The sequence below is a fragment of the Scardinius erythrophthalmus genome (genome assembly GCF_964197995.2).
Source record: "Scardinius erythrophthalmus genome assembly, chromosome: 15".
NCBI classification, from domain to species: Eukaryota; Metazoa; Chordata; class Actinopteri; order Cypriniformes; family Leuciscidae; genus Scardinius; species Scardinius erythrophthalmus.
In genome coordinates, this window is record NC_138235.1 from 19404899 (window position 1) to 19549077 (window position 144179).

At 38.4% G+C, this 144179-nt stretch overlaps 3 protein-coding genes across 4 annotated transcripts; all 3 read right to left on the reverse strand.

Moving 5' to 3' along the window:
* Nucleotides 1–4984: 4984 nt before the first annotated feature.
* On the reverse strand, nt 4985–27924 carry cables2b (Cdk5 and Abl enzyme substrate 2b). Its single transcript, XM_081386676.1, has 9 exons — nt 27414–27924; nt 17055–17147; nt 15194–15271; nt 12037–12145; nt 11694–11847; nt 9820–9914; nt 9220–9326; nt 7804–8008; nt 4985–7154 (listed from the first exon to the last, which is right to left on the reverse strand). The coding sequence occupies exons 1-9, from the start codon at nt 27920–27922 to the stop codon at nt 7014–7016; spliced, it is 1491 nt and encodes a 496-aa protein (XP_081242802.1). The 5' UTR covers nt 27923–27924; the 3' UTR covers nt 4985–7013.
* A 247-nt stretch (nt 27925–28171) lies between these two features.
* Nucleotides 28172–38923, reverse strand: ccm2l (CCM2 like scaffold protein). 2 transcript variants are annotated; one of them, XM_081386678.1, is made up of 10 exons: nt 38762–38923; nt 36395–36562; nt 36231–36314; nt 35949–36132; nt 34829–35484; nt 33557–33641; nt 33024–33087; nt 32540–32690; nt 31109–31247; nt 28172–29430 (listed from the first exon to the last, which is right to left on the reverse strand). In XM_081386678.1, the coding sequence occupies exons 1-10, from the start codon at nt 38789–38791 to the stop codon at nt 29150–29152; spliced, it is 1842 nt and encodes a 613-aa protein (XP_081242804.1). In that variant the 5' UTR covers nt 38792–38923; the 3' UTR covers nt 28172–29149. The 2 variants fall into 2 exon arrangements, with proteins under 2 accessions (XP_081242804.1, XP_081242803.1); XM_081386677.1 differs by having other exon boundaries at nt 33557–33686.
* Nucleotides 38924–45309: 6386 nt separating this feature from the next.
* xkr7b (XK, Kell blood group complex subunit-related family, member 7b) lies at nt 45310–115471 on the reverse strand. Its single transcript, XM_081385672.1, has 3 exons — nt 114979–115471; nt 56183–56382; nt 45310–47097 (listed from the first exon to the last, which is right to left on the reverse strand). Exons 1-3 carry the CDS (start codon nt 115440–115442, stop codon nt 46121–46123), a joined length of 1641 nt encoding a protein of 546 aa, XP_081241798.1. The 5' UTR covers nt 115443–115471; the 3' UTR covers nt 45310–46120.
* Between the last annotated feature and the right edge of the window lie 28708 nt (nt 115472–144179).

A 144179-nucleotide genomic window follows, 5' to 3' on the forward strand; every position in this document is an offset into this window, starting at 1 on the left:
ACAAACAACCTTCACCTCTATTCAGTCAGATAGCTGATTAGTACAGAATTATTGTGAAATAATTTGAACAATTTCAAATTAAACAATTTCACTTCTGTACTGCTTTAGGAATAAGTCAAGCAAACTGTCTAAATTAAAAACAACTTATTTTGTAAATAGAGTGAAACGGTCTAAAGAACAGACAGATACCTTTGGTAATATTAAATGCCAATATTGGTGAGAACTATAAATACTTTTTATAGTATTGTTTCTATTCAATTTATTGCATTTCTGAGTGTAGTAGAACAGCATAGACTAACTGTTAATGCTGCTTCAGGCATTCATTTGTTGTTTTGTGTTTCAGATGACATATGCAAAACAATACGTGCGCCTCCGAGCTATCATATTATAAACCATGATGGGCAATATTGTTATGGAAGATATTGTTCCATAGTGGGGATTCCTTTTGTGTGGGATATCCCTACCACAATGATTAATATTGCTAGAGAAATCCTAGACACAAAGACGATCTTCACTGCATTGCCTTGACAGAAATTCCTCACATCATAATTTGCTACTAATGATAATGGAGAAGTTATATGTCACAAAAGTTATATTTCATATTTCCCTTGAGAAATGTCTGTTCTTTTATGATTTTTTTTTTAAATAAATACTGTTTCCAATAAACAAATGATAAATAAACATTTGTGGAATGATCTATTCACGATACTGTGAAAAAAGTAGTAAAAAAAAATTTATTTGAAAAAATGAATGCCTGAAGCAGCATTAACAGTTAGTCTATGCTGTTCTGCTACACTCAGAAATGCTATCAATTTAATAGAAACAATACTATAAAAAGTTTTTATAGTTCTCACCAATATTGGCATTTAATATTACCAAAGGTATTGTCAATATGCTCATCTTCAGATAAAGAAAAATTAAACACAAAACAATGATTTATTTATGTATATTGGTTTGAAATAGTTCAAGTATTTATTCCATTTCTCACCCTACATGTCATATCACCACAGTAAATATTTCGAGCAATTGATAAGATTTTGTCCTCCTGAAACATTTATCATGTCCTTTAATCTGTATGTCCATCAAAAAGAGAATGTGTGTTTTGTTGTTTAGTTATGGAATTTTAAGGAAAACATCTTATAAAAATTCAAGATACATTTAAACTATCCAATCGATGCATTCGTCTGTGCACTGCACTATAATGTACTGCCCATCGCAATACAGTAAAATACAATAACACAAAATGCAATGCAATGCAAAAAAAATCTTTACAGCTTTTTCACTCAATGCATTTCTAAGGCACAGCGTTGGTAAAAATAATGCATTATGTCTTTATAGAGCACACTTATGCTCATTTCCCCTGGAGCATCATGACTGTCAGTACAACATTGTAGTTGCTCTTTGTTCTTTTCGATGGGCTTTGTGTGTGTGACTACATCACACTCAATACAAAAGGAGGAAAAGGTCCATTCCCTCACCTGAATAGCCACAGGTATACGGAAAAACAGAGCAGGCACAAACTCCGCCACTGTTTGTTCCATGCAAATTTGTCATGTAGGAAAGAGGTTGGTGGATTACGTCAGTCAATCATGAAGTTCAAGGTATAAAAGTGATAGTGATGCGCACTATAGCAATATTCCTACTTTGCCTTGCAGTTTAAGAGTGACACTGAGAGACTGAAGAATGAATATCTCTGCTCTGTGGGTGAGTAAATCTAGAAATACTATGTGCAAAATATGACAAAGAAACTGTTCAGGAGATATATATATGTGTGTGTGTGTGTGTGTTATTTGGTGTATAAGTGTCCACTAACTTGTGCTTGTTTAAAACAGGTGTTTGTTTTTGCTGTCATGTCAGCTCGTGTTTATGCGAATATTCGCTGCTCCAACTGCAGTGACCCATGCCCTGAGGATGAACAGCGCAATGTTACAAAGGAGTTTTCCAAGTTCATTACCTCTCCACAATGCAGAATTATCTCAAACAATGGAAATCCTAAATGGAATTGCATGTAAGTATTCATACAATGCATTCAATTAATTTTATGCTAGTAATATTTTGTGTGTGTAATGTTAGATGAGAGGTTGTTGGGTAGTAAAGGAACAGTTCACCCATCATGTACTCGCATCAAATCGTTCCAAACTTTTATTATTTCTTTCTTCTCTGGAACACAAAAGAAGATACTTTTAACAATTATTCATATGTTTGGATTGTGTGGACAAAAATAAAATAAATGACTAAATAAATAACACTTTAATTGCTTTAGGATGGGACTAACATAATTTTAGCTGCGATGGTGATAAAGAAATATGATCTGTGATAGTGCTCCAACACTTATGACTCTTTCTTTTCACAGACGATCAGAACGTGTTCACCACAGGACCCCTCAGACATACCTATATGCCAAATGTGAAAAGTGTGAAAACGGGGCAGAGCTAAAGGAGATTTCACAAGATTTCATCATGTTATTCAGACGGGGTTGCGAGGCCCATCATAATCACAATCGCTATGTATTAGAATTAAAAAACGTCACAGTCGCATTAGGCTGTATGTGTGTTAAGAGATGAAGCTTACAAAACAAACATGACTGCTATTGACATATTCAGCTGAATAACATGTGAATCATGCCTGCATGAAATTTTTGATAATATCTCTGAACTGCAATTTATTTAAAGCAAAATGTTCTAAATGTTTTTCTTAAATGTTTCTCAAAGCCAAGCCATTCTCTGAAGGGATTGGGTTTTATAATATATAAATGACAATATTATTTTTTGCTGATCTATTCTTCTTATAGAAGTGAATAAAGCTTGTTAAAAAAAAAAAAAATAGACTGATTTTCTTTTTTATGCATGATGATAAAAAAACTGTACAGTTTATTACTACAATAAACGTAGTAGAACCCACATTATGTCAAATTATAGTTATTTTTCATCTCAATTCTATAGTTTTATTTTCTGTTTGGACTTTCTGTTTAAACTTGATGCATGATATGAGGGATTCCTCTGTGTTCAGGGTAAAGGAAATCCTCTTTGTTTGAATGTATTAATCATTGTGGTAAGGATATCCCACACGAAAGGAATCCCCACTGTGAAACTATTGCCTCCAGAAATAATGACTGTCATGCTTCAGTATCTCAAACAGTATCTACTGTTTTGCATATGCAAACTTTAAATAAACAAACAACCTTCACCTCTATTCAGTCAGATAGCTGATTAGTACAGAATTATTGTGAAATAATTTGTTTCAGTTTCATTCGAACAATTTCAAACTTCTGGTTATAAATTCATTCAGGCTACGCACACCTTTTCTAACATTATGATATTTGTAAATGGTGGAAAGAAAAGTACTTGTATTTCTAGTCATATTGTGCAGAAGGATGATCTTTCTGTCCTAACAATATCCAAAAATATAAATAAGTCACTTGCACAAGTAGTCAGTGATTTTAGAAAATATATTTGTGAAAGTGCATGATGACTCAACAATTATGACAATTAACCGCCAAATAAAATTTTTCATAGACAAGCTAAATAAATGTCACCTGTAAATACATGGATAAACAACAGAGAGAGAGAGAGAGAGAGAGAGAGAGAGAGAGAGAGAGAGAGAGAGAGAGAGAAGCACATGGAAAGACAGCTGTACTCACTGTACTGTTTTACAAGACATCAGTGAGAGAGAGAAGATATATCTCTACCTCAGCAGATGAAAAATGCTAAAATGATTTCAGCAGCACTACAATACAGCCATATCTCTTATCTACTGCTGGCGTCCTTCCCAGCCTTCCTATCATAATTCATAAATGGAAGATTAGCTAAATCTGCTCAACTCCATGGAAGAGATCAGAGGAAATGCATTTTATGCAGTCTGTTTTCTGTTCTCTTGAGGATTCATTCTCCTTCACCTCTGACCTTTGAAACAAACAACAACAGTGGTACTGTAGGCAACGACACAACTGAAACATCCAATGGAGATATAACACTTATCACACACTGAACGATCACAACAGCTGAAACCATCCACTGAGCTGAAATATAATCACGATGAGCGGAATAAACACATACTGAACTGATGCCGTGCAAAAATAAAACATTAGGCTGAGCAAAATCAGGTCTCTCAGAATATGATTTGTCCAGTGAGAGATGGGTTTACCTCAACTATGCTCAGATTCTAATTAAATTAAAGGAGAACTCCGGTCAATTTTAACATTGAGCTCATTTTTTTGTACATTTGGAGTGCTGTCAATACAGAGAACAACGACAAAAATCGGTGTTGCCTACACCGAGTTATTCTATTTTTAAAATTTGCACCCTGTTGACTTCAATGGGGCAAGTATTAAACCTGCTTTTAGCCTCTTAACATCCTTGATGTGTCATTACAAGTGCACAGAAAATGTGAGTGATTCCTTCAGAGTGAACACGGGTGAATCTGACTGCAGTAGATGTGAAAGATATGTATAAAAATGATGTTATTTAAGCCAGCGCAAATACCTGTGTTTACATCCTGTTTTCGGTTGAAGTCCAAAGTAGTCGATTGCCGAGTTCACGCGCGTGATCATAGGTAACTAAACCTATGCGCGTGAACTCGGCAATCGACTACTTTGGACTTCAACCGAAAACAGGATGTAAACACAGGTATTTGCGCTGGCTTATATAACATCATTTTTATACATATCTTTCACTTGTAATGCACTTGTAATGACACATCAAGGATGTTAAGAGGCTAAAAGCAGGTTTAAAACTTGCCCCATTGAAGTCAACAGGGTGCAAATTTTAAAAATAGAATAACTCGGTGTAGGCAACACCGATTTTTGTCATTGTTCTCTGTATTGACAGCACTCCAAATTTACAAAAAAATGAGCTCAATGTTAAAATTGACTGGAGTTCTCCTTTAAGTGTTAATATTGATCTCAAATAATACAAAGAAAACTGGTACCGTTTTGCCTTTTTGGCAACATTGGAGGCTATAAAAATATCACAGTGTAAATAATGGTGTAAATAAACTAAATTGCTTTTATTTCCATTTTCTCTCTTCACAAAATGATTCTTTACAAACATTCCTAGGCACTTTAATTGAACGTGTGTAAAAGTTCACCCTGTCCATTAATACCTGCTACCTTAGTTTGTTCTGGGGCTCTCGGTCTCAAAAAGTAGCACACACGGAAACAAAGTAACAAAACCTGGAAAAATGTCCAATCTATGTGTGATTTACATAGATATCTCCTGAGTAAATGAGCTGGTTATCTAGCAAAATCCACTTCCTTACATTTCTCATGACATGTGATTGTAAATCGCTTCCTCTAGATGGCGCCATAGCACACGCGCTGCTTCAAAGTGCAAATGTCTCGCTTAGCACAATATCTGAATAAGAAAACATTACTGGAAAACAAAGTCTTATTTCAAAAAAATACATCATAGACGTTTGTAGACAATATTACCAGCACATTATCTAGGCCTAGTAAATACAAGGATGTATTGATTGAGACAGTATGTAAAATACATCCGTTTATAAAGGACAAAGCAGCAAACTGGCTACCGACACACAACACAAAACCTTTTCACAACAGTCTGCACTGAAATATAATCTATAATATCAGGCAGAAATGTGTGATTTGAATTGGGAATGGGATGTTTTGTGAGGAAATGGGACAAAAAGCATCTAAAAATATTGCACAGGTTGTGGGTGCTGGAAGAAATTAAAACTTGTTAAGTTCAACACAATGACTAGCATTTCTACAAGTACAAGTTTTTTTTTGTTAATAATTCTCATGATACAGTATACGGTTACTAGTTGTCAATGAAATTTGAGACTGAACACAATGTTTTATGGCAGTTAATAAATAAACAGTGAATTTAGCATAATTATGCTCACTAAGGCTGCATTTAATTGATTAAACATACAATAACAACAATACTATTATGAAATATTGTTACAATTTCAAATAGCTATTCTGAATATATTTTAAAATGTAATTTTTATATAGTTTATATTGTAATTTATTGATGGTAAAGCAGAATTTCAGCATCATTACTCCAGTCTTCCGTGTCACATGATCCTTCAGAAATCATTCTACTAATTATGATGATCTGATGAAACATTAATTATTATTATCAATGTTGAAACCAGTTGTGATGCTTAATTTTTGTTTTAAATGTCCTTTTTGTAACTTTTGATCAATTTAATGCATCCTTGCTGAATATATATATACACAAATACACACACACAGCACCCCGAAAAAAGAAAAGAAAAAAACCTTATGTCATAATTTACTCATTTACATCATCAGGGTTTTCTTTCTTCTGTGGAATAAAAAAAAAGTGGATTTCTTTTTAATTCTATAAAAAGAAAAAAGTGAGAACAACACGCAGCACTGAAAATGTGCTTTTCTTGAAACCAGCTCTAATATAGAGCACTCTTCACAGTAAAACGAAGCCCCTAAGACAAAGAACATACTGGGTTTGAATACTAAGGTAGATTTAGTCACTCAATAACGCTTTCAAGAGTACGCTACTAAATTAAATGCATATATGTTATGTAATCTGTGCTAATGATTATATTATTATAATTGCATAAGGTTTAGATAAAATACATGTATAGATAAAAAAGTGCTTTAGTGTTACAGTGAATGGTAGGTGGTTCTGTATAAAAGGAGAGATCCACATTAAATAAAAGTTCCTTTTGGAAAATAGAAATGGAATGTTAAAAACATGCATTCACACTTGTACATTTCACACAAGTGAAGTAGCAGGAGTTAAACTCTTCCCTTGTCGTCCGAGAGTTAAAAACCTTCTGTTTTCAATAAAAGAAAATCCTTGCTGTTTTCCTTTAGCAGTATTCCCATGGCGGTCACAAAAACAGACACCCACGAAAACAAATGCTGCAGGCCCGATTACTATAAAAAGCATCATTTGGAACATCAGTTCTTCCTGTGTAGATGTGTACACGCTCTGATACCTGAAACCGCAATGATGGGAACGCTGAGTCCCACACTTTCGGCTGTTTTACGCATCTCATCTGCATGTTCACGACTGCTGCACCAGTCTACGGTAGTGGGGCATGACTTTACTCTCCGGAAGGTAGAGTGCCATTTCCAGCGCTACCAAGATGGTGAATTCAAAAGCAATCAGCTCCCGACGGCTAATCCGGAACCTCTCCTCAAATTTCTGATGGCAGAGAAAGAAAAAAAACAGATAGATGTACAATAAACACTGACAACTTTGACAAGGGCGAATGGATTTTTGCATTGAGTCATATAGTGTACATAATCTGCATATAAAAGTTTCAAAATAGCCAATTTTTGGGCCGATACAGCACTCTATAAAGATTTATTTTACTCTATTAAAGGCTTGTACACCACTGTTTTTTTTATTAATACTTTTAATTCTAAATTTACATTTCAAAAAATGTGTTCTTTTGAACTTTCTATTCATCAAAGAATCCCAAAATAATGTATAAAGGTTTCCATAAAAATACTAAGCAGCTGCTTAGTACAATACAACTACTTTCAACATTGATAATAGAAATGTTTCTTGAGCATCAAATCAGCATATTAGAGTGATTTCTGAAGGATCATGTGACACTGAAGACTGGAGTAATGATGCTGAAAATCCAGCTTTGAATAACAGGAATAAATTACATTTTAATATATATTGAAACAGAAAAACAGTTGTTTTAAAACTAATATAATTTCAATATATTACTGTTTATATTGTATTTCTGATCAAATAAATCCAGCCTTGGTGAGAATGAGAGACTTCTTGCATGGTAGTGAATGCGTGTTGACTGGAAAGTGTGTGGCAAAGCATCACTCACGTCAATCAGTTGTTTGACCTCTTGTTTCTTCAGATCGCTGCTGATCTTGGCAGCGAGTAGGAGGCACGCGGCCGCCACCAGCTTCCTGTTCTGCTTGTTGAGACGCCCCTGTAGAACCAGCTTCTCGAAGTACACAAATGCCATGGCAATGGTGACCGGCTGCAATAAAGACTCCTCTCCCACTGAACGGATTTCTCTCTTCAAACTGATGACGAGAGGGAATGACAGAGATGTTAGGAGAGATAAAGAGAAGAAATTAAAAAGACAAAATAATTGTCATTGTATTGAATGTGCAAGAGCTATGGCTATGGCCCTGTTTACACCTGGTATTAAGTAGCATTTTCATCATTCGGATCGCAAGTGGACGACGCTAAATACAGGCGAGTGTTTACTACCACTTCCAGAGGTAGTCGGAAACGCATTCGACCAGATTGCTTTCGCTCATGTGGTCGAATGTGCTCAAACAGTCACAAAAGAACGCGTAAACATTATAGGATGCGCGATGTAGCCAGACGGGATTTAAACTTGAAAAAATGTCGACTCAAGTCCCAAGTTTGGTTTGAAGACGAAAATGTTCTCTTGAAGCACAATGTTCTCGCACCATTCCTGATTTCTTAAACGTTTTCTGTCATCTCCAGGCATGTTCATATGTAAACTGTGTGAGCTTACTTCGTTCATTAGATCGAAAGATCTGAAAAATCCCACACAGTTACCTGTCCAAGACAGAAATGGCCGAAAGTGGACAAAAGAGACAGAACACCAGGGGCAAACACACTTAAGTACACTTTTAAAAAAGTGCACTTTGTAATAATGTCAAAATTTTACTATAAAGTACATTTTAAAACATTGTTATAATAATGTAAAGTACTAATTCCAACTGTATTGTGTAATTCAATATTGCAACTTCATAATTACAAATATATTTAAATATATGACATTCAGGTTTCAATAGAAATTACATTAAAGTGTATTTTAGTTTCGCATATTTCATAAGACAATAATAGTCATTATGACATTACATATAAAGATGTACTTAAGTCCTACTTAAGTGGGTCAAAAATACCCCAAAGCACTCGGAAGTTCAGCAAATTGCATTTAAAATAAATTTAGTCATTAATACATTTTCATTTAATGGCAAGAACATGCAATTATGTGTCCGAAAACATTACATGCAGTTTGCACTTGAGCATTTTCTTTTAAAGCATGTTATTTCTATAGGTACTCTTTTTACAAGTATGCTACAGTGTACTTCATTTTCATTTAAAGCTGTCTTTTAAAGAATTTTGGCTTAAACTGGATATTGAAATCGGGTTAACATGTTCGCGCATACAACAATATGACCATATTCCGATTAACATAGGAATATTCCTGTGCATGTAAACAGTTATTGAAATAAGAATTAAAATGTGTGTGTACCTTCTGATTTTGCTCAGTGTGAGTTTGATGTGGGGGAATTTTTCTTTAAAAGTCTCATTCATGTCCTTCTTCAGATCTGATGGTTTGACGTACTCTATTACTGTCGTCTGTGAGAGAACCACAGTGTGAGAAAGAGAGTTACAGTAAACACCGAGGATTTACATGTTAGTAAGATATTCAGCAATAAAAACATTTCAAAGAATTACAGTATTAGCAGTATTTTCCAGTGGTCAGTAATGACGTCATCTGGATAAGTTATGTTTATCCGTGTCTGTTGGTCAGACTGTCCTGCTTTGAGCACAGACCCTTAAATCACACAGATAGCTATTCATCCCTACAAATGTGTCTGATGGGTAAATTAATGTCCAAAAACAAGAAACATGACCAAACTGGGCTGCATTAAATTTCCAAAAACACAAACATCTGTGAAAAGTGTTAGGGTTAGGTTGTAAATGGCTGAGCAGTTGTGTTATAGGGGGATGATTCTCAGAAAACCTTTGAAGAACAAGTCCAGATTATATATATAAAAAAAAAGATATATACTGTTTGTATATATGTACTAATGTTCAATAGAATAATGGATATATATCTCCATCTCACCATGTATGAGGCAAAGATGAGCACTCTTTTGTGTTTTCCACATGGCCACTGGGGGTCACTGAGCATATTAGGGTCATACTCAGTGTCTTCTATGCCTGAAAAAATAAACAACACACACACACACACACACACACACACACACACACACACACACACACACACACACAATAAAAACAGCTGTCAAATGAGCCAATCAAACCACAGATAACATACAGTAACTGAATGCGACGTGTATACATGTTTTTGAGATAATGGTGCATCTTTCTGCACTGACTGAGCAGAGCTATAATAAAGGCATAGATCACCCAGAAAAGAAACATCTGTCATCTGTCAGGGTTAGTAAATGATGAAAGAATTGTCATTCTGGGGGGAAGCTACCCCTTTAAAACAACACACATAAACAGCACTTGTACTCAGTACTTACAATCAGCAAAAACTTGCCTGACACAAGTGTAGCTAATGTAGGTTTGTGAAATAAGGTACGAGAATACAGAGAGCTGAAAGAGCTGTGTTGATGACTCACACACTCACTAAGTATTAGACCGAAGGGATAGCAATATTAGTAATTATCACACACACACACACACACACACACACACACACACACACACACTTGCACATTCGCACATCTGTGCCTGAAATACTGTGATAATGACTGTGTCTATCAAGTTGATTGAAATGTCCCTACCCACTCTGTGAGTAATATAGCATTAAAACCTTTATTAAGCTCCCATCAGTTACTACACACTTCTTTGTGCAAGCGTGTGTTTGTTTTCTGAGTGTGAGTGTGTATGTCTGTCGCATGCTTGTGTGATTTAATGTCACCATTTAGACATGCATGAAAGAGAATTTCACCATGTCCAGTCAAGAATAAGCTTTAAAATGCTTTTAGGCCTTATGACACACACATGTGCATGCACACACACACTTGTACATCTACCTTTGTGAGGACATTCACAGACACAATACAATTTCTAGCTCCTTACTCTAACCATCACAACTAACTGCCTAACCTAAACCTCTCAGAAAGTGAGGACTGGTCAGAATGTCCTCACTCCGATGGTCTAAAACTCAAACTGGTCCTCACAAAGATAGTTGTACAAGTAGACACACACACACACACACACACACACACACACACACACACACACACACACACACACACACACACACACACACACACACACACACACACACACACACACACACACACACACACACACACACACACTACATCTAAAGTCTAGCAAAGTCAAAAAAGGTCACAAGCAAAGGAATCCGCCACAGAAAAGAGTTACAGATGTTGTCAAATTTCACTGTGGCTGAGATTTAAGTGGTTACAGAACTGAGCAGAGAAAGGGTGCGTGTAATTTTGTTACATGTGTGAGGCCCAAATATTGCAAGAGATAAACATGAATAAACATCAGAAGGTTTGTTGAAAGATACAATAGAACTTAGCGAAATTTATCATGTCTCATGTTATTGCTCAATCAGTATTTCAACCGCGGAAATAAAACAGCTTAACGTTACATTTATCTCAGGAAAGCCATTCAAGATGCTTTGATGAATAGAAAGTTTAAAAGAACAGCATTTATTTGAAATAGAAATCTTTTATAACATTGCAAATGCCTTTACTGTAACTTTTGATCAATTTAATGCATCGTTTTTGAATAAAAGTATTAATATCTTGTATATAACCTATTACACAATTAAAAAGTATAAAGGTTTTAAATGGGTCAAGTAATACCAAATAAAGCCAAGGATGTGTAGGTAATGGGTAGGGTTAGGGTTAGTCTACAGCAATACAGTAGAGGGGTCCTCACAGGTCTAGATGTAGTAGTTTGTGTGTATGTGTTTATGAGTGTGTGACATACCCAGGTCCAGACCGACGGTGCTGTTGAGGCGAGAGGGAGGAAAACTGTGAGTGATGCTGTTTCTGGAATAGGGCAGGGGTAGAGTGAGATCCACAGAGGGCTTGTGATGGTCCAGAGCGTTAGTGGGGTACAGGAACTGAGCGTATGACACCGTCTGCAAAACACATAAGATCATAACAAGTTGTCTGTCAGCCTGAAACATCCTGACAGCCCCTGGGTGCGTCAAATGAGGCGATATAAACCTGTCATTTCTGAGCAGGTCAACTGGTACACTGAGAACAATGCTCTGTGACATTCTCTGACTGACTGATTGACAGGTGTGGATAGAATGACAAGCTCTTACCCTGCCGTACATGCCCAGCTCCACCCCCTCCAGCCCGGGAAGCATCTCCAGGGTGGTGGATATTGCTCCGGAAGAGTGCCTCCGCCGCTGACCGTCCAGACGAGGGTCACTGAGACAAAGACAGACGGACAGATGCTTGGTTTTCATTGATTAAATTGATAATTAAGAACAGGGATTCCCAATTAAAAATATCTAATTGAGATTTTCATTAGATTTTCAGACACGTTTGCACATTCACTGTTCTCTAATGTGGGATAATTGTCACATGACATGCAGGTAAACAAATAAAATATTTTAAAAAAAATGAAGAAGTGTTTTATTTTTGAACTTTACATTTTTATTATTTAATGATTAGCTTTTTACCAACTACCCCTAAACCCTGAGAGCTTAAGAGCAAACATTACATAACCATAACTGAGGTGATTTACTTATAGAAGTCTTAAAGGTACAGCAGCAAAAACAGCCTGGGCTGCATTTCTCAAAAGCATGGGTGGTAACTGGTGGCAATGGTTCTATGATCTACTTAAGCTTTTGGGAAATGCAACCCTGTTTAATTCTAAGGGTCAGAGAAAGCATGCAATGATCATGTAAAACCAATTTTGACTGAGAGAAAGCTTTTAAAAATATTATAAATAAACTTTAGGGATAAATATTATAAAAAAACTTTAGGGACAAATTTTCCTTTTCCTCTTCTAAAAAAACGGGCCAAAAATATTGATGACTCATCTTGCACTCACAAAACTGTCCAATCAAATGATCTCTATAATGTCCCTCCACCTATTACCATTACCCATTACCTATTACCCTACCTCTGACCAGCTTTGACTAACACTACATCTATTAGCTAAATAAAGTCCTTCAAGATGAGGTAAGAGCTGCACGATCGAATTCATTTGAATATTTTTTTTAAATCAGTTTTAATGAATGATTCAATGACTCACTTATAAAGACTTCACATGTTTCATTACTGGATGAATCAGCATTTTAGAACAAATCTCTTGAATGAATGATTCAACGACAAATACATTTTTTAACAGTCACTTGTCGCCACCTACTGGTTATATCTATAATTGATAAAATCTTTATTTGAAGCGTCGAGTTACTTTCAAAAGGTGATTTACTCCATTTTAATCTCGACTGTAGACATCAGTGCTTATATACAAACAATAAAAGTTTTTCCCAGTACTTCTGTGAATTATTGTAAGACAGAAATAATGAACTCAACTCAACAATTACAGGTCTAATTCACCTAATACAGACAAATTCAACCCGATAACCCAATCATTTGCTTTTCCTTCAAGAAGAAACTGAGAGTGTTGTGTAGAACACACACATATATCCCCTTTTATATCCCCATCTAGCATCCCTTATCTACAGTCTCAAACCGCCTTGCAGAGCATGACTGTGTCATTTTACTTCTCTCTTTCAGAAATGTGATGTATCCACCTTTTTCCTGAGCAAATGATGAGCGCCGCCATAACGGATTCTAACTTCCGTTTGGATGCTGTCCTTTTACCCCATTGTTAAAATGGGGTAAAAGAGTAACAATTAAATACACTTTTTGAACATTACTAAAGTTAAAATGAGCACAGGGTTAAGCTCAGCTGTTGTTGACTGCCACAACGAAAGCAATAAACTGAAGAAATCCCTGGAAAGTATGTGTTTTGAGCAACAATAAATCTGAAAAGAATGTCAGTTTACAGCGCCATGTGCCTTGCATTTTAAGAAAACAGCCATAGCTTGCAGCACTTAAGTTAAAATGCTCCCCATAAACAGTAGGGTGAATTCATGGTGATTGGGTTGCTTTTTTCCATAAAGATAACAGGGAAGGAAGTTCCCCAATCAACCTGAATTCAACCCTATATGTGCACTCTTATCATTTTTAACTTCAACTGATAGGCAGGTGTATGCAGGATATGAGCACACATCTTTTTTCAATGTAGCTAACTTTGCACAGCTTCATGTCATCTACGCACTCATTAAACTTTGACGGGTGAGACACTAACAAAAGACGGTCACAGCAACACTGCAACGTGGAGCCATGTGCTTTTTTAAAACCATTTTCATAGGTTTAACATTACATTATCAGCTCTGAAAATACCCTAATTTGACTAGAAACACCAGAGACCGGAAATGTAAAGGATAATTCCGCTTTGAGTTGGGCGAGACTTCACGGTCAGGAAAAAAGATGGATAAGAGAAAGTTTCACAAGGTTTCAATCTTAATTTTTTTTATTTCAGCATTTTCTGGAACTGTAATGGAGATGGTGGGAAAGGAGAGGGTGTTGCCGTACGTGCCATACCAGGCCCAGCTCAAGGATGTGGGAAAAATTCCTTCCTTCCCCATTTTCCCCGAATCTCATCCTGGATGTGAATCCCCAGAGGAGAGCAGAGGAACCCAAATGACTGCACATATCTTTTTGTGTTTATCTGGCTATTTAAAGATAATGCAAGGACAAGTGTCGTGGAAGTGAAGGCTAGGAATGAGAATCACAAGGAAATTCACATTTTTCCCAATGTACAACTCTGGATCCTTAATAATCAATGATTCTTTTAATTTATTAGTATATTTTAGTATAGAAACTTTAAACCAGTCAACCAAGTGTGAATAACTGCTGCTAACTAAATAAGTAACAAATATACTAAGCAAAAACAGTAATGTTTTTGGTAAAACCCTGGGGCGATTTAATCGGACCAAATGATTAGAGAAGTCCTGTATACATAAGCAGAGAGAAGTCTGTGGTTTTAGGTCTGAGGTCTAGTTATGAACTTTTGATTAAAGAACGTAAAAAAATAAAAAATAAATTAAATATGCACAGATGAATCATTCAAATTAGATCAATAACATGAATCTATCCTAAAAAAAAAAAAAAAAAAAAAAAACAGAATAACAGTAAGTGCTCTTTAAGTTGTTTAGTTAATTATTATTGTAATGTTTTGTGCTTTGAGGCATGGGTTATTAAACGCTGTCTCTTGTGAGGCTTCGTAGACTCTGCACTGGCAGTGCCATGTGTTTTGAAGGGGGCGTGGCTTAGGAGACGCTTGAAGGGATGGGGTCTTCTGCTTTCAAAGCTAGCTCGCTATTGCTAGCCTCTCCGAAATTGCCAACCCTAGTTTTAAATAAGTTTTTTTTTATGTGTGAGCGTGTGTTTGAGTACCTGATGTGGAAGCTCTCTCCATACGGCAGCACAGAGAAGGCGGCACACAAAGACCTTCTGGCACAGATAAGGACGATCCTGCAGTGACAAATACAAACAAGTTAACATTACACACTTTTTCCACACACACACACACACACACACACACCCACACCCACACCCACACCCACACACACACCCACACACACACACACACACACCCACACACACACCCACACACACACCCACACACACACACACACACACACACACGTTGTGTTTTCATGTTTTATGAGGACTTTCCATAGACATAATGATTTTTAAACTGTACAAACTGTAAATTTTGTAACCGGACCCTAAACCTACCCATCACAGAAAACTTTTTTGCATTTTTACATTTTCAAAAAACATCACTTAGTATGATTTATAAGCTGTTTACCTCATTGGGACCACCACAAGGACAAAGATTTCTGGTATTACCATCCTTTTGGGGATATTTTGTCCCCACAACACACACACAGAGCCAGAACACCTGCATCATCAGCACTTGTCTCTCACTTCGTTCACACAGGAAGTGGGATGGTATCTGTGTTAGCTATGGGTGTGCGACTGCAGTTTAACCATAGAATTGTGACAGAGTGGTAAAATGGCAGTTAACATGAAACTGAGGGTCTGCCGCAGCAGCCAAGAGGATTTTTTTCGTCAAAAGTCACATGACAGTGGAGAAATGGCACCAGAAATAATAGCGAGTACGAGTTGGCCATTAATTGAATCATTTTCTAGAGATATCAAAGACAGATTTCCACTTATATCTCAACAGGAATCTTTGGAATTAATAGATTTCAACAAGCATATTTTTCATGTAAAAAAAAAAAAAAAAAAAAAAATCTTAAGATTTGAATGAGGCCCAATGGAGCATTCATTATTTCAGGTTGTTTTATAAACTTAGAACAGGTTTTATTGAAGAATGCCAACTATATTGAACCCAAAAAATAGGATATGACCTCATAAGTTACAAATTTTGAACCGACTTTAGATAGTGTAACATTATAATTGGATATTATGTTGACTTTTATTACAGTGCCCCTTTGTTTCTCACAGGGAACAGTTATTAGTCTACAGTATTTGCTGGAAATTTTTATTACACTCTGCCGTATCGCGTTTATGCAATAGATGAGACCACTGAACACTAAGCTTATCTGGATCTGTGATCATCCAGTGGAAAATATCCTATCGGTTCTATTTTGCCCCAATCCTGTCTGTGACCCTGTGAATGTGAGGAACATGCATATGTGTGTGTGAAAACCCAAAGCCTGGGAACACAAGCGGAAAATAAGGGCCGCTGTCTATTTGGGGCAGTTTATAATGAGACTTAGTAAACATAGCTGCTGTTCCTCAAATGGAAAAAGGCCAGATCTCATGGAACCACTTCCTTAAGAGAACAACAAACAATCCTTATGTTGAGCGGCCTGTGCCAAAACTCACCATAATTTTGTAATCTAAAATCAACAATTCTTATTTTTTATGAAATATTGCAGTATTTATTACAAATGATTTATCTGAGCACATCATATATATATATATATATATATTTTATTCATGTGCCCTTGCAATCCTTTCAAAAAATAACTTCCCCTCTTCAGTGTTCAAACTGTCAGATATGATAACCTCACATGATGAATCGTACATAAGCACAGCATAAAGCAAGTGTAACGGATCATGTTCAAACTGAGAAAATGATGACGGGAGGCAGATTGTTAGTTTTGAAGCACACAGAGGGGAAAACATTACATAGTGTGAAAAAGACAGACTGACAGGCACAAACACACAACCACCCCCACCCCCACACACACCCACACTGAGAGAAGAGAATAAACAATACCTGCTGCCCCTGGTGTCGTACTGCCTCATGTTCTTAATAAAGTGGATTTTCTTCACGGGTCGTGGACGGGGAGAGCCAGAAAGGTTCCGACTCCTGAGGGACGAAACATGGGCAAAACATGAAACACATTTGGACATATTTAAGAAAAGCATTTAGTCTATCATATTAGGCTTCACCTCTGCAGTACGTACCATGCAAAACAGCCCAAATGCCCTCAAGTATTTAACCCAAACCTAACGACTTCACTTTAATGGAAAGACCCCAACACAGATTTCCAGCTTGCAATAGTTCTGACCTATTAAGCATTTGATTCAATTTGTTCCCTGGTTTCTTCATGTTAAGCCAAGCACTGTTAATGGGATGTGCTGTTTAAATGTGGCTGAAGTGTGTGACTAAACTGACTGGCTGTTTCCTGTCATTATTGTGGCTAATGAAACTGGCCATGACTTGCTTCACATTGTACCTTCATTATAGCTCAACTTGTAACTACATTCACATTTTACTTAGGCAAATTATAACATTCTGTGTGTCGGAGAGCTGCCCACGAGGCAATCGGCTCCAACAATATGGCCAATTTTCAATCGAATTAAAATAATAATTTCTGTGATTTCTTCCCGTTGTTTTTATTTTATTTTATTTTTGACCATATTTATATAGTGGAGACAGTATGGCAAAAGATTATTCGAGTGAACGGGGTCAGGATGTGTCAGGTTCAAACCTAAATTACCCACATCAAAACCATGGCTCATCATGTCAGGAGCATGTGTGCAAACTGCTATGCCACAGCTCTGACTCCTCATTTTTTAGTGATTTTACTATTTATTTTTCAATCTACTCAAACGTTACATGCATAGGAATGTACAGTACAAGAGCTAGTGCCAAGAGCTCTGCAATTCTTTGGATTATGGAGCATTAAAGGAGATCAAGTTTTAAAGACCAAACAGCAAGTGCCAGATTGCTGGTCAAATCTCACTTGATAGATTTACTAAGTTTTTAACTTGTCTGACTTAAGGAAGCCCAATATGGGGCGCCGTTTGTAAAGCGGCTCACGCTGAAAATAACAGCAACATTTTGTCACATTTAGCTTCAAACAATGTTAAAAAAACTGGTATGAATTTTTGATGGTCACTTTTTACCACATTTACAACAATATTTGTCAACTTAGAGATATTTTAAATAGTTAAATCTAAATATTAAATGTTACACCTAAATGTTAAATATTAAATCTAAATGCTAAATCTAAATCTAAATGTTAAATCTAAATCTAAATGTTAAATCTAAATCTAAATGTTAAATCTAAATATTAAATCTAAATCTAAATGTTAAATCTAAATGTTAAATCTAAATCTAAATGTTAAATCTAAATATTAAATCTAAATCTAAATGTTAAATCTAAATGTTAAATCTAAATCTAAATGTTAAATCTAAATATTAAATCTAAATCTAAATGTTAAATATAAATGTTAAATCTAAATCTAAATGTTAAATATAAATGTTAAATCTAAATGTTGAATCTAAATCTAAATGTTGAATCTAAATGTTTTGGGTGAAACTAAATATTTAACTAATATGCAAATTCAAAATGCCGGAAGTGGCAAAATAAAAGCTCGAGGTGGTCAGTGTGTGTTTATAGCATGGTTTATAGTGTCAAATAATGAATAAAAACCATCTCATAATAATAACTATAATATAACGATAATAACTTCCTAAAATAATAAACACGTTGATGCGTGATGAGAGTAATGACATGACATTCAGTCAAAGTGAGCCCCCTAGTGGCTGGCTATTATGGCTACAGGTCATAAGTCCCGCACTTTTCATAAAAGTGACACTAGCCAACTCTTCAAATACAGTTTCTCCAAACGTGTTTATTATTTTAGGTAGTTATTATCACGATAATCTATGTCCAAGAGTCCATTTCCTCGGATGAGATGGTTTTTATTCGTTATTTGACACTATAAACCATGCTATAAACACACACTGACCACCTCGAGCTTTTATTTTGGCACTTCCTGTTACCGGCATTTTGAATTTGCATATTAGTTAAATATTTAGTTTCAACCCAAACATTTAGATTCAACATTTAGATTTAGATTTAACATTTAGATTTAGATTCAACATTTAGATTTAGATTTAACATTTAGATTTAACATTTATATTTAGATTCAACATTTAGATTTAGATTTAACATTTAGATTTAACATTTAGATTTAGATTTAACATTTAGATTTAACATTTAGATTTAGATTTAATATTTAGATTTAACATTTAGATTTAGATTTAACATTTAGATTTAACATTTAGATTTATATTTATATTTAACATTTAGATTTAGATTTAACATTTAGATTTAGATTTAGCATTTAGATTTAACATTTAACATTTAGGTGTAACATTTAATATTTAGATTTAACTATTTAAAATATCTCTAAGTTGACAAATATTATTGTAAATGTGGTAAAAAGTGACCGTCAAAAATTCATACCAGTTTTTTAAACATTGTTTGAAGCTAAATGTGACAAAATGTTGCTGTTATTTTCAGCGTGAGCCTCTTTACAAACGGCGCCCCATAGCCCAAACATGATGTGTAACAAATACTAAATTAATTTCTCAGAAAAATCCTCAAAAAATCCTGCCGAAAAATCAGCCTGTAGGATTATGTTTCTTACCATAACTACAGTTACATAACTTTCAGTCTATGTCTCATCTGTGCGTGTTCTAAACCCCTCTTTACCTACATCAGCATCAGATTCCTGCCACATGCTTTGGGCACAAAACCAGGCCACATCTTCATTCTGTTTGGTTTGAAAAGTATTACACAACCCTAGTGTGTGAACAAACACAAACAGCTCCCCCTTCACGCACTCTCCATCTGTTCCGCCATTTGTGTGGTGATACACCCTCCCTCAGAATCCAAATGACTGTTATCATAACCCAGGGCGAGGAACCGCACCTGTGTGCAGGCGAGTGAGAAGAAGAGAGCAAAGAAAAACTGAAGACTGTGACCGAACACAAATGACTTACAACCCTTTTCTTTATCTCCAGAATGAAAAAGGTGATGAACTCTGAAGCGGCTGCCAGCTTTGCGTAAACCTCATTCTCTCTCGGCCCATCTGTCACTCACTTGATTCCAACTTGTAATTTTTTGTCTCTCTCTCTCTCTTTATTTCCTAGTAAATCCTCTATCCATTTGCATCCAACTCAAACCCAGAAAATGGGATGGAGAGGAAACTAAGACATAAGCTTGATGAGGCGGGACACTAAAGGTCATATCGAATCACAGACACAATCAGAGTGGGCAGCGTGCCCAGTGAAAGATGGATATGTTTGGATGAACAATCCACAAGAGCTTTCACTGGAACAAAAAAATTAATTATTGATTAGTCCGGTCTTTTCACTATGTGTAGCGATGATGCCACTTAAAAAAAAAAAAGCATTTCTTTGAAAACAAATACATTTACATAACATATTTACTTATAACATAAGGCACTTTAATTCTAATTCTGTTATTATAAGTTGAAAAAAAATTTCACATTATGGCTGAAAATTTTAAACAATTGTATTTAAATAACAAAAACACAGCACAGTATTGGAAATGGATATTCATTTAGAGGTGCTAAAAATTGCATTATTAAATGAATAGTGTAGTATAGGCTCATGGGGCACAAATATATCTTACATCCCTACTTGGGTTGTCAAACGCACAAGTACAACAGTCGGTACAAAAAAAGAAAGAAAAAAAGTTGACGGTATTAGCATTTCTGCCGAGTACTGGGTATATTCTGTACCCGATGACACTTTCAAACGCTCTTGTTCGTGTTTGTTCGAGCTCTCTCTAAGCGTCAAAGGTTTCTATTTACAGTGTGTTTTTACAAGTATTGAGCATTGTAGCCAATCCCAATCATATCTGTTGAACGCATGAACGCAATGGCCTATCAGAGGTGCTAGTCATTAAGTTTTAATCATTTCAACGCGAGCCGCACGCTTGCGAATCCTTTCACTGTGACCAACAAAGTGTAAACACGATATAAATATTCATTGTACAATTACGAAAACTTTTTTTATTATAATGGGAGTTTTCACGAGAGCGCAGAATTCAGTGAGTTTGCAATTTAGAAATTGACAGCCTTAGTGATTATAAAGGGAGGCTCTTCTCTTTCTTTGTTTATTACCCGTTCACAATCTGAATACAAGTTTAGTTTTTCATGCTGCTGAGAACACTGCAGAGTTTGAGGACTGACAACCGTAGTTAAATGCGCAATTGAATCGGAAACGGCGATGACTGACAGTGATAACCAATAGACGAGAGAAAACAGGATACAGTTTTTTCAAGTACTTAATTCAACAATAGTTTTTGCTCTGGTATGAAAATTGGTACAGAGAATCATGACATTTTACTGGTATTGGTACTGACTACTGAAATTCTGGTACTGTGACAACCCTAATCCTTTCATATATTTTACTATTAAGTCCTGTAATAATTTTCATTTTGCAAAAAAGCACATTCTAACAGACATTAGACACTGCTGCTGTTATTAAAATCCAAATATGATGGTTAGTTAAACTTTTCTGCTATTTTCAAACTGTAAAAAGCATGTTTAAACTCTTTTATGCACACCAAGTATAGCATATTGGAAATATTATGACAGCTGTGCGTGTTATGACATTTGAAACATTCCTTAAACTAATTCTTCAAACTCTGAATTTCTTTGTTCAGCCAAAAGATTACTTTTGAAAGTGTTTTCAAATAAAAACTTTTAATAACAATTGTGAAACAACTTTTAGGGTAAAATGCACAAGAGAGGATGACTCTCATACACCAGGCTGGCAAAGATAAACAAACAGTTAAGAAAGAATGTACAATCCCATTGGAATAACTCAAGTTTCAACTCAAGAGGTAGAGGGAATGTTAACCCTCTCTCCCTATATGTAGTGTACCACTGCTCCTCTCTCTTTATATACCACATGTGTTATATATCTCACAATCCCAGGTCCAGTAGATCCCTGCTCCTCATTCCAGGGGATCAATAACTGTTCCTGGCCAACTGGATGCAGTAAGACTCAGGCCACAGTCACGTCACAAGGCTTTGAATAAATACCCTGGCGTAATCCTGCGAGGACTGGACATGCACAGTATTAAAGCGCTAAGAGAACATATGGCTTGATTCCATGCTTTCAGTGTTCCAATGGCACACATGCAGGGACGAAAGGCTTGGCTAGATTACCAGCACTGGTGAAAAATGTCGAAGCACTAGTACAGGCTGAAGAGGAAGTGCCACAGAGAAATGAGTGGGTGAAATGTCAGGCCTCAATCAGTGGGCTCGTGTGTTGGAGGTGCTACATGGGTTACAACACAATTTATGAGTTTGGTAGCATTATCTAAAACAACTGTATGTAGAATCATGTTGTTTTAGACAATACATATAAATATACATTGCTGGTCAGAATTATTTGGCCCTTTGGTAAATATTATCAAAGATGGCTGTAAAAAATAAATCTGCATTGTTTATCCTTTTGATACTTTATTTTAAATAAAAATGCAAAAATCGAACATATTATTGAAGTAAAAGAATTGAAAGCGGGGGATTCTTCTCCTGCCTCCATTACAAATCTGCGGGGACCAATCACAAACTGGCTTATCCACCTGGCGCTTGGTGGGTTTAATCCAATCCAATTCCTTTTAACCTTTCGACGATGCTCAATGGCTTTAGTTTAGCAAACAAATCGCTCGAGTGGATGTAAATACCACTCACTTTCATGTTTTTTTTGCACAACCTGAAAAAATAATAATAATTCACTCAATGCCATTGCTGCTTCTGCAAACCGCTGATCAATGCTCCAAAGCAACACGTTTGTTGAGACGTTTCCTGCCTGGAGTTTTCGCTGCAAAGTACGTCATCCGGATCGTTGGTCTGATTGGTTGAAGGACTATCCATTTGCGTACAGAGTCATCTAAACTATGCCCGTTGATCACGTCTCTTGTGCAGTAGAAAATACAGAGCAGACTCCCCAGACCAATGTTCAATCTTAAAAGACTGAGCTTGGTCTGGTGATAGCCAGACTAACAGCCTTTGTGAGCATAAGATACTTCTTTGAAGAACATTACAAAATCTTACAGACTATAATGGTTGTGCAACTATGAATGAGTAATATATCCTCTAATTTGTTTTCAATGGCAATGTGTAGAAGTTCACTTCCTTTTGCATTATTTATAACACATCAGATCTATAGCATATCTAAAATAGCAATGGTAGAGGACAGCCAAATGACACTATTACCAGCACCCTTCACACTGACGAGTGTTTTTCTAGAGTACCTCAGCTTCAATTTCTGATTGTGCTAAAGGTGCTACTGACATAAGAGCATGAGCCAAGGTCAGTCAGCAAACACGGATACACTCATTACTAGTCCAGTTATTAGCTCACATGTTAGGACTTGCATGAACAAGGAGAAGCAATAGTTTCCACTGTCAGATGATGTTGATTCAAGCAACGGTTTCACTTTATTCACTGAAATTCAAATTATTACAATTTTATTTAGCCATTACAGATGACTCCACATAACGGTCATCACACAGAAATGTCGTTTTTTATTTCTTTCTACTCCTGACATGTAAAGAACAGGAGTGACTGAAGTCATGTGATCCAAAAGTAACCATCAGACTCAACGTGTCAACTAATGGTAGACCAAATTAGGGATGTCCCAATCAAGTTTTTTAGGCCCCCAAACCAAATTATTTAATATTGAGTATTGGCTGATATGGAGTATAAAATTATATAAACTTGCAATTGCGAGTTAGAAAGTCAGAATTGCGTGATATAAACGACATTGTGAGTTATAAAATTTGAATTGTGTGATCTAAACTTGCAATTGCGAGTTATAAAGTCAGAATTGCATGATATAAACTTGCAATTGTGAGATATAAACTTGCAATTGCGAGTTAAGTCAGAATTGTGTGATATAAACTTGCAGTTGCGTGTTACTAAGTTAGATTTGTGAGATATAAACTTGAAAATGTAAGAAAAAAAGTCAGAATTGTGTGACAAAAAGTTGCAATTATCTTTTAAATTGTTTTATTCCGTGGCAGAAACAAGCTTCCATATTCGTGTCTGCTATCCTAATTAGTATTAGCAGAATTGTGCAGTTCCATCATTTCGGGATATCTTTTGATCAGAAACACCACCAGCTTTACTCGTGAAAATATGAAATTCATACATATGAAAATTGAAAATATGCTTGACTGTTCGTCAGGTAGGATATACACTCTCTCCAAACTTTCCGCTACTGTGTGCAAAACAATAAGTAAGCATCAACCAGTGAATGATTTTGAATTAAAGAAAGCTGATTGGTCAAAATATAGGCTATATGTTGAGGGTCAATAGCAAGACATAACCTCCAAAAACATCACCCAAAAATGAAAACTCTGTAATCATTTAGTTTGATATTGATCTAAACCCACAAGTTCATCTTCGAAACACAAATTAATAAGTTTTTTGTAAAACCTGAGAGATTTCTTTCCATCCATTCCACCAAAACTTTGACGTTTCAAAAAGTTCATCAAGGGATACTGAAAGTAAACCATATGAATCTAGCGCTTTAATCAAAGAGTGAATTTCTATATATGATGAACAAATTTAATTTTGGCTTTTATTTACATATACACTTTGATCAACGCATAAATAGAGCACAACAAATATGGTAAATGGAAAGTTTTTTTGAAGCATCATAGTTTTGGTGGAACAGACTTCCAATGGACGTTCAGAAATCTCTCAGGTTTCATTAAAACTATCTTTGTTTTGAAGAAGAACACGTCTTATGGGTTCGGAATGACAGGAGGTTGAGTAACTGATGACAGAATTTTCATTTTTGAATGACTAACCCTAAGGTTGGAGAATGTCTTCTTCAAACATGATCTTTTCATCAGAAAAACATGGGTAGTAGAGCTCAGTGTGAGACTATAAGATACAACATCGTTGTAAGATAAAACATCCCTCATGCAAATATTTCAGCTAAAAATTACATACCAGCTTAGTTTTGAGCAACTACATAAACAGTTTAAAGCCTCAAAGCATTCTGACAATGCACGAGGCTGAGAATTTGGCAAGAGTGGTCAACAAGCTCCTACTTGTTGGACTATTCAGACTATCTTTATGTATTTATTGTGAATGTCACATCACTCACTGCATTTGACTTTTGATGATAAAACCATGATAAGAACTGTTATAAACACTTATTCAAATTCTCTATGCTCCACAAATATAATTTATCCTGAAAGGTGGTTTTTAAGCAAGGAAAGGTCCATTTAAATGCCTGCTGGATGCATTTTCTGGAACTATTTTAAGAAACCGTAACATTTGAATCAAGCAAGTTCATGCTATGTAGCCCTGATTTATTCTCCAGTGCGGAGACGGTTCATTCCCTCAGGCCTGCAGAGACCCTTTGAAGGGTTGAGAATATGACAGAATGTCTTAAGCTTTAATCTCTGCAGGTACTGTGTGCACAAAGCAGCGTGCAGCGCTGGAAGAACACCACCACCCTTATATGCAGCACGGACTGAGCTCAAAGCTCCAACTGATAAAGCAAACGACTGCCTTGGCTCTCGGTCTGGTCTGAATCTATATGTCACACCCTTTTTAAAGTAAAAAGGGGAAGAGGGTTGGGGGGAGGTACAGTCAAGGGTATAAAGACCTCCTACTGCTCAATGAACTATTACTGAGATTAACAGCAAAAACAAACGTCATTCTCTCACTAGTGTTTTCACTTCCTCATGGGGAGAGATAAACCAACCCAGTTCATGCACAAATAAATGGCCATTTTAAGGCAACGTTTATTTGGCTGTGAAGTCATCTGGATTCCAGAAAAGGGCTTGTTCAGTCTGTGGTCAATGAGTGTACTAGTGAGAATGAAAACAGTCTTTTTCACATACTTTTCTGTCTCTCGAACAACATTTAAAGGTCAAGCAGATACAATCTAGAGAGGTGGCTTGTCAGTCACTTCAGCCTATCAGTAGTTCAGTCTGAAACTTGAAAGTTCATAAACATTTTTTTTTTTAAAAGAACTATTAGTAAAAGTGATATTTGGAAAGGAATTTGGAAGAAAACTGGAAAAAGGTGTGTTTCAATTAAACCAGCAACCTACAGAAGTACGTAACTGCAGATGGTTCATTCACTGTAAAGAGAGGTTTATATAAAACACAAGTCAGATATACCGTATATATTACTCACTCAAAATCACATGAAGAAACATTAAATGCTCCTCCAACCATAAATACTAATGCATAACATACTTGCGTTTTGTATATATTTGCTGTAAACGGTTCTTTAGAATTTATAGTAAATAATTACAAAATATGAAGTGAATGATGAGGTTGACAACATTAAGTCATCTCTTATAAACATTTCCAACTCCTGTATCATTAGCCTGAATGACTATGGTGCCTCTCCCACTAAATATGTAGGTTGGGTCAAATTTGTAACAAAACATGCTTATTAAAACTGGTCAGAGTAATGACTAACACCTTACATCATGTGTCCATGCTATGCTGTAATATTTAACTAAAAAAGCAATAAATGCAAATTATAATGCTCCAGCATACTTATGTAATAAGTAAAAAAGAACAGTGATGTAAAGTGTGACTGTGACCACGTATTGTTTTAAAATGTCTTTGTATCATAAGAACCAGTCACAAAGTAAGCAGTAAATTAAATGGATGTGTTATGCAGTGTTGCATAAAAGCCATATTAAAATATGCCTTCTCTGACCCGCCTAATGTAAACGTAGCATTAGAGCCTTTTCATATATTTTATAATTAGGAATTTATACTAGTATTGGATCTGTTCATTAATCATACACTATTTCTGCAATTATAATACTGTGAAAATTTATTTATGCTAAATATTTTAAGTAATGCATCTATCGATATTGTTTTAACTTTTAAAATCACTTTTTAAAATATCTGATATGCAGAACCAACTTTGTCCCCTTACTTTTGGACAAAATATTATAGTAAAGTGCTGGACCATAAAACTCAAAATATCGATTTTGACGGTTTAATACTAATATTTAATATTAACAATTTTAGAGAAAATACAATGGGTCCAGCATTTCTAGAAAATAAATGTAAGCATGAATAAAAAAGTCGAATAATAATGTCAAAAAATGCCACCTTGACGGTTTTAATGCCTTTTGATGCCCAAATACGCTGTCTAGGTAGGCAGCTCGCTAGATTTTGAGACACAACCCAAGTGGACTGTCTCTCTCAGAAGTTCATGTAAACTATCAGAGTGCATTAAACCGCGCTATCTCGAGCGCATAGCCTCTAAAGTGAAAGCTTTCTTCAGAAACCTGAGCTGAACCCACCGCGGTCGAGAGTCCAGCGAGGAGCCGCAGCTCTGCACGGACAGCAGCGTCGGAGACTTCCGCGCCCCGAGAGGAGTGGGCTGCAGACTGCACGGGGACAGGAGGTTATTCTGCGAGGAGAACGAGCCTCTCTCCCTCTCCAGGAACACCTCGGTGCTCCCGACGTTACTGAACTCAGAATCCGACGGCAGAACCAGGATGGGCGGGACACCGAGCAGCCCGAGTCTGGGCACAGCGAGGCTGGAGAAGGTCCCATCGCCACTTGCAGCAGCAGCAGCGGGCAGTTCGTTCACAGTCGCGCCGATGTCAGCGCACTGAAACTCGGCATGCTGGGGTCCCGCTGCACTCGCATTGCTCCGCACAGGCCGTCCGTCCAGGGATATATTAGTGAGAAATAAAAGCGCGGCTTGTCTCCTCCGCGAGTCTTTACTTTTCCGCAGATGCTCTCTGTGCAGTTTGCCAGTGCATGGGGCCAGTGAACTCTGCGGACTGCACGCAGCAGCCGCCATTCTCGAGTGAAATAAACCGTCCGCTGATGCTCAATTCTGTTTCTACCCCGCCGCGACTCATCCGGACACGCCCACTCTTATCTGATTGGCTTGGAGTACAGGATTTTAGTAAATAGATCGAGCATGCGTGAATTTGATTGGTTGATGAGTCCTAAAGCGTCTGAAATAAGGCATCAGGCGCGAGGAAGAGGAGAGAGAAAAAATAAAGAGCTGATGCAGTTTCTGCTGTTTTGTTATTATGTTTATTTTAAATATTCATATTCATAGATCAAAGCTCTATATCAAAAGCCGACTGATATTAGTCTTACTTTAAATATTGCAGAGTAGCAAAATGCGTCCTTTCACATTTTAGGTATCACAATATTTCACTTTATTATATTTTACATTGTTTTACACAATTATAACAGTCTATAAGTCTCCAAATTAGTTCTTTTTTGAGTCAAGGCTGTATATGATGTAATAATGTATGAGCTCTCCATCCTCTGACTCAATGACTAGGCTTTTCCACAGAGGACATTAGTTGACCCTTTGTCACAGGGCCTGGGAGAAAAAATGTGTTCCCAGTTGTCCCCTGCTGGTTTGTGTACTAAGATTATTTGGGTGTGAGAAGAGGTTTAACTTTAATCCAAACCCTGCCTGGCTCTGTTCTTCTGTCTGGTTTCATTACATAACAAACGTTTAGCCTGACAGATGTATGTTCCATTCTGATAACCCCTAATGCTGGGCGTAGTGCCCATCAACCGCCTGTGGTTGGCACAGACAAGAGGGTAGAGAGGGGAAGGGCATCAGATTGTGGCAAGGTGACTGTCACTGGAAAGAATGTCAAGGCTGAGTTGTTCTCCCTGCAGACATCAGCCATTGTCAATGACCCATCGGCTCCAGCAGGTTACTGTGTACTGTAAACAGACTCTTCATCATCATCATATTTCTAATTTTCTTCTTTTATATCTAAGTGACCTTTTCTCCAAAAAATGTCATTTCTTGTTTTCTTTTGAGGCACTTGCTCACACTGAAGCTCTTCTGTAAATCATTCACGCAAAACAAACTTACATGCAAATAATACGCAGATTTACAGATGCAAATCTCATGCAAATACTTTTTTCATGAACAGCAACTTAGTGCCTAATAAAGTGCACATATACTGTAAATGTTTAACTATTTGAAAGGTTTCCTAATAAAATTCCAAATATATATACTGTATATTTCTCTCAGTTCTTTCTGTACGTTTCACAGGTAATAGTCCTCCTCTTCTATGTCTCCATTCCCCTCCTCAAATCCCAAAGCCTCAATGTTGTGTGTGATGTCATCAATTCTGCGGTTAAAATCCTGGGAACCGGAGGGGAGGGTCCAGCCATCATAGTCACGGACTGCTGTGGCCGACGTGTTGCTCATGCTCCGCTTGATCCGGCCAAAACTGTCCGTCAAAATCCCACCCTCTCGGATCCCAATGTCTTCCAGAAATGTCTCGAACACTCCTACGTCTTTATCTGGAATGAAGGGCCTCATACCTGGTTACAGGGGAGAGGAAATACGTGAGAATGCACCATAGTCCTGTATTCTTAGAGAGTAGGAATTTGTTGGATTATACTTGTCTTATAAAATGTTAACTAAAATAAATACATTATAAAGATTTTTAATATTTAAAAAAAATCACAATTCAAAAATTTTGGGTCAGTAAGATTTAAAAAAAAAATAATAATGAAAAGATTTATTCAGCAAGGACACACTAAATTGATCACTACTGGCAGTAAAAACTTCTGTTTTTAATTAATGCTGATTTTTTTTTTACTACAGTTGCCACAAAAATATTCAGAAGCACAAATGTTTTCAACATTTTTCACAATATTACTGTAATTCTGATCAAATAATCACAGCCTTGGTGAGCATAACTTATGAATAGTAATATACATATTTTTAGAAATAATATAAAAACATTTTTAGAATTGTTATATATTAGTATAATAAATTTTTATTTTTATTTAAACATTTCATAATTTACCACAATGTGTGGTAAAAAACACTGGTATGCAGTGTTCTCATGTTTTGGGGACTTTCCATAGACATAATGATTTTTATACTTTAGCCTACATTACACTAACCCCACTCCTAAACAGAAAACTTTATACAATTTAGTAAAAAAAAAAATTTCTGTATGATTTATAAGCGGTTTTCCTCATAGGGACCAAAAAATATCCCCACAAGGACATGGATTTCGGATATTGACATCTTTGTGGAGACATTTTGTCCCCATAATGTAGGTTTACCAGCATGGACACGGACACACGGACACACACACAATCAGCTTTACGTTATGAGATCTCTAGACCAGATAAACATACTAATTCCATTTAAACTGCTTTTTCCCTTGAGAATGTGACTGCATTCAAACATGTTTGTGATGCACTGCAACTGACAACTAACACTAACAATACTGAATGGTGATTGCAGTCAAAGAGTGGACAGTCTCACACTCATTCAGACTAGTATTAAGCTGACTCAGCCTTTTGCTTGAGTGTCAGGATAGATGAGGTATAAGTGGCTCAGTGAGTGTTATGTAATTGTGTCTGTCGTACACAATTGTTGCGAGTTGCTTTATCCTTTACCAACTCACGTATCCACAAGGTATTTTAATCAACTTGGACAAGTTTGCGTCGCAGTGGGAATACTGTACAATTCATTTGAATTATTTAATGACTCATATTCTAAATATGTATTAGATACAGATCTATTTGGGATGGTAGTTATTTATAGTTGTGAATCGTGGTCATAGAGCTATTTATAGTCTGTGTCATGTTTCTTTTCCACAGCGACTGGTGTTGTTTTAGTGAGTTTTGGAATTCTGTCACGCTGTGAAAGTGTGATTTTGTTGGAAAGGCTGTCGGGCCATGACTGCTCCAGTGCAAGCAAGGTGCTCATGAATATTCATTAGGCTTCATGTTACTCTAATCCCTCTAATGAGCTAATGATAGACAGGCAGCAATTACACAGACCCTGAATACAATGCCAGGTCTGATAATTCATGACTTTTGAAATATGACTTGTATAAAGAGAGGATCTCAGCATGAAATAAACCCGTTCGTACAAACAAGCCCCTTGAGAATTTAAACAGGCACTCAAATTGTTCAAAAGCAGCAAAGAAAGAGAAAGAGAGAGAGAATGGTGACTTTTGTATTGCGTGTTTCTCACCAAGCAGCAGGAACTTGCGTGAGTCTCCATAGAGCTGCAGCAGGTCAGTGCAGAACTGCTCTATCGGAGCACCGAGTCTGTATTCTCTCAGGAACAGAGCAAACTGCTGAATCTCCTGAGGCGTCAGCTTGCTCCTCAACTAAACAATGAGAAAGCAATGCAACAGAACAACAAAGAGACAAAATTATTAAGGATAACTGCAGGGATAGAAATTGTTCATCCCTGAATGAAAATTATGCTTGTCATTTACTCAACCTCCCAAAGTTGCTTGTTTTCAGACTGGGAGTATTATATTAAAATAATCACGATTCTGTGATCTTAAAAGTTTCAAGAATTGCATGTTCTTCAAAAAAAAAAAAAAAAAACATTGGTCCCACTATATAAGGTGTCTTTAACTATGTAACATTTAAATTAATAATTTGATACAATGCACTTATTGTGTACGTTTTTACATTGTAATATTTAAGAAATACCTGAATGTAATTAAAGCTGTAACTAATTTCTGTAATTACATCTCTTTTTACACTGTTGACCCTTCCTTTACCCCTTAACTCACCCTTAAACCTTCCTATAGCACCGAACCTGTCCCTACCCTTATACCTTAACTTTATACCTTAGGAAATATTATTTCTCTGTACATCTTGATTTTATGTTTTTTAGCACCAGCCAAAGAATTCCAATATAATAGAAAATCTAGATCAGATTTGTGAGATTCTTTGCTTTAAACCTGTTTTAATACAGTAAAACTAATAAACCCCTGAACTAATAATTAAAATAAATTGGTAATAATAATAATAATAATAATAATAATAACTTGATTATTTGTAAAGTGCTAATGAAATGTTAGTTTTAAATGTTTGTCTTAAATTTCAGTCTGTTCCTCACACATGGCTTTAAAAGACTTGAAATGGACCACAAATGTTATGGACAAATTTTATGATGATTTCTCCTGTAGACAGCGTGACACTTAAAGTCCCCCGGTGTGAAAATCAAGGTTTTAATGTTGTTTATATGTCTAAGTGGTGTTTTTCATATGCTTTAAGACAAACCATGTACAAATTCATAAGTCAACAATACCATGGCTGAGTATTTTACTTAAAACTGCTGTGAGACACGTCAATGAGTGGATCTCTGAGTTGGTGTGAGTGAGTGGAGGCGGGGCTGATTTGCATATTTATAGAACCGCGTATACTAAACGAGGCAAGGGTGTAGAGTTACATTCAAGCTATTTTAAGGCATGATTTTCAAGGAAAAAACGTTTAAATATGTAATTTTGGTGATCAAAGATGAGTTTTAAGGGATAAAATTACTGACTACAGGGGGACTTTAAATTACGCATTTTGCGAGGGAGAGTAAATGATGGCATTTTCATTTAATTCTTAGTAGAACTGTCCTTTGAATTACATAATTTTATGTGCGTAAGCATCTTACAATGATCATGTACTCCTGCAAACTGGCATTAGAGGGCTCAGAGTCGCTGTGTGTGGAGGCCAGGCTTCGACGTGACTCATGGCAGGAGAGAGATGAGCTCTCACTGTAGTTCTCACTATAATACGGCTCAAATGCTTCCTGTGAACCATCACTGTGAGGAGAGATAACACACATGCACAGTTCATGAAGTCAGATGTGACAGAGCTTCAAAGCAATTTTGAACACTGCACATACCTCCTATCTCAAATACATATATATAGGTTTTTTAAAAAATAGGCAAAAAACATGTTAGTCAATCAAAAAATGGGTGTGATGGGACTACCTGTTTGTCCAAACAATGGTAGACAGGGTTGTTATTTTATAATAGCTTTTGAGCTGCTAGTGACTGAGAAGGCAATTCATAAAATCAAAATGTACAACCTAATAGTGCAAGAATGTAATGATAATTCATAAACAGATTTTGCGAATTATAAAACACACTCACTATGAACTGCAGCAGCTGAAGTCTGTGTCATAGCCATATGTCATGTCAGTAAGGCAGCTGTCACCTTGGACAAGAATTGATGGAGAAAAACAGACATAATTTTATTATGAATTTGATTATATTATGATTTAATATTGAGCAGAAAAAATATACTTTTACAACTTTATACAAAGTAAATATTTTACAGATAATATTTTGCTTCAAAGTCCAATTATTTCATTTAGTAACAATGTTGTCTTCATTCATAATTGATGTTTTTTTAAGGAAGGTGTCCCTCACAAGGATCAACATATTCATGGGATCTTGGCATCAACAAGTTTGATTGATTTAGATCAATAGTTTCCAAATGGGATTAATTTAGGGCGTCACTAGACCCTTTTCACTAGGACACGAGCTTCTGAACAACTCTATATTGCAGTTAAAGACAATTTATATCCATTTATATCCAAAACAGGATTCAAAAACACTTTTTTGATGAGGCCTGTGCCCCTGATGAAAAGCTAAAAACGCCTGCTAACTGGCTTGTCACTCACTCCTCTGCAGCCAATAGCGGTCAGGCATGGTGTAGTGATATCCCGCCCTGTCGACACATTCAATGGTCTGATGTCCATAGATGATCTGAAACATTTGACAGATGAGGGAGCAGTACTCCTCTGCAGAATCCTGTGTGTGTATGGGTGATCAATACAAGAATCGAATAAAGAGAAAATCAAATTTCTAGTGCTAAACAGGGATCCAGCCACATACAACATTTACATGCTTTCACATTTCTGCGTTTCTGTTTCACACAGATGCATATATTGCACACCCACAAAAGCAGCCAGACTGTAATGTGGGTCAACACAATCCCATCCATATTAATGTCCGCAGGCACACACAGAGGCGCACAGATCACTGACACAGCATGCTGTTACATAAGTCTGGGCATTACATCACAGGGGAGTCTACTCTGAGCGCAGTGTTTACATCACAGCTGACACAACTCATCTCGTCAGCAGGAGCACAGCTACAGCTCACCGGGAGCATTCTTACTCCTGTTAATGGCATTTAACCCATCCCTTACTTCCATCCATCCATCCATTATTAACCCTGACCTCCATCTATCCATCTACACACCCATTACATATTAACTCATTCCATCCATTTATCCCTCCATCCACATTAATTTTTTTTATGAGTTTTAACCTATCCCTAACTTCCATCCAGGCATTTCTTGTTAACCCACCCATCCATCCATCCATCCATCCATCCATCCATCCATCCATCCATCCATCCATCCATCCATCCATCCATCCATCCATCCATCCATCCATCCATCCATCCATCCATCCATCCATCCATCACTTTTTAACCTTTTAATCCATCCATCCATCCATCCATCCACCCATCCATCCATCAGTTTTAACCTTTTCATCTGTCCATCCATTCTATTATCCATCCACCCATCTCTTTAACCCTGTCCTCCATCTATCCATCTACCCACCCACTACATATTAACTCATCCATCCATCCATCCATCCATCCATCCATCCATCCATCTATCCACATTAATGGATTTTAACCCATCCATGACTTCTATCCTTTCATCCAGACATTTCTTGTTAACCCTTCCTTCCATCCATCCATCACTTTTTAACATTTCCATCCATCATCCATCCATCCATCCATATTAATGGATTTTAAACCCATTTATCAATGCACATCCATTGCTTATTAATCCATCCACAAGTATTGCTTAATAATCTATCCATCCATCCATTCATCCATCCATCCATCCATCCATCCAAATGGCTCATTAACCTCACCCTGTTTTCCACAGCCAGTATGATGAGGTTGCAGTAGGCATCAGGGCATGGCATGGGCTCCAGAGGATTATGGTTCCTCCTCTCCCAGCTGCCATAAGACTTTCCCCTCTCCCAGCTTCCCGTGCAAGCCTGCCTGCGTTCCCAGCTCCCACCTGGCGTGTGTTTCCGTTCCCAGCTTCCACCTGATTTAGATCCAGTCCCGTGCCTCTTCTCCCAGCTACCTCCTACCACCCCACCACCTCCCCGATGCTCCCAGCTGCCCCCTACAGGCCTCCGGTCCCAGCTGCCACTCACTGGCCGTTTCTCCCAGCTACCTCCGCACGGCTTCCTGGTCTGCCTACGCTCCCAACTCCCGCTCACGCGCTTCCGTTCCAGGCTGCCACCATCACCGCCACCTCCTCCGCCCCCAGTCCCAACTCCTCCGCCCCCGGTCCCACCTCCTCCGCCCCCGGTCCCACCTCCTCCACCCGCGCTACCCTGTTTGGGCTCATGGCGGGAAGAGAGCTTCCAGTCCACACCACAGATGGTGTGGCGGCGCTCCATGGTGCCCCCTGCAGGCCTTGGGTCAGTGTTGCTTATAGTTTGTCTGCGGCTCTCCAGACCAGTTGGTCTGTTCTCCAGACTGTTAACAGCCAGTACAGTGTCCACATTCAGACCTGAGAAGACAAATACATTAATGAAGATCCCTCCCATCCTGGATATTATTTATTTCAAAAGCTTACCTTGGAAATTAAAACCACTTACCACTTAAATGTCTCACTTACATTTAAATGTATGCATTTGACAGATGCTATAATCCAAAGTGATCTACATTCAAGGTATCGATTTTATCAGTTAATGCGCCAATGCCTTAAACTTTGCTTTGTGTCTCAGACTTTGATATTACATTCCCATATTTAACTGTTTCAAATAAATAAATAAATAAAGGTAAATTAGAAATATGCAATGTACTGTATCCATAAAATTTATTAAGCACAATCTACTCTACTAAAGAAACAGACATTTACAATTGTCTGCATTAATTTTTTCTTACTACAACTATTTACTAAAACAGAAAAGATAGTAACCAGGGTAAACTCCGGTATGTTACATGTACATCCTTCCTGACCATCCTACTGACCAGTTTTGAGCACCAGTAGGTGCAGTGCATCATCCCGCAGGTAAGAGGCTGCGGCGATTTCATGTGTGGGGATTCTCAGCAGCAGTTTTTCATTGTCTCTCCACGTAAGCAGCAGACAGCGAGCAGACAGACTGAGAATAGAGTCCTGTTCCACACTGGTCTTCAGAGGCAAAACCCTCAGCTTCTATGGATGGAAAGAGAGAGACAGAATGCATAATTTAAGCCATCTTCTGAATCTAAAAACAACATTACAAAGACTCTGGTTTGAGGAATCGCTCTCACCCTGGCTGTGTCCAGAAGCTGGAGCAGCTCGTCTCTGCTCGATGGGTTCAGGGAACATGACACCCATGTCAGGTGTCCCAGGAACTGTTGGTAACAATTGCAAACATTCACAAAAGTCTAATGTGAATGTGTTATTTTTGATATGTTTGAATTTTCAGACTAACCTTGACTTCCTTCTCCACATAATCGTAGATGAGTCTCTCTGGGTGGATTAGGTAGTCAGGTGGATAGAGGGGGACGTTGTGAAGGGGTCTACGGTACACGCTGCCTTTGTCCGCCTGTCGCCGGCTAGATTTAGGGAACACCAGACGCTTTATCGGAGACACAAATCCCTGAGAGAAGAGATTGGATAGAGGAAAGCAAGATATAAAGTGACAACGAGAGATAAAAGGTGCAATTATGAGGAAAAAAATAACAAGTGTGAGATATAAAGTTGCAATAGCCTATAGCACGAGTTCCTTTATATATTTTTTTACTCTCAGGCAGAAACAGGTTTCCATATCCAAAGCAAAGTACAAAAAAAAAACCTCAGTATATTCTTAGTAAAAAGTCCATATATTGCACTATTTAAGAAATATAAGCTTTGTTTTAGTAACACTACAGGAACCCTTTTCCGATCTGAAATGATTCAGAATATGAGCATGCACAAAAAGTCTTCACAATGCGTATAATTTAAGTTCACTTGCTTGACGTCAGTTTGTGAAAGCCTGTTTAAATCTGCTTTTATGATGATGTAACACACATCAGCCTGCTGCTCCAACTTTGACATCATCAGCGAGACAGCTGTTCGACGTGGAAGACAGATTAGAGACAACATGACCAACTGACAACCTGCTGATTTATTCAGTAGGCTAGGTGTGTGTTTATGCGTGTGAGGAGAAGAGTAAAATATGTAAGGAATGCGTAAAGCTGTGAATCAATCACATCCTGCCGGTAACGGTGTGTAATCTAATGGGGCTTATCAATCATCACGACTGCTTTCAGTGTGTTAGTTAAAATGCATTTAGTTTAAGAGAAGGCAATACAAAATAATCATTCCATCAACCATGACTCCATCAATGATTTTTTCACAGAAATACATAATAAGCGAACCCTTTGAAGACAATATGAAGCTTTAATTGGCCTTCTTATACTGTAGTGTCCCATGGCTCAGAGGATTTGCGATCTAATTAGTGGCCCAGAAATAGAGCAGATTTGTTATCCATTTCACGCTACAATGTATCTTTGTTTGAAATGTTTCCAAATCCTCAAACTTTAGTATATTTTTCCTGATGTGATCAGCGCAGGATGGCACTGATGATGTTGCATATGGATGCAGTAGCCTTCAGACTACAGTTATCTGTTTAGGAAATCTCTTGAGTTAATGTTCAAGTTTGTCCTGCTGCCAGTGTAACTTGACCCACTCCGAGCGGGATTCGAACTGGGGTCTCTGGCGTGGGAGGCGGGCGCGCTAACAAGGACGCCTCTTGAGATCAGGGGAGTGAGGTTTACACACACAGCCCTTACTGGCCTACGACAGTTACACCAGAGAGCTTCAGTCCTCTGAGACGACGCTTTGAACAGAGATGTGGCTCAGAACTGCAATCTTTGGAAACATAACCTCAGAAGAATTGGTGTCCAGCGCACTGCATATTGCCATATAGAATAATTGAACTCTCTCTGGTACACATTATGATACCTTTGGGTTTTTTTCTACTTAAAAAGAACACAGTCAATATAAATATTTTAAAATATTTGGGAGGAATTTTGTTGCCTCAAGCAATCAGCACTTAAAAAAAAAAGAAGAATGCTAGGCTCTGCACCTCATATGAAACAATGAAAGATAAAAATGTAATAAAATGTAAATATATTGAGTTGATGTATGTGTGTGATAGAAAATGATACACTATAATTCAAAGGTGTGAAATATTTCTTGAGCATCAAATCTATACTCGGTCAGATTCTTGATGAAGAAAAAACTCATGCGTGGACGCAAAACTGTACAATAGAAGATTAAGACTGTCACTGAAGAGACAAACCACAGTAATTATTGAATGCAAGAGAAACTGAAAATGAATTTGTGTACATGAATATGAAAACATTTGTGTGGCATATCAGATAAAGATTAGGGATGGAGAAGGGAATTTTACGATTGATTGTCTCTGCAATTAGTGCGCTGTAATTTACTTTTGATAAAAGTCTGATAATTTGCTTGTAAAGCAAGTAAAATCTTAATATTCAAGAAATCTTCATATGTTCTTAATCAACAAACTATAGACCTCTATCAATGTACATGCATATAAGAAATGAAATTCCAAATGAGTTGTCGCGTTTTGCAAACACCACAGCAAACAGCATTACTGGCACAGCTATCATCCTACATTGGAATTTTATCATATCATGTGGTGTGGTACATACAGTACATGTAAATGTAAACATAAGTTGTCACATGATCAGGTTCACATAGAATACACAACATACTTGGCAACAAACAAATATTCCTAAATACATATCCAGCTAGTTTCAATGTATAATGTGACAAAACAACTTACCTTCTTGGCTCGCTTGGGCTCATAGTCCATATTGACCAGCCCGATGGCTAGCTGTGTCCAAGAGTGTGTGTTTGTGTGTGTGACTGTTTAGGACAGGCCCAATCTCCTCTCAGCCCTCTGGAGCCAGGCATGACTGGGCAGGAAACACACTTCCTGCTGGACAGGAAACTCCACCAGAGAGTCTGATCTAAAATCCTCAGCACCTCCACTCTCAAAGTACTGATAACACATACTCATACAGTACACAAAATGGGGTTGCACACATGCACACACAAAGAGTGTTAAGAGTCATATTTTTTGGTTAATAACCATTTTTCACCCTCTCTCTGACCCTTATTGTTAACCATAATGTGTTTTCTGCTACAGTGCTAAGAAACAAATTAGCAATAGACTTGAGACAACAAAACAAGTAATAAAAACTCGGTGAGTGTTTTAGCGCAATTTTCTCACCTCATGGGATCACAACACTAAGAGATAGTAAATCTTTTCCTGGATTTTTTTTGTGCGTTCCCGAGATTAGACATTCCTTAACATAATGCCGAAAACCCGAAGTCTCTAGGTGGTCTGGTTGAGGAGTAGATAGAAGTGCAAGATTGGTGCGCACAGACGCACAGAACAGAAATCATGAGTTAACAAGCGCAATTTTGTCCGGTGGAAAATTGCGCTAAACAATTTTGTCCGGTGGAAAATTGCGCTAAAAAAGTGGCTTGTGTCTAAAGAACTTTAATATAACTGGGTTTAATTTATCACAAGACCCTGAACAGCATAAAGAGTTCAATTACACAATTATCCAAATTTAATTAACGAAACAGCAAAAAGTTGTGAGTCACTATAACTAGTAGCAAATGATTTCAATTATAAGAAGCTCATCAATGGTGCTGAGACAACAGTAAATGGCTGTAAATTGTAAACAAGCAACAGCACTGAGATGCTGTGGGGGAAATGGTTGCAAATTGTAAACAAGTAGGCTAACGCTACATACAAGAAGCAGCACTGCGATGAAAGCAAACTTCAAGCAAAAGAAGCAAGTTTAGCTAAATAAACTCTAATAAATTATCCAAAGATGGAATCAATGACAGATTTCATGTAGCCATATTTTAAAACAGTGTGTAAAAGTTCGTTCCTAGCCTTGCCGTTGACTGCTCCTCACAGACACAGACTGTAAGTGTATGATCACTTTAAACACAATTTTCATTTGTTTACAATGGAATATTAGACGTAGTAGCTAACTGAAAGTATATCACAGATACTATTGAATTGGAACATTACTTTAAATATCTTTCTGGAGCTTTCAAAACACGGTTCTTGAAGCTTTGAATCCTTTGCGAATCATTTATTTATTGCTCACACTGTTCTAATTCACTTGCGTGTGTATGCGTTTGCATATGTTTTGTCCACCATTTGACGCCATAATTTAGAACCAGTGATTCGGAGTGCGTATCAAACGGCCAAAAGTCACATGATTTCAGTAAACAAGCCTTACATCATAGTTAACCCAAAATTAAAATTCTGGCATTATTTACTGACCTTCATGCCGTTGCAAATCCGTAAGACTTTTGTTCATCTTCGGAACTCAAATTAAGTTATTTTTGATGCGGTAAATCACAAGCTTTCTAGGCTACCTCCAATGACAGATATGCAACTGACACAGTTTGATGCTTCAACGTTCATAAAGAGATCGTAAAACTAATCTATGAATTGAGCGGTTTAGTCCAATTTTTCTGAAGAGACTCGATTGTTTATATGATGAACAGATTTTTTTCACATTTAACCCGTTGAAGTGTACGATCACACCGGTGTGATTGTGCATCACGTGATCAACTGCTAAATTCAAATGTGCATGATGAATCACGATTCGCGCTTTGGCTGGCGATGAGCCAGAGACGGACGCACCCAACGCTTGTCATATATATCACAACTATTCAGTGTTTTCAACCACATAATATTTATTTTAGGTTTCATATATTTACACATACCACGTTACACATTCATTTCATGTGTCATAGAGTGTCTCTATGGAAGAGAGTCTCCCGGGAATGCGTGTAAATGTCACATTCCTGGCAAAAACGTCCCTCTTCGTTCACACTTTTTTTAAAAAAGTTTCTTTACAAGCTGTTCTGTCAAGTCGAAGTTAGTCGCGGACGCGGAGCTCTCGGCATCTCGAAAACGCCACGCTGATATTGATCCTCGTTTTATTTCTCCTTTTGTCCCAAAGTCTGCTTGCCATGGTCCATAATGTTTGAACGGAACAAACCGCTAGACGTTATGCAGTTGTCGACGTCTGTCACCATGGTTACTATGGCAGTACAAGTGGAAACCAGGGATAAAGCGGATATTAGGCTACGTCACTGACAGGCGACAATGACCAGGGACTAGCCATTATTTAAAATTGGAATTTCTCCGAAATTAAAAATCTTTGGGAACTTTTGGGATATTGTAAGTACACAACTGCAGGAAATATATCACACTGTGCAAGTGATTTTTGGATATCTTATTACAGATGTAAAATCTTACATATTGTACCTTTAATATAAATTAATAAATAATAGGCCTTCATATAACAGTATTACTACAGTGAGCAGGAAAATTGTATAAAAATGTAACTTCATAAAAACTAATTTTGGAGTTATAATATTAATTTTCAGTGATTCAATTGGGTGTTTATAAAAGATAGATGCCTTTGAATTTTTAGGACGGGGGTCCCCAACATGAGGATGATCATATTTGTGGGTTTGTGGAAACCCCTGATGTAGAAGAAATTACAACATTTCATTCTCATTCAACACAATTCTCAGTGGTTTGAATTTGACCTTACCCACTAAAGCTCAGTCATATCAATGTTACTCGCAGTTACTCAAAGCATCCACTGGGTGGCAATGTGGCTCAGCTCTTGAGCTTCAATGGGGAGTGGCACTTTAATGTGAGGCAACACTGGAAGATAGCTAATCACTTGCAGAGAGACCGCGTGCTCGCTCATTGCCTTGTGCTGGATAAAAACCTGTGTTATATCCTTTATACTCTGTAGAGGAACAATGTCTTAGAGTTAAATTAGCATTGGCAGTTTTTTGGCCTGTTTACCTTTGTCGAATTGAGAGAGTTACCTATTTGATTGTACAGTGCAGTGCAACAGTGCAGTTTTCTCCACACCCTATGACATACTAGAGGAATTTAATGAAACTTTATCATGAGGGTAAGTTGAATTATTCTTAAAGTCATGCAGAAATGTGCAGTTTGTCAGAGACATTGTGCTTGGATTGATCTGGATTGTTAAACAGCCCAGGGGAACGTACTGGTAGCTCAGTTTAAGAGGGAACATAAACCCAATGTCATACTGGGACAGAGGCCAACAGACCCTGAAAATCAAAGGCAGATGATCTGGGACATAGGGGACGCTGAGGAGTAAGCAATGTACTAGTGCATTTAAAGTCATTGTGCAATCAAAACTTTCTTAATACTTGTTCTTAGTCTTATTTTGAAGGACAATACTTTGCTGATGTGACCCAGGCCGTGCAGATGGGGAAAATATTGTTAGTCAAATAGCTATAGGCGTTGTTTATACATTAGGCTCCTTTATACATAATGCAGCCTGACTAAAATCTTGCCAATAGTTAACCCTGTAATTTACAATACACTTTAAAAAGTGTTAACATTTGGATTTGATGCTCGAGGTTGAATGTGACCTTCATGCGCTGGTCAGAAAGCCTTTTAAAAAGCATTTTATAATACACTGAAACACACATTCAGATTTGGCTTCATTCTGCTATGGAACTCAAATATTATATATTCCAAGTCCAGCCGGTGGAATATCCTCCTTCACTTGAAGCTATTACATCATATTAGAGAAATATAAAAGATATTGCAAATGCTATATTGCATTGCATGCCATGTACTGTACATGTGGTACCTGAAGGGTTTTCTCTTGAGTGTACTGTTGACCTGGAGAGCCTCATTGTGCGTGTGTGTCCTTTACGTGTGTGTGCGCTTGTTACAGTAGACGAGGACACTGTTGACCCCCTTAAGGGTATGAGTGGAGAAAGGAGAGTTAATGGTGGGTCAGTTTCCAGAAGAGGGGCCACATTGAAAAGCTCTTAGACTACAAACACACTTACACACACAAACACAGCACATATACCTGTAGCCATGCTTAATGATCCTGCCGTTACCATGGCAACCTGTGAAAGGATCAGCTTACTGGTATTTGCTCCATTATTTAAACCCGCCAAAAGCACGTCTTAAACCAGACGCTAATTTGCGCTGCTCTTGGTAGTTTGCGTTGGTCATTATGGAAATGATCCGGCTGCGTCATTGTTCTTTAATTTGCTTGTCATCAGTAGATCATGCGCAGAACTTTCCACTCCCATCAGCGCTTTTTTGGAATTGCGCTTTCACGCTAATTTGCCGTCAAGTAAATATGGCCCTCAGGATCTGTACGTACAGTAATTGAGAGTTTTTGCTATGTTTCACAGAACCAAGTTGTACGTAACTGGACAGTTTTGAGTGTCATTGTTTGTCTGGAGCTGGTGTGCAGCTGGCGACTAACAACAAACTTTTGCTTGAATATACTCTTGTGTACTGCATGTTCATTTTTTGTTCTTCCTTGTTGTTCGTTCGTCGGCTTCACTTTATTTTTCATGAAGCATTATTTTGCTTCAGTTTCACTGATAAAGAGACATCCACTCTTGCAGACAGGAACCCCAGATGTGGGCCGGATCTGGGCCGACATTATGTTGCTGTCTGGGTTGCTTGTTCATGCATTTTGGGGGTGGAGCAAGGAGGGGAGACGTGTTTGTTTGGGTTGAATTTTAAATATCAACAATGTTTCTCTGAAATCATTTACTTCACCTTTTAAGCACTGATTCAATTATCCGGTCGGAGAGAGTCTAGTCAACGCAATCTGAATTGGTCTTGTCTGGTTCAAACATAACATGATCCTCAGAATGTGCAGATGAAGTATATCAAATAGAAGTAAAATAATAAAACAAATGATAGTTACTGTTGGTGTTGTGATATAAGGGTGTGATTATGCAAATAAGCAGCAACTCTCAGAGATCCAAGAAATGGGATGTGATCCATCATGTGACATTTTGTAGTTTACAGTGATACTGTAAAACTTGTTTATTGTTAGGTGCGGTTTTGCAGATCTATAAGATTTGTTTAAGCCCATGTACATGGCTATTATTAAACAGAGATTCATGGAAATTCATGTCAAAAGTTGTTAGCATTTCAATTTATTCATTGCTTATTGTTCATCCTGTTCATGACACTGTATGATGACTGTGACAATTTCTACAAACTCCTGAATTAATTTTAGCTGTTTTTTTTGCCTTGTCAAATTACATTTACATTTAAATTTATTCCTTAATCAGAAACTTTTACCCAGAGTGAGAATAATTCAAGCTGAAGGAATTAATCGAAAGGCAAACTCTACACAAGTAGTGCCACTATGCCAACTTTCCAAAGTATCAGAGTAGTTCAATTCTAGAGTGCAGAAGGTCTGACTTCCTCAAAGGCTAGTTAGTTAAGTGCTCCTGGAAGAGGTCTTCAGCTGTTTTGTGAATTTTTTATTGGACTTGACTTGAAATTAGTAGTCATTCTTACTAATCATTCTTATTTTACTAGTAATGAGATCAGATTTGAGCGAGGTGTGCAGACCACCAATGAGGTTAAAGCATCTAGCAGAAGGGAACGGCCTTTGCAAACAACAACACAGTAACTCCACAACCTCCTGCAATAAAATCACTGTAAGTGTGAACATCCCTCTATGAGACAGCGTGATTACAGCCCCCAAGTATCAATTTGCTATCCATCAGTGTCTTCAGACTGGACAGCAGGATTCTTGTCTTTGGCAATTACCGACCATGACTCTGTTTTTTCTTTTCTTTTTTTTTTCTGCCTGGTATTCAACCAGGCAATGGAAATTTAAAAGCAGCAAGAAAGACCTCAGAGACGAAGAGAGAAAGAGAGAGAAAAACTTCAGCTGATGTCTTTTGCTGGTCTTGTTATTGGGGTGATTTCTTTACAATTGTCGTTGCTCAAAAAAGCCCTGGAACAGAGCTGAGTAGGATAAGCTGTTAAACTAAAAAGAGATCTTAACATTTTATGAGGTGACAAAAAAGTCTTTCTTTCTCTCAAGCAAGCATTCACACACACATTTTTATCCCCAATAGTCATTAAGTGCAGCTTTTCATGGCCAAGAAGAGCAATCACAATTGCCAAACCACAAAACCCCCATCAATTCAGAATCTAAAATCATCATAACCACAGCAATGGCCGCCCCTTCCAAATAACAAAATAATGAGTGAAATGAACACATACAGATGTAAAAGGGTTTTGAGGCTTGCGGACGGAGCAAACCAATACTCGCTGCTTTAGTTACTGTAAAGAGAGCTCTCACACACCATTAGAATTCACTGTCAATCATTTGTGTTCTCTCTGTGTGAAATGCATCACAAACACTCAGACGTTTGCAAGTTTGTTGGTTCCAGATGTCCCAAAAACATTTTCATGAAATACTCAAACACGCATATTCAATTATTTTTTTACTTTTTCGAGGCTGTCATCTGAATATTATTTTTTTACAGCATTATTTTTGTCCAACTACAATTTGATCACAACTTTTTGTCTTACTATATGACATATTTTCTTCATCTTTACAGATAAACAATGCAGCATGACCAGTCAAACATACAGACAACCCCCCCCCCCAAAAAAAAAACATTCATACCAACACACTGGCACCATTCTATTGTATACATATAACAAAAGATAATATATATTTATGAATATTCAATTAGAAGAATTATATCAAAGACATGGCCACAGAGTCATTAAAAATAAATCTAATAAATAAATAAGTCAATAATTACAGAAGAACTCTTTTGAGGAAATGGATGATTGATTGAACTCGCTAACCTCACCATTCACAGAAGCAATAATACACAATTTGTACTGTTTTCAGGTCACTGAAACATTAAACTTAGACCAAAACAGTCACTCAGGATGAACCTGAGAAATACTGATTGGTCAGTTTATCTATATTTTACAAATGTCCACTTCTTCTCATCACTGTCAGTTAAAGTCTTTTCTAATGTTCAGTGCATAGGCAGAAAGTTAAGTCCCTTTCCTAGATTCACTTCCCATGCAGGTCATGTAAACACCACGTTATTCCCATCCAGCCTGATGTGCACTCTCGGACCAGTCAAGCGTTCCCAGGCATCCGGATGCCAAACATGCTGAGGTCCCACCGTGTAGCACCATGCCGACCATCAAGGATCGGACCGTAACCTCATGGTGGTATCTGCCTCCTGAGTCTCACCTCTGCATAGAAATGCCATATGGAAGGTGGAGGTATGAACAACACTATACCGTAGTCTCGTACTCCGTCACTTCTTTGGGGTTGCTGAAGCTCTGGTACTGGATTCGGGGCGTCACAGGAGACGTATTCTCTAGCACCAGGATGGTCTTCCTCAGCCTACGGTCAATAAAGTGGGCGTCCCAGGCCGGGTACCTTTTTCTTGGCAGGTCGATGCGGATAACGGGACCTTCAGTTCTTGATGGACGTGGGGAAGAAGCTGGGGGAACACTAGGAGGCCTTACCTGAAACACAGGCAGGCAACTGTCTCTATCCCCAGCCCCAATCTCCCGATCCCCACCATTAGTCCTCTGGAGTGTTCTGGGAGGGCTAGTAACCACGTCCGGTTGGGGCAAGGGTGTCCCCAAATCTCCAACGCCTCCCAGGCCGATTACCCCCATTCCCTCCTCCCTACAGCTCCACTGAGCACCCAGGATGGGTCCGTCCGGGTGGAGCAGGCAATAATAGACGAACATAAAGAACGTTCCCAAAGCGTAGCTACACACAACCACACATACGACGATCAGGGCGTAGAAGTCCAAAGTGCGAGGTCCCCTGTGAATATACCAAGCGGTGGTGAGTGCGACATTCTCAACCAAGGTCACGCAGCAATACACACCCAGCCGAAAGCGGGCACGGCCTTCCTTCACGTTGAACCAGCAAAAGATGTAGATGATGCCCACCACCATGTTGTAGATGATCTCCTCCCACTTGGACATGCAGAAGTCGGTCTCGCCCTGGATGATCCAGAAGGTCATGGCGCACCAATGGGCCACGATGAAGATCCCGAAGTAAAGCTGGAAGACTGATGCGAAGAGGGCGAAGGCGATGGTTCGAGCACCAATGGTGAAGAGATGCCAGAGCATCTGAACAATCACAGCCTTGTAGGACATGGGGAGTTTATCGTCACGAGAGTCACGCAGAACCTTCTGGTAGGAAGCGATCATCCAAGCGAGTGAAACCAATGAGGCAGATGCAGAGAGACCTACAGAGACAGAGCAAGATGTACAGAGAGACAGCTTAAGTAATGAAGCATAAAGCCAGAAAAAACTTTACAAATGTATGCATAATAAACTTGGCCATTGCACTGCTAGCAATGTTCTACATAGATGTTTCTTGCATTACAGTGCTGGTAACAAACCTTACTCTAGGGTTAATGGAGTTACCTTTAAATGTCTGTGCTATTAAACAGGATTTGCTATTGTTCATGTAGCAGTATAAATGTCAACCATTTAACTAATTCTTAACTAACGTGCTCAGCAAGATTCCCTTGAAACTGCTGCCACACCATGATAGTAAACTAGCCATAGATGATGCTAAACCACTGCTGCTTAAAAGAACAGCTTGGACCAGTGCCATGAAGTTCCATGCTGGTCCAAGCTGGTTTATGCTAGTGTGGTGCTAGTCTAGCTGGTAGATTACTGTTGGTAATGTTAAAATGAAAAAATTTTCATGAAAAAAAACTGAAACTAAACAAATAATGTTCAGGATTCCAAAACCAACACGCACAAAAAAAAGGCCACAAATATTTGTTTTACTTTTTGATACATATATAAATTTGAAATCTTTACAACCCGCCTGTATTGAAAATGAAAATGCCACTTGATAGCACTTAATTAACAAGACTGCTGTACAACATTTTTAAACCATACCAGTTGGTGCATTAACTTTGGTAGCCCTAAATACTAAAACTAAAATAAAACTAAATAAAAAATAGACTGAAACTATGGAAATTGGCAAGCAAAACAGCTTGGTTTTTCTGGTGATGCTGAGAAATGTTTGAAAAATGAAGTTTTGCTGGTTAGGCTAGTCAAGAAGCTTAACTGGAACACCAGTACAACAGGATCCCATGCTGGGGTCCAGGAAACAAAACAATACATGCTGGTGACCAGCTCTTTTAAAAATTTTCAGCAGGAAATGCAAAGGCAACGATGCATGAAATCAAGCCTGCATAGCTAGAAGCGTTTGCATTCACACACATGCATACAGCAGATTTCAGGTAATGACAGGTCATTTGAAAGAACAGTCATTTAAACCGCACAAATTGTAGAAATGATGCACAAAATGTAAATGGATGTTATAAAACCTTGAAAATACATTTTAAGTCTGTCTAAAAGGTTAGTTTATAGCTCAGTCTATAGTGTAGGTATCTTATGTATACAGATGCAAATGAGACACGTGTGAGAGCATGAGAGCATCTCACTCTCTCACGCTGCCCAAGTAAACCCAGACAGCAACATAGTCTCGGCCCAGATCCGGCCCTCATCTGGTACGTGTGTACCAGATGAGGGCCGGATCTGGGCCGAACACACTTATTGACAAGGTGTGGGTTTTAATCACAAAAATGTACCAACCATAATTTCCACACATCATGCAAGGTCACTGTATAAGCTGCTGACCCCCACCTGTGCATATAGTATTTGTGCACACAAAGCAGATTTACACGTCAAAGATAGCTATTATTAATTTTAGTTGTTAATTTGAACCTTTAATAATAATACCAGCTGACAGGGCTTATGTTTACTGCATTAGTTGAGAGATTTTTTCCTTGATACATGTATCTACTGTACTTGATATATATCCAAATTAATTGATATTGAATGAAGATTGGAATCGTATCACAAGCTTATGAATTGAAATTGTGAAATTTGTCCAGCACTAATAAAAACAGTAGGCTACTGGTTATTGTACCATGGAAGCTTTGTAACATGTTGTCACTAAACTTAATGAAATTCTTTTTTGTTTTACAACAGGCAGAAACCCGAGTGTTGCATGAAGATCCTCTACAGCAGTAGCCAATTAAATAGCCTGTAAAAAGCAAGTACTAAATATAAAACCTAATCAAAATCATTAAGAATCACTACATCTCCACATTCTCAGACTTCTGCCTTAAATAATTAATTAGATATGATTCATTGCTAAATGAACATGCGATTGAATAATTAACTTTCAAAACATGAATAATTGAGGCCCTAATTGATGTCGCTTGCCTCTCTGGACTCATAATATATGAATGTGCGAATATACCTTGCATCATGACGGATACATTTTGAGAGAATGTATTCTTACGAGGCAAAGAAGCAAAGCGATGTTAATTCCAGACATCACGGCGGCTCTTATGAAACACAAACTGACGTGAGCTGGCAGAGATGCGAGAGCTGCTCTTTCAAGGGTGATAGCAGGAAAAAAGAAACGCTTCAAAGTTTTGTAACGTTTGTTGCTCTTGTTTTAGATTTCAAATAATATTTCATAGAAGCTACAACACCTGCTGAGACAACAAATCGCAGGGCTTGTTCCCCAACTGCCTGAGAGGATGTCTCTCTAGAGAGACTGAGTGTGAGTGTGAGTGTGTGTGTTTGACTTGCTGACAGGGAGACAGACAGGCGCTTTATATTGTGTTTGCGAGTAGTACCTTAAAGCGCAAGGTAGAGTGAAAAGGTGAAGAGGAGGTGTGTGTTAGTGTGTGTGATTGAGAGATGTGCAGCAATCTCAGGAGGCTTCCAGACTGAGCTGATGTTATCATGGGGATCAGCTCTTAAATACAGCCCACTACATGTTTGTGTATCTGGTGGGTCGTGGCAGATTGGCTTTGTTCTGGTGCTTGATTCCTCTCCTGTCTTACTACACACACACACACACACACACTTCAACCCATTTAAAGTGTCATGAAACCCCCTGTTTTAGCACTACTTGTTCACGCCTCTGATTTGAAAAAGCCTCAAATAATGGGCGCGTAAAGCTGTGGAAAAGTGGGAGTGTAGAGGGAGGGAAGAAGGAAGCCAACAACCAATAAAACACAGACCTGCAACACACTTCATCAGACGAATGAATATGTAAATATGAGTGTAGAAAAACAAACAAACAACAGATTTGGAGGCACCTTGATGTATTTTAAAAATATAACTCTATGACAACAAACTCACAAAAATCGTATCATTAGAGACTATTAACAACTATCACGAACAAATCAGATACGATACGTTTTGTTAAATTATTCTTAAAAATATCAACAAATCAGCATTTTAACTTTGCAGAGCTATCGGTGTAAAAACGAGGAAGAATATTTAAATCTAATAATATTTTTATTACATTTACGAGCACTACAGCCTATGAATATATGACACATCAGTTTAACAGTGAGAATAAAAGCATAGTTACTTTTTTGTCCATTCTTCTTTGAATTTTCGGTGTCAACATTGTCTTCGGTGTATCAGAACAATCCATCTTGTCATCGCGTTCATGATCAGACGTACTGCTGTATCAGTGTCCTTTTTGCACATATATTTTATTAGAAGAAGACATGGTGAAATATGCGCATGGACCGTGCTGGTTAATTTTTTGGAGCAGGTTAGAATGAAATATACAGATAAAAACTTGAAACACACTTGCTCCAGTTATGAATTTTGATTGTTGATCCTGGTTCAAATTAGTAATCGGCTAATATGGATTTTTTTTTATTGGCCAATGCTGAAATCCTACCCAGATAGCATATATAGGCCTCATCTGGGACAGCAATGGCACATATGGCTAAGTTCTGGCCCACACACTTCAGGGCTGCGTTTCCCGATAACGTTGTCTCTTAGCACGCTACGAAGACTCTTAAGGTATAACTTAACTATAAGTATACCATTTCAAGGCGTGTTCCCCAAACATACCTTAGGAAGCTGCTTAAGATATACCTTCTTACATGCAACGTTACATTATGGATTCGGATGGCAATAAAATCACCGACTTACCTTTGTAAATGTTTAAAATACCGGACGAGCCCATGAGAAACAATAATAGTGTCCTAAAAGGACTTAACTGACAGAATGCTTTCACTGGCCTTTGAAAGCGCTCCGCGGGCGGCGCCATCTTTTAGAACAACTATTCGCTGTATTGATCCCATAGTTTGAGCAAACTCCCCACCACAATCAATCCCTTTAAATAGACTATTAAGCCTTTAATGGTTTGCCAGCTGATGTACCTTTGGATAATATAATAAAAAATCTAACAACAATCAGTGTAATGACAATTTTATTATTTGCATGAAAACACTTGAATTAGCCTAATTAAAACACTGTCTGGGTGTATTAATACTTCAGAATTATTTTCGTATAGACCTGCAACAGTGATAAGGTAAAGCTAAGAGAGGTCCAGACCAACCTTCCGAATGTATGACTTACAGAAGGTATACTTAACTAAGAACGTTTCGGGAAACACATATTAATGATAAGGTATAGCTTACGGTGTAACTTAAGAATGACGTAGCGTTAAAAAGGTTTCGGGAAATGCAGCACAAGCCAGTTTTAGTGAGTTGTGGCTTGCTGTATGTGGCCCATGTGATCTTTGCCGCTGCCAGAACTGAGCCATATGTGCCATAGTTGGCCCAGATGAGGCCCAGATATGTATGCTATTACCAGCCACACTCAGGCTATCGCAGCCATCCATGCGATATGTGGGCCAGAAGAATGTGGGAGATGTTTATATATATATTTATGTATATTTATATATATAAATACATACACACTACTTATAATAGAAAGTAACATGCTAAAAATTATACTTTATCATTTACTTTCTGTGTTAAACGGTTCTGAATACTAATTTATTAAACAGCTATTACAGAGGATGAGTCTGCGCTCAGGCACGGGTGCTCTTAGCGCTGTCACAATAAAAGTCACTCATCAACTAAACAGAAAAACGTATCCGCTGATGGCGATAATTATATATTGATCATGTCAACCACTAGTATAAATCATTTTTCTTTTTACACAAGCCTGACCCTTGCTTTTTATTGAGTGTTTACTCTTGCATTTCATTTTCTCTGTATCTCACTCACTTTTTCTCTCTCTCTCAGCCCTCATTCTGAGCAACTCATTTGGTTCAGATCCAGATTAAGTGAGGTCTTAATTAGCACAGATCTGAAAGCATTGGTCTGCGTTTTCCCGCTCCGCTTCCAGCTTGCCCGCACGCTCTCCTCGTTCTCTCCCGGCCTCTTTTCAGAGGCTCTCATGGAGCAATGCGCTGGCAATCTTAATTAAATCAAACATCAGACGCAGCGCAAGCCCACTGCCACAAAGACTGTCTCAGATTAGAATGCAGTTTAAAGAGAAAGGGATAAGACAAGTTAAAGCCCAGCACTGCCAGTGCTGAGAGAGAGAGAGAGAGAAAGAGGGAAGTTTAAGTTACTACTGCACCTGCATTTAACATGATGTGGTGGAAGAAAGTGCAAGAGATGTTTGGATAATGCGTTTTAATAACAGTGTTTGTGCTTTAGATTGAATTAAATGACTACATGGCAGTTACAATCAAGTCCTCAAAGAACAAAGACTCTCTACAAGACCTCAAAGACCTTAAAATACACAATTGGGAATCCACAAAGAATGAGTTGTGCTGGCTGATAGTGCTGTTAATTTGCATTCCATGTCTGTGTTGTTTCATTTTCTAAAATGCTCTTCTGTGAATTACTTTCTTATGCTAGTGAATAACCATCTTGCTTAAAAACAGCCCAAGCCGCTATTACTAGTTTAAAAGCATCACCTATGTTTTGAAAGTAATGTGTTTGAACAAGTAGCAACTTGGTTTTGTTTTAAGCATTAGAGAAACACATTTCTGTGTGTGTGGGTTTGTATGAGAGAGAAGAGTGTTCATGATTACCTGTGGCTGCTCTGGCTGTCAACCATTAAGTGATTTATTCGCATTATTACAGTATTTTTAGCTAGGAAAAAAAATGGTTGTCTTTTGCTTTTTTTGTAACAGGCCTGCAGTAGATCACAAAACCAGTCATAAGTCGCACGGGTATATTTGTGGCAATAGCCAACAGTACATTGTATGGGTCAAAATTATTGATTTTTCTTTTATGCCAAAAATCATTAGGATATTAATTAAAGATCATGTTCCATGAAGATATTTTGTAACTTTCCTACCGTAAATATATAAAACATTTGTTTTTTTGAGTGAATGCAGCACAGACGCGAACATAAATGGACAACTTTAAAGGTGATTTTCTCAATGTTTCAATTTTTTTGCACCCTCACATTCCAGACATTCAAATAGTTGTTTCTCGGCCAAATATTATCTTATCCTAACAAACCATACATCAATGGAAAGCTTATTTATTCAGCTTACGTATAAATCTCAATTTCAAAAAATTTACCCATGTGACCAGGGTCACATATATATATATAATATTAGTGATGCGCAGATCGGAATTTCACGTAAATAAATCAAACTTAACTTTTTTGCTTCTGAACAGGTATGTTAAATCAGAGTAAATAAAACATCTTAATGCTTTTAAAACTTACAAGAATGTGAAACTTGCGTTCTTTAGAAACTTCTATATATATATATCAATAAAAAGCATTTTAAAAGCCCTCCGAAGCTCACTATGTTTACAATGTTATATGGCCAGGAAAATCACAGCGAATATATTGTTAAAGGTACAAAATGTAAATTTCGCGCTAGAGGTTGCTTGTTCAAAACAAAGGCGTAGCTTGATGATGCCGTGAATGAGCGTATAGATACATGGGAGTTGTCGTCTTCACCTCCACAGCCGATGGAAAGCAATTGGCATACCTATTTTAGCATCCCTCCACCTCCCCAACTCCACCAACATAATTAGGCATCTTGTTACCATACTCATCATCCAAGCATTAGTAGTCCCACTGGGGGGTATATATAAGCTCGAGCTGACGTTGCTTCCTCGAGCCCCTCCACTGCGGACAGCAAGCCAAATACGCTAAACCTTATTAGCTTAAAGATTATATGGACAAACAAACTTGTGAAAAATGGGAAATTGAGGAAAACGCGGATATGACGTCATTGACAGGCGACGCAATGACATGGACATGGTCCTTGTCCTGGTTAAGATTGCTGATTTCTCTGGATTTAAACGTTCAAAACGTTTGGGATAATGTAAGTACACAAGTCAACAAATATATATCACATTGTTCTAGTGATTTTTGTATACTGTATTCAAATATCTTACATATCGTGCCTTTAATATTCCTAGTAGGTCCATTCATTTGAAGCTTAGTTGTTTAAAAAGGACATTATGTCCTTTTTAATATACATTGTGCACATTGTAACTATAGTTAAACTGTAATGTGCTCAACAAACTAGATTCTACTGTACTTCGTAGCAGTGCAGTTATAGAAAAACAATAATCAACCCATCAGAATCATTAAATAAAACAGCATTGCCATAGAATAGGAGACTGCACCCTTCAGAGAGCTCACTTCAAGTGCTCTGCTCTCCACAGTGAGTGCGGCATACAGATGCTCTCTTTCAAATGGAATTTGCTGACACAATGTAAAGGTCAAAGGTCTGAGTCAGACTGACAGGCAGGGCCTTGAGATCAGATGAAAAAACAAAGGAAAAGCCTTTGTTTGGTAGTTGGAAACCAAACCCATGACCCAGAATTAATCAGAACATCTCTGAGTCTGTTCAGTCCTACAGCGTGTCCCTCTGAGCTCTCCGTCCGGCTGCTATACACCTTATCCCCCCCGTCTCTCTTTCTCTTTCATTCTATCTTCTCGTCTTTTTCTGCTGACTATCATTTTGCTCTCATCTTTTGTCTCCTGAGTGCTGTTCTCTCTCCCAGTGGTGTGTGGTGGACTTCTGAGGAAGCAAAGAAGTCCTCTATGTGTTTTTTTTGTACATTTTTTATACATCTTAATAGTGATGGGGACGAGACCGCCTATGCCGAGTCCGAGTCAAGACCGAGTCTTTGAAGGGTCGAGTCCGAGTCGAGACCGAGTCCGTTGGTTTTCAAATTCAGTCGAGTCCGAGTCAAGACCGAGTCTTTGAGGAAGCAAGTCCGAGTCGAGACCGAGTCTTTAGGAGTCGAGACCAAGACCATAAAAACATATCAGTTTTCATATTCATGATTTAATATCACCCCAGTTAATAATCAACAGTTAGGCCTATAGATTAAGCTAGATTGGGAATTGTTTAGAGGAGCGGTCTTAACGTCTTAATATGGACTCTGCTTTTACTATAATTAAAAAAATCCCTACCATATGCATCATCTTCTGCCTATTTTTCTAAACTGCTTCAACAGTGCTGCTCTGTCATCAACATGTTAAGCCCACCCTGACTTTTTTAATCATAGTTAGGACATGCAGAGCAAATAAAAATTTTCTAGTGGTATGTATTCTAGTGGACTAGTGATGGGGACGAGACCGCCTATGCCGAGTCAAGACCAAGTCTTTGAAGGGTCGAGACCGAGTCTTTGAAGGAACAAGTCCGAGTCGAGTCCAAGAAAGCAGAAATCGGTCTCGAGACCGGACTCGAGTACTACATCACTACATCTTAAATCTAATTTTTCTATATAATAAGAATATGAAATATATATATAAAAAATATTTATACACTACCATCCAAACGTTTGGAATTGGTCTCTTATGCTCAGCAAGACTGTATTTATTTCATCAAAATATAATAAAATGTTTTCTATTTCAATATATTTTAAAATGTAGTTTATTCCTTTGGTCAAAGCTGAATTTTCAGCATCATTACTCATTATAATATGATGATTTGATGCTCAAGAAACATTTCTCATTATTATCAATGGTGAAAACAGTTGTGCTGCTTCATATTTTTGTGGAAACTTAATTTTTTTCAGGATTCTTTGATGAATAGAAAGTAAATCATTTATTTAAAATATATATATATATATATATATATATATATATATTTTTTTTAAACAAATATCTTTACTGTCACTTTTGTTCAATTTAATGCATCCTTGCTTTTGAATGATAGTGTGCTTTATTATTTATCATTTTTAATATTAAACTGTTGATTATTATATATATATATCTATAATATATATATTTGTATCTGAGGTGCCAGAGTCATTTCATATGCCATCGGACAGAGTGGAGCATGTTAAACGTTTTGTTTAATTCATCACAAGCAAAACTCTTCTCAGGAGTGGCCAGATGAATAAGTCATGACGATCAAAGCACAATCGCACAAGTGTTCTGTCCTCTCTCTCTTGTTCTCAACACTTCCCATTATATATGCACAACTAAAAGCATCTCATGGGAAACCTCATGTTTGTGTGTGTGTGTGTGTTCTCTCACCCTGTAGGGGCAGTATGTGGTTGCTGTGGATCATGATGCTAAGCTGTAGCACAAGCTGAGGTGCGCTCTTCAGGAAAGCCTCCAGCAGCCGAAGCATGTTGATGTCAGCGCTCTCGAACATCAGACGCCAGTAGAAATGACGCTGACCCGGGTCGCTATGCCAACGGCTTTGCGCTCCCAGGTACAAGGTGTGGACGTACCTAGAAACAAGCAGAGGGGAAATGTCAAGTCGTTATTTAGGTTCAGTAATTAAAGGTCAAATGACGATATACATTAACAGTTGGACTACTGCAGGTAAGGGTCAGAAATGAACCAGGGTTTCAAAATGCCAATTATTCAATAATTAAATATATTTAATACTTTTTCAAACATTCAGGCCTATTTAGTGAAGCATTTAGTACAGTGTTTTGTTCTGCTCTGGTGGAATCTCACCAATGCACCAAATGGTTTACTGTACAAACAAAGATGTCTTGATATTACCAAGAACTGCATAAGCCCAGCAATATGCACACTTATGACATGAAAAATTTACAATTTTGAAAATGCATAAACAACAGCAGAAGTCTGATTTACCAGCCAAACACATAAAACAAACACTGGGCCAGATATGTTCTCCAAATATATTTGTATTAGTGACAGTATAAAGTGACTGATAAATTTACCATATAGTTTGATTGGATGCTCAGCCTTTCTCATCCGCCTTTCTCTGCAATTCAGCACTGTTTTCCCTTGCTTTCTGTTTGTTATTTCATACAGCTTTCTACTGTGTAATCTAGGACTGATTTTAAAGTCCACTCTAGCAGAGCACTTATTTTTTAGATTTAGAATTCCAATTAATTCATTCAAATGAAGTATTTGCTGTGTCTTATATGGTTCCAAAAACATGCCTTAAGGTAAAAACTGCAGCTGAAAATAAATTCCAGTTGAGGAGAATAACTTCTGACACTGCTGCTAGAAAATGATATTGCTTTTATTTAAATTAACGTTCTTATTTGCATATTCATGGGGTTAATAACATTGATTGGACATGAACATGATGCAACCTGTTTGAATATTTGCATATGCGAAACATTGCTACATAAATCAGCTATTTGTCTTACATTTCTTGAAATATAACACAAAAACAATACTGCCTCTCTATCAGTTCAGTTAATGCGTTTTCCATCACTGTTTTTGACATTTTTAACTTCGTCCCCTCAGACACTGAAACTAAACACAGTGTGTGAGTGAGTGTGACAGTTCTCTTACGAGAGTTCTCTCGTACTGCGTTCGTAGAACGCTGCGGGAAAAGTCTCTTTTCACGAAATACTGAAGCAAAATTATCCTTAATTTTCATATTTGTAAAACGCATTGCGGCAGTGCACAGCCATGGCGAGACGGCTCGCTCACTCATTGGCTGTTCTGCGGCAACTGCATGAGCCTATCGAGCGAGGGCTGATGCAACATCAGACCAATGAGAGTGCTTCGCGCGCTCCTCGTCACATCCCGCCGAAACGGGTGTGGCCATCCCCTATAAAAGGAGCTCGAGTAGGCTGATTCAACTGATTTTCATCTCTTCAGCGAAGCTCACGCATCGCTGGATCACGGAGAAGCAAGCGTCGTCGAGGCAAGCTTTTCAGCGGGACGAGCCCTTGAAGCCGCTGGCCTTCGCCGCCTTCTACTGCCGTACCTGCTGCGCTTTCCGGCGCTTCATATCCTTTATCTGCTCTGTTTTGTGTATGTGTGTGTGCAGTGTTCCCCGAACACTCACCCCTAAAAGAGCCGCGTCTTTTTCAAGATGCCATCCTGTGGCTCGTGCCGAGCCCCGCTCATCGAGGGAGACCGCCATGTTATTTGCGTCTTCTGTCTGGGCGAAGAACACGCAGCGCTCGCGCTCGCTGACGGCGGCTGCCCTCACTGCGAGCTTTTGCCGATGGCGACTCTGCGGACTCGCCTGGCACAGTTCTCCGAGCCTGCGCCCCCCGCCGCGGTGCCGCGCCGTAAGAAGCGCCGCTCGCAGCGGGCCCCGGAACCCACCTCTTCCCGACAAAGCTCGCCGGCTCGCCCGCCAGCTTCACCGGCTTCCCCCGAAGCACTTCCTGATGCTCAGCGCCCGCAGTCTGCCGCCGCTTCATCTGAGGAAGTTGTTTCTGAAGTCGAGTCGGTCGAAAAGGATTCCTGCTCTCTGCTAGCTTCAGGCAGTGAAGACTGGGCGAGCTCTGCGGATCTCACGCCTCCTGCCCGAAAGCCGTCGGCTAGAGCTAGCATCGAGAGGGAGCTCATGCGAGTACTCGCGTTGGCCTCGGCGAGCCTCGGCCTCGAGTGGTCTGCACCGGAACTCCCCTCGCGCACCCGGCTTGATGGTAGCTTCCTCCCTGGTGAGCGCACTTCTCCTGTGTCTAAGCCCGCTCCGTTTCTTCCTGAGCTTCATGAAGAAGTGGCGAAGGCCTGGAACGCTCCCTTTTCTGCACGAACACGTTCGTCTGTATCCCCAGCATTTTCCTCCCTGGATAATGCTCAGGACCGAGGCTACCTCACTCTGCCGCCGGTGGAACAGGCGATAGCAGCCCACCTTTGCCCGCCCTCTGCTGGACGGCGGACTAAGCCAGCGCTGCCGTCAAAAGCCTGCCGCATGACGTCGTCGATGCTCGCGCGGATCTTCTCCGCCGCTGGGCAGGCGGCATCGGCTTTGCACACCATGGCCACGCTTCAGGTGTTCCAAGGCGATCTCCTCCGCAAACTGGACGAGATAGGACCTGAAGCTATCTGCATCGCGGACCTGAGAAGCGCGTCGGATCTTTCCCTCCGCGCTACCAAGGCTGCAGCACAAGCCATGGGACGCTGTATGGCTTCCGCTACCGTAGCCGAGAGGCATTTGTGGCTGACGCTCACGGAGATGGCTGATGCAGAGCGCAACGCGTTCCTCGACGCCCCGCTATCCTCCGCTGGCCTTTTTGGATCTTCTCTCTCCGAGCTCGTGGAGAGATTTTCCGAAGCCCAAAAAGCGTCACAGGCGTTCAAGCACTTCCTGCCGAAGCGCCCCAGTTCTGCAGCGGGCCGTGAGAAACAGGCCCCTCGGAGCTCACAGCCTCAGCCCCCGCCTTCGGCCGCCCCCTCACAGCGACAGCAGCGCGGATCACGCCCTCGCTCTCGCTCTACTAGCCGCCGCCCCACTCACCGCGGGCCGCGACCAAGGGTTGTGTTGAAGCCGGAAGCCCCAAAGAAATCCTAGCACGCCTAGGAAAGCGCAGGTGTGTAAGCCCCGTTGCGACCGGGCCCTCACCAAAGCGCACCGCTGTCTCAGTCCCAGGAATTGCGACTGCTTCAGCGCTCTCAGCAGAGCACAAGCCCGCACAGCTGCCCGCTTGCCTGCACACAAAAGCCGTTTTTACGGCTACCCAGATAAATCCCGAAAAGAGTGTATTTTCTGGTGTCCCGGCCAAGGCCGATGGTGCTATAAATGTAGTGTTGATGCCCACTTCTCTGTGCCCATCCCTACACACAAGCACAGCCCTGCACACAGGGCCCGTACTCATAAGATCGATGCAGTTCGGTCGCGCCCCAAACATAGTCAAAGTGCCCACTTCCCAGTGCCCACAAACGCTATGTCTGGCAAGCCACAGGCTCCCTGTAAAAACGGGACCTGTGCGCGCCCGCTCTGTTCAAGCAGACAGCGCGGCCAAAGCAGTAAACGTGCCCGGTCCCCGCCCACGTTCACTTGTAGGCTGCATGAGTCCCATGAGACCTTCTCAGACCTCCCCCGCTCAGATAAACACTGTAGCGCGGTCGAGGATGAGCGTTTTGCCCGCTGTATTACGCGCGCTCCCCGCCTCAAATGTCTCAGGCGTACGCCTATGCCAGCGCACCCCGAAGCGCCGCCGTCGCACAGCGAACAGAGCGCGCTTCGCATCCAACCCCTAGCCGGCCATGCAGACGCATGGGCCGCGCTTCCAGGGGTTTCGGACTGGGTGCTAGACATTATAAAGAGAGGCTTCTCGCTACAGTTTTGTCGACGCCCTCCACGCTTCACAGCGCGCGTCGAAACTACGGTGAATTCAGAAGTAGCACACCTACTTCGCGCCGAAATATCAAAACTGTTGAGCAAAGGGGCGATACAACATGTATCCCAAGCTCAAGGCGAAGGGGGGCTATACAGCAGATACTTCCTAGTCCCCAAAAAGGACGGTGGTATCAGACCCATACTAGATCTAAGACGACTAAACAGAGCTTTAGTGAAACGCAGTTTCAAAATGCTCACGACCAGCAAAATCCTCGCGCACATTCGCCGAGAAGACTGGTTTATGTCGATAGATCTAAAGGACGCGTATTTTCAAATACAGATAGCGTCACGCCACAGGCGATTCTTGAGATTCGCCTTCGAGGGTCGGGCATACCAGTATACAGTCCTGCCATTCGGCTTGTCCCTGGCACCCCGTACATTTACGAAGTGCATGGACGCAGCGCTCGCTCCCCTCAGACTCAGGGGCATGCGAGTGCTGAACTATTTGGACGACTGGCTGATCATAGCTCAATCACGATCTCAGCTCGTGGAGCACAGAACCATGTTACTCGATCACCTCGAGAATCTTGGTATCACGATCAATTGGACGAAGAGCTCCCTGAACCCCAGCCAAACTATATCGTTTCTGGGCATCGTTCTGGACTCTCGTTCTATGACGGCGCAGCTGTCGCAACAGCGCGCGCTGCGCATACAGCACGCAGCGAGGTCCTTCCGCTGCGGTGCGATTATCCCGCTCAAACGGTTTCAGAGGATGCTGGGCCTCATGGCCTCAGCATCATCAGTTCTCCAGCTGGGCCTGCTTCGCATGCGCCCTCTGCAGTTCTGGTTGAAAGCGCGAGTGCCACGCGGAGCGTGGGCACTCAGCCGATTGCGCCTCAAAGTCGATCAAGACTGCGCAGCAGCCCTGAGACCATGGGCGGCGGGCGATTGGTACCGTTCAGGTGTAAGCCTGGGGACTTCCTCGAGAGTGAAAGTGGTGTCTACGGACGCATCCACCTCGGGATGGGGAGCGCTGCTCGAGGGCAGGCCGTTCTTTGGCCTTTGGTCAGAACGAGAAAAGCTCCATCATATCAACTGCCTAGAAATGCTAGCAGTTCACAACGCGCTGACGCGCTTTTGTCCCCACATCAAGGACCAACACGTCGTAGTCCGCTCGGACAACACGGCCGTGGTGTCCTACATAAATCGCCAGGGCGGTCTCGGATCCAGTTCCCTTTTCAGGCTGGCCGAGCGCCTCCTAATATGGGCTCAGCGCAACCTGCGCTCGCTGAGAGCGGTGCATGTGCCCGGGACACTCAACCTGGGTCCAGACAGGCTGTCCAGGAACAACGTTCCCACGGGCGAATGGTCTCTACACCCACAAACAGTCCGGCTGTTGTGGCAGAGATTCGGCAGGGCGGAGGTGGACCTATTCGCGTCCCCAGAAAACGCTCATTGCCCCGTGTTCTTTTCGAAGAACGACAGCGCACTGTCCCACAAGTGGCCGCACTGCCCGCTATACGCGTTTTCCCCAGTCTCCCTCCTACCTCAGGTGCTGGAGCGAGTCAGGGAAGTGAAATGCCCAGTACTGCTTATAGCACCGTTCTGGGACAACCAAGCCTGGTTTCCAGTCCTGATGCAGTTAGCAGACTCCGCTCTATGGCCAGTGCCATTGAGGAGAGATCTCCTCTCGCAGGCCAGGGGCTCGATTTGGCACCCACACCCAGAGCTGTGGTCCCTTCATGCGTGGACGCTCAACGGTTACCCGTTAGTCTCACGGATGGAGTGCTGAACACCATCACTCAGGCTAGAGCGCCTTCCACCAGGCGGCTTTATGCCTCGAAGTGGTCGGTTTTCTCCAGCTGGTGTACAGCTCGGGGCCTGTCACCCCTCGATTGTGAGGTGACGGAGGTCCTCTCCTTCCTACAAGAGCTGTTGGACAAGGGCAGATCCCCTTCCACGCTCAAAGTCTATGTGGCGGCTATCGCAGCGTGCTCGACAGCAACGCCAGGCCAGTCACTGGGAAGGAACGATTTAGTCATCCGCTTCCTCAGGGGAGCTAGGAGGCTGAATCCCCCCAGACCTCCCTCAGTCCCGGTGTGGGACCTTTCTACGGTCTTGGAAGCCATGAAAGGTCCCCCCTCTGAGCCTATCCAATCTGTCAGCCTCAAACATCTGTCTTTCAAAACGGTGTTTTTGATGGCCCTCGCTTCGGTGAAGCGCATAGGCGATCTGCACGCGCTCTCTGTGAGTCCAACGTGCTTGGAGTTTGGGCCCAATGACTCCAAAGTCATACTCAAACCTAGGCACGGCTACGTGCCGAAATCCCTCAACACTCCGTTTAGGGCTCAGGTTATTTCCCTGTCTGCCCTGCCGGGATCAAACGAGGAAGGGGACTCGAGCTGTCTTTGCCCCGTTAGGGCTTTAAGAGCTTATGTGTCCCGCTCCGCTGCCTTCAGACAGACGGAGCAGCTCTTCGTCTCGTTCAGTGGACGTTCCAAGGGAACGGCTGTTTCGAAACAGAGCCTGTCCAGGTGGGTGGTTGACGCCATAACAATGGCTTATACCACCAAGGGCCTTCAGTGCCCCTTGGGCATTAGAGCGCATTCCACGAGAGGCGTTGCCTCATCGTGGGCCTGGTCTAGCGGGATTTCCTTACAGGAAATATGTACGGCGGCGGGCTGGTCCTCGCCGTCTACATTCATAAGGTTCTACAACCTAGAAGTTCCCGCCTTGCAGGCCAGGTTGTTTTCGGTTTAGCCGAATCAGCTGTCTAACCAGGACACTGATTTCGCAGGCGCACAACGCCACCGAAGACTTCACCGCACTTGCAAGCCAAGTATTTTCGGTGTATTCGAGTCAGCTGTCTAAACACGGCACTGATATCGTAGACGCACAGCGCCGCCGAAGTTTTCTGGGCAGAATTGTGTAAGACCCATGTTTTTCCCACATTAGCCAGGCCCCCTCCTGCCTATGTGATGTTATATCGCGTCTAGAACGCACCTATTTGGGCGAAAGTGTGTAAGTCCCACATTTCCCACATCAGCCAGGCTCTCCCTGCCTATGTGACGTTGTATCGCGCTTAAGGGCGCATCCATTTGGGCGAAATTACGTAAGACCCACATTTCCCACATTAGCCAGGCCTCCCCCTGCCTATGTGATGTTATATCGCGTCTTAGGACGCAGCTATCTGAGGGTGGTTGTCCCCCCCCCCCTCCAGACTCTCCGAAGTCTACCGGGTGATTATGCACTGTATACCTGGACTAGCTTCCAGTGGTCGGTGTTTTCTCATCCCAGCACGCACGGCGTCTTACAAGTGGTTCCCGCAGCGTTCTACGAACGCAGTACGAGAGAACTCTCGTAAGAGAACGTACTCGGTTACTAACGTAACCTCGGTTCTCTCTAGAAGAGGGAACGAGTACTGCGTTCCCTGCCGTGCGCGCGGTTCGCTTCGGCGATGAAAACCAGTTGAATCAGCCTACTCGAGCTCCTTTTATAGGGGATGGCCACACCCGTTTCGGCGGGATGTGACGAGGAGCGCGCGAAGCACTCTCATTGGTCTGATGTTGCATCAGCCCTCGCTCGATAGGCTCATGCAGTTGCCGCAGAACAGCCAATGAGTGAGCGAGCCGTCTCGCCATGGCTGTGCACTGCCGCAATGCGTTTTACAAATATGAAAATTAAGGATAATTTTGCTTCAGTATTTCGTGAAAAGAGACTTTTCCCGCAGCGTTCTACGAACGCAGTACTCGTTCCCTCTTCTAGAGAGAACCGAGGTTACGTTAGTAACCGAGTACGTTTCTGTGACTTGCACAAACTGCATGAATATTTAATGAGGTAGGCATTAAATTTTGTTACATTTGAGTTGTGGCTTTTTTGAAAGGAGGGTTTTCTCTCTCTTTGGCCAATCTATAAAAAAGCCTGTAAAATGACAAAATATCTAACTACTGTGGGGAAATTCTGGTGGAAACCTGGTTGAATGGCAAGTAGGTGAGACAGGTCTAATACCTAAACAAGTTTTGGCTGAGCTGAGCGAACTGACTGTCAAAGTGCCCATCACAATATGACACCAGGAGAGTGGCACTAAGCGCTTTTCACCTGTCAGCAGCTTTTGGCTGGAGAAGAAAAAGACACAACCCGATACCACACACACACACACACACACACACACACACACACACACACACACACGGTCAATGAGGTGAGCACAAGCTTGAGCCATCTTTTTTTTTTTTTTTTTTTTCAGAAAGGATGCACTGAATGTGTCCATGGACAAAGATAACTGAATGACTGATTCTTTCTCTTTCAGACAATTTTCAGATTCATTTCTCAAATTCTATTCAATCTCTTTCTCCTTTTCACTGTCAAATTGATTTATTTACTTAAATAATCAATTTGATTCTCAATTAGTTCAACTGAATTGGAGTAATGTTAAAGGCTCAGGGAAGAAGAAGACGGGAACCGACGACTGTACAACGTATTTTTAATCACCAATTAAACAAACAACAAAACGAAAGTAAAGCGGTAGCCCCTCATGGACTACTACCGCATAAACTAAAACAAAACAACAACATTAAGTCCAGGTCTAGTCCTCTCTCATCCTTCACTTTCATCACTATTATCCTTCCGGAGCTCCTCCGTGGGACTCAAGACCGGTGTGGTGCGGACTCACCACTCGAACAGCCTCGCTGCGTTTTCGCCCTGCTTGTCACATAAATAATCATCATTTGGGGGCAAGTTTTGCTGCCAACTTGAAGTGTGTCCCTCCAAACGTGCATACGTCACACGAGAGGTTGTGAACTAAACTGTTTGGTGGACGCGCATCGCAGAGCCGGACTAAGGTGGACATTTGTTGTTGTTAAGTATACATTTTTATATTTTTCAGAAAAATCGCTAGAGAAAACCCTTATTCATTGCCTGCACTGAAAAAAATAGTGTGTTGGATTTACATGATTTAATAGTGTACATCGGTTCCACATGAATCAATTAAGTTAAACATAATTTGTTCTTGTAACTTCAACATCATGGAATTATGTAGTCTCAAAGTAAATTTTAAAAGGCTCCCTGAAATGCTTACAAATTCATATATTCATTCATCCATTAAGACTTCATAAATTTTAGTGTCACACAATTGAGTTGTTAGAGCTAGCTAGCCATTAGCACTTATTGGCATCTTAAATGCTAAGATTTACATACTCTTTCAGTCAAAGCAGCTGAAAATAGTATAATAAGTCCACAGCCTAACCAAATACTCCACTTGTCATCCCAATGGTACCCCAATGTAATTTAAATGGTTCTAATAATTCCAATGTAATTGAACATTAAACACAATTGCACACTATCAAGTCTTCCCCTTTTCTCATTTTCTCAAAAACAAATAAAATAACACTTAATTTCAACATTTATTCTCTCTTAATTCAGCCATATGCAAAGCATGCTGGGAACTACCAAGCACTGCCCAGTTTCAGTTAATGCAACACAAATCATTCATGTAATCAAACACAAACGGATTAAGTAAACTTACATTTTACATATATTTAAGCAGATTGAACACAATCAAGTTAGGACAAAATGTATAGCAATTGTGTTGCTTAAGCTCATTTTAATGAAGCAATTTGAACAAGCAGCAAAAATATTTTTTTTCAGTGTGGGGTCATGTGAAGCCCTTTGAAGCTGCCTACAAATGTATTTTGGACAGTCAAAAATGGACTACGGTGAGCCCCCGTTCACTTGCAATAGATGGAGAAAAATCCTGGAATGTTTTTCTCAAAAACCTTAATTTTTCTTCGGCTAAAGGAAAAAGTCAAATACTTCTTGGACTGCCTGGGGGTGTGTAAATAATAATTTTTGGGTGAACTATTCCTTTAATCTTTCTTCTAATGCACTTTCAAGCTGAGTTCTGAAATTCAATTGGTTCAGTTAAACAATTCAACAATGATTTGATCAAAGAACTCTCAAAATCATCTGCAGAATTTTCAAATTCATTTGATTCAAATAAATTATGTATTATGGAAGTTTGTAGAATTTATTCAATTAAATAATTCTCAGATTCAATTCAATCTCTTGTTCTCAATCCTGTTCTATTTTTCTTTCTCTTTCTACTTCGCTCTTATCTCGGCTCTAACCAGGTTCAGGCCAGCTACATTATCTAAAGGCTGCAAAGAATACTTTATCCCGAGCTCTACACACTTTCAGCCTGCAATGGGAGGGATTTTTTCATGATGGCGGTGGGGGCCAAATATTGTATTTCATGCTCCTCTCTGATAGGCTAAAGGTTTTAAGGGAACTGAGCCTAAATAGCACTATGGGAGATTTTGAGATGATCCATTGCCAAGTGCTCCATGCGAAGTGAATGTAAAAAAATTATCAGAGAGAGAGAGAGAAGAGAAAGACAGAACCGAAAGCAAAGACATGCGAAATAAAAAAATACAATCATAAACAATATGTTACAATTTGTGCTGTCTGTGTGTGTGTGGTGTCTCAGACAGACATTTAGCCAGCATGTGCGCTCCAGCACATCCATTATCAAAAGGATGAATTCATCTTGAGGTCTCCAGGGCTCTGGAGTGGTTTGGAGTGATGAAGCCTGAGCAAAATCAGAGAACCACCTCAGATGCAGCAAGAATCTAGTTTTTCTACAAATATATCTTAGAGAAATGCCTTTTTGAGGCTGATGAAGAATCGGAAGGACAGGTAGCAGTGAAACACATTGCAGATGAACCTGAGAACAAGAGAGAAAAGACTAAAGCAGCCAAGCTTTACAGTATGAAGGACTTCAATTGCATTGCGCATTGATTCTGGCATAGTGAACCCTGATTACTTTATACACAGGACCTGAAGGAAAGCAGAGAGTTCCATCTAAGGAACTATACAGAGAGACAGAAAGAGAGAGAGAAAGAGAAGCTGAGCATGTATGCGTGTGGTTAATTTATCCTCTGCAGTAATTAGCACCCCTGTCCCTGTTGAGACCGCCGAGGAGCATTCTTGTCTAACACGCTTACAGTCAACACTATTTAACGCCGTCCGAATTTCAGCAGTAAACAGCATTATTATCGGGTGTCTATTAGCAGATGTGCCATCTGCTGTGTATAGAAATGAAGGAATGCGTTAAAATCAAATCAAATTCAATTGAATCTGAATTTCTCAAAACTGAAATCAACAGAAGATCTCTAATTCAGTTGATTCCAATAAAGAATAAATAATTCTAAAATTCACTGGTTCAGCCAAGTCCAGCTCGGCTCATTTCCTGCAATCTGTATTAGACAAAAAAAAAAAAAATGTCTTTCACTATCAGATATAACATATTTTTTGTGATTGTGGCATTTATGCATTAAAACTGAAGTATCAGGAAGCTCTAGGAACCGAATGCTGCTCTCATTCCCTCCTAATCCTTTTTTTATCCATCATTTTCCTTTCATCTTCCAGTTCTCCCACTCCAGGTCTATGGGGAGTACTCCGAGGGAGCACTAAAGGCAATGTATCTGTGCCATGTTGTCCCTTCTGCTCTCATAGTTACTGGTCCTGTCTGGAACCACAGCATCAATTTTCTACTACAGACCCACAAGTCAAACTTCTATACACTGAAAATGTGCTGAAACTACATCTACTTATGTTTTGATCAAATTTGACTTTCGAATGACTATTACATTTATTGTGCAGTTTTAAATGTGATGGCAATACACACACACACACACACACACACACACACACACACACACACACACACACACACACACACACACACACACACACACACACACACACACACACACACACACACACACACACACACACACACACGTTTACTTAGCTATCTAGTCCCTTATCTAAATGGGACATTCCATAGACGTAATGTTTTTTTATACTATACAAACTGTATATTCTCTTTCCTTACACTTACCCAACAACTTAACCTACCCATCACACAAACCTTTTGCTTTGAATTTTTAATCTTTAATTACTTTATTTTTATACCAGATTTACAAATGAGGATGTTTTTGGAGATTTTGTCAGGTTTTGGTCACTTCTGGGTACAAGTTTGTCCCCAAACCACACACACACACACACAAACTTTGGTTTTTACTCATATGCTAGGAAAGTAACAACAACAAGCAGCTATACTGGAGACAGACACCGGACAAAGATTAAACTTTCCAGTGTGCATGTGTCGAGCGCCTGTTGTTGCGCACACTATCAAATGGAATGTACTTTGAAAGGTTCAACATTAGGCATATGCATTCACATCAAAACTGAAGTATACTTAGGGCTTTAAAAAAAGGAAAACTTTAAATCCTCAAAGGTGAAAGCTACTGTAGACTTCAAAGAGACATTGAGTCAAGTATTCTAATTAAACTAGCCAATACAACAAACCAATTGACCTAGACCCAAGACCCCATTTCTACTCAAGATCTCATACCATCTCAAAGGAACTTTCAGAGAGGTGTATACAGAAAATGTGGTAGATTTTTACATGGTTTCTAGCTGGTCAAGGCTGGTCACTGTCAAAGCAGGAGCCGGTCAACCTGGTAGACTATTCTAGAGGAGCCCACCTTGTCTAAACTGGTTGAGCTGATTTAACTTCTGAAAACACCTTGAGCTCAAGGATGAATAATTCTACTGTGTGTGTGGCCCTGGGACACTCTTTGGAGGTCCCCTTTTGTCACTATTATGAGATAATATTCACATACTGTAACAATATCAAAATTGCAAAACAAATGTGCAAAATAAAGTCAGAGTTGTTTTTCGTATAGTTGCACATACAAAACTGTTTTGCAAAAGAGATTGTTTTGGTTGTGTGAATTATGTGAAATTAACTGCTGCACCTAGTTGGAGAACTGTGTGAAGAGCTTTGAAAAAGTGACCTAAGTGTCGAGAAATGTGTCCTAGCGTTAGCGTAAAAAACTGCTATACAACACCAAAGCTGCAAAAGTACTACTTAGAATAGATAAGAATAGATAGATATCAGGATTTTGCTAAAGAGTCGAGACATGGTCCCCGCCATTGAATAATTCAGGGTTGTGGCAGGAGGTTCCCTTCATCAGGGAACGAGAGTTATGACAATAACCAAGATGTTCCCTATCTGTCAGTCATGTTCAACGTTATGTCAATGACTGACAAACTGGGTCCCATGGAAAGCGCCACAACTACTGAACTGTGTTATGAGTGTTGGAGACGCAGATACTGGCAAGCTGAACAACTGGCAGTTTTCGGCAACTGCTCTCTTAAGTTGTAATCTATCCAGTGACCTATGTAAGCCCCCAGTGATAGTTTTCCAACCACCCCGTAGGGACAGGGCTTTCCATGGAGACGGTCATAGCTACTTTTCCTTAGATATGTTACTTCATGGGTAGTCTCACGTAGCCAGACCTTCAGACTGACGACAGAAGGTCTGGACTCCATCACAACTTTTCTTCCACGAACTTCACGTGCTTTTGAAAATCCAGCGTTTGGTTGATTGAGATAAGCGCTCATTGTTACAGTTGTAAACACGACAGCTTTCTTCTTCCACGAGGGGTTTTGGCGGCACGACATTTGTTTCCAGGTGGACCGATAAAGAACGCGACACGCACGTCACCCAGACATCCTGTAGAATTCAACCAATCAGATGACGAGTTCGAAACTCCTGAAGTGTTTCCAGAAATGTGTACCATATGCATCAGATGTTCAGCCAGCAGTCCATGGGCGTGGCGTCTGAGGCTGAGACTACTTCATGGGAAGAGTGCTTCAGCTTCCCATTTTTCTTTTTAGTCATGACCAGTGTTGTTAACACTGGGGGAAGCATCCCTAATCTAATGGAAAGGGACGCTACTGAGGCCACGTCCTACCTGTAGGGAGAAAACCTGTGGAGATACACATATGGACTGACCCGAGGGGGAATTATATTTTTATCATAGCTGGTCTTAGATGGTTCTGCACATACTGTGGCTTGCTTTAACATCATGATCTGCTCAAGTAAATGATTCAATTTAGAGTGAGTCAAGGATGGAAAAATCTAATGCTATTCTGCTTTTACTCAATATGAGCCACATGCTGCTTCAAAGACAGGATGGCAAGTTCCCCGCGACTCCATTAGCATTGCAAAGCAACGAGCAGCGTGACTAACATCTCCTGTCTATCAGCCTGTCCCCACCTTAGTCCTCCACCATCCCAGCAACCCCTAGGGTAGAGCTGCTGTAATTAGCGTGATTAATGCTCATATTGAGTGTGAATGAGGCCTGGGAGGTTTTTACAGCCAGAACACATACACACACACAAACACACACACACACACACACACACACACACACACACACACACACACACACACACACACACACCCCAAATGGAGTCTGCCATACCCAGGTAGAGTCTTTTTCTGACTGACAGAGTTCCTCTGAAAACAAGTATCCAGAATGGAGAGGGAACTCATTAACTCAGCCAAATACAGCTAATTACACTAAACGAGGCTTAGAGCCCACAAAATACGGAAGCAGGGAAGATGCAGCTGGCGCGCAGGGTTCTAGGTGAAGAGCCTCTCTCTCTCTCACTCTCATTCACATTCACACATCCGCACATACATACATAAAACAGCTGCCGCCACATTAAAGCCTGACTGAAAGGACTTGACAAGATATTCAATGATATTATGGCTGCTTTGAATAAGAAATCAGCCAATTCTACCTCAAACATCACATTGAACTTTAATAAAAGAAATCTGTCCTGGTTTGAATAGGAAAACATTTTACTCAACATGTTTATCCATAGCAAAATATAAAGCAAATATAATCCTCCTCACACAGAAATGAAGCCCTCTTTAAACACACCTGAGCTTCATACACGTCTGCACACACAAATTGTGAACTCTTCTGTCATTACATTGAGATCTTTGTTTCCATTCTTTTCACTTGACACCATAATTTCTCTAATTTCTACTTGATTTAATGAGTTTTAAAACTCAAAATAATAATAAAAAAAAAAGATGAAAAGAAAATGAATCCAATTTTATGGGTTAATGACAAATTCTTGGAAAGTTGTAGCTAAGTTCTTGGGAAATGTTGGTTTCATATGGTTTCGAAAAATGTTATGCCATTTAAAAAAAAGAAAGAAAAAAAGTTTAAATCTAAAAATGTCATGTGGCGTAACCATCAAGTAAAGAGCAATAACATAATTTCCTTGGAACTTGAATACAGTAGATCTGAGTGTAGTCAACTACTTTCAAAACTGTTTCAAATATTTTTAAGGTAAAACATATTTTGTTTTTACCAATATCTTTATGCCCCCCCCCCCCAAAAAATATTGAAATGAAAATTACAAATATATTCTTATAACACTGTTGTGAATTTTGTATTGTGACATTCCCTTCAGTTCTCATTAATGTAATGCTAAAAAAACTATACTTTTTAAATTGTAGAATATATAGCCTACATATCATATTTGAAATATTACTTTAAATTTATGCAGATTTTAATAAAAAAAAAAAAAAAATTGTCTCCAGACGCCCTGATTCTCAGTAGTGTACTGACACATGACCCAGATGTCTTTGTGAAGTTCACTCTTAAGCAATATGTTGGGACTCTCTTGTGTGTTTTGACCTGTTTGAACTCTTTTGTAATTCGAAGTGGAAAGTTCTCTGTCAGGATGCTTTATACAGCTGCAATAACTTTTAATGGAAGATATAAAGTACTCAGAGCGAGGAAGAAAGAAAGAAAACGAGCAGTTAGAAAACTAAACTGCTGCATGTGGTTTAACTAAATGAGGGTAATTATCCCATTTGAATGGAGAGAGTCCAGTTTAAGCCATGGATTATACACTAAACCCAGGTGAGTGACTGTCTGGATGACTTTACTTAAACTGTAAATTTAACCCACTAAGTAATTACAGTTCAAAAACATCATCAATATTTAGTGTGTGTACTTAGCTATAGTTTAGGAACAAAACTTCCCTCAGGAGTGAGCTGAATCAGAGAAAAACTTCCTTTGGTGACATTCAGAGACATCCTGATTCGGAAAAACAATTCATAAATAATGTCAATATCATTGTTGTGTGTGTTTGTTTCTTCCCTAATGTGATGTCAGTGAATGCACACAGTGAATGTCGTGAATATCGAGTGTGCAAACATGCTTTCAGCACTCTGGGTTCAAACATTCTTTCACCACTGCGTCATTTTGAAATGATTTGAGAAAGAAGCTGATGAGGTGATGGCATCCATACAATACATTAATACATAAACCTGAGTGCAGTAAATGTCTCTCTGCCAACAGGCAGATGAAAAAGTGTCCACCCCTCCTTTGGTAAGCCTAAACAAGCACGCACCTGCACAGCTCCACGAATTACAACATTACGCTCTTACTCCAAACCACAGGCTTCTTCCTTCACTGTCTCTCTGCAAAAAATATTCTGGCATTTCGTCTACGTAATAACTGTCATTTATTTCTAACATTAGATATATTGACATTTCTATGTTATAGCCATCCTACAAAAAATAAGTATACTTCGAGTTTATTTTATTAAGTGCACTTAAGTCAAGTTCAAGTGTATTTCTTCGTGGTCAAAAATTACCGCATTGTAAATAAATGGCAGACGAATATCATCTAGTGGAAACTTTTGGTACTACGGCCAAACAAAATCTTACTGAAAGCTCATTTTTTGAGATTTCAAGCTCAAATTTGGAACACAACTTGTTTAGATTTATGGCTTTTTAGAGTAAAAAGTGTTTTTTAAATATATATATATATATATTTCATATAAGATTTACGAGAGTTAAAGTTGAAAATGTAACTATGCTCAAAAAGTGAGTAAATGGATTTATAACTACAGCATAAATATAATTTAGTACCATAAAATCCCCTAAAAATAAAAAATATTAAATAAAAAACATCATCAAATTCTAATATGGTACATTCATTTCATTGAAATAAAAAAATCGTTCAGTTTTGACCGCCAATTGAAGAGCACCAGAGAAGATTAGCTGTTTGTTGGTCAATGCATTTTTGCTTTTTAATCATGAAACTTTACCAGCTAATCAAATTTTACACAGTATCAAACCCTCGAGCTGTGAAACAAAACAAAAAAAGCTTAGATATTAGATAGCAAAACAGGACATCAAGATGATTAAAATGTGTTTTTAAAACATAATAAATCACCCAGAGGCAAAGTTCATCTATTCAGAGATATCCCACGAGTAACATGACAGCCAATCACACAAAATGGAACTAATTGGACAAACATAATGCAGCCAATCACAACGATCCAACCCTGTAGTTGCTCTTTTAATACTAATGAAAATGATAAATATACAATTTAATAAAATATTCGAAGGGTCAGCTGCAATGTCAGGGTCAATACAATTAGACTAGAGTTTTTCTGAAGAAAATATTGTCTGTGCACAAATGTGTTGCCACAAACTAGAGCATTCTGGGTGGTTGTCAGGTGTTTGTGTACCTGCAAAAAAGGTGCCCTCAAGTATCTATGATGTTCTGGTCCTTCTATTAAAGTTGATGAGAATTTTTTTCCTGTCTACCATGCAAAAGTCATCAGTCACTTGGAAAATGAATAGCACATCTCACATCCGTAACACAAATAGTGCAGGACGCTAAAGCTTAATACTAAGGATTAGGGGTTTGTTCAAAATATTAACCCTGAGAAGTACAGTATATGGTTCAAAAGTCATGATTAAAAAGCAAAAATGTATTGAAATATTCCTACCTAGATGCAGACTTGCTTTTGCATGCATTATGTATGTAGCAGCACAGCACAACATTCTCTCATGCAGGTAAACACATTTTCAGGAATGTTTATTGATGTGATGCATGCACACACACACACACACACACACACACACACACACACACACACACACACACACATACACATCAACTCTCTCACTTTCTCTTGCTGTACCACTGTCTCTCTCTTGCTGTCTTGTCCAGCACTGGTCAGCAGTAGTCAGCACTGTCAAAAAAAGCATAGCGATAAAGATTGAGACTTGCTTTTTACAAGAAGTCCAGAATCTGATTGACAGCTGTCCTGTGCCATGAGGCTTTGAATAACACTTTCATAAAGTTCAGCGCTCCAGAGAGAGATAAGCCTCTGAATACCAGTGCTATTTTTAAGGAATGGAGTTAAAAGGGGAGCATATAACCTATACATTTTCCATTTTCTCCAACAAAGAGGAATCAACAGCGGAAAATAGAAGTAAATTTAGTAAGAAAAATCATATTCGGATATGAATGAAGGGGGTAAAAAAATCACTTTAGAATTTTCCAGTGTTATTTTAAACCCTAAACAGTATCTAATGCCATTTTCATACTTTATTTCCTGCTTATGATGAATATGTGTATTAGTGGGTGAGTGAGTATATGCAGCTCAAGTTTTGGATTGTTTCACTGTCCGTCTCATTCCCTCTATTCTGCCCAGACAGCAAAGACAAAACTCAGAAGAACAAAGAGCTGGAGAGCGATAAAGACAGAGAAAAAGAGAAAAATCATGTCAAACTATGTAAAGCTGAAATGACTCAATCTTCAAAATGATCTTCATTTTTCTGTTGTCTTCTTCAGTTGTCACTTTCTTGTATGTTTGAGAGAACGGAACAAAGACCAACTTTGTGAAACAATCCCACTCAAGCCCACAATCTGTCCATCTATCCCTTCTCTCGTGCTGCTCGCCTGCCAATCAAAAACACTGATTATCGCCATGGAGACAGAAGGCTTGGTGACATCATCAAACAAGATTTCAGAACAGCAGGTTATCAGAAAGTCACTCGCTGGCGGAAAGAGTTTACTTTACTTCCAAAGTTAACTTAACCCTCTGTAGAGTCAAGGTCAAGTGACGGTTTGGTTTTAAAATGGTATGATTCTCTCTCCTTAATAGTTTATCTAGTTCTCTCTCAGACAGAGCAAATCTTTCCAATTAGTGAGGCCAGTGGTCTGGAACAAAGAGACGCGCAAAATGTCTTTACGGGATTAGCCACAGTGTTTTTCTCCCACCCTGGCTCTTCCCTCATTAAAATGCACTGGAAATATAGGATGGTACACATCAATGACACACACACACACAGACGCATGCACGCACTCACACACACACACACACACACACACACACACACACACACACACACACACACACACACACACACACACACACACACACACACACACACTATTCAAGTGCTATCAGAAGGCATTAATCATTTCTTTAAAAATGTCCATAGGGTTAAGTTAATATTTAAATACACAAACTAAATCTAATCTACTTGTTAAATATAAATATATAAATGTTAAATATACATGTTCAGTCCAATAAATGTTAAATATACAAGTCCTAAATCTAAATGCAAGTCTAAAGCAAGATATTTAGCAAGTATGCAAATGTATGATGCCTATGGGTAACATCAACCAGTGGCGCACAAAGTTGAACTAATATGCTGAACTAGTGCTACAGGCAGCAGCAGAGACATCAGGCTTTGATTCAGTAGCAGTAGTGAGCTCTATAACTGGCACACTGCTGCTAGCAGGAAGTCAGATCTGAGTCTTTATGCATTTCTTTTAACCTGTTGCACAGTCACAGTCAATGGCTTACTTTCTCTGCTTAAAGGGATAGAAAATGAAACAAATTAAATCATTTACTCACCGTTCAAAACCTATGTGACTTTCTCATTTCTTCTGCAGAACAGAAAAAAACGATATTTTGAAGAAAAAAATGTCAGTGGGGTTCAGTGTTGTTTTGGACCCCATTGATTTTCATTGTACAGAAACAAACAGTTGAAACATTCCTTAAAATATCTTCTTTTGTGTTCTGCAGTAGAAAGAAAATCATACAGGTTTGGAATGACATTAGAGTGAATAAACGATGACAGAATGCTCATTTTGGGGTGAACTATCCCTTTAAACTCGCTGTGGAACTCAAATTGATTGAAGTCAGAACATGCCTTCAAGCTGTATATTTCATATTTATCTACTATTAAAAGCCAAACCGGGAAAAAGCGGCACCAAATTTACATATGGCATGCTATCATAAAGTAAGAGGCTCCATAATCCTCTCTCAAAGCCAACAAGCAGGATTACAGAGCCTAAAAGAGGAGTATTAAGTGACAGCATCGGTGGTCTTGATCAGACTGAACTGGTTTAGTTTTTCTCTGTGGGACTGGGCAAACTTGGTTTAGCACTCAACCACAGACATATGAACTGCCAAAGTCTGTCTTGATCTGTCTCTCCACGTCTTGCTCTCTCCCTCTTATCCCTGCTGTCTGCCACTTGATGTCATCTGCTACCATGACCTCTGCTGTTTCCATGGAGATGTGAGAGTGGTGGCATACTTGCTCTTTTAATAATTAACATGTCTGGAGAACTGAGCTGTTCCAGAGGAGCTGTTCAGGTATATAGCTGTGCCTCAAACATTGCACAGGTCCTCCACATTCCAGTGTGGCTGCTCTTCGCAAGCATCCACCATTCAATGGCCCTTACTATAGTAATGTGGTTGTAATGATTTTACCAACGCATTCACATCCTTGGGCGTCATATACTGACGCTTTTGACATTTTGTTGACATCGAACGCACATGGCACCCTTTAGCGTCAATATGAGACGCACAAGCTTTGTTAGCTTGTTTATGGGTAGGTTTAGGTCTGGTGTAGCGTTAGGGTTAGACCGCTAGGAGGCGCCTTCTGGCCCATTTCTATCTGCGTCTCATATTGACGCTAAAGGGTGCCATGTGCGTTCGATGTCGACGAAATGTCAAAAGCGTCAATATATGGCGCCCTAGGATGAGAACGGGCTGGATTTTACATGATGGAAATGCCATGGCACTTATATGTTATATGTCTCAGATATGTACTGAATGATACCATATTCATGTAAAATTGAAAAAATGTAATGTTTTGATTACTTAATTTCAGTTTATTGGACAATTATGATGACAAAATTTTCAATTTAAAGTAAATTAGATGCGACTGACTAAATTAGACATGTCAAAGCATTAGGGGAAAAACCTACAATATTTGTTATATCCTAATATATATTGTTATATACTTAATAGAGTTTCATTCTAAATTAATTCGGCTTGATAAAACATGGTATACATAGTAACATACATGTCCAGAAATCTGGCAATTTGCCATGGAATATTAAATATTTCTCTAACCTAAATAATACTGTACCGATGATACCTTGGTAGATGCCAAAAATATGTGGCATTACCATGGTAATATGTAACAAAAACTGTTAGTGGAGAGGATGAATCCAATGAAAAGAAAAAAATATGGTCAAAATACATGGTATTACCATGGTACATGTCCAAAAAAAAGATAGTACTTTGATATGTAACATGATACTGAATGACATCGTGTCCATTCCGTGGTGTTTTCATATTATATGGTATTTCAGAAAACCAAGATAAAAAAGAGAGTGAGTGAGTGAGTGAGTGAGTGAGTGAAGCAATAAAGGAAGAGCTTGGAACTCAACATCTAATGCTTTGATGAAACCAACCAGTGTTTGTGTGTTAGAGTCATCTATTTTTTCATTAGAAAACCCAAAGATCTATCCATCAAGGGGGCATCAGAGAACGGGAAAGTCAGAGAAGGAGCAAGCAAGCGAAAGACAGAATGAGAAAGACAGGTATTTAAAGCGAGAGAGACAAGGAGGATCGAGGGCAAGTGATCAATGTGTGCTGTCAACCTCTTCAGCTCTGATAGGATCTGTCTGTGAGCCGTACACATTCATTTGCAAAATAAATCAGACATGAAAAAAGCTGCACACACCTAAGTAAATGTGCACTGCATAGTATGTTCGTTTTAAGCACGTCAGTAATTGCATTAGATCACATGTTTATACTTATATATTGGTCTATCTTTGTCGCAAGTGTGTAAAAGTCAGACTGCCAAGTAGCTGTCACAGTGTTGAATGGGCATATTGTGAAAAAGAAGTGACAAGTAGGTCAGTCACAGACAAGACTGAAATCAATTCTCATTTAGGACCAAAGACACATTCACACACACATGTCCTTGAGATAAGATGAAATAGTGCTGCTGAATAAAAGTAAATAAGCTAAATCACTTTTGTGTGTTTGTTTTTCTGAGTATCACCTAGCTATAGATCTAGTGTTGGAGATGATATTCAAACCAACAGCAGAATTGTGCGTATGATATTGCTTTTACAAAACAGTTCAAGAATCAAGAAGTTAAAATTGGGTAACTTATATTCAGATAATACTGGTTAGTTTGTTTGCCACTGACGAAAACAGTTCCAAACACAGTCAAAGTAGAATTAATTATAAAATCTCTCAGCAACACAGTAGAGGCTGAGTCTGAAATCACATACTCTTACACAAAGTACTCACTTTGCAATGTTAAAAAAAAATTGTTTAGTATGAATGTGTGTATTATGAATGTAATCTTGATGTACTATATCCATCATGTTGTCATTATCGTGTGACCTACCAGCATCGCTTCATATCATTCACAAATCCTCTCTTTGGCCTCAAGGGATAGTAGAGTGTCCATCTGATGCACACATCAGAATCTCGCCATAGTAGAAGGGAAGTATGCATATTTGGATGCATATTTGAATTAATCGCTTTAGTTAAGTGAATTAGTCAATGACTCATATAAACAGTCACTTGTTTTGTCCCTGAATGAATCAGAGTGTTTGAACAAATCGGCTGAGTGAGTGATTCAATGACTCGCTCATAAAGACAGACACTTATTTATGGGGCGCCGTTTGTAAAGCGGCTCACACTGAAAATAACAGCAACATTTTGTCACATTTAGCTTCAAACAATGTTTAAAAAACTGGTATGAATTTTTGACGGTCACTTTTTATACCACATTTACAACAATATTTGTCAACTTAGAGATATTTTAAATAGTTAAATTTAAATATTAAATGTTACACCTAAATATTAAATGTTACACCTAAATGTTAAATGTTAAATCTAAATGTTAAATCTAAATCTAAATGTTAAATCTAAATGTTAAATCTAAATCTAAATCTAAATCTAAATCTAAATGTTAAATCTAAATCTGAATCTAAATGTTAAATCTAAATCTAAATCTTAATGTTAAATCTAAATATTAAATCTAAATCTTAATCTAAATGTTAAATCTAAATATTAAATCTAAATCTAAATGTTAAATCTAAATATTAAATCTAAATCTAAATGTTAAATCTAAATCTTAATGTTAAATCTAAATATTAAATCTAAATATTAAATCTAAATGTTAAATCTAAATGTTAAATCTAAATCTAAATGTTAAATCTAAATGTTAAATCTAAATCTAAATGTTAAATCTAAATGTTAAATCTAAATCTAAATGTTAAATCTAAATCTAAATGTTAAATCTAAATCTAAATGTTAAATCTAAATCTAAATCTAAATGTTAAATCTAAATCTAAATCTAAATGTTGAATCTAAATGTTTCAGGTGAAACTAAATATTTAACAAATATGCAAATTCAAAATGGCGGTAATCGGATTTAGATTCAACATTTAGATTTAGATTTAGATTTAACATTTAGATTTAGATTTAACATTTAGATTTAGATTTAACATTTAGATTTAGATTTAACATTTAGATTTAGATTTAACATTTAGATTTAACATTTAGATTTAGATTTAACATTTAGATTTAGATTCAACATTTAGATTTAACATTTAGATTTAGATTTAACATTTAGATTTAACATTTAGATTTAGATTTAACATTTAGATTTAGATTTAACATTTAGATTTAACATTTAGATTTAGATTTAACATTTAGATTTAGATTTAACATTCAGATTTAACATTTAGATTTAGATTTAATATTTAGATTTAACATTTAGATTTAGATTTAACATTTAGATTTAGATTTAACATTTAGATTTAGATTTAATATTTAGATTTAGATTTAACATTTAGATTTAACATTTAGATTTAGATTTAACATTTAGATTTAACATTTAGATTTAACATTTAGATTTAACATTTAGATTTAATATTTAGATTTAGATTTAATATTTAGATTTAACATTTAGATTTAACATTTAGATTTAACATTTAGATTTAGATTTAACATTTAGATTTAGATTTAGATTTAGCATTTAGATTTAACATTTAACATTTAGGTGTAACATTTAATATTAAGATTTAACTATTTAAAATATCTCTAAGTGACCGTCAAAAATTCATACCAGTTTTTTAAACATTGTTTGAAGCTAAATGTGACAAAATGTTGCTGTTATTTTCAGCGTGAGCAGCTTTACAAACGGCACCCCATACTTATTTGCTACCAACTGCCTTAATCCCCACCACTAATGCAGCATTGACTTTGTTGTTGTTGTTGTTGTTGTTGTTGTTGTTGTTGTTGTTGTTGTTGTTATTTAATGTCAAGGTAATACAACACAAAGTATCATCATATTAAACAATTTAAAATAATTTGAAAAAAGTTTGCGAGATTTACAATGTTAATCATTGCAGAAATGTGACATATCAGCACACATTTCTACTGTAACTCTTAAAATGCTCAGCCAATTAAATTTATAGACTGGAACTAACTATTATTGAGTGTTTAATGAGTGTCATTACAAGCTTTTTCTATGCATAAACCCTCATCATCTCTCTTCCTCTATCTCTCGCTCTTTCTTCCTCACTCTCTTCTTTCCTCTAAAACTCACAGTCTCTCCTTTCAAGCTCTTCTCGTTTAGCAGTAGTGGACCTTTCCAATTGTGTTATTTATGGGAGCAAGATAAGTCTTGCATAGGGCATAGTGGGATTGACAGTGAAACAGAATTAATCATGAAATTAAATAAAGGTGTAATTTTTTACAATCTATAATCATTATATGATGACTTTCATTGACTTTGTATTAAAAGAATAAGGCAGACCAAGAAATAGAGCATTGCAATAATCCAGACGTGATGTAATTAATGCATGAATTAAGGTTTCAGCATCAGCTAAAGTGAGAGAAGACGTGCAATATTACGAAGATGGAAAAAAGAGTTAACAAGAGAAGAAATATGAGAGCCAAAAGATAGAGTTGAGTCGAATAAGACACCAAGGTTACGAATAGATGATGAAGGCTTAACATGAACTCCATGGACAGGTCCATCCTTTTGACTGAGGCAGCAGAGCCAATCCCAATATCTCCGTTTTTTTTATTATTTAATTTGAGGAAATTTATGTAGTGAGTGAGTGCAGGGATGACCTATCGGAGCTGGTGGTAAGATACATTTGAATGTCATCAGCATAGCAATGAAATTGAAGTCCATGCCTGCGTAAGATGTCACCAAGTGGATATATATAGATGATAAACAACAGTGGGCCAAGAACTGAACCTTGAGGAACACCCTGTGTAAGCGAAGCAGTGGAAGATCTATACCCTTGTATGGTGATATAGTACTTTCTGTCGCTGATGTAAGAAATGAGCCAGGAAAGAGTGGTGCCGATATCAGAAAGCCGAGAGATCAGTATTTCTTGGAAAACTGTGTCAAATGCAGCGCTTAGATCGAGAAGCATCAAGATGTTTATTAACCCTGAATCCACGGACAAAAGAATGTTGTTAACCACCTGAAGAAGAGCAGTTTCAGTGCTATGAGATGGGCGAAATCCTGACTGAAAAGGTTCAGATCGCAATTGCAAAGCCACAACCTTTTCAAGGATTTTGCTTAAGAATGTTAAATTAGATATTGGCCTGTAATTGTCCATGTTTAGATGGTCAAGGCCTGTTTTTTTAAGAATGGGGGCCACCGCAGCCATTTTTAATTCTGCTGGGACAATGAAGCCACACTACAGTTTATCATATGTGTTATGAAGGGTGCAACCTCGAGGACACACATCTTAAGCAAGCCGCCAGGATGTGGAATTAGACTTCACAATTAGATCACTTATGGCAACAGGAGTAGTCAGAGTAAAAGCAGAGAGAGAGTTTGATGAGTGAGCTGAATCAGATAACATCAAATTAACATTAGAGTCACTTGTATGAGGGGTGTCTTTGGTGATGGATTCAGTGATTGACTTCAATTTGTCTGAAAAGAATTGGGAAAAACTATTCACAAGCACCCCAGAGCCCGAAATAACATGTTGTGGTGGATTAGTGAGTTTGTTAACCATAGCAAAGAGTGATTTGGGCCTGCACATGGAATTCCTAATGGTAGAGGAGAAATAAGAGGATCTTGCATCGTTGAGGGCTGTACGGTAGTTGAGCAAATGTTCTTTAAAAGCCAGAGAGTGCACAATGAGTCCAGTTTTCCTGTATAGTCTTTCTAGGCAGCAACCCTCAGTTTTCATCGTTCGAAGTTCAGGAGTGAACCAGGGTGAGGCACGAGTAGATGGAACCAGTATTATTGTAAATACAGCAGATTTCTGACGGACAGTTAGATAGTAAACATTTGGACAAGGTTGAAGCCCTTATTGAAACAGAGAAAGAAGATGGATTTACAGAATTGATTTTACGAGAGGTGAGCATTTTCTTCAGTGGTGATATAGATGTTGGAAAACTAAAACTGAAGTTTATGAGTTCGTGATCTCAGAAAGCAAAATCAGAGCCACTATCAAGAATATTATATAAGCCAGATGTACATATGAGATCCAGTATATGACCCCTGGAGTGAGTAGCAAAAGTTACATGTTGAGTTAAGTTGAAACAGTCCAGCACAGACGTCAATTCTTTGCATTGTGCAGTACTTTCATGTATATTAAAATCACCAAGCAAAATAACAGATGAATGACTACCATAGACAAAAGTAAGTAACTCACTAATCTCAGAGAAAAAGCAAGTGACGTTTGGCCAGTCATTTTCAGCGCTAGGTATTCAAATGCTGCAACATCATGAAACTCGATCTTGGATATTTTAATAGTCTCACGGCAAACTACAGCCAGCCCTCCACCTCTACGATGAAGACGCGGTTGAGAGAAATAGATGTACCCAGGTGGTGTTAAAAGGTTCAAGTTGAAAAGGTCATTAGGCACCTGCCAGGTTTTCCGTCAAAAGTAGCATGTCCATGTTTGTGTCAATGATTATGCCATTCAACACTGATGCTTTATCAGTTAAAGAGCGAGTGTTCAACAGCGCACATCTCAAGTCTGAGGATGCACGTCTGCAGGTTCCGAGGTCGGGATCAAAACGCAACCATCTTAGATCTCCAAAGTTGATCAGTCGATTTTCTTACTGTGTTTTACCCGAAGCACGGGTGTTGGTACAGACAACCGGAATATTATTTGAAGACGAACAGTGATAAATCCGAACGGTGAACCGCGAACGGTGTATGCCAGGCCCGGGGTGGGTAATCGGGAGAATCGGGAGAATTCCCGGTGGGCCGCTTCACTTTTGGGCCGGTCGAGGAATTTTTTTTTTCACATTTGTCACGTTAGTTACATTAGGCTACACACGTTCCGCATTCTGACACCGCAGCGTGCAGCCTCTGCATGGGTTGTACCATGTGAGGGAGTTCTCCCCTCCCCTCCTATAGAATTGGTTGGGTCCATAGCCCGTCTTTTCAAAAACGTATTCTCAGGTAGGCTACCGCGGGCCGCGGCACCGCCGGCGCCTACCGATAGCTGGGCCGGCCCTACAGTAACGCGTCAGGGAGGATGAATGGGAGGAAGAGGCCAGGAGGTATGGAAGCTTGTTTCCGCCACAGAATAAAACATTTTAAAAGATAATTGCGACTTTTTATCTCACAATTGCGAGTTTAGATCTCGCAATTCTGACTTTATTTCTCAGAATTGCAAGATATAAAGTCAGAATTGCGTGAAATAAAGTTGCAATTGCGTGTTATAAAGTCAGAATTGTGATATAAAGTCGCGTTATAAAGTCAGAATTGCGAGTTATAAAGTCAGAATTGCGTGAAATAAAGTTGCAATTGCGTGTTATAAAGTCTAAGTGAATAATTATTTAACCTTTACATTATTTGTTGACCATGGTATTAATACAAACTACACAATAGTAAGAGCTGAACTGTTGCTTCATTTATCCAATTTGGAAAAAGTGCTAATATGGAATTCCACCATGGAAAAAGTCTTGGGCCTGAAACTCACAGGCTGAAAAGTGGCCCCACTCCGGCCCTGGTGTATGTAGTGAGGTCGGTGTAAAACTCCAAGTTGTTCACACCATTTATAAGTGTCTAGAGCCAAGCGGTCTTTTGAGTTGAGCAGCAGAAAATTGTAAAGCCATCTCGGGAAAAGTAATTTGATTAACGTCATCCAAAAACAGCACAAAAAGACCAAAAAACAAAACCCGCAAGTGGATACGCAACGACATGACCAGTGATGACCAATGTGACCCACACAACAATTTATCGGTTTAACAACGTTAGCCAGAATCCACAGAAGGGAAGGCTACCCAACCACACCAAGGATTAACACCACAAAAAGATAAAGAGATAAAGCTCGCAGCCGATCCGTGTGACAGGATCACGGAGTTATCCAAAAGTTTTTGAGTGTGTAAAGTAGCCCAGGAAATAATCCATGAATGTCAATTCCCAGAAAAAAACATATCCAAAAACAAACGTAACAGTCAACAAACATAACAGTCAGGTTCCAGCGTGAAGCGGCAGCACAAGCGTGCCTAGCGTTCTCACACTGGAAGTCGCAGGTATGACATTAGCCATACAGGGGGACAGGAATGACATACAATGACTGTGAGCAATAAAAATGTCCTGGTCCAGTATGACAGGCCTGTTTGAGGTTCATAGCATGCAGAGAAAGAGAGTTGATAAGGCAAATGTGCTGACAGAAGGGCAAATAAACTCAAGCTACAATAGACAGGATGACAAGTGAATAAGCAAAACAGCAGGCAGACATACAGAGAAAGAGACAGATGGAAAATTAGAGGGACAGGTGGCCAATACAAACAGTGACACATACTACGCTCACATGCCTCCTATGGACTGACAGTAATATCACATCGCTCAGTTCAACCATAAACCTGACCAGGTCTGCTGCCTGAAACAGATTGTGGCTGACTCGCAGACCGCTCATTGTCATGAACGATCCAGTCCACCCGCTAAATCAAGTCCACCAAGAGCCTAACAACTTTATACTGTATAGGTTCTCTATTGTATATTACTGTATATAACTGCAACCAATATGAATATCTTTTAATTTATGTTAAATACAAAATTATATCACCAAAATTATAGACTGTTAAATTAAACATATCTTGTTCGTTGTGTTTTCTTAGTCCCTGTTTACACATGGTATTAAGAAGCATTTTCGTAGATTGATTGATTTGACTTTATTGTCCTCCAATGTGGAAATTCTCCTTTAGCTTCTCATAAAAAACACAATTATACACATACACAATACAAAAGTTATACACATACACAATGTAACAATATAAAAGTGGATGACGCTAAATTGAGGTGTAAATGGGGTCTAAAAAGCTTCTCCACTTTCGATTACTTCCAGAGGTGGTCAATAACACATTTGGCCGGACTGCTTTCATACGGTAAACGCTCATGTTGTTGAATGCATTCAAACAGCCACAAAAGATGCGTAAACATTATGGGAAGTGCGCCAGCCAGACAGGATTTAAACTTTGTCGACTCAACACCCAAATTTGGTTTGAAGACAAAAAAATTTACCAAGCAGAATATTCTCTCACCATTTCTGATTTCTTAAACTCACTCACTGCGTCCTAGCACAACACTAGCCGATTAGCTAGCTTTCCATCAAACAAATGTCAAGACTCCTTTTAAAGAATCCTTTTAAATTAGTGCAAAAGTCAATGAACATAAACCTATCCGACTAATATAAGCACTGTTAGTCCTAAATGTGATCTAAACTTATTCAGTCAAGACTTCAGCTGCAATCTATATTTCATACGATCCCTCTTAACTTATCAATTTACCGCTCTCTTGATCTTCAAGTGTGTTCCATTTTCACTGGAAGATTGCTGTGGTCTCCTCTCTATAGAGGAATGACAAGAATAGGCCAATGACAAACTTCTGACGGACTGAGCCTGCCAACAAGCCCTTTTGATTGGCTGTAATTTATGATTGATTATATACTGAACATAAAATTATATTATATGCATTACATCATCTTTCAATTGATTAGTTATGATACAAAAGTGTTACATACAGTTACTCATTGATATTACTGTGCAGGAAACTGTCACTAAACCTAACCAGGCATCATCAGTTTAGGTGCAAGATAAAGATTACTGATTATGTCACATCATGCAACACATGACAATAATAATGCTTTGTATCATGTTTAGAAAGTGAGCGAGACTATGTGTGTGGGTGTGGGTGTGGGTGGGTGGATGGATGGATAGATGGATGACTCTCATAGCAAGCCTTCTGGACTGAATGGATCAAGCCATAGAAAGTTTAACACCCCTGCATGTGGTGTGTGCTCTGTGTGTGCATGTGTTTGCCGAGATGATAAAAGGTTCACTCGGATGCTGCCATGGATACAGAAATCTCTGGTTGGCCGTATGGCAGCTCTGATCCCCAGGATGAGCAAATACATGCATCAACGTAGCATACAAATCACACTATGGTCAGCTTACCTTGCTGTGTGTGTGTGTGTGTGTGTGTGGGTACAAAATGTGTCCCTATGAGGAAAACAGTGTCCTTGTGAGGAATTTTTTTTGGTCCCCATGAGGAAAACAGCTTAGAAATCACACTAAGAATGCTGAAAGTTTTCTCTGATGGGAAAACTCCGGAAAACAAGCGCCGGAAAGCGTACAAGAGGTAAAAACGATATAAATACTGTTCGTTTTCTAACACAAACCGCTCGTTTCGTGTCTTAGGCCATCAATGTGTACTTACTCGTTTAATTTGGACTTCTCTGTGCATGCTCTTTGAGACAGTGACCATAGACCTGCATTATATGACTGTCAGACAAGAACGGTTTGACTTAAAAATATCAAAATTTAAACTACTGAGGAAACAAAGACACCTACATCTTGGATACCCTTGAGGTAAGCTAAAACATACCAAAATTTAATTTCAAAGTGAACTAAGCATAGATTTTGAATCAGCAGTATCCCAATAGATGTATTCCTTAATGCTTTTTAAAAACAAAAAAAAGCTTGATGTTGGCTGACATATAAACTTCTATCTATAGTTATGTGATTGTTAAAGCGGAGGTATTTTTACCAATGGAATTCCAATGGAATTTTCCGAACACAATGACTATCTTATTCAAATGTGTCCTTTTGCAAGATGGTGTGTGTTTGTGAAAAGCCTCTCTTTCTCACTCAATTTCTTTCCACATCTATCTGGAAAGAGAATAAAAGTAAGTATTTTACATCTCAGTTAATTAACAAAATGTGTGCCAATATGTTGATCCCTGTGTGAGTACAGAACTGCAAAAATAATGACCAAACTTTTGGGAATTGATGTTTGTAAGTAAGTTTCTTAACACTCAATTTTAAATGTGTGTATTTGCAATAATTATTTCATTAATATTGAGGACTTTGACTAATTTGCTACAAAATCACAAATTTCGATTTCGTGATGTCTCTATGTTGGGATAGAAGAGAGCATTTTTTCATCCGTTTTAACTGTTGTATTAACTCAGTTGGTCAGTGGCAGAGTGTGTGAGTGTGTGTGCAGGTATATCTGAAGTGCTGAGATTACGTGTATGCATCTATAAATAGTTCTTCCTTCAGTGCCACTCAGTATGAATCAGCTGTCTCTCCTGAAGCTGCTGGCCCATTTGCCCAGTCAACCACAGTGTGACTTCCCCTCCGACACACATGCAGGTTTGGAAGCACGTGTTTGCATTCACATACCTTTGTATTTGCACACACACACTCAAGTACAGTTAGCCGTCAACATCCCTCTTGGCTTCATTACTCTTTGTGCGAGTGCCCTTGGACGCCGCGTGCTTCATCTCACTGGTGATCCTCTGGATTGCCTCTCAACACTCGGAAAACTGAAGCACCTAGTACTCAACTCATATCGCTGATAAAAGCTATTATATATATAGTCTCAATGCCAAGTGCAAATGCATACAATATCCACTAACTACAAGGCTAACATACGCTAAATGTAAGTATATCGCAACATGCAGTTTATGGCATGTTAAAGGAGAACTCCGGTCAATTTTAACATTGAGCTCATTTTTTTGTAAATTTGGAGTTCTGTCAGTACAGAGAACAACGACAAAAATCGGTGTTGCCTACACCGTGTTATCCTCTTTTTAAAATTTGCACCCTGTTGACTTCAATGGGGCAAGTTTTAAACCTGCTTTTAGCCTCTTAACATCCTTGATGTGTCATTAGAAGTGCACAGGTCATGTGAGTGATTCCTTCAGAGTTAACACGGGTGAATCTGACTGCAGTAGATTTGAAAGATATGAATAAAAATGAAGTTAATTCGGCCAGCGCTCATACCTGTATTTATTTCCTGTTTTCGGTCGAAGTCCAAAGTAGTCGATTGTCGAGTTCACGCGCGTGATGATAGGTAACTAAGCAACAGTGGAGAACTCGACAATCGACTACTATGGACTTCGACCGAAAACAGGATGTAAATACAGGTATGAGCGCTGGCTGAATAAACATCATTTTTATTCATATCTTTCACATCTACTGCAGTCAGATTCACCGCATTCACTCTGAAGGAATCACTCACATTTTCTGTGCACTTGTAATGACACATCAAGGATGTTAAGAGGCTAAAAGCAGGTTTAAAACTTTGAAGTCAACAGGGTGCAAATTTTAAAAAGAGGATAACACGGTGTAGACAACACCGATTTTTGTATTGTATTTGTATTCTGTATTGACAGCACTCCAAATTTACAAAAAAATGAGCTCAATGTTAAAATTGACCGGAGTTCTCCTTTAATATAATATAAGCATGTTGTCAAATGTGTAAAAAATAAGTGTACTTTTAATAAGAGTACTTATTATAGAAAAATATACTTTAAAATAAACCGATGTAATGTTTTCTGAAATTGCATTCAAATGAAAATATTATAGTTTAACTTTGTTAAATAAATTAGCTAAACTTGCTTTTTGACCCATTTAAATCGTTATATGCTATTTCACATCTATTGTCTTTGAAATGGTTTAAGTTTACTGTTGAATGTACTGACACATATTTATGGTAAACTAAAATATACTTTAATGTTATTTATATGTCATTTTAACTTGTATGTAAAATATATTTGTCATTACACATTGTGTGATAAAGTTGCAATTTAGTAAAGTTTGAATTATAATAAAATGTAATATTAAATAACAAAACTAAAATTAAAGTCAAGTAATTTAAATGTGCTTTAGGATGTTAGTCAACACATAAGTGTTGAAACAAGATTTTTTTAAACAATTATTTATAATGCACCTAAAAGTAAAACTTTTAATTTGACATTCTTACAAAAAGTGTGTTACGAAACAGTCATGAAAGTGTACTCTCTAGGTACACTTACTGTAAGTAGCCTTTTGTTTTATTAATATATTTGAAGTACACTACAACTGCACATTTAAAACTTGACTAAACTTTAGCCTAAGTAGACAATGTCAAAAATATGCTCTAACAAAACACAAATGTGGTTACAATTAAATATATATTAGCCTTTTAAATGACCTTCCCCTGACTTCCTTAATGGCTGGTTCATACAATATCCACAAGCCGCTATGCTAATTTAGATATACTAACATATGGTAACATATACAGCACTCACAACATTAGGATCATCAAGAGCCCACAAACTAAACAAACTGACATGGCTCCATCAATCACTTGTTCACAATTAATTGTGAACCACACCATCTGTTCCCTAAGACCTGTGTATAGCAATCATTACTGCAGTCATCTCAAAAAGAACCAAACAAATGTGTGTACCCTTTTTATCAGTATCAAGAGCAGGTGCAGATGGATAGCAGAGAAGACTATTTTATTTATTCACTTAGTACATTAACTCTCAATGAACTGGATGAAAAGAGCAAACATCTTACCGAATGGATATATCAAAGTGCCCCTATTAGGCCCCTATATTACCTTTTATGTAGTGTAATATAGCTACCCTTTATGAATGTAAAGGGTCTGCAATGCACGATATAGAGTTATTGTCTCTCAATAGAAAGAACCGATTCTGAACTGTCTGAAACGAGTCGTCAGTAATTCCAGTCTTACTTCATGCACGAACAAATAGGTTTGTAACAAATTTCCATAATGTTAGCATATGGTCTTCATTGGTTGCCCATGAACAATGTCTACTTTGACCCGCCCTCAAACACTGTAGTTGTAGCTGAGATCTGGAAGAGTTTGGTTCGTGTTTCGACATGAGAAGACTGTTTTCTGCGCTGCCAAAGCAACTCCATTTTGCATGCACAACCAAAGGATGAGGACTCCAAATGATATGGTAAAACAGATGCAATTGTTACTGTTTGTATCACAGTGTATACACGTGCTGAAGAAGAGCTGAAATTCAGATATGGAAATGGCCATTTCTTTTCCGGTACGCACTGTAAGCGGAAGACCAATTACAACAGACTGGGCCATCTGACCAATCAGAGCAGAGTAGACCAATCACAACAGAATGGCTATCTGACCAATCAAAGCAGAGTAGACCAATCACAATAGACTGGCCATCTGACCAATCAAAGCAGAGTAGACCAATCACAATAGACTGGCCATCCAATCAGAGCAGAGTAGACTAACTGAGCCATCTGACCAATCAGAGCAGAGTAGACCAATCACAACAGAATGGCTATCTGACCAATCAAAGCAGAGTAGACCAATCACAATAGACTGGCCATCTGACCAATCAAAGCAGAGTAGACCAATCACAATAGACTGGCCATCTGACCAATCAGAGCAGAGTAGACCGACTGAGCCATCTGACCAATCAGAGCAGAGTAGACCAATCACAACAGACTGGCCATCTGACCAATCCGAGCAGAGTAGATCAATCACAATAGACTGAACCATCTGACCAATTAGAGCAGAGCAGACCAATCACAACTGACTGAGCCTTTTTACCAATCAGAGCAAAGTAGACCAATCACAATAGACTGGGTCATCTGACCAATCAGAACAACTTTAACTCTAGTTAAAGTTAAAGATACAGTTGCTGCTGTTTTTATTTTATTTTATTTTTTTATTATTATTATTTACCTTGGATGCATGTAAACCTATTGAAGGAGAGATAGAAAACAAAATTAGGAACCTTTAAAATAGCACAATAGGTGCACTGCACTTTAAATGAATATAACTTGATGGCTGCAGTATGTGTAGAATGCTGCTAAGCTGCTCAAGGACTGAAATGTGCATTGTGTGGAAATGGCTTAAAAAGCTTAGACTGGTTGTAAGTGAAAAATATTTTCTCAGTACTGAAGTAGAGCCAAATCTTTCCCTTTTTACTCTGCGGAGCTGAGGCTGGAGTATATCGCCATCGATCAGCACAATTATTCACCTGAGCGCTATTAGATCCCAGGAAATGAGGCTGTCTGTGTCAGTGTCTAGTTTCACAGGTCCATTCTTTTCAGTTAGGGCTGAGAGACAGCAGGGACCTCTTCCTTACCATTGAGATCTTACTAAAAATGAACTTCTGTGGCTTGATTTTGATACAGTCTCTGCGTGATAGTTACTGCATTAGCCAAAGGTGCATGATGGACATAAAATATGTTATAGGGATAGTTAAAACAATTCTGTCATCATTTACTCACCCTCATGTTGTTCCGAACCTGTATGACTGTCTTCTGTGGAACACAAAAGGAAAACATTTTGAAGAATGTACTGGTAGCTCTTTTCTATGCAATTACAATGAATGGGGACTGGAGCTTTCAAGCTTTGAAAATGACACAAAGTCATCATAAAACTAACAAACTATTTAAAGGCATTGTTCATACAAACATTTCTGAGAGGGAAATGTTCACCTCCCAAGGGGCTGAATATAACTGCAAAAATGATATGTAAAACACAATGAATCTCATATAAGCCACACATGTGATGAAAGACAGTGGCAAGAATGTTTGCTCTATGTCCATCGTGCAGTATAATTCTTGAATATTAGTTACATCTCTGAAATGATTTGTTGTTGGAAAATGGCAAAATGTGCATATTATTCACTGTCCATTTAAATAGTGCCGCCGTTAGAGAGAGTGGGGTGTTGCGCTGAAGTAATTGACTCATCATGGAGAGCTATTTGTGCTTTCAAACACATTGGGAGCTGGGTGAAATAATTACCAGGGGAAACAAAACATGGCGATCACTTATTTGATTTATGATATATCATTATTGAGTTAATAGAGCAGAACAATATCAACAAGCAGGGCCCACCGAGCAGACATTAGGAAAGTGTGTGTTTGTGTTTGAACTAAGTACTAGAGGGGCTTCAAATTAGTGAAGGAAACACATGGCTGAATGCCATTAGCTCATCTGTGTTGATGTAGTCGGAGGAAACTTTATGTTTGTACTTTCCACTTGTTAATCATGGGGTCCGCTGGCATTAACACCATCAGCAACACCAACATTCGTGTCTTCATCTATATTTTCCATTTCATTAACAACTTCACTTAGAATTTATTATTTGGTGTCAGAAATTACAGGCACTTGTTTATCTAAATTCTCATTAGCTGCAATCCCTAACAAAAAAGAAGTTTATTCAAGTGTGCCATTAGTATACTTTTAAACTAAAAATAGGAAACTACAATTACAGTCTACTTTTTATGCACTTCTCAGAAATATACAATTATACTTAATGATACTTGACTTGACAGACAAGTTTAAGTATATTTGGGCTTTATACTGTATGTACTCAATCTATTTATCGAGATATACTTATATACTATTATATATAGAAGTATAATCTAGTATTCTAAGTATACTTGGCTTGTTGTTGTGTTTACTTTTTTGATTGAGTAGCCTATTAGATACTTTTTCACACAGTTTTACACACTGTCTAATAACTTATGTTGTTTGAAAATATTGATTTATAATGAAAACAGATATGATCCTAATTCTTAGTATGTGAATATTTGTGTAGTGCACTGGTGGTGTACAAAGGAATTTACTTTAAATCTACTTAAAGTACAGTTCATTTCAAGTATAAAAAATTCATACCTAAATAAGAACATAGTAAAAAGTGCAAAAATAATATGTAAATAGCAAACTATAAGAATGATGATTCACTTAAAGAAAAGGATAATTCACTTAAAGAAAACTTACAAGTATACTTGCATTTTAAAACTACTAAACCAGTAGTTTACTGAAACTATACTTCAAAGGATACTTTCATAAACTAAAAAGTGTGCTACAAGTATTTGACTAAATTGTTGGCTGGTAATATAGTTGCAGTACAAACGAAAAACGTAGTGAACTAGTTGTGTACTCAAAGTTTACTGTTACATTTAAGGCATACTTAAACATATACTTTTATACACTAAAAAGTGGGCCAAAATAGTACCAAGTAGTATTGAAATTGTACACTTACAAGTATACTACTAGTATAGAACGTTGATATTAGCATACTTAAAGTACTACATAAATAATAATTAAAAATACACTTGAACTTTACTTAAGTAAACTTAAAATAAACGAAGTATACTTATTTATGCAAATTGGTCCAATACATAGACACACACATTAAAGAGTATACACACACACTCTAAGGGTACACTACATCTCATAAAATAAGTAAAGAATATTTAAATGACATAACTAAGAAACACAGAAGTAGAATATACAGTTTTGCTCATGCTAACTTGTTAACTTGTTTTTAAATGGCTCCAAAAAAATCGAAATATCTTGACTTGTTTTCTGGCAAATCCAGTGATTATTTTATCAGCAAATGATTGGCAGATTGATAAATTTTTTTTTTTTTTTAAATCTGTGACTGGGGATAAATACACCCTTGCAATTGCAAAGCAAGAATTGCATGCTGTTTGATTTGCAAATATTGTGTGGGTTAAGCTGGAATGAAAGAAGCACACATTTAGAAATAACTTTTTAAAAACACGTTATTCAGTAAAAACAGTTTGAGTCTAGTAATGTATAAGAACTATTTTTCACTTTTTCTAAAATAAAAAAGGTTGTTGTAGGTGGTTGCCAGGTGTTCTGGTTAGTTTTACTCCTCTTTTATTAATCCTCAACTCAAAGTGTAAAATGGTCTCTACGGTACACACACTTGTGCATACAGTACATATGATGGAATCATGAGTCAGCTACTATGCACATGCATTATTGTAATGTAAGCCAATGACTCCTGTATAAAGTGAACAAACTTTAATCATAGGTGCCTCAGATACATCGAAGGAGAGGGAAATACCAGCATTCCCGCAATAAGTCCAAATATTGGGCTTATGTGGCTTTCTGTTCTCTGCAATTGTTTCTGTTCTGTCTTTTCTTGTCCAGAAACGAATCAAACAAAATGAGCCAGTGTTTGCACCCAAACATGCATAATGATATGATCACCTCATCTTCCTCAACTCAAAAATGTGCAAATAGGACTGGGTATCAATACAGCTCTACTTATTTGAATAGTTTGGTTTATGATTTAGATTTTTTTTTCATATACTGCTCGGGGTCAGCAAGATTTTGAGGTTGAAGATTTTGAAGATTTTTTAAGAAGTCTCTTATGCTCACCAAGGCTGCATTTATTGGATCAAAAATACAGGAACACAGTATTGTGAAATATTATTACAATTAAAAATAACTGTTTGAATATATGCTAAAATGCAATTTATTCCTGTGGTGTCAAAGCTGAATTTTCAGCATCATTACTCCAGTCTTCAGTGTCACATGATCCTTCAGAAATCATTCTAATATGATGATTTGCTGATCAAGAAACATTTCTGATTATTATCAATGCTGAAAATAGTTCATATTTGTGTGGAACCCATGATACATTTTATCAGGATTCTTTGATGATTAGAAAGTTCATAAAAATATAAAAAATAAAAGAAATTTTGTAATATTATAATGTCTTTACTGTCACTTTTAATCAATTTAATGCATCCTTGCTGAATAAAAGTATTATTATTATTTTTATTTTTTTTACTTCTGAATGGTACTGTGTGCACATAAATATATATTCCTATATATTTATTCATATTTTTGCTTTAGTTATTATTGCTTCTGTACAAGCAATGCTAACTAAAGAGAATGGGTTCAAAAGAATCATAGACTCTGCATGATTACAATGGTCACACTTTATATTATACAGTACTCGCTCATCACTGTTGGTTTCAGGTGGCCTGGTGTCATTGGCTAGTTATTGGATGGGGTGAGATCTGGTCTACAGCTGCTTATTGAGATGAAGTGCCTGCTACCATTCTCAGCAAGTGATGAATAGGACCGCTATTTGTGTTTAATGGACTGGTGAAATCAAATAATTCAGAGTCTAAGGAGCTACTGATTTTGTTGTAGGTTTTAAACACAAGCTTGCAGGATGTTGATAGACTCCACAAAATAGATGACAAGAGTTGTCTGTGTTATGGTGGGGAGGAAAGGTCACCCAAAAGATGAAATGTCTAGCATAATTTAAGTTGTTCATGCAACATTCAACTATCAACATCAGAATCTTCAACATGATGCATTTCCATGCTGGTAAGTTCTAGTAAGTCATGGTATAAGGCTGGTAAATAACCTGGTGGGGACACCAGCATCCATATGGTGTTGTTTTCAGCCGGGTCAGAACACAAAATGGCTGATGCCACATGACATCACGTCTCACATGCCCCTGATTAGTTTACCTGACCAATTAGTACATGCTTGTCGTAACAAGAGGGTGATGTAACAAAAGTGAGGCCAGTTAGAGAACAAATGAAGGGCAGCGGTTTCCACACACACACAAAAAAAAAGCATTTCAGTTGTGGAACTAGCTGGTTTTAGTCCATTTTAATGTTAATCACTACAGACAGATTCAAACATTACTCCTATTTGTAGATATTTCGATAAAGCATAATGAGAGCTTTAACGAATCAGTGAAAATGATTCTTAAAAAAATTATTTAATGACTCATTAAACACAAACCAGTGTTATTTTAGTATATGCTATATTATAATAGTATTTTGAGCTTCCTATTAGTCAAAGAATCCTGGAAAAAATGTATCACATTTCCGTAAAAATATGAAGCAGCACAACTTTTTTCAACATTGCTAAATATTTATTATTCTCTTTTGAGCAGCAAATCATCATGATTTCTGAAGGATCATGTGACACTGAAGACTGGAGTAAGGAATAAACTGATCACAGGAATAAATTACACTTTAAAAGATATTAAAATAGAAAACTTATTTCACAGTATTACCATTTTTACAGTATTTTTGATCAAATAAATGCAGCCTTGTTGAGCACAGGTTGAAAACGTTTAAAAAAATCTTCCCACTTTGGTATTTTTTTAACTGTAGTGTACATTGAATAAGCCATATTTATAGACCAGAAAGTCTTGTAGACTTGAGCCAGTATATAACCACCTAGCAACCGCATAGCAACACCCTGGCAACCACCCAAGTATTTAAAAAAGCACCACTCATATTTAATTCTAGTCTAGTTTACTATTGTACAATCTATACTGATCTAATTCAGTGTAATTTCTTCCTTTTCTCCTTCTCTTCACTCGATTTGTTTGATTAGCCTTCTCTTTTAGACTCAATTAGAGGTTCATTTCTGTCTTTGATAATCAACACTCAAGAGAATGCAACTGTTCGTGCCAGCACTTAAAAAAAAAAAAAAAAAAAAAAAGCTCAGAATTTAGGTTTCAAATCACTGTCCTTTATTCTGTCTGACTGAGGATAGGAGAACATATTTGAGTAAATGTGTTTTGAGTGAGATGTCAGTTATTGGTTATACTCTGTGTATCAGAAGTGGATTGTTGGGACGGGCGAGGACCGAACACGCGCACGTTTGATGGGTCGTGGAGAGGTTTGGTGCTGCTCTAACTGAGGTGATTTAGAAACAGGGCCGTTGAAAAACTATGCCTGAGCCTTTATATCACGAGCAAACAAGGCCAATCCCAGCTGACAGATCTTTGTACACTAAAGAAATGTTTTGCAGAGAAAAAGAGGAGCTGTAGTGACATATTTGGAAGCACTGGAAACCTGTGCATTATTTGATTTTTTGCCTTTGATACAATATTGTTCATGGATGTCAATGTACAAATATCCATCTACTGCTTCAGTGGGGCAGGACTTGAATAATAACATCAAGTCCTGCCCCACTGAATATCTCACTTCAGAAATACAGAACATTAATAAAATATTTTATTTTTAAACATATGACCTGGGACATTTTTCAACCACTCATGAACAGTTTGAAGTTTACCCACACGGCTTAAACATTTAAAGCATACAAAGGGGAAGACTATTCAGTGCTAAGTTACTTTATCTACAGTATTTCTGCAATTCTTGCTAACTTCCTGACCAGTGATTTGTAATTAAACTGGTTAAAACTATTAAAAGACCACTAAATATTTTGGCTTAGCAAATTGCCCAGGACTGTAGAATAGTTTCACCCATGACTAATTTTTCTGTACTTAATACTAAAATATATTCACTTTACTGTATATATATACTGTAAATATGAACCCTAAACTCTACATAATTTGATATTCACATTTACAATATATTATATATTATGAATATCGATTTGTGTAGACTTTAAGGTTCAGTACATCACCTCGCTTTTCCCTATCGCTGACTCTATGCTGTAATAATACATCTAGAGTCAAAATACATCACTGTTCACTGTTCGCACTGTTGGCAGAAAACTGACAAGAACCTTTTCTTGTAATTAGCCAAAAGCTATTTTATCTTCTCAAGCATAGCAGTGCCGAGAGGCTGAAAAGAGACACTCCAAGATAAGACACCGACGCATACTGTTTGATTTAAGCGCTATTTAGCAAATACTTCATTCCTTAATAGTGTATAATAACAAGAAGCGGTTCCAGCAAAAAACTCCCCATTTCCACACAACCAGCGACTGCTGTGACATCTTTAGTAGGTCAGAATACATCAGAGTTACAAATTCAGAAAATGTGTGTGTGTGTGAAGAGAGATAGAGAGGTTAATTAGCTCAGCTGAACAGTTTTCCAGTGTGGTTTCCACCTCGATCTACTCTCATGCCTGCAGCATGAGCACTCACACACATATGTGTGTGTGTGTGTGTGTGTGTGTGTGTGTGTGTGTGTGTGTGTGTGTGTGTGTGTGTGTGTGTGTGTGTTTCATGTGAATGCCTGAACAGAACTACCCTTCTGTCACAGTTCTGGTGCTTTGATTAGAGAGCTTTCATCTCAGTGTTAAAGCAAATGAGACAGGGCAGCAACGAAGCTGAATTTCCCCCGATCCGCTACATTCAAGTGTTGGAAGAACATAGTATAGGTTGCACAGGCTGCCAGGACAAAACAAGAACATCATAGACTAACAGAAAAGAAGGCAGTATCACTGAGATCTTCTTTGAGCAACCGCCTCTCTGCCCTGAGACATCTCAGGCTCTCGGGCCAAGGCAGACGATGTACGTCACTTACAGAATCAATGAACTAAATATGGCAGCTTCGCTCTTGGTCTCCTCTGACTTCACTCTGTATTGGCACAGTTTGTCATCTCTGTGCTCCAGTGAGATCTCATTTCTTCCCCACTGCAGCAAGCTGCTATCCAATATTCTCATCCATATGCCTCTTTCAATGAATTTTCAAACATTAAGAACCATTTTTCACTATAAAGGGGCAGTTTTTGAGGTTAGGTGAGCAAAAAAGGCATTTTTGAAAAGCTTAAGATTGACACTTTTTATACTGTATTTTTTTGTTCGGACATTTTCTTCTCCATAATGTAGGCCAGGGATTCCCAAATGTTTTTTTTTTACCTCCTGAGATTGTAAGTTAATATTTCAATTTAACAACATATTTGCATGTTCACGACGTTAAATGAAGCTGAATATATATAAAAAAAAATTAAAATTGAAATAAAGCTGAAAAGAATATAATTATTAGATGAAAAACTGAAACTAAATGAAAATTAGAAATGTTGATGAAATAAATGTAACCAATGTAAATTGCTAAATGGAAAACTGAATGAAAGCTAAAATTGAAAGTAAACCTATATATATATATATATATATATATATACAGTGAGGAAAATAAGTATTTGAACACCCTGCTATTTTGCAAGTTCTCCCACTTGGAAATCATGGAGGGGTCTGAAATTGTCATCGTAGGTGCATGTCCACTGTGAGAGACATAATCTAAAAAAAAAATCCAGAAATCACAATATAAGATTTTTTAACTATTTATTTGTATGATACAGCTGCAAATAAGTATTTGAACACCTGTCTATCAGCTAGAATTCTGACCCTCAAACACCTGTTAGTCTGCCTTTAAAATGTCCACCTCCACTCCATTTATTATCCTAAATTAGATGCACCTGTTTGAGGTCGTTAGCTGCATAAAGACACCTGTCCACCCCATACAATCAGTAAGAATCCAACTACTAACATGGCCAAGACCAAAGAGCTGTCCAAAGACACTAGAGACAAAATTGTACACCTCCACAAGGCTGGAAAGGGCTACGGGGAAATTGCCAATCAGCTTGGTGAAAAAAGGTCCACTGTTGGAGCAATCATTAGAAAATGGAAGAAGCTAAACATGACTGTCAATCTCCCTCGGACTGGGGCTCCATGCAAGATCTCACCTCGTGGGGTCTCAATGATCCTAAGAAAGGTGAGAAATCAGCCCAGAACAACACGGGAGGAGCTGGTCAATGACCTGAAAATAGCTGGGACCACCGTTTCCAAGGTTACTGTTGGTAATACACTAAGACGTCATGGTTTGAAATCATGGCACAGAAGGTTCCCCTGCTTAAACCAGCACATGTCAAGGACCGTCTTAAGTTTGCCAATGACCTTTTGGATGATCCAGAGGAGTCATGGGAGAAAGTCATGTGGTCAGATGAGACCAAAATAGAACTTTTTGGTCATAATTCCACTAAACGTGTTTGGAGGAAGAAGAATGATGAGTACCATCCCAAGAACACCATCCCTACTGTGAAGCATGGGGGTGGTAGCATCATGCTTTGGGGGTGTTTTTCTGCACATGGGACAGGGCGACTGCACTGTGTTAAGGAGAGGATGACCGGGGCCATGTTTTGCGAGATTTTGGGGAACAACCTCCTTCCCTCAGTTAGAGCATTGAAGATGGGTCGAGGCTGGGTCTTCCAACATGACAATGACCCGAAGCACACAGCCAGGATAACCAAGGAGTGGCTCTGTAAGAAGCATATCAAGGTTCTGGCGTGGCCTAGCCAGTCTCCAGACCTAAACCCAATAGAGAATCTTTGGAGGGAGCTCAAACTCCGTGTTTCTCAGCGACAGCCCAGAAACCTGACTGATCTAGAGAAGATCTGTGTGGAGGAGTGGGCCAAAATCCCTCCTGCAGTGTGTGCAAACCTGGTGAAAAACTACGGGAAACGTTTGACCTCTGTAATTGCAAACAAAGGCTACTGTACCAAATATTAACATTGATTTTCTCAGGTGTTCAAATACTTATTTGCAGCTGTATCATACAAATAAATAGTTAAAAAATCATACATTGTGATTTCTAGATTTTTTTTTTTAGATTATGTCTCTCACAGTGGACATGCACCTACGATGACAGTTTCAGACCCCTCCATGATTTCTAAGTGGGAGAACTTGCAAAATAGCAGGGTGTTCAAATACTTATTTTCCTCACTGTATATATATATATATATATATATATATATATATATATATATATATATATATATATATATATATATATATATATATATATATATAACGAATTAAAATGTCAATAACAAAATTACTAAAAATTAAACTGAAATTAAAGTGAAACTGAAAATACAAAAATAACAGCTGATGCAAATTATTAATAACAATTGTAATAGTAAATAATATTAATAAATACATAAAATATAAATAATAGTAAAATAACTGTTTCATGGTTATCTGATGTCAATAAATGATCAAATGACTTGCAGGTAAACTATCAAATATGTAATCTTTTTAGTAAATGTTTTATTCGATTGTCTTTATTTTCAAAAACAATATTGATTTTAATTTTACATTTAATTGCATTTCATCAGCTTATTAGTTTGAGAAAAACTGATACAGGTGAAACAGAAATACACTCATATATATATATTTATTTGAATCTAATTTGTGAAACTGGCAAATATCATCCAAATGCAGTAAATTGATTATAGACATTTTTCATGTATTTTATATCTCAGGGTTATGTAAGTATGCTGTGTGAATGTTATGATATTTATTCTGCCAGTGAAACCTGCTGTGATTCATCCCAAAACTTAATTAGATCAAGCAACATCCTGTACATACAACACATCCACATGAAGTTTGATAGCAACAGTACATGAATTTTGTGTTTACTTCTGCTGATGAATAAATTAGATGTGTTCTAAAGCAAATGTGAGAGGTGCTTGCAAAACTCTAGCTCAAACACTAGAGCTTGGCGCTTGCGACGCTAAGGTCATGGGTTTGATTCCCAGGGAATGAAAAAAAAAAAAAAAGCATACCTTGAATGCAATGCAAGTAATTTGGATAAAAACATCTGATGCAGAAAAGTAATTTATTTTTAAATAAAGTAAAACTCACAGCCACATATGCGTCACACTAATTATTGTTAAAAACCTGCTGATTATGACAGACAAATTTGACAGGAAACTCATTTCAATTCAGGACAGAACTGAAGAAGATACTGACTGAATAATAAAGAATTCAAATGTTATCAATATAAACAATGCCATATAAGATGATGGAAATGCAGGCTCATATTTAGTTATATCGCAGAATTAAAAACATTTCTGAAGGCAGAAGACAGTGATGCATTGAAGTCCATTTGTGGAGCAAAGGATAGTTGTAAAACTCAATAGATTTAACATAATACTGCACCATCAGGCTTGTGCAAACACAATTCAATTCCCTTTCCAAAAGATTTAATACATACTAATACTTTATTTCAGCAAGGACACATTCAATTGATCAAGAGTGACATTTTCTCCTGAGAAAATGTACAGTATCACATTTCCCACAAAAATATGAAGCAGCACAACTGTTTTCAACATTGATAATAACAGCAAATCTTCATATTAGAATGATTTCTGAAGGATTATGTGACACTGAAGACTGGAGTAATGATGCTGAAAATTCAGTTTTGCATCTCAGGAATAAATTACAGTTTAACTACAATAACTAACAGTTATTTTAAATTGTAATACTATATGTATGGTATATATATATAGTTTTACTTATTTTTTTTACTTTGTGTTCACTATTGGTTTGCTGTCAATATTTAAAAATTACAAAAATATTACAGAAATATTACAAACTATCTGCACTGTTCCTATCTCACTGAGCATAACTGCAGCTTCAATCCCAACATAAATAAACATAACACTTAATCAACAAATAAACATACATTTGTCACTAAAAACAATATTCCATATCTTGTTTGCTCTTTTTTTTATATATAGTCTGATTAGTATGGATACAGACAGAATGTATACTTGATTAATACTTAAGTCATACATTTGATTGACAGATAATGACTGCTAAGATGTTTAATGACCGCTAAAGCTGTTAAAGGCATATGCTCAAAGATTTAGACTAAACATGGAATGAAAAAATGTGTTACAATAACTCCTTCTCTAACCTACAGCATATGCCATAGATATAAATGTATATAGGCCTATATGTCATTTTTTTAGGCTAAACCAAATGCCATGCTTTTGAATATCCATTTTTATGTCCATGTGCAAGCAAAAGTTTGCAGGTCTGCATGTGTGTTTATGTGTTTTGTGCGTGTGTGTGGGAGTGCGGTGGCTTTGTGTGAAATGCAGACTCTTCACTCTGTATTGTTTGGCCTGTGAAAATGCTTCCACAGCAAACTCTGCAGCATTGGGAATAACTCTCCCGCCTTGTATCGCCTCCCCGCTCTTAAAATATATGTGTAACCCACTATATTTATATATAAATCAATGTATATCTCACAACGGCATATTTTCAAACAACCTGCAATAAAGCCGCCTGTTAAATCGACACTCCTGCACTTGTGGTAAGTAACGGTTCAAAGCGTAACGACTGCGGAATCAAGATTAAGATGTCAGGAAAGAAACTCTATCTCTGACGCTTTGGTTTCCTTTCACAACCAACTTTTGTTTCCAGCTGACACAGTTTTCTTAAAGTGCACAAAAGAAACAGTGTTGTGAGTAAAACTCTAAATACTGTGACACACTGAGCTAAAAAAGCGCTGGTGAAATCCACTGATTTTGGCTAGTGGAAATAGTGGCATTATTTCGGGATGTCACACCTCTGCGGAGTTATAGTCTCCTAAAGCCTTTCTGTGGCTGCTCAGGAAAATAACTGGAACAGGCTATTCTTCTGTTTTCCATTTTTCATCCTTGACCCTCTGAAGTGGTGGAGAAAAATGAGGCGAGCGCGAGAGAAAAAAAGGAATTCAATGCATTCATCAGGGGGCCGGAGAGAGCGTGTAGTTGAATTGTTAAATCAGAGGCTTTTTAGAGGAATCAGACTATGAAAGTGGAGGACAGTGTGAACTAGGGACTCTGGTCATTTTAAACGTTATGTCGAATCAATAGCATGACTAATGGGCACGGTGTTCTGCCTTATTGTTGGAAATAATTAGTGGTGCTTGCTGAGAAAAGCATGACTATTATTACTGCTCATTGGGACAAATCTCTAACCCTTTGTACTACACTATGATGCATTTGTGGTATGGACCTGAATGAAGCCGTGCCAAAGAGTGTTTTGAAGAGTGTCTGCACCATTTGGGCTGCTATGTTTTGTAGTTTCAGCTTCAGGCAGCTGATGTGTATACAGCACACTAAATTGCCACTATATGAAAATCAGCATCTCCGATCTGACTGGCTGGTTTTAAAGGGGTCCTATAATGTCCTTTTACGAAGTCTTGATTTTGTTTTTGGGGTGTACTAGAATATGTTTCCATGCTTGATTGTTCAAAAAACGCATTATTTTTCACATATTTTACATTTTTACAGCTCCTCTCTCCCCAGTCTGTGTCATTTTCAATGAAGCTCCTCCTTCCGAAATACGAAATGTGCTGTGATTGGTTAGCTGGCCCAGTGTGTTGTGATTGGCAGCGCTTAGCACGTGTTCGGGAAATGTCCCGCCCCTCTATAACTGTGAGCTCTACTCTAGTGTAAATATTATGGATGGCGGCGATTTCAAAACAATTCAAGTCCGATTCAGACCCTGACAATGTTAACGAACAAGAGGAACATCCAGAACGGATTTCAAGTACGGACTTTGCAAGCAAGGATATTTTTTGTAATCATCTAATACATTTTAGATACTATGTTACATCATTTATTCATGAAATTTGTCAGTAATACAATTAGTAATCAGAAAACCATGGTTAATTTTCCTAATAGGCGGTGAATAGCCTTACAATACGAGAGCTTACAAAAGCTACAGTAAACACTATATCAACACTAATGTTGGCTAGCAGTCGAGAGTAGCTACAGCATAAAACTTAACTGTTAATAGAAAACGCAACTACAAATAATAAGACATACTTAAAAGTTGTGATCCACAAACAACAGATTGTCAGATGTTGGAAGTGAAAACTGCTCCGTTTCAGGAGAAGCTTTTGTGCGTATAGCCTACATTGTGGTTCTGGAAGCTGTTCTCCGTAAAATGTGCAGCACACAGATAAACTTCAGGATTATAATGTTCAGAAACAGTGTTTAAAAGAAATTTTAACCACAATTTGAATCAGTTCGTCAGCCTTAGGAAGGTAAAAAAAAAAATTATTGTGGAGAAAACAGTGTCTCTTTGACATAGCAGCAGCTCATCCAGGCCTGATCTGATTTCACAAAGCCAGGAAAATACGTGTTGTCCAAACGAGCCGTTCGTTGTAGGTCTTGGATAGTGGATTCTGTTAAATAAAATATCTCCCTTTGGAGTGGACTTTGTAACCTTGCAGATGCTTAAACAGAAACATTACACACTAACTAAAGTTGAAAAAGTGGAAAAGCATAATAATAGTACCCCTTTAAACAGCTTCTGAGAATATGTCTTCCGAATTCGCAAGGTACCTTGTTAGTGGAAAAAAAAAAAAAACAGTTTTATTTGGGGCATTCAATTAAACCAGACAGAATCAACCCGATCTCATGGCAATTCGTACAAATTTTACGAGGTAGCTAATTTGTACGAATTCATATGAACTCAAATTAGTAAGATTTTTGTTAAATCGTACATATTTTACAAGTTGCACAATTCGTATGAATTCGTATGAATGACCTACCCCTGACCCCGCCCCTAAACTTACCAATCACGTGGGTTTAGACAAATCGTACGAATTCGTACAAGTGAGGTCGTACGAATTAGCCACCTTATAATCACTTGTACAAATTCGTACGAGATTGGTCGTGGTCGTGAGATGGCGTTCAGAACAGTGTATTCTGCTGTTTTCTGAATTAAATAAACTTTTAAAATGCATGTGCCAAATTCGTATAAATGTATAAATGCTCTCCCCGCCCCAGCCTCTTCCGATTGGTCCACTCTTGACCAATTTGACACTGATGAGTTGTGATCCATGTCAGTGAACATGGGCTGTGTTCAGCCACGACAAAAAGTTTTTTTAACGGAAATGGTGGTGCGTTGAACACCCTGTTCTGATGAAGAGTTGCAACTATGGCAGCTGAGAAGGCCATTCTTATATTCTTTTTGAAGAATTTTCGGAGCCTGATGAAATCGGTATAAATACGTGTTTAATACTATAAAATACGCTCGATGTTACAGTCACTGCCCTTGCCCTCCAGAATAAAAGAGAACATCCCAATCGAGTCAAGGGATTTGTGAAAACATTTGCCTCGCATTTCAGGATGAAAAGATAAACATTGGTGAAGGATATACCACTTCTTACCTCTGAGACTGTGTTATGATCTGTATTAGGCTTATCATTATTGCTGATCATTGTTGATATGCTATATTTTTACTATAAGACTCAAACGACAAACATGTCTTCTAATATCTTCAATTGTTGCGTATACCGAGCTGCAGCGGACACATTTGTAAACCAAGTAAACGACTTTACTTGGAGCCATTGTGCGAGCTGTCTCTTTAATACCACGTTGTTTATAGACATGTTGCTGCTGATTGGGCTGACATTTTTGACACACCCACCAAACAAGAGAAAACGTATCTAAAACCCGTTACACACCGCAGCAACCGTAGCCAAAGGTTGCACACCGGTTTGAACTTGAACCTGCCCCTGATTTCAACAAGTACAACATTCCAATCAACCAATCAGATTCGAGGGACAAGTTTAAAATGCTGGGTTGTTTCAACACAAATTTGGTTCAATTATGGACACATTTTATTAAAAAAATAAACCCAGACATGTTTGTCGGACAGGAATGTTGTTCCAGGACCCAAAATATGTTGATCCATGTTGATCCACGTCTTACTTGGCAAAATCACATTGACTTTGATCCAAAGTCAAAAGTCAAAATAACTTTTTTTTTACTTGTCACGACATCTAAAATGCAGCGTTCAGGTGTGAGGCGCTGCAAAAACAGCAATACAAGGCACAGTGGTCAAAACGTCCATCTAATGCATGTTTACATTGGAAAACAATCCTATGGGGTTCTGTGTGGAGCGTAGTTCTTAAACAGAATAAACTAAAGGCCCTTGTACACTGAGTCCGAAATTCGCATTCGAAATTTTCGCACGTAAAAAAATAAATACGACCTCACGTTATGTCAATCACGCTTACACACTGCCTCCGAAACTTTCGTCCGTCATAAAAAAAATCGGATCCGGTTCGATTTTCTGCGTTTTTTTGCATCCGTAGCAAGCATTTTGAATGGTGTTTTGATTATTCAGAGCCATCGAATCACGAATACGAAAAAACGCATACAAAAATTTCGGACTCAGTGTGCAAGGACCTTAATACTGATAGTGAAAAGCCTGGTTACATAAGTCTGTAACATCCTTATTTGCACATTATCCTCCATATATCCTAACAGCTGACTCTCACAGATAACCCCAGTGTCACGTCTATTCTCAACTCAGGCTTTTCAGCAGTTCACAAAAAAAAAAAAAAAACAAGACAGAATCAGTGGCAGACTCAATTAAACTTCTTGCCCTGATCAGCACGAATATACATATCATACATGAATATGCAAGCAACTGAGTCAAAGAGAGGTTACGCACCTAGGGGGCTCTCTTTTCTTCTTCTCCTGATGTGACATTATTACACTCGTTCTGTAATGGGGAAATCTTTCACTCAGAACAGAAATTAAAATGCCCCCACAATGCACAACTCCACGTCTCTACACAGAGAACAGCTAGCGCTTGATTTATAATACATAAGAGTTGCTCTCATGTCTCAAGGTTCTTTAGGACACTGTGATTGTCAACACCTGCTGACAGAGCAAGGCATAATTTCTTCACCATCTTTTAAACAAATTAAACTTTTTATCACTTTCTACATCATGAAACAGGTTACAATATATCACGTTATAAAACCTGAAAAAAGCTCTCTGGTTGTGTATAAAAACGTCTCTGTGAGTAAACATAATTAACCCACGGTCATTGCCAATCCAGATGTTCAAAATGGTGGAGCTGCCCAGAACTGTCTCAGCCAATCAGATCACAGTAATACGATTGACAGGTGTAATTGCACAGGGGGAATAGACACCATCATAGCAAACAGGTAAATCAATGTGTGTTCACCTGGGGATATTAAAATCTGAAATATAACCTATTTATCAGTCAAGGACAATCAAGAGAGATTTCATTAAAATTCTAATTTTAATAAACGTATTTGTTTTAGATAAAAAAGTAATTTTCTGCCAGCCACAGACTGTTGTTTGATTGATAGATTGAGACAGTAAATAACCCGTCACCCCTCATATACGCTCAAACATTCATGAGTTGCCTTTTAAACCAAACGCATCATAAAGTTTCACTGCAGCTGAGTTGACCCCACGTCCCATGTGTACTCATAAAACAAAACACATCCTGTGATCTCTGATGGCCTGCCAGAATTAATCCATAAAGAAGCTGGGTCAATGACTGATAACCATGTCCATGGTTGCTGAAAAGAAAAATAACCTAAAAAATAAAATGTGCATGTGCCAAGCTCTTAAAAATACACTCTTTTTATTCATGTCAGTTTCGTGTGTTTTTGCAAAAAATGCAAAATACCATTTCCAACAAAAGTTTTGATTAAGGATTCTAAAAACACCAAGTGCCATCAATAAGCAAACCCAAATGGCAAAATAATTTATTATTATTATTATGTGTAGTAGTATTTATTTATTATATAGGCTTTTAAAAAAAAAAAAGGTTAAGCAGTATTTATAAAGGTATTTTTACAAATAAATTGAATTTTGACTCCGGAATAAGTGTTATTTCAATTATATATAATATGAATTATACTAATATGAATTGGCTCAGTACTTAGTAAAAGTACTAAGTAATTCTGTTATGTGCTTTGGTCATTTTTATTATTATTTTATCATTTTTCTATTATTTAAGAAAGTAATTTAAAAAAAAATGCCTTTGTTTCAAGTCAATTGTGCGCACAATATAATAATAAGTTCCCTCGTTTGACTAAATCATGGCCACATATACTAATTTGTTCCCTCGTTTTGATTTAACTAAAACAAGGGGACAAATTATTATAACTTAATTGTGAAAGTGTCTCGATTACCAACTGGAGTGCCCTTGATAGCCACCAAAGGGTATTCCACCCCAGACTACAGTCATTCCATCAAGGACTGCATTACCCATAACTCATTGCCCGGTCTCATCATCCATGATTGTCTACAGCTGTTTCTCATTACCTTGTTTAGCCCAGCCTATTTAAACCCTGTTCACTCAGCCATTCATTGTCAAGTCTTGTATGTGTCTACATGTCATTACAACAATAGCAAACCACAATGATCCAACCAATTCTCAATGGACAAAATCGAGTTCCGTCCTACATTTTTTTCTAGTTCAAGAAGCAGATTTACTCGGATATACTTAACAATAGGGAAGAAAATACTATCACAACTTTTATGCTTTAATGCTGCTGTAATGGAGGCCAGCTATCAAAGAGCTGTGCGAGTAAACCTCACTCTCCAGGCCTTAATAGGCACACTAGCAACTGACAGTAGAGGCTGCTGTCTTTAGCACCCTTTTTCACGTGCACACCTCCCACCCCGGTGACGCTGGTTCGAATCCCTCTCGGAGCAGTGTGAGTAGGACCAGTTACACTGCCACAGAAGTCCTGGGAGGAAGTCCCCTCAAGCTCTTAGAAACACCCAGTATTTAAATCAATATTGTAAATGTGCTGTTTGTTGTCGTCGCCGAAGTTGAAGTAACATCCTTGGACATAAGTACAGTCCCTAAATCTGCTCTCCCACACATCTGCTGGCAAAAACTCTCTTTAGCCCTATTCGGATGGGATTAACTTTACAAGGGTAGATGAAGTAATGTAATTTTACCACAGGACGTCTGTAATATTAATGGCCAATTCGCACGGGATAAGATATCTCAGTAAAACTAGCAGAAGTGGGAGGAGTAACTCGATTTGTGCATCGCCGTCACCCTCCTGCCGTCATGTGCGTATTAAGTTGCTTCCTGATATCACGTGCGCAAACAACCTGTATGCATATATATAAAACAGTTATGTCTGGTCGAACGATGTATTAATTAACTTCAGATTGGATTGTGTTGGTAATAGGCGCTTACCTAGCGCTAAAATATGTTTCGTGCCTCTAACAAGTGCTTTCGATCTTCTTTCTGATCTGAATGGTATGTGGAAAACACTTGAGCTTTGCCACAGACTTGTCCCAGCGTCTAGAATGCATCTGAATGCTTTTTCAAGCGTCTCCATACTTTAAAAAACACGGAAAACTACCTTTAAACTAGTCCCGTCCGAATAGGGCTTCTAACTCACTCTGACAAGCAGATGGGTGTACAGAGGCATTCACATACAGTACAAACGGCGCTCAGCGTAATCTATATTCAGCTGCTGTTTTTAGGAAACCTGTGAACACTCTCTCTCTCCCCTACACAAACACACACACTCGGTGTATCTGTCGCTCCATTGTGAGTATTTTTTCCAGCATCTGCTGTGAAGAACTGGGTCAGCTCTGACAAGACAGACAGCATCAGGATCTTTAGGAAGGGAATGAGACGGAGAGACTGACAAGTGGATAGAGGGATGGCAGGAGAGAGGAGACAAAAGACAACCCTCCCATTCTCTAACCTGTTCTTAATGACGGCCGGATCTAATGAGGAATTATTTTCTCCATTCCGGGCCCTGGGAAAATGTCACTTTGAGGTGTGTAGTTGAGATGGGTGAGTTGTTTTCTGCTTTAAAATGCTCCTCACGCACTCCGGCTGCGGTGTAATGCCTTCAGCTCGGTGAGAATATCCCCATCAACTCCCTTAATGGCCCAGCGGATACACTCCACTGCCTTACACACCTGCAACACACATATCACAACAGCTGCTCTGTGCTTGAGCGCATCTGAGTGTGTGTGTGTGTGTGTCTAGGGTGTAAAAACACATCCAACTAAGTCTTTACTTCATGCTTGGAAAATGAAAACTTGATGTAGCCTAAGAGTCTAGTGACTTGCTGTACAAAGGGTTGCAAACCATGCCGTACAATGCAGAATCAGTCCATATTGAAGGGAACGATAAAATCCATCAATCTTACAGTATACAGATATTTATAATGTTACAAAGATTTCCATTTAAAACATTTTTTTTTTGTTTTTTACTTCAATTCATCAAAAATCCTACAAAAATGCTTCATGGTTTCAACATAAATATTAAGAACTGTTTTCAACATTGATAATAATCAGAAATGATTCTTGAGCAGAAAATCATAATATTAGAATGATTTCTGAAGGATCATGTGACACTGAAGACTGGAGTAATGATGCTGAAAATACAGCTTTTCATCACAGGAATAAATTACATTTTAAAATATATTCAAATAGAAAAGTTATTTTAAATTGTAATAATATATCATAATAATAATTTTGTAACTGTATTTTTGATCAAATAAGAGAAAACAAAACAATTACAGACCCCGAACTTTTGAACAGAATGGATAATAGATTTAGTTTTGCATACAGTAAGCGTCAATGTTAAAAATGATAAATTACAATAGAAAACAAATTGAAACACAAACAATGTTTATCATTATCAATGATAGAGGTCACACAAATCATGTGAAAGATGTTTGTTTTTTAATAATTAACAACTGTAATAATTATCATTTGGTGTTGCTACATTACATGTACGCTAGGGTATTGAGGAGGTTGATGAAAATCAAGAGTGGGCAGCTAATACTAACTAACTTCTATGAGCTTTAAAACATTTTTTTTTTTTTTTTACTTTTGGTTATTTTTTTAGTTATGTTTGTAATACAGTAGAATATAAAGACAGTTTTGTCTCCTTTCAGTCAGTTTCTTGTACATTGCACATTTATCACTTTATTTGTTGGTGTGTTCATTAAAACGTCTAAAATCGCTTGCACTTTAAATTTAAACTGTCAGTCTGTTTACTGTGAAATATTAGTGTGCAGTCACAGTTCCCTAGCAGGGCTGTCACTAGAGGGACGATAGGGGGTGAAGATTCTAGGGGCCCCTGGGCCCCCCGCGATTTGGGGGAACCACAACCTAAACTATCAGCCTCCAGTCTCCCTGCTCCCTAGTGTTATTATTTGCCTAGGTAGAAAATACATTTATAGAGTATGTGTTTAATGGTGTACAACGCTAAAAATCCTTTTTTTTTTTTTTTTTTTTTTGGTCATATGACACTAAAACAAAATGAAAGTGAATACATCTCAAATGCATTTTATAGCTTTTATAATTCAGTTATGCAGCTCTTTTTATACATTTTACTGCTGTTTACAGTGTTGGCAATTGTCACTTGTACAACCTATATACACACACACACACAGAGATATATATATATATATATATATATATATATATATATATATATATATATATATATATATATATATATATAGATAGACAGACAGACAGACAGACAGACAGACAGACAGACAGACAGACAGACAGACAGACAGACAGACAGACAGACAGACAGACAGACAGACAGACAGACAGACAGACAGACAGACAGACAGACAGACAGACAGACAGACAGACAGACAGACAGATAGACAGATAGACAGATAGATAGATAGATAGATAGATAGATAGATAGATAGATAGAAATAATCACCATGATCAATTCAGTGATTTAAGAGTAGACCAATATAAAAGGAGCATATGATCTCCATTATTGTGAGCAACTGTACAAAGGTGCAATCACACCACATTCTTCTCAACATCACTGAGGATGACTCTGTTGATTTGGCTCGTTTTCTAAATCTAGTTCCAGCTCTCTGCAGCTGATTCAGGCTGTTCCAGTTCTGGTTTATGTGAGCGGTGTGCATTGATCGCTCCTGAATTTCCAATAGCTGAATGTTCTCAGTTGCTTTGTGCGTCTTCAATCTGCTCTTTTTGACTGCTAGAGTTGTGCTAGATGTTGGACTTTTGACTACTGATATTCAAAAATATCCATAGAGGTGTTTCTGTGAATGTCTCAATTTGAGCTCAGGTCATGTGCCTTTCATCTGAGATAACTGAAACATCCACTCACAAATAACAAATAGACCAATAAAGCACTGCACAGATGTCCTAATGTAACATGATATTGTGTAAACGAACACACATACATTCTCAAATCAGACCTGTACTGTATATCACCTCTAAACAACCATTCCCAACAGGGGAACCCAAGGAGATTTCATGTTTTGAAATCAAGGACTTTCCATAGACATGATGATTTTTATACAGTACAAACTGTATATTCTATTCTCATACACTAACCCCACCCCTAAACCTACTCATTTTTACTGCATTTTTACATTTTCAAAAAACATCACTTAGTATGATTTATAAGCTGTTTTCCTCATGGGGACCAAACAATGTCCCCACAAGGACAAGGATTTCGGGCCATCTTTGTGGGGATTACCAATACACACACACACACACACACACACACACACACACGTATATGTATACACAGAAACCAACATCTCGGTAGAAGCGGTTATAAAATAATAGATAATCAGCCTTACTGATGGGGCTATGGGTGTACAGTAAAAAAGAATAAAATAAGTTGAGAAATATTGTCCTAAAACAGGCAAATCACAAATATTTAATAAACAAGCACACAAAGGCATAAGTTGATGCTGGGAAATCTGAGATTCCTGAGGATTTCTTCTGGTGCAGATTCCTTGTGGATCTGGACACGGCTGATAGACAGAAAATGAAAAGATTCCCTCTTTCACAGACATACTGTACACGTCAACCCATGCGAAAATTCACTCACATAGCATTCTGTTTACAACGGTTCACAATAATAAATCATATTTAGGGAATTCAAGTGGGAGGTAGAGAGAGAGAGAGAGAGAGAGAGAGAGAGAGAGAGAGAGATAGGATAGAGAGAGAGAGAGAGAGACATGCTGAAAGACAGAGAAGGAAAGAGAGGTAACAGGAATTTGTTGTGGAGAATGATGGCAGGAAATGCTATATCCTCTCCCACATAATCACTGAGACACACAGTCCTCCTCGGCCCTGTGTTAATAATTCAGAACTTAAATACCAGTAAAACACTCACACACATGTGGGAGTGAATCGCTTCCTCTGTCCCTGCTCTGGAATAAAGGAAAGGAGCATCTGACCAGGGAAAAGCATTCTTTCCTCAGGGTGCTTTCAGCAGTGCCTATAGAGCTCAATTGTCATTAGCAAAACAAATCTGCTCGGTCCTTCAAGTGCCCGTCTGGAGTCTCTCACAAACACGCTGCATGCCCATTCCAGGCCTCAAGAAGCACAAAAGCCATAAAAGCATAAAGAAAACAACATCTTTCTATTCTGTTTCCCCATTACATTTGACAGTGTCAACTCGAAGAGCGTATGATGCTCACAGCGATGAAGGCAAATAGACAATGCAAGAATAAGTTATGATCCTTCCCGGAGAAAACCGGCATGGAAGTTGTCTGTACTCCCTGTTCTTTGCCAATAATGAACCTGTGGAGTTGCACAATGCCCATTTTGTCTGAAGAGGGCTCAGACTTTTCAATGATTTCTAAATCTGTGAACTGAGATTTGACCATGCCGCTTTGGTAAAGTACAGGCAGAAACTGTCTCTTTTTATAGGGCAGAGGTTCAACTGTTCTGATAGGACCCGGATAGGAACACAAATAATAAAATGCAATCAAATAAAAAACTGTTTGTGGATCTGGTCAAATTACATTGTCTCTTGGAATTTAAATTTAACTTAATGACAAGAGCAGGCTGCATACTCATCCACGGAAATATGCAAAGTAAAAGAAAATACAATACAGACAATATGAAATCCGTTTGGGTCACTGCATCAAATTTGATTTCAGAACCACTGTTTTTAGGATTTATTGGACACAAATGGGTGCCAGTGCACATAGCAGATGTATTCAGAATCGGAATGCGCATTTATTGGCCACTGATTTGCTCTTATTACTTTATGGTTTGCTCCAAAGGACAAACATAAGCCGAATACAACATCCACTTCAACATAACCTGAGGGTGACATGACCATGGGGCCACCAGAGATGGCACCGGGTGCTCCGTTCACCTTGGCACACCATCTACAGTATGCTGGCAAAGACACGCAGCCTAGAGGAGCGAGTCGGGATGTAGACAGACAAGGATGCAGCTCTTTCCATCTGTTCCCAAAGCATCACCAAGCATGAGAGCCACAATAAGAGTAACATCCATTCCAAGAACACAGACTTATGGATGAAAATGAGCACTGACTGCTCTGCTGCGCTTATGGTCTCTCAGAGAAGTTCTGGGTATTAGATGTAATGCATCTTACCTCCAGACCTGTCCGATCTGCAAGATGTGAATGACGGACTGGAAGAGCCACATGCACACTCTGCAGCATTTCCTCGTGCCGTTCGCAGGCACGGTTATCCGCCGGTCGCTGTCCTTGGTGCTGAAATCGCATCCGTCCCCAGTCGGGGACGCGCTCATCTCCGAGTAATCGTACACGAACCACCTGAAACTTAACACCTGAACCACCGCGGAGGGAACCACCACAAACACTAACGTGAGCCCGAACCACCAATACTCCCGCCTCAAGTAGTAGTCCGCTGCCAGCCACAGGTCGGTGGCTCCGTCGGAGAAGAAGACCAGGAGGGCGCACAGCACCCAGCAGCAGTCCAGCAGCGAGAAGCGCTTCTCGGCGTGAGGGTGCAGCGGAGCCGCGCTCTGCTCAGGGCCAAGCAGACACCGTGAAGCGCTCTCACACACGGCTGCTCCATCCGATTTAGCGGCCATGTTTGTTGTAGAAAGAGAGTGGGCAAAGGAAAGCGAAGTACAATGAGAGGGGAGGGGGATGTGGTGTGTGTGCTGGAGAGTGTGAGCGAAAGCTCATGGGAGAGTTGGGAGAGAAAGAGCGAGAGCAGAGAGAGAGATAGAGAGAGAGCGAGAGAGAGAGAAGGGGGGGGTCTATGGACAGACCTCGGGGATATAATTGGTTTGTGCTGGGATACAATCAGCCTTGTTTCACAAACATTTCGTTGGAATGATATGCTGCGTCTTGTGAAATGTTTTTTTATTATAAACGACCAAAAACTGTGAAAATGCAGATTTTACCTAAGTGAAATGAAAATGAATGACAGCTTGATCCAACCATATTTAATCTAAACTTAGTGAATAATTGCGCTTTAACGCTAAAATGTTATTTTCATTTTCATTTTTTTTTTTATCTGACATTCGAGGATTTCCTTAATCTTCCTTAAAAATGAATAATAAAAAAACATCTAGTCTAATACTGCACAATGGGAAATATCATGTGGAGATTTATATTTAGTAAAAAGACAGTAAATAGAAAGTAATTTAAAGGGATAGTTCACCAAAAATGTTGTTCCAAACCTGTATGAGTTTATTATTATCTGAATGAGATATTTTGCAGAATGGTGGTAACCAGACAGTTGACGGCACACATTGACTTCCATAGTAGTTTACCAACATTCTTGAAATATCTTTTGTGTCCAACAGAAGAAAGAAACTCATACAGGTTTGGAAAAACACAAGGGTGAGTAAATGATTTTTTCTACATTAAATAAATGACATTTTCATTTTGGGGTGAACTATCCCTTAAAGGGGCTATTAGGATTCAGAAAACCTTATTATATGCATGACTATGTGAGACCATTTGAATTAATGCTATTTCTTTGCAGTATTATAAAGAAATGCAGCTAAATTGTATCCTGTTTATCATTTTTTTGACCCACTTATGCATTCTAGGGGGAAAAGTTAACTACTTTAGGGTAAAACATTTTTATTTTAGCTGGTTTTTAATAAATCTCTACAGTCATAATTAAAAAGTGCAGTTTTAATAATTGCTCTTGAAATTACTGATGAATAATTCATTAATTTAACAGAGCTGTTCATTTGTGACGTCATTTGTAGGCCAACCTGGAAGGCTAATTCTCCATGGGTGCCCTCGAAGAAACAAAAAAGATATTACATTTTTACAAGCATGCACACTCTTTAAATAATTCTTATAATATTGCTCATTCCTTCCCCTATCAGTTGAAATTGTATTGTTTAGATAGATAGATAGATAGATAGATAGATCACCCATTAATCCCCATGATGTCCAGAGAGGTGTACTGTAGCTGGACGTCATTTAGATCTGCGGTGAGCACCAGTTGGTTAAAACTAGCCAATCCATCGCAGCTTATTTAATACATTGTATATTTTCCATGTGCTCTCAGGTCCATAAATGTAGAATGATAGCACTCGTGCTTTTGTGGTGAATGATTGTAAATGGTTTATTGATTAGTGGGGAGGTCGCACAAACTCTCGCTCTCTCTGCATGTTACCACCCCCCTCTATACTAAATCTAATGTACCATCCATAATGCTCAAGCAATTTTGTTGGATGTTGACTCACACTTGGTCAAATTAAATTTGACCATTTCCATATATAGACTGACACGACAATCATGGTAACCAGAACGTCTTTTGGACAATAGCCTAATCAAAGTCTTCTGGAAGACATAGCTTCATATGATAGCTCAGTCTGAGGAAAAGATCCAGGGGTGCCAAATCTGTGTGCCCAATAAACAAAATCCCTTGGTGGGGGATTATTTGAAAATTAAAACGGTGGAGGATTATTTACAGTTTTAGGATCTTGTTCTGATCAACCTGCAACAACATTTTAAAAGTAAACCAATTACGCAGGAAAACGACAGACATGGGATCCCTGGGAGAATCATAAAACTTTAAACAATAAGAATAAGAAGAATAAATTGTGCACAAATTTGCAAAAGAGCAGCAATATAAAGAGTTCCAGTGAATACTAACTAAAATTCAACCCTTTCCTCTATTGCATGGGGCTTCAGAAGACTTGAAGTCATATTGGCAACATATATAGTGACATTATTATGCTTTTTGTGCGTTTATTTTCATGTTATGGAAAAGAGCTGTGCAAAGATTCCTCAAAAATTCTCCTTTTGTGTTTCACAGATAAAATGAAAACATCAATTTTGAACAACATGGTTAACCATCTTTTTGGTTTTTGGATAACTATCTCTTTAAATGGCTATTAAAACAAGGATAGGCCTATGATTTTTGAATTGGTGAAAAATCAATTCAAATGGATTTTTTTTTTTTTATTCAACTTAAAAACCCCTTATCTGACGGAACGGAAGTCCAGAAGCATCGCTCGTGGACCGTAAGAAATGAGCAGCAGACCTAATTACACTTATTCCATTAAGTCAATTAGCGTTCTAGCTTGCTTTGGGATTCGTACTGGCAGAGTTGCAGGGTAGGCTCTTTAACTTCCAACAGAGATAAATAACGCTTAGCATTACTGTACAATCAGATATACGGCATCCGCTTTGACACAGAACAGACTCTGACCCTGGTAGTACAGTCAGAAGGATGCAGTGAAATCAAAGACAAGTTCACAAAAGCTGTGTAAAATCCTTTGATATGTTGTCCAGTAAATGATATAGCTCATCCCTTTTGGTTCAGAAGCCATCATTGTCCTTTTCTGTGTCAGTTAAAGCTTTATGAGTGACTTGACTGCGTCTCTATAGCAGACATGCACCAACATCTGTATGAATAATGGGCTGTTTGGAGCAGTCAGAGTACTTGAGTACATGAGCATTAATCAAAGTTTTCTTTTAGGTGTGTCAGTGCTTTCCTATGCTGCTGTTTCCATTGCCAGCAGTTGTGTGATGAATGCTGTGAGACTTATTGTTGTGTGAAGAGCCTGCTGTGAGAAGCCTCACATTTGCACCTTCCTTTCATCTTCCTTTTTTTACCCCTCTGGCATAAACATATGACCACTGAATCGGACTATATTGGTTCTTGTGTCAGCGGAATTTCAAATTCATCTCCTCAGCTCTTTCCATCACTGTGTCGTGGGGTCTCATCATGCTGATGTCCGGAAGTGAAGGCAATGATTGTTATGCTCCGCTATGTGTGTGTGCGTCCTATTACATCAAATTCACTCATAGAATATGTCACTAGCAAACTTTGTTCTGCAGTACCAAAGCATTACTATGGTACTGGATTCAAAAGTCAAGCCATATTCAAATCATCTGGATTTCATTACTAAAATGCATATTTTCATCAGGTAATCGGGTCACTGGAAATATAAGTCTTCTTAAGCCAAACAATACTGTTTGCAGGCAGCAGAACGTTCTCCATGGCATCTCCAGACTCTGTCACGTCTGTCACATGTGATCAGTGTGAACCTGCTTTCATCTGTGAAGAGCACAGGGCGCCAGTGGCGAATTTGCCAATCTTGGTGTTCTCTGGCAAATGCCAAGCTTCCTGCACGGTGTTGGGCTGTAAGCACAACCCCCACCTGTGGACGCCGGGCCCTCATACCACCCTCATGGAGTCTGTTTCTGACCGTTTGAGCAGACACATGCACATTTGTGGCCTGCTGGAGGTCATTTTGCAGGGCTCTGGCAGTGCTCCTCCTGCTCCTCCTTTCACAAAGGCGGAGGTAGCGGTCCTGCTGCTGGGTTGTTGCCCTCCTACGGCCTCCTCCACGTCTCCTGATGTACTGGCCTGTCTCCTGGTAGCGCCTCCTGCACTACCTGAGCCACTTGTGTGGGTTGTAGACTCCGTCTCATGCTACCACTAGAGTGAAAGCACCACCAGCATTCAAAAGTGACCAAAACATCAGCCAGAAAGCATAGGAACTGAGAAGTGGTCTGTGGTCACCACCTGCAGAACCACTCCTTTATTGGGGGTGTCTTGCTAATTGCCTATAATTTCCACCTGTTGTCTATTCCATTTGCACAACAGCATGTGAAATTGATTGTCAATCAGTGTTGCTTCCTAAGTGGACAGTTTGATTTCACATAAGTGTGATTGACTTGGAGTTGCATTGTGTTGTTTAAGTGTTCCCTTTATTTTTTTGAGCAGTGTATATTGGTTCTTGTGTCAGCGGAATTTCAAATTCATCTCCTCAGCTTTCCATCACTGTATCGTGGGGTCTCATCATGCTGATGTTCGTAAGTGAAGGCAATGATTGTTATGCTCCGCTATGTGTGTGTGCATCCTATTAAATCACATAAAGTTCAGAAAGGTTGAAGCGAATTACAAGGACATTCACGGGATTCATTGCACATCATATGCACTGCATGCGCATCATTCATGCACTTTGCTTGATGTTACGCTTTCAGTGTGCGGTCTCGCCCGACAGTCCTTACAAATGCTATATGAAGGCATCATTTATGTAATTTATAATGCAGTGGGCTTATATTAAAAATATGAAACTTACTGACAAAATGCTGCTTTCAGTTTCAAATGCTCATGTGCGCTTTGTGGAGTGCTTGCGCATGCGACTCCTTGTAAGTGGTTAAACTTGCATCTCCAAATGGTTTTATGCTGCTAAATGAATGTAAACACAGTCAGTTATGTCTTACAACAGTAAAGCTGAGAAAGAGAAAAATCACTCACAGCTCTTGAATGGAAAAAATTCAGATACTCTTAAATAAAGTACTCTTTGTTTATTGTAATGTTTTTTTTTCTTCCTCTTTTTTATTTACCCCTTGCTATTATGTTTTGAAGCTATATTAGTTTATATGTTTAAAAATCCTAATTGTTTCTTTTTTTTTTTCATATATATATATTTTTTTTAAAGTAGCCTACTTATAATTACATATGTAATTAAATAAAAAAAGATTTAAAACATTTCGGTAAATTAATTAATAAGAAAAAAACAACAAAAAGTAGATAAAACATCATGACTCCCAGAATCGGATTCGGGTCGTGAGGTGCCTAAAGATTCCCACCCCTAAAGAACCAGTATTTGAATCTGCGTCTCCTCCTCTGTTAGTGACAGTTATACACTGAAGAGTCAGCACATCTGTCATCATGTCATAGGTACGTATAAGTTATGGTCTCAGTGATCCACACAGCACTATGAATTAACGATATTGTGTATAAGTATATACAATGTATTCCAACATATACGACAGTCCAAGCTCTCTAAGTGGCTGTTGGTCGTGATATGTGCCCAAACTAATTACTCTACTGCTTGAAGGCATGTGACGTTACGCAAGTCTCGTGTTTGAAATGCTCAGTTTGTTAGTGTCAGCGGCAGGAATCTAGTGCAGGCTGTCAGCTGCCATGCCCGCTCTCCGCTTGTCTGGTCCTCTCACCCCAGTAAGACGACTGCCAAGCCACTGCTGCCACACCGATCTGGTGATCTGCCATAACAGGCTTACGTTGGGGGGAGATGGAAGAAAAGCCACGAAGCGACTAAAGTCAGCTCTGAAAATCCAGTAGAGGAAATACACAAAGAAAACAGAAGTTTAGAAGTGTAAAAAAACCCTTTTAGTTAGTAGCTAGTATTTAGCTAGATACTAACAATGACTTTTAATGGCGTTAGGGTTAGCTGATGCACTTATATTAAAGCTGCATTCCGTAACTTTTTTGGGTTAAAATGATCCAAAATAATTTTTTTAGCAAGTAGCCTAACCAGCCAGTGTTCAGTGTTCAAATCTGCTTGCCTAAGCTCAATTCAAAACGGTAAGCTTGTAATAATGTTTTTAATTCCAGTGGTACTGGTGGATTTCCGTGGGAAATTCGAGCATGTTTTTGCGTCATTACGTCACATCTGTACACATAAAGAAGGTGTCTCGGCTAGTAGGCTATATTGTGTGTGAGGATGTTGGAGGTGGAGATTTGTAGCCTTTTCTCACAGCACTTGATATAATTAAACTTATCAATTTGATGGCGGATTCAGAAAGGTTCAAACGACAATCACCAGTGACAACGGTGAAAATTCTTATGTTGGTCATACTTCCAAAAAGTATGAATGACAGTATCCACACCGGCGCGGTGACTGACAGTCACACAATCTCTTCAAAACATTGGATTCATCCGTGCCGTGCCGAGGCACAACCCACGTAAAGTTGATAATTCCGCGAATAACTGCAATTGCAGATTTCGCACAGAGATGGCGACAAAGAGGAAAAACTACAGACTGCAGCTTTAAATAATATTAATGAGTTCTAATAAAAAAGACTGGCACATTAAGTACATCTGTTAAAAGATTTTTGTAGCATTCATGGAAACTATTTAAAGTCGGCACGAGACGGAAGTCAGTTTTATCTTCGAGTCTTTAGGCTTGTTTGAGATGTGCCGCGCCTCGCCTGAAATGTACGCGAGAGTAACCGGCTGCAGTGAGGGGAGGAGTGAAAAAAGTGCAGGGAAGACAGACAGTTCTCTCTACTCGCAGTGGATCAGACACCTACGAGATCAAAGATGGATATCGCGGGATTAACACTCATGCGCCGTGTTGATGATAAACTGGATGTAATTTAAGTCCTGTTGCTTTCATATGAAAATGAATATAATGAGCAAAACACTCAAAGTACTTGTTATTTAATTCCATTCCAAAGACATGTTTATCAATCATTTTACTTCAAAGGTACAATATGTACGATTTTTGTAATAAAATATCCAAAAATCACTTGCACAGTGTGATATATTTCCTGCAGTTGTGTACTTACAATATCCCAAAAGTTCCCAAAGATTTTAAATAATGGCTCTTCCCTGATCATTTTCGCCTGTCAAAGACGTAATATCCGTGTTATCCCTGGATTCCACTTGTACTGCCACAGTAACTATGGCGACAGACGTGAACAACAGCGTTACGTCTAGCGGTGCGCTCACGCTGTTGTTGTTTCGTTCAAACATTATGGACCATGGCAAGCAGACTTTGGGACAAAAGGAGAAATAAAACGAGGATCAATATTGACACTTGGACACATTTCTAACCGGCATGCATCTCGCGGTGATCACCAGTGATCAGTTCTGCGCAGATTTTGGTCATCTCAAACAAGCCTACTGTTCCCTAGTAATTGTGAAGCATATCCGAGTTAAATTCTTTCTATTACAAGAAAAAATGCTGGGCGGGACTTGATTTTGCCCATCAGGAATTGATTGGATGGTTATGGTTTGCTATTGCTGTGATGTCATGTGAGTGACAGGTTGTCCCGCCCTTGCGCCAATAAACCTTTAGTCATGTTTCACATTGGACATGAGTCAACTTATTACATTTATTATTACACTATACGACTTTGCTTTATCATTTACATAGTTGGAACTCGTAAATATGATATTTCTGACTCCACTTGAAGGTCGCAAGAAACTCAACGATATTCAGAGATTTAATGACTGCCAGTGTAAACGCAGCATTGGCTGTCAACGTGAACCGTAGGTCATTTCAGCTCTCTTGATGAGCTTTTAAAATCACATGTCACTCAGTCCTAGCTTACCTAAAGAGATCAAATAGAACACACAACAGACATACCATTGGCATACCAAACATATTACCATATTTCCTTTTCTTTTTACCAGCACCAATAATAAGTTGAGCAATAATAATATTGACTCCTGCCTTAGCAAGCACCACAAATAAGAATGTTTAATTAGCTCCACAAATTATTACATTTTAAGCAAATGTTGTTTATTTGTTTTACTCAGCACTTAGATTATACCATCACATGGACACAGCAATGTAATGTGTGACCCTCCTTCTGAGGATATAAATGGGAGATGTGCAATTTATAAGTATTGATCTATGGTGCAGAATTATATGTTGTTGTATCAAACAGTCTAAACAATGTATTAACTCCAAATGAGTCACATCTGTTCAGCAATCATAAGTATATCAGCTTGTTGGTATCATCTATTTTCTCAATCAAATGTGTTCTTAACCCTTTAGCTGTATTGCTAGTTGGCAAGCTCTGGAAAGAATGATTCACTTTCTGATTAACAGACCCAAAGTTGAGTCACATTTTGTATGATCTTTAATGATTATATCATCAATGGCAATTGGCCACATCACAACCCTTTAGCTTCAAAATCAGTCTGTTCCACACACAAAACTATGGCTTCAGAAGACTTGATATACAGTACGTGAGCTAAATGGACTATTTTATATGATGTTTTTATTGTATTTTTTTCCTTCACCTTTTTTCAGATACATTTCTGCTTTTGTGTTCCACAATCACACAACACAAGTGTGTAATAACATGAGGGTTCAACCCAGAGGTCGCGTTATACTTGAAAAAAATTGTCAAAATTCCATCATAATCTATTATTAGGCCTACCAGTCATTTTAATTTTCATATTATAATGATAATAAGCCATTTAATAGACTCTGTTTTTGTTCACAATCATATAGACTAGATTATGCATTTATTTATTTATGAAGAGAAAGTTGAACAGAGACTGTGGGTCAACTTTTCAAGTTTCATCATGAATGTTTGTCCCATAAATCGCAATAAGCTTTGTGTTTTGTTACTTTTGATATGAAACAAAGTCTCAGCTTTTAAATTATGTCCATTATATGTCCAAAACTCAAACAATAAATGCTGTTTTGGCACTCTTTAATGTGGGACGAGAGATCCAGCGCCTCAGCGCCGCGAGTGAACTCGATCAATTCCTTTCTATTTTAATTCCTACCTTACAGAGCGAAATAAACATGAATGAACACCAGAAAATATGTTGAAAGATACGGTCCAATTTACCGAAATCCGTATCATGTATCTCATGTAATCCCTCAATCAGTGTTTCAACAGCAGAAAGACGTGAATAAAACAGCTTGTAAACAATGTCAAGTATACGTGGCTACTAGCCATTCATTCGTTGAGTTGACCATAAACTTGATAGTCAGCAAGAGCGCACTTGCCACCAAGTGGTCACGGGTGAGAATTACAGTTACAAATTACAATTGACCTAAGTGTAATCTGTCAAAATGACAGATGGCTTTCGGATTTTTCCACCACTGATAAATTACGTCAATGACAGAAATTTTTCAATTAACGCGACCTGTGGTTCAACCATAATTTTTGAGTGAACTGTTAAAGTTCACAAAGTTTACAAGTTGTAATTACAAATTGAGTTCTATTATGACATGAACACTTTTTTAAAGTCGGAATAATTACGGTAATTCCGACATGGCGTGAACACACCTTTACAAAACCGCTTTGAGTTCTAACAAAAACCATGAATAAGTTGTTTACATTCATTATTATTGTAATGTTTTGCACTTTGAGACATGAGGTAATTTTTTACGCGTTGCGTTCCACCCTCCACCAAGGCCATCTCTCAAAGCGCTTTGCAGACTCTGCTCTGGCTTGCTTTTGCTAGCCTTTACTGCACACTGAGAATTACTGCACTTAAGAGTGATAGATGAAATGTTTTTGGCTATACATATTTTGAGTTGTCAGAGCTCACTACTTTAATTATAATATGACTCTTTTCTTTTCACATTGTAGATTTCCATTTACATCAAAATAACGCTACACATCAGGCATAGGTTTATATGAAGTATGTTTCTATGGGGAGAGAGGGAGGCTCATAATTCCTAGAAGAAAAGAGAAGGAGATTAATGCGAGAGGGTGATGAAGAATAAAGCAGAATGACTAATTGTAATGGACAAGAGCCTTTTGTAGAGGCAGGATATGGTAGCGCTGCAGTATGAGTGTTAAATAGCGAGACAGGAAGACAGAAGGGCAGCGAAAGCGAGGGAGGAGTGCTGAGCGCAATGAACTGCCGTTAACAGAGCAGAGGGAGAAGTTTTTATCAAGTGAGGAAGATTAGCTTTAGGAATCTATGGATGCCCCCGTCAGCAGTTCTGCATCATTCCGGCCTATATCCTAATGAAAATAGTCTCCCGGCTCTCCTCGCCAAACACGCACACCTCCTGGACTCCACACTCAGCACTCTCACGTTATTGAGTGGCGGTTATTGCTGCCTTATTTATTTCATTTTCTGTTTTCATTTGCCTTTTTAATTCCTTTAGTTTAATTACTCAAGCGAGCTGTAGGGGGCTCTGCCCAGAACTGATGCTGCTGGTTCATCAAAAGTGTCTTCGTCCAGTTAAACCATCTCAGCATGTGAGAGATTACATGAGGGAACAAAACACACATGCACTCAGAGCTAAGTGTTTTAACTGAAGAGTATTAAACAAAAGCCACTAACCTGTGCCTACCACCTTCAATTAAATACTTCTTTTTTACATCTATCTATCTATCTATCTGTCTGTCTGTGTGTCTGTCTGTCTATCTATCTATCTATCTGGGTTATTTGTTTTATTTTTTTTTAACCCGAATGCTGGGTTCAGCCTGTTGGGTCATTTTATTATAATTTTTTTAATTTTATTTTTTTAATCATTTTACCCAGGTGCTGGGTAGTTTTCTGTAGCTGCTGGGTCATTTTTATCTATTGTTACAGTAATACCAATGATGAACCTCCTCACATACCTACCCAGCGCTAGATCAGTGTAAACCAATGTTGGGTAGTCTGTGCCAAACTGGTTTAAACTGGATACATTTGTCAACGGTCAGTTGGTGTTCTGTAAGAAAAGTTTCTGAGGGGAAACTTCCTGGATGAAATTAAGGTTTGTATTACATTCCTATCAAATTATTACTGTACAACAAATAGGTAAATGTAGACTTACATTTTTGTTAACATATACGCTGCAGCTAACGTCTGTTTGGGACGCAAGCCTTTTACAAACGCAGCATACACACCAGACATAGGCCTACACTCAAAGCGAACGACGTGGCCGCGCCACCATGGAAGTTTCACCTCCAGCCAAACGAATGTGCGACCAGGACTGAAACACGACGTGACATCGCTGTCATGTGTAAACGTAGCCGTATGCTTCACTGAGTCAGTGGAGCATAGACGGTGGTCGAACTATGCGCTTGACGGGTTGAAACTTAAATGTCTGAAAGACGAGATGGCACAAGGTAAAGCTGTTTTGATGTAACTTTTCAAACATGGGATATACAGTATAAGACTGGTATTTAATGAACTGGAACAGCCTTATACCAGTTTTCTTCCCACAGATTCCCATTGCTCTTGCTGTTCCTGTCACGAATTAAAACGTTTACTAAATGTTTTAGAGTAGGCCTATTTTACGATAAAATAGTAAATAGTAAAACCCAGTCTGTCTGTCTGTCCGTCCGTCCATCCGTCCACATTGGTTTATTATTGTATGGACTATCTGTGAAATACCCACTCCTTAACCTCATATAAAAACAAAATGAGGTGTGTTTTCTATGTTCTCGGCTGGAAGAAGTCAGGCTACATGAGACTATTTCTACAATAACTTGGATGGCACTCAACTGCCACAGACATTTTGATGAATGAGTTTAGACTAAAGAAGATATTAATAGAGAAAATATTATGTTAGTTGTATATTACATTATGGGTTTAAGAATGGATACTAATAGTAAACTATATATTATTCAAAGGTCTTGGATTATAGTCTTCAGAGAGTTTATCAGAGTCTTTGCTGTGAAGCCCTGTGTTTGTTGAAGCTTGGAGCTGAACTACATAAAGATCTCAACAGTAAGTCTCTCTTGAATGTTTTCTTTTGTTCAGGATTTCAAATGGGAAAGGCTTAGAATTCGCATGGCAAAGAAATCAGCCCGTAAGGTTGTGTTTTTTACAACAAACACAAGTATTGATCAAAGCCATCAATGTTACAACCTTTGCAGTTAAAGCTGAATTTTATGTTGCACATTGATCCCATATCTGGCAAGCGGGGTGACATTACTGAAAGAAATAAAAAGAGGCAAACACATATATGCTCACGGATGATTGTGTGACTGCAGCAGTGACACCGACACCACAAAATCTCATCAAAGCACTGAAGCAGAAGACTATCGTCATTCACAGGCAACCCCAGGAGGACAGAGAAAGCGAAAGAGAGAGAGAGCACTTGCTTGGCTGACATGAGGAAACGAGGTGACAGTAAAAAAAGAGGGATGAGAAAGTGTCTTTATAAAGGAGCAGGTAAGTATGGGTATGAACACTGTGTGTGTAACGACAGAGATGTGTGATGTATGAGCAGAATGACATCATAATGGCTTGTGCTACATCCATACCAGTGGCGTAGCCACGAGGGGGCCTGGGTGGGCCTAGGCCCCCTCATTTACATGTCCGGCCCCCTCAGATTTCTGATTGCTTAAAATAATAAAAATAAGAAATTGTTGATGTGTTAGTCTAATTGATAGATTGACCAATCAAAATACTGCGCGGTAAAATGCGACTGTTTTCAAACTTAATTTGACGTGTTGTGCGTAACCTACGCTGTCATCTTCGCGTGAGAGTTCATGCGGTGAATGGCAGCGTTGTGCAAAGTACAATATTACGCACGAAAAGATGAGCGAGAGGGAGAAAATAAGCCATCTACATCTGAGTTTGTTTCAGCTTACTACAAGACGACAGCGAGTGAAGCGGCTAGGAGACAGAAACGCACATATTTCATCACAGGAATAGCGGTGAGACTTCGACTCAGATCGGCACAATGCGCAATGACTTGTTTGCAATTGATGAACCGCCTTCACAACCAGAGATGACCACATTTCCTGTATAGCCTATATCTGTTGTATATGAAGAGTTTGGTTTCAAAACGCGATAAATCCATTATGATTAATTTGAGTAATAATGTGTTTTCTTTACCAAGATAGCTACATCTCTGACGTTTATAACAAACCAAACCGTTTGAAAATCGGTAGAAAATTGAGCAAGTTATGGTTATTTAAAAGTACATGCACCATGTTATGAGTGAGCGAGCACCCTGTCGTAAGAAGGCCGCCGTGTGCGGATGTCGAGCTCCATTGGCCAGCAGCGCGGACGAAACACACCTTTCCTTTTCACCTTTACAAAAATTGCAGGAGTAGTGGAAAGATGAAAACCACTATTTTTTGTTTCAAACTTTCACATAGCATATTTAGGTTATAATAACATAAAAAAATTTAAAACCAGATTTTGATTTTCAAATATTTATTATAAAAAAGGATTAGTTTCCCCCCAAAATGCAAAAGGCTAAATTCATGACACTTTTTTTTCCAAAATGCAATTAATCCATTGAATCAATATAAAAGTTATTTTTCATATTTTAACTGTTGAAAATACACAACAAAGTAAGTTGATCCACATATGACAGCCTCTGAACTTGGCCAATACTAATCTTATATAACTTACAGGCACTGGACTAAAAATAGCCGACATTAAATCACCATCGCTAAGAAATACCTCCTGAACTTTTTTTGACGGCGATCAGCTGTAAAATGGCTTGGTCCTGCTCGGTTTTCGTTGACTTTGAGTAAAACAATTGAAAGTTTTTCAAAAGATCCCCTGGGGTCAAAGTGTCAGCGTGACAGAAGTTTGATGCTGTCGTGTGTCGTGTATATATATATATATATATATATATATATATATATATATATATATATATATATATATATATATATTAGTTGCCCCTTCATTTTAAGATGGGCCCCCCCAAAAATAAAATTCTGGCTACGCCCCTGATCCATACATAGTGCACCCATGTAAACTGCTTCAAATGGCATGCAGAAACTAACAGACATCCCGCAGTAATGTCATAAAGAAAGAATTATGAACCTTAAACCCTCTAGTCTAGAGGACAAAAGAGTGAGGTTTACCTGCACAGCTGCAGATGAGGTTTTGTGGTGTCGATGTCACTGCTGCAGTCACATAAAATTGTAACTGAAAATGAGGCTGAGAGTGATAGAAGTACAGTCCGTTCAAATTTTGTTGTCTTATGGTCCTATCAAGTCCTGTTTATTTTTAACAACCAATTTTTCATTATAGTAATATAGTAAAATCATATATACTGTATTTATGCAATAATGTGTTTTAAGACACTTACTGTATGTGTATTTTTCATTACCGTAATGAGTAATGAGGGTTGTGTGTGTGTGTGTGTGTGTGTGTGTGTGTGTGAGAGAGAGTGTGTAATGTGTGGCAGGAATCAAATTTTTTTGTCTTTGACAAAAACGGGATTTAGCTTTTTGCTCAATTTTTTTTTTTTTTTTTTAATCAAACTTATCCACATTCAAGTTTTGATAAAAAAAAAGAATGTATGAAGCATTTTTGTTTAAAAGCAGAGGGTCTGTTCTTTATTTTTATATCTATTGCATACAGATATTCATTCATAAATAATATTATGGGGGCCATAAAAAAAAAAAATAAAAAAAAAACACTGGTGGGGAATGAGTCAATCATTTACTCTACTGTTTTAAAGTTTGGGGTTGGTATGATTTTACGTTTAAAAAAACATAATGAAATAAAAAGTATCTTATGCTCACCAAACTACGTTTATTTAAAAAACAGTGATAGTGAAATATCATTACAATTTAAAAATAACTTCTATTTAATATTTTTAAATGTAATTTATTCATGTGATGCAAATTTTCAGCATCATTACTCCAGTCTTCAGTGTCACATGAAGCTTCAGAAATCATTTTAATTTGCTGATTTGCTACTCAAGAAACATTTCTTATTATTATCAATGTTGAAAACAGTTCTTGCTTAATATTTTGTGTACACGATTTCTTTCAGGATTATTTATTGAATAGAGAGTAAAACAGTTTTGATCAGTTTAATGTGTCCTTTTAAAGTATTAAATTATTTAAAAGAAATGTTAACATCAAACTTTTGAACAGTAGAGTATTTATGCAATGAAATATAAATTGGACATGTAAGACACACTGAGATGCTGCCACACTGTGGTTGACATTAGAATGCACACCTGCTCTCTCCCTCTCTCTCTCTCTCTCTCTCTCTCTCTCTCTCTCTCTCTCTCTCTCTCTCTCTCTCTCTCTCTCTCTCTCTCCGGCTCCGTCTCTCTCGCTCTCTGGAGGAGGAAGTTCTATGATTAGCTCTCTCTAGGAGTCACTCCATCTGCCAAGGTCAGGAGCTCTTATCAGCTCTGCTGCAGCTGCCTGTCCAGTCCAACACAACATTACACAACAACTGAGAGAGAGACAGAGAGGACAAATGAGACAGAGTGGCATACTGCCAAAAGGGTAAGATCTTTCTCTCCATCACTTCGGGTCAGAGAGGAATCGAAATAGCAGTTGTAGGTTTACGATGAAAAAAACTAAATAACTGAGAGTGTGAAGAAAAAGAAGAAAGAAGAATGTGTGGAAGTTGTGTGATTCGTCCAACTATAATGAATGTGGACTGGTGATGAAAAGTCCACTCTGTCCGTATGCCACACTCACAGTCACCATATGGCCCAGAACTCCCTCTGCTGGGGAGAGCAGTGCATCACGGTCCTCTCTCAAAAACACATCTTCATCCAGCCTTGCCTGACCTCACTTTTCAAAGTATCCTTTCAAGATCAAACCTCTTTATTCATGTCTCTGTGTATATTTAATTCGAATTTGGCTTCAGAAAAGGGATGTGATGTTAAATGAAAACTCCATGTCAGCAGTGGAGAAGATTAGAGATAGACTGGGCTATAACACATGGTGAGATGTTGTCCTGGGCCATGCGATAATGGTTGACCCAATGGTATAGTACTTCAAAAAAAATTTTCTGTATTTTTGTCTTGTTTTCGAGTAAAAAACAAAACAAACATAATCCTTTAAAACATGATACACTACCGTTGTTGGGGTCAGTTAGATAATATATTTTTATCTAGCATAAACTGATCAAAAGTGACAGTAAATACTTTACATTGTTACAAAATAATTTCTATTTTACAATAAATGCTGTTCTTTCGAACTTTCTATTCATCATAGAATCCCAAAACAGTATAATATTTTCCACAAAAATATTAAGCATATAAATATTAAGCATATAATCAGCATATTAGAATGATTTCTGAAGGATCATGTGACACTGAAGACTGGAGTAATGATGCTGAAAATTCAGCTCTGACATCACAGGAATAAATTACATTTTAAAATATATTACATCAGAAAACTGCTTTTTAAAATTGTAATAATATTTCACAATTGTGCTATTTTTACTGTATTTTAATATCAAATAAATTCAGTCTTGTTGAGCATTAGAAAAGAGTTACCAAACCCGGAAGTGAAAGAAAAACACTAACTTTTTCTGAAAATAAATAAGTAAATTTTGCTTTAACGTTTATTTTGTTTTAAGTATGTTTAGATATTTTTACTTGGAATCAATATGGATTTCTTTGAAGAAAATGATTTATTAGTGAACCGAACCGACTGATTCGACCCAAGGCAGAGGGGACCTACACATAAAAATAACGTCCCAGGCCCTGTGAATTTTAGCGGTGGCTACACATGATAGTTTATGCAAAGACGCAACAAATCCATGCTTGCATGATAGTCTCAATTAATCCTCTCTCACACATGTACACGAAAGTAATGAGTATAGTCTCTGCACACCTCTTCCTTTCTGTTGAGATGAGGAGCTGTGATAACACTGTCTAGACATAATATCAAATATAGATGTGCTCCATTGTGAAACAGCACACACGGGCATCGTGAGATCAAAAAAGATGCGTCTAACAGGTGTAAGACTGCGGCTGGAACGATATGAATCAATAAGCATCAATAACTGTACGGTAAAACAACAAGCAGCTGTTGTGAACTGAGTTTTAAGATTGTGCAGGCCACCCCAGATGATTATGGTCGCTTTTGTGTGTTTGTGCGTGTGTGTGTGTGTTTTCCCGTAAAGTTTGTCGCTGGGTCTAGGGAGAACATCCTGTCAGCAGACCCTCAGGAAAGGCTTGTGTGTGTCTGTTTAGACAAAGGATTGTGTGTGTGAAAAAGAGATAAAAAGACTAAAACACCTGCTGTACGAATAAATTTCCGTTTAATACAGGAAGCAACAAGTTTCAAGCTAAAATCATAAAATCAACACCTTCCTTGTAACATTCACTTGCAGGAACCTTCCATCTCACGGCCATTCATACCAATTTTACGAAGTGGCTAATTTGTACGAATTCATACGACTTCACTCGTACGAATTCGTACGATTTTTGCTAAATTCGTTCGAATTCGTACGAATGACCTACCCCTGACTACTCTGTACCAATTTAACCCTTGCTGGAAAGTTTTGTATTTAAAATCAAACTGACTTCAAACTTTTGAGTGATAGTATATACCAACACTATCTCACGACCAATTCGTACGAATTCGTACGAATGATAAAAAGTTGGCTAATTCGTACGAATTTGTACGACCTCACTCGTACGAATTTGTACGATTTGTCTAAACCCACGTGATGGGTAGGTTTAGGGGCGGGGTCAGGGGAAGGTCATTCGTATGAATTTATACGAATTGGGCAATTCGTAAAATATGTACGATGTACTAATTCGTACGAGTGAGGTCGTATGAATTTGTACGAATTAGCCACCTCGTAGAATTTGTACGTTTTCCCGTGAGATCAGGTTGTATATACAGGACCGGATTTAGGCATTCTAGGCACGTGGAAATAGTTTTTTTTGAAATTATTATTATTATTATTATTATTATTATTAATTCTAATATTATAGTATTATAATTATAATTCTATTAGTAGGCCTATCACTCTAATGCTATACCTGTAACACAAACACTATATAAATTACCTAAATTTACTGTATAAAATATTGTCTCTGTTGTGCAGAAAGGGCCAAAAATGTATTTTGTCACAATAAGAGGTTAATCCGGCCCTGGTGGTGTAGTACAGAACTGGATTAAGCACATTAAGTGGAGTGTCAAGCGAATTTTTCTGCAGTGTGTGTGTGTGGAATCAATAGATAGAACACACACAAACAAGTATCTGTCCAAGCGGTCAGTCGTCCGGCAGCTGTTCTAATGGCAGTGCGAGGTATAATCAGTGTGAATGAGATAGCACAGAGCTCCGGGACGGCCCTGTCTGTGGTCAGCAGGTCAGCACGGCTGCTCTTACGGGCTCCCGCTTGCAACACGCCACGCCACAGAGCTTCCTTCAGAGGGAGGAGGAGAGAAAGGTAGTGTCAGATATACAGATATAAAGCGGTTCTGGTGCACCACTGGAGGACGTTCCACTGGGCTGATGTGGCTTTTCTCACTTCATAGTCGGCCATCAGAAACAGATTCAACACCACAGAGACCAAACCTTCCTGACCTCAGTGTCCACATTACCCATGACCGTCGGTGTCTCCAAACAAGCCCTGCACGCTCACAACCACTGAGATCAGCGTCTGCCAGCCAGGAATATGAGACCTGGAAAACATCTTCTGTCTTCATATACCATAAGCATTTTAATTTATCTGTTTTGTACATATTTTATATATATGTTAATGTTATTTATTTAATTTATAATAAATGCACATGAATCAAAGAATAACCAAGCATATTCTATAAATAAAAAAATTAAAAAACATGAATTTATATGTCTTGTTGATTCATTTATTTATTTAGTTAGTAGTTAGTTATTGTCTGGATCTATATTTATTCACATATATATCAAATTCACCTCTTCTATGATGAGCACGCTTTTGATTTCTGAATTAAATTTCATTTTTAATTCATCACAGCAAAGCAGTTTTGTGCAACAATCAATGTAATTTCATGTAACCAATGCAGAAAAATGATTAAGTTGCATTGTACATTCCATCTAAAGCATTTTGGTGATCACTTTTTTTATTGTTGTGCAAATTACATTAAATTCTGGATATATACTGTAAGTGTACAGTGATTCTATAAATACATTTCTATTCATTAATGTTTTACATGTGAAGTTATTCAACCATTCACACTGATGAAAACTATCAGACATGTGGCAATATTAGCATTATAGCATTCCTCTGACATTCCAATTGAAATCCCATAGCCATTACGCAAACATAAATTCATGAAATGCTTCCTCAGAATGTCACTGAGGGCAAATGATTAACTGTTTTTTTGTTGAAGAAGGATTTGAGAGGAAATAACTTTTTATTTTTGCTCCAATAATCAAACAAACCTGAAAAAGTGAATCAAGGTCTTTAGGATTTAGAATTTTACGTCATTTATGACAACACTTCACTGTCGTTGATGGAATTTTCCGGCTATATAAGTTTTGATAATAATTTTAAATGCAATCCGTAAGTAGTGGATTTGGAACTATCCCACCAAGTTTGAGATCTCTATTACTAACAGTCTCTGACACCCGGACACCATTGGTGCTTGGACCCCTAAAAATAAAACATAAAATAGGAAATGATATCGTAGAGAGGATCCATTATGCAGACCGTCATGACTATGATAAGTCCTAAACTAAAATGTATTTTAAACTAGATTTTCATGTTGCCTTTTATTTATTAAAAGTCAATGCAGTCCAGTGTTGTTTGAATCCCAATGTTCTTCAGAAGAAAATAAGTCATGACATGAGGGTAAGTTATGACAGAATTCACATTTTTAGGGTGAACTGTCTCTTTAAAATAATAATAATAATATATGCTTTACAAGTATACACCAACCATTGGGTTTAAATTTTTATTTAAAAATTCAAAGTTCGTCCATATTTGACCCAAACCGCCCAGCATTTTTTTTTAAATGATTTTTTGATATGCCTTTAATGACAGTATGTGATCGCACACAAACAGTGATTTGAGCTCTGCGCACTCCTTTTTGTCCCTCAGCTGTTTGTCTCTCTCTCCGTCTTCCTAAGCTTCTGTTTCTTTGCATCACCATGAGCACTGTTTCCTGTTTTTCATACAAACTCGTAGCTGTCTCTGCAGACCAACAAAAGAACCTCGGTAACCTCACACACACACACGCACAAACATACTCCACTGGGAGGTGTGTGAGAATAATAGCGATGGGTCTATAGGGTTTTATTGACGTCTGAATCATTCATAGATGGTGTGTTGCCAAGGCTTTTTCTTCAGGTCAGTTAACACCAAGAGATCCAGCACAGCAACTGTACCCATAACACTATACTAGAATATTCCCTTATGTTCACCCACTAACATCGCATTTCACAGCTGCAACTAAATATAGAACACAGTATGTATAGCCTACCAGGTACAGTAAATGACACCGACACCTATCAAATGCCAAATGTAGGCCTATGTTTATTTCATCATCAGGCTCACAAGGAACATTGGATGCTTTCAAAGTTTGCTTCAGTTTTGACGCAAACACTTAAGGTGTGGTCAAATTTACTGTTGCTCGGTGAAATACAGTCATTTCAAAAGTAATCCATGCGTTCAGGAGTAATGCTTGAAGTTATCACACACAGTTTGCCACACATTACACACAAATGTCGCTCATGTCCAAGGTGGTCTCATGAATCTGCCACACTGACCAACAGAAAGCTGTTTGGTTTGAAATTGATTTCGATGTTTTGCCTCAAACACCGCTAGTGTGCAGTGTTGCCACCATGTGGACAAACTAATTATTGCAAAAAATTAAAGGTACTAGTGTTGTCAATAAGTACGAGATGGTCCTCACTGCAGAACACGAAATCCAGGGGGAGGAGTTGGATCCAGATCCAACTCCTCCCACCTTACATATACCTAAACCTACCCATCTCCACCCCCTGATCCCTAAACCCACCCCTAAACCTACCAATCTCCACCCCTTAGATCTGGATCCAACTCCGCCCCCTGGATCTCGTGTACTGCAGTGAGGTGCAACTGATAAGTACAGACTTCGGTACCAAGTCGGTACTGAAATTTAAAAAATGTGATGATACCAGCATCTCCCTCTAGTATTTTGCGCGCTGTTGAACGGATTCTTAAACACCTGATTGGCCATTGTGTTGAAGCGCTCAACATATATGTCTGTGATTGGCTACAATGATCAACAATGACATCTTCACCGAGCACTTACATAGACACACATGGGAGCTTTAAAAGCAGGCGTCTAATATATCCGCTGATAGACGGATCCACTGTTAGACGCCTCTTTCAAACGCTCCCGTGTCTATCTGTGTAAGCGCTCTATGAAGAGCGTCAAAGACAACATGTTTTGTAACCAATCACAGACATATATGTTGAGCGCATCAACACAATGGCCAATCAGAGACATATATGTTGAGCGCATCAACACAATGGCCAATCAAAGACATATATGCTGAGTGCGTCAACACAATGGCCAATCAAAGACATAGTATGTGGAGCGTGTGAACACAATGGCCACTCAGAGACATATATACTCAGCGTGTGAACACAATGGCCAATCAGAGACATATATGTGGAGCGCGTTTCAGAGGTGTTTAAGAATCCATTCAACAGCTCTCAACATGCCAAAGGGAAATGCTGGTATCATTACATTTTTTAATTTTCAGTACAGACTTGGTACTTAAGTCGGTACTTTTGACAACTCTAAGGTACATGTGCGAGTTGGGTGTACTGAGTATGCACCGTTAGTACAAGTCTACTATGCTGATGATTACATTTCTGTCATGACAACTCTCTGAGTGTTTGGCATGGTAATAGATATGACAGTGTTGATAAGTTTAGTCTTGGCAGAACAGATCTGCTACGCTGGTGCTGCTACAGAGTAAGTACGGGACTTACTACTGCCAATACATACACGACACACTGCTGCTGTACATGGATTACCCAAAGCAGATCTATACAGGTGGAGCTGGGGAAGGTGGAGGGTTTCTGAAAGCATGCTGCAAACCACTAAGGCAAATTCTGATGGAGAATATGAAGATTGAGCAGAGAGCTCATTGGCTAATGATACAGCAGGAACCAATCAGTGTGCCCTATATAGAGAACAATGTGATTGCAAACAGATTGAGTTAAGAATCTATCAGCCTGCGCCATCTAGAGTTTCATGAGAGAACCTTGCACACTACTCATCTGACCCTAGTATACGCGTTAAAACTTTGTGTGACTGAGTGTAGCGCTTTAAACTCTTTTCTGAACACGTGTGCTGTTTAAATCCCTTTTTTATGATTTACAAATGTTGGCCTGCATTATATTCGGCAGAAATTTAAATACTTTAAAGAAATACTAACATTAAAAAAGTACATTCTACAGTATATAGTATGAATGTGTGTAGTATGTAATTCGGACATACTATATTCGCCACGACCACGTCGTCATTGTCATGTGACTTACGGCATCAGTGTCTCTGCACTGCCATTCACCTCTCCCGTGGCCTCGTGGGATAGTAAAGTGTCCATCAGATCCGCACTTCAGAAGTAGGTCATCCGGGTACTTTATATGAAAGTACTGTATGAATACTCTGAATTCGGACATAATACTCTACTTTTAGTAGGCCTACGCATTTTCGGATGTAGCCCTTGTTTTGTCCAGAGGTTTAACAGTGCACTGTTCAATGCTAATGATGAACATTTGAGTTAACAAAGTAATGGGAAATACCTCCTTGAGGTAGCAGTGATGTTGAGTAATACGTGACCAGGAAAAGGAAAAAACATCCTCCAACTGGGGGGAAAAATGGAACAGACTGAGAAATAGGAAATGTTGTGCTGAGTGCTAACAGTAAAGCAGCAGCGAATGCCTTTTCTTAACATCACACATCTGCCATGGCTTCAAAGGCTCTGACAATATATTGGCTTTCTAATATACCTGTCATACACCTATATACAACATACCTGTTTTTCAGATAACCCGTTGACAAATATTTTGATCTCACTCCCTCTCTTTAAATCTGTTTTTGAGTGTGAAATGAAAGTGTGTGAAACAGGAAGAAACTGGAATAACAAAGGAGAGGAAACAGAGTCATCTGCTATACGAATGAACACACACACATTTTTTACAGGTGACAATGTGCACATTTCAAAGCAGAATAATTTCACCTATTTGTATTTACAACTCAGTGTCTTATATTTTTGACATTTAAGCAATATCACAAAAGCAAGAGGGCTGTTTTAAAGAACATTCTGATGTTCAGTATAACAGTATAGGAAGGTGAACATCTAACTGAATATGTAAATGTCTCTGTAAATGCAAACATCTTGGGAACAGGATCCCTGCAGTGTAGCTTCATGCTTCCTCACATGCTGGTCACAGAGAGAGAGAGAGAGAGAGCTGCAGAAGACGAGAGAGACCATAAAAAAGGAATAGGAAATGTTTGGCTTTCCATCAGAAACTTAAGCTCTTTTTGATGTGCCGAATAGCGCTGGAGTGGGTGGTTCGCTTCAGAGACTCACAAGCGACACATAAGCAACATCTTTCCTCATCTTGTTTTCCTGTCGCATTCAATTTTGGGTGGAACTTTCCAGACATTTTTGGGGGTAAATTAAGAATAAATAAGTGGAATATGCTGACAAACTTTTCATGTGAAAATAAAATCAGAAAATAGATTTGGAAAGTAACAAGAAGGAAGGTTTTATAGTGCCATGCAGCTTGAAGCTAAGTGTGTGTGTGTGTGTGTGTGTGTGTGTGTGTGTGTGTGTGTGTGTTGTGTGCAGATATTCAGAGAGCAAGAAGACAAAAGCAAAAACAGCTTTTCCTGAAAATTCTCATATTTTCTTTGCTTATTTATTTATTGAGTGTTTACTTTTTTGTACATTTCTCTTTCTTTTTTGTGTGACTGCTTCTTTTTCTGTTTCTTTGATTGTTTGGATTTGTTTGTTTGTTTGTTTCTTGTTTTTTCTGTCTGTTTTTTTTCATTTTAGTTTGTTTTTGTTTTAATTTCGTTTTAATTTCTTTTATTGTTCGTGTCTGTCTCTGAGTCTGTATTATTTTCTTTCGTTCTTTCTTGTTTGTTTGTTTGTTTGTTTGTTTGTTTGTTTTATTTGACTGTTTCTTTTTTAGATTGTTTTGGTTGAATTTCTTCGCTTGCTTGAGTCTTTGATTAGTTGTTTGTTTGTTTGATTGTTAGTTTCTTTTTTTCTTTCTTTCTTGTTTGTTTTGTTTGACTGTTTCTTTTTTTTAGCTTGTTTTGGTTTAATTTCTTTGCTTGTTTCTTTCTTTCTTTGAGTCTTTGTTTTGTTATTGTTTGTTTGATCTTTAGTCTCTTTATTTCTGTATTTCTTGTTTGTTTTCTGTTTCTTTCTTTCTTTCTTCGAGTCTTTGTTTTGTTGTTTGATAGTTTCTTTCTTTCTTTTTGTGTTTTGTGTTTTTTTGGTTTGACTGTTTCATTGTAATTTGATTTTCTTTCTTTCTTTCTTTCTTTCTTTCTTTCTTTCTTTCTTTCTTTCTTTCTTTCTTTCTTTCTTTCTTTCTTTCTTTCTTTCTTTCTTTCTTTCTTTCTTTCTTTCTTTCTTTCTTTCTTTCTTTCTTTTCTGTTGTCTACCCTCATTTACCCCCCCCGCCCTCCCCCCACATTTTGGCTCATGGCCACTCCCCACACTTGCGGTCTCACTGTCTTCTTCTCTCCCAGAGAAAACCACTTAATGCAAACAAAAAAGAGTTTTGTCCTTAGTTTGCAGAGCCCTGTCACATTGCTACGGAAACAGCCATTTAACACAGTGAGGATAAATCAGTGAGTAAGTGGTAGTGTCTTTACATCACAGAGACTTGAAAAAAACATCACTCATCAAGAGCATAGAGTTGTTTTTTATAATTATATGGATGGCAAATAACAGGCAGGATGAGAAAGGAATAAAATAACATACAGAGCCTGGGTGGATGTTACACAACGGCCGCATGGCACCAGCGGGTTAAGAGACTGTGGGTCCTGGGAAAGGGAAGTGAGTTTACTGTGTGTGTGTGTGTGTGTGTGTGTGTGTGTGTGTGTGTGTGTGTGTGTGTGTGTGTGTGTGTGTGTGTGTGTGTGTGTGTGTGTGTGTGTGTGTGTGTGTGTGTGTGTGATTGACTGTGTCTGGAGAGTCAACAATTAAAATTACCCTGTCAAAGACCAAGTGGAGACATTGCCCTCATAACCTCCGGGCCAGGGCAGTGACTAGCCCTTTAGTAGTATGTGATGAGTGTGTGGGTGAGAGCACACACACACTCACTCTCAGGGCCAAGTCCTGTTTGACTCTGCAGACACGGAGACTCACAATGATATGTTTGTAAAAGAGAAAATGGAAACCTGAGAAGGGGAATTGTGTGAAAGGAAAAAATAACCTCGAAACAGAAAAAACATCAAAAACACCCAAAACAACCCCCAAAAAAGAACGAAGCGTTTATGAGGGCTGTTTTAGTCTGCTGGCTCGCTCCCCGATCTTTAGCAAGGCGTCACTCCGGGTCAGCAGCCCGTCTCACAGACGCTGCACTGTCAATTATGGCACTGTCATGGAAACTGCAGAAAGCCATGGAGAAAATGGCCCCTCACAAGTGCTGCTTGTCTTGAAATAACACAATCGACTGCAATACTTTAACAATTACAGCACACTGTAAACAATTGCCAACATTTTTTTAAGTAATATCTTAAAATATTCTGTGTTCATTATTCAGAATGTAACACAAATGCAAGCTAGTTCACTTACAGTTCACTCATAACAAATAATAATATTTTTTTTAAATAACTGTGAAAATGAGATAATCATGTAAATATATGTTTCTTTTAAAATCACCATGCCATTACACCATTATTATTTTTTACTATCAGTTATTTTTCTCCAGTTTGTCTAATAGCATTACAGAACACAATTGGTAGCACTGTATTGCATGAGAGAAAAAAAGGTAAATTTAATTGTGATTTAATCATATTATTATTTGTGATTGTGATTTAAATATATCATTATTATTTAATTATAACTTTACATGTGTAGTCTAGCACCTACATGTTGCAATATTGATATCAATAATATAATATTTTATGAAGAAATAAGTGTATTTTCTGGGCAGGTTCATTTAAACCTAAAAAGAACATACACACAGTAGTGATGTTTCGTTCCAGAATGGTTCAATGTTTTTTACATTTTTTTTAAATGGTTAAATCAATTATTCAATGACTTGTTTCATTCCAGAATAAATCAGCTTTTTGAGCAAATTTTGAGCAGTCACTGGTTGAAAGAATGATGAGGGGGGAGAGGCAGCACAATAAATCAGCAAATAGAAAAAAAGCTGGGAACTTGCTGAGAACCTAAACACTGTGTACATACTGTCAGGATTACTGTAATGCAGACAGATAATTATTGTAATTCTACAGAGTAGCGCTGCTACATTACAGTAATTTCCTGGACCTACAGTGAAGTCTCAGTATACAGTCATCATTTAATTGCAATAAATTGTAGAACTACAACTGTAAAAACTTACAGTCCTGTTTATTGCACATATTTCACATGCAATGGAGGTGGAACTAAAAAATACAAATGTGTTAAAGCATCAGATAGTCTGCAATTTATATAACCACCAATATAGCCAATGCAGTCTTAGCAGGTTGTTCTAACTGTAACTATCACAACCTGTGTTTGAAGCTCAGACTGGAATGGCATGTGTCCATTTGGTTGGGTCACAGTTACCGTCCTGTCCTGGGTTTGAACCCACAACCCACTGGTCACACAAACCCAAGGCCACCAAACCACCAGGCCTGTGCACAGCCACGCTCGTAAATTATGCCGACAGTTCAGGAAAGAAAAAGTCAGAGGAGACTTACGCTCCAGTTTAACAATAAAGATTGGACACAGGAAGTCAGGAACCAGCGACCAGCAGTTTTGTTTTTTTCTAGCGCTGTCTCTGGAATAATATTCTATTAAAAAAGCCACCTACTCACATGGATCAAGTTGCAGTTATTCAATGCAACATTTCAAGTACTATCAGTGCTAAAATGTCAAATATATCCTTCTAATGATCTCAAGATGTTTCAGATATTGTTGTAGAGAAGTAGCAGAAGCTAATATATGATTTTGACTGTAACACTGCCTCCTTGCACCTCTGAGCTCTAGACTGGCCTGTCAGTGACCCCATCCGCTTTTCCACTGTCGGGCCAGTGCGAGCCAGGGCTAACAGCGTGCTAGGGTAAATAGGCCAGTAGCCCCACAGCACTACGCTAAACCCGCCTCCATACAATCTCTCCCATCTCATTATATACTGTTATCCTTTCAGCCAGAGTAACAAAGGCAGCTCATTATATATATATATATATATATATATATATATATATATATATATATATATATATATATATATATATATATATATATATATATATATATATATATATATATATATATATATATATATATATATATATATATATATATATATACAAGAACTCAGAGTTATCAAATCAGATGATATTTCACTGGTTTTGGCCATCCTTCTGTTAGACTGTCTCACAAATGAATTAGGTTGAATAGCTGTCAGCTGTAAAATTCAAGTACACAATTAGATAATTTAGGTCAACCAATTACCAAGTAATGCTTAATTTTGTTCAGTCTGTGGTGTAAAAAGGTCGCATCTGCAATTAAAGAAAAAACAAGTAAGCAAAACATGGTCAGGTCAAAGTGTCTGAATAATTTTTGGTCCCAAATTTGTATAAATTTTACTGGTAGTCCACTTGGGTATAATATGTCACAGTTTTACTTTATAGTACTTCAGTGTCCTGCACCCACTAGTAAAAAAAAAAATCTAAAATTATATCTGGTGTCTTAATAATATATATATATATATATATATATATATATATATATATATATATATATATATATATATATATATATATATATATATATATATATATATATATATATATATAAAATGCATATTACATCATGCATCTACCAGGTGTAAACAGAGTCAGTGTGTCCCATAATAGATACGTGGTTCCTTTACGCATTTACGGGTACACGCATGTTTGTTCACGCACACATATGCGCCACGTCCTGCTGCTTACACAGGAAGGGAAGGCAGAGCAACTTCCTGTCCAAGAGGGGAAGAGTAAGGGTATAGTAAGGGGCCACACTTCCTGATAAGAAGAAGAAGGGAGGAAAGAAACAGAAAATATACAGATGACATCATGCGGTAGGTTTGCTGGACGGGGTTTTGGGGAGAGTCCGTTGTTTAGCTTGATGGAAAAGCTGAAGCAAGTGTGCGAAGAAAAACACACACACACACACACACACACACACATGCACTCTTCAGCTGCAATAATAAAACACTTACACAGGTCAAGATCTTTCGCCTTCTTACTTACTGACACATGAAATCACTAACACTCCCACGTGTGCAAACGCATAAAACACACCACATATTTTTATGATCATTTTGGGATATTGCATTTAAAAAATGCTGGATAGCAATGTGCATAAAAACGGTAACAGTTTATTGTCAGTGTACTTTAGACATTCTACTAACTGCATGTCAACTACCAGTCATAATACTGTCTGCTGAATATCTGCTAACACTTTATTTTGATGCTCCCCAACCGACATTCTACTGACTATAAGTAACTTTTCAACTTCATGTCAACAGTCTAATACTCTGAGAGTTGTTTGGCATGTAGTTGCAAATTAATGATAGTTACTTGACATGTAGTTGCATAGTTACGAGTGAGTAAAAGGTGGCTAATTCGTACGAATTTGTACGACCTCACTTGTATGAATCCGTACGCTTTGTCTAAACCCGGGTGATGGGTAGGTTTAGGGGCGGGGTCAGGGGTAGGTCATTCGTACGAATTTATATGAATTGGGCAACTTGTAAAATATGTACGATTTAGCAAAAATCCTACGAATTCGTACGATTGAGGTCGTATGAATTCGTACGAATTCATCGTAAAATTCAGACAAATTGCCGTGAGATCGGGTTGGAATGTTTATAGTGGAGTATCGAAATAAAATCTAACCTAAAAAACGTATGAGATGAGGTGGATAATTGTATTATCTGATAAGAAGACATGCGCAAAAAACATTACGGAAACACATTTACTCGATGCGCAACAAAAAACCCACG

Excerpts from the sequence above, each read along its gene's own strand:
- cables2b (XM_081386676.1), bottom strand. The coding sequence starts at position 27,922 with ATGGCGGCTGCTGCGTGCAGTCCGCAGAGTTCACTGGCCCCATGCACT. Across the intron at positions 12,146-15,193 it reads GGAGAGAGCTTCCACATCAG|TGACCCTCGTCTGGACGGTC; the intron begins GTACTCAAACAC and ends TCTTTGTCTCAG. Across the intron at positions 11,848-12,036 it reads AGCTGGGCATGTACGGCAGG|ACGGTGTCATACGCTCAGTT; the intron begins GTAAGAGCTTGT and ends TGTGTTTTGCAG.
- ccm2l (XM_081386677.1), bottom strand. The coding sequence starts at position 38,791 with ATGGACTATGAGCCCAAGCGAGCCAAGAAG. Across the intron at positions 33,088-33,556 it reads CCGCTATTGGCTGCAGAGGA|GTGACAGCTGCCTTACTGAC; the intron begins GTGAGTGACAAG and ends TTCTTGTCCAAG. Across the intron at positions 31,248-32,539 it reads TGCAGGAGTACATGATCATT|TTGAGGAGCAAGCTGACGCC; the intron begins GTAAGATGCTTA and ends CTCATTGTTTAG.
- xkr7b (XM_081385672.1), bottom strand. The coding sequence starts at position 115,442 with ATGGCCGCTAAATCGGATGGAGCAGCCGTGTGTGAGAGCGCTTCACGG. Across the intron at positions 56,383-114,978 it reads CAGATCGGACAGGTCTGGAG|GTACGTCCACACCTTGTACC; the intron begins GTAAGATGCATT and ends GCTTGTTTCTAG. Across the intron at positions 47,098-56,182 it reads CCACATACTGCCCCTACAGG|GTCTCTCTGCATCTGCCTCA; the intron begins GTGAGAGAACAC and ends CTGTCTCTGTAG.